The sequence below is a fragment of the Peromyscus californicus genome, unplaced genomic scaffold (assembly GCF_007827085.1).
Source record: "Peromyscus californicus insignis strain IS unplaced genomic scaffold, ASM782708v3 Scaffold_1__1_contigs__length_55948999, whole genome shotgun sequence".
Taxonomy (NCBI): domain Eukaryota; kingdom Metazoa; phylum Chordata; class Mammalia; order Rodentia; family Cricetidae; genus Peromyscus; species Peromyscus californicus.
The window spans coordinates 23,151,952-23,296,130 of NW_026294492.1; the positions used below are offsets into that span (position 1 = coordinate 23,151,952).

General features: G+C 44.8%; 1 protein-coding gene and 1 long non-coding RNA gene across 8 annotated transcripts; one reads left to right on the forward strand and one right to left on the reverse strand.

Moving 5' to 3' along the window:
• Window positions 1-1,666: 1,666 nt before the first annotated feature.
• Window positions 1,667-76,216, reverse strand: LOC128115493 (uncharacterized). Of its 4 annotated transcripts, none has more exons than XR_008220180.1 (5): window positions 75,820-76,216; window positions 22,909-22,996; window positions 16,935-17,111; window positions 14,824-14,911; window positions 1,667-5,473 (listed from the first exon to the last, which is right to left on the reverse strand). It is a non-coding gene; the product is annotated as an uncharacterized LOC128115493 (long non-coding RNA). The 4 variants fall into 4 exon arrangements; XR_008220181.1 differs by lacking the exon at window positions 1,667-5,473 and adding an exon at window positions 11,844-12,495 and having other exon boundaries at window positions 16,935-17,010; XR_008220179.1 differs by lacking the exon at window positions 1,667-5,473 and adding an exon at window positions 11,847-12,495.
• Window positions 76,217-76,358: 142 nt separating this feature from the next.
• On the forward strand, window positions 76,359-91,129 carry Ypel5 (yippee like 5). 4 transcript variants are annotated; one of them, XM_052746224.1, is made up of 4 exons: window positions 84,545-84,620; window positions 86,296-86,349; window positions 87,850-88,014; window positions 90,195-91,129. In XM_052746224.1, the coding sequence occupies exons 3-4, from the start codon at window positions 87,874-87,876 to the stop codon at window positions 90,417-90,419; spliced, it is 366 nt and encodes a 121-aa protein (XP_052602184.1). In that variant the 5' UTR covers window positions 84,545-84,620; window positions 86,296-86,349; window positions 87,850-87,873; the 3' UTR covers window positions 90,420-91,129. The 4 variants fall into 4 exon arrangements, with proteins under 4 accessions (XP_052602182.1, XP_052602183.1, XP_052602185.1 ...); XM_052746222.1 differs by lacking the exons at window positions 84,545-84,620; window positions 86,296-86,349 and adding an exon at window positions 76,359-76,477; XM_052746223.1 differs by lacking the exons at window positions 84,545-84,620; window positions 86,296-86,349 and adding an exon at window positions 77,329-77,442.
• The last annotated feature ends 53,050 nt before the right edge of the window (window positions 91,130-144,179 follow it).

A 144,179-nucleotide genomic window follows, 5' to 3' on the forward strand; every position in this document is an offset into this window, starting at 1 on the left:
AAAATTCCTCCTCCTCACTTATATTCAAGGGTCATTGTTATGCACTACTACTCCAAAAGGAGAATGAGAAAGTCCAGTAGGGATTTGCATCTAACTAAATCATAAAGAGGATGCAAATATTTCAACCCCCACATCCTCTACAATGCTCTTGATTTATATCATAAACTGCACACACACATACAATTTTAAATGTTCCTGTGAGATGTCTTTCTAAAGTGGTTCATTTCACAAACATCAGTATCCAATATGGATTCCAGTAGGCTGGAATTCTCTACACCTGTCTAATCTGCCTCGAAGACCCATGAGGCTTTTTTGCCTTGCTCCCTCCTCAATTTATGGCCTTCGCTCTTGGCTTTAGGCTGCTACTGCTGCCCTTGCTGTCTCCAAGACTCATAGACTTGTCCAATGGGTCTGTGAACGACTACAACATCCATACACGTCTGCACCTGTATACCCCCAAACTCTCAAACAATAACCCCTCCAATGCCATCACTGGACTGGGACTGTCGCCAGCTGACACCATCCCTGTACTGTCTCATCATTTCACTAGAGTGAGAAACAGCTGCAGTACCATCTGCTCAATGCCAGTTTCACCCCTCAGTCTCTACATATCCCTGCCTTCCTTCCATCACGTGACCATTGCAGGCATCTCCATCTCTTCTGGACCAGTCAACTTCACTGAGCACTAACGATCAGGCTTGCCTAGGTGTCATAGTTTACCCTAGAAAACATTTTCATAGAACATTGACCTTTCATCCAGTGATTCTCAGCACTAGATGACTGCAGAGCTGTGAAAACATACTCACGTTTGGACCTGGTGCCAAAGATGCTGATTTAATTGGCCTGGGTAGGGCCCCGGCACTGCTGTGCTTTCCAAGTGATTTAAATTGCCCCCAGGGTTGAGAACACCAGTTCTATTACCTCTAGACTTCTATTTATATGTGAAGCATGGATGATGCTTACCAATTTAACAGGCTGCATCATACCCACAGGACTTAATGGGATACTGAGTCCACTTAATTGAGTACATATGGAACTCCTTAGCATTTGTATATCTCTAAAAACTGTCCTTGTGGTGGTCCTGGTCTCGATGCTCAGGGGACTGGCAGGGATGTGCTTCCTTCAGCGCTCGTTCTGGGTTCCCTGTTATTGCTAGAATTCTGAAGACTAATCATTACAACTAAATATCTATTCCTATACTTCGATCAATATGAGGTAGGGAGGGAGTCATATGTCCAATCAGGAGAGAAACTGTCTCCCTTCTGTGATAATGATGAATTGGCAGATATGTATCTCTCTCTTGCGCTTAAGGATCATCTTCTTCCCCTGTTCTCAGTAAATGGGGAGTGTCATCTGGGATGGGATAAACAGTTGAGAGTGAACTTGTATCTTTGAGCAGCTGCCTGGCTCTGAGAGGCTATTCTGATCACCATGGTGACTCCATAAAAAGACTGTTTTGGGGAAAGTCTTATGCTTAGACTGGGGGCAAAGGTTCAATGGACCATGAATCACCCCCCCACCCACACACAACAAACTTACCAGTGAGTTATGGCTTCACCCTTGATGAGCTGGAAGATGGCCCAACTTCATGGTGAAGGGCATGGACTAGGTTACATGTCTCTCTTTGAATTCCAAGTCCAACATCTCTAGGGTGTATAAATTAGAATTAGTCATGATTAGCTAATTCATAGAGTTCTTTTGAGGATTAAATGAAGCAATGCAGGTAAAGCTTCTTAGTAGCCTGTCACGGTACGTAATTAATGTTTTCTAATAACGTGCATAAAAGTCCTCACTTTGCATAACCTTAGAAATCATTTAGGGGATTAAAAACAGAGAGGACCATGGGAAGACATCCTAATCATGATATTCACTCTTAGTTTGAGGGTAGACTAGAGAGAGTCTGTGAAGAAGAAATAACCTGGGGTGGAGACATGATTTCCATTGCACATCCCACCCTCTGTTTTGTGTAGGCAGGAAAGCTTTCTAGTGAGCACAGCCCAAGTCAGATGTGTTCAGTCTCCTGGCTGATGACAGATGCGCAGCCAGGGAAGAAAGGAAATTTTCCAACCTATATTTCCCCAAGGACTTGAACCAGAAGAGGCTTTGCAGCCCAGCATTATGATCTCCAGGGTGCTGGTGAGACTTAAGAACGTCTGACACCCATGAATTGAGCTACTTGAGACCCTGTACATTGTAGCCATCAACCTCCCAATGACCACTGTAGCTGGGACCAAAAAGGAAAGTTGACTTTCCCAAGGCAACAGAGAAAGTCACTTCCTGGCTCCACATGGGGGGGTGAGGTTGGGGGGTGACAACGCAGTGACATCGGGCTATGAGCCACTCTCCCAGCACCTCCCAGTGTCCTTACCTTGACTCAGGGCTAAACAACACTCAGGAAAGAGAAATTTTCTCTCACCTCTAGTAAATAAAAAGAAAAAAAATCAATAAAATAATTTCCAATCTGTTCCTTACAGCTAGATGCCCCACTGATCAGAGGAAGTCAGGAACCAACGCATTAACTCTGCGAGAAAACAGCTTTTGGAAATAGGATTTGATCTAGTTGGCTGAGTAATCATTATGCCTGAAATTTTCCGTGCCATATTTACTAGTCAATAGAACACACGGGGATGCAGACTGCCGCGATGGCGCCTCTCCTTGACATCAGCCTCCAGACCACATCTGCAATTACTGTCAAGATCATCAAGCCAACCAGCAGCTTCGGGCACATGCTTGATTCGGCCAAAACAAAGCAACAACGGGTTTGTAACAAAATAAGAGAGTTCCCTCGGGACCAGCAACTCATTCTAACTCCTTTAAATTGGAAGTGCTACCTGTTCCTAGGACTTAAATCTAAGCATCGTTCCTATAAGCCTTTCTTCACCCAGTCCTGTTCCAATGAGGACCCTGACCCCTCCCCAAATCCTGAGCCTACTCTGAGCAAGATAAGACGTATCAGACGTAACTATGGCTGTTAGTGGACACTAGGCATCAGTGATGGTGGTCCACAGTACAGGACACCAAATCAGTGATGTTGGTCCCCAGTACAGGATAATGTATGGGTCCTTGCTATTCTATTCTAGAACTATCTACTTCCTACTTAACTCTAAGGGTGTCATGTTCTAGAGACCCCATGGCCATCCTAATCACAAAGTAGAGAAGGTTTTTGATATTGATAGTCTACTGTTCTTAAGAGTCTATGCTGTGTTGAGTCTCTGAGCCCCTCTTTACATTTGTCTGTGGTGATATATTGTGTCCCCCAATATATAGTGCATTCTAATAAACTTATCTGGGGCCAGAGGACAGAACAGCCACTAGATAGACATAGAGGCCAGAAAATGGTGACACACACACCTTTAATCCTAGCATTCAGGAGGCAGAGATCCATCTGGATCTCTGTGAGTTCAAAGCCACACTGGAAACAGCCAGGCATGGTGACACACGCCTTTAATCCCAGGAAGTGACGGCAAGAAGCAGAAAGTTATATAAGGCTTGAGGACCAGGAACTAGAGCCTGGTTAAGCTTTCAGGCTTTTAGCAGCAGTTCAGCTGAGATTTATTCCAGATGAGGACTCAGAGGCTTCCAGTTTGAGGAAACAGGATTGGCTGAGAAGTTGACAAGATGAGGTTAGCTGTGGCTTGTTCTGCTTCTCTGATCTTTCAGCATTCACCCCAATACCTGTCCCGGGTTTGTTTTTATTAATAAGACCTTTTAAGATTCATGTTGCATTTGTCCTTCTCTGGGCTTGAAAGCATCACCCCAATCATGGCTTCCTGAATCATGACAAACATTTGGGGTTTGTGCCTCTTTTTTTGTTTTGTTTTGGTTTTGGTTGGCTGGTTTTATTGTTTGGTTTAGTCTACAGCAAGAAGGAGGAAGGAAGGAAGGAAGGAAGGAAGGAAGGAAGGAAGGAAGGAAGGAAGGAAGGGAAGCTAGTCTTACATAAAGCATTGAAACTATAAGCTACATATTCTCAACCTTGGGAAAATCACCAACCACCACCCAAGCTGGGCTAAACTTGAAGGGATGCAGGCTACATCCCAATGCCCTCGCCATGTGCTGCTAGGCAAGTCATTTACCAGCTGCCACTGTCAAGCCTGCACTTCAGGGTTGCCTGGTGTAATATGCACATCCGGTGTCCAGCCAACACGCTCATTTCTAGAGTGGGTATCCATCTCCCAGTGGGGAGAGTATGGGCTACTAAAACAGTCATCCCTCCCTTGAAGAATTGCTTTTGCCCGTGCTCCATTACCCTGGGTAGCCTGTAGCCACTGACTGGGCGATATAAAGAGCAAAGTACTAGGCCCCTTGCTTCAAGGTGGGGCTATCTGGGAGACACTATTTCTTCCCCAGGGCATCCCGTGGGACCCAGCTGAGGCTGAACAGCAGATGAGATGACACTTGTGTTTTCTTTCCTGCCACTTCCACCCCACTCTACCTGTGGTGATATTGTGTTCCCCAATATGTCGTGCACCATAATAAACTCATCTGGGGTCAGAGGACAGAACAGCCACTAGATAGACATAGAGGCCAGAAAATGGTGGCGCACACACGTTTAATCTTGGCATTCCAGAGGCAGAGATCCATCTGGATCTCTGTGAGTTCAAAGCCACACCGGAAACAGCCAGGCATGGGGACACATGCCTTTAATCCCAGGAAGTGATGGCAGGAAGCAGAAAGGTATATAAGGCATCAGGACCAGGAACTAGGGTCAGTTAAGCTTTTAGGCTTTTGAGCAACAGTTCAGCTGAGATCCATTCGGATGAGGACACAGAGGCTTCCAGTCTGAGGAAACAGGATCCGCTGAGGAATTGTCGAGGTGAGGTTAGCTGTGGCTTGTTCTGTTTCTCTGATCTTTCAGCATTCACCCCAATACCTGGCCCTGGGTTTGTTTTTATTAATAAGACCTTCTAAGATGCATATTACATCTAACCACCATATATGTTTCTCATTCCATTTCTCAGAAGGGTATTTGTTTAATAAATCCCCATGTAAGCACCCCCAAGCCCTTTTTCAGATTCTGCTCACATGAGGCAACTAGAATGTTGTGTGGGAAAGGATTGGAGAAGGTGAAGGGTGAAGACAGGCTCTTGAAACCATCCTGTTGAGAAACATGGGTTCTTTCCTATTCTCCTGGAATTCTATGGCTCTCTGAGTTGGGTGCGATTAGAAGTCACAAGCTCATGAACTCAGCTCCATTACATTGAAACAGACATGGTTCAAAGCGTCACAGTGAGCTGTCTATACCGTTGAGCCTGGTAGCTAAAGGAATAACAGAACAAGATGGAAACAAACTATCTACCAGGAAACCACACCGGAAAAACAGATCACCTTCCAGTTTGCTGACAAAACTTACTGTGAATTTTCTCTAGACTCAAATGAAAGTCTTCTCGTTTACTTTGCTGCTCACTGCACACAGATTATCCAGGAACAATCTGCAACCCTGAGACTTCGCCTCAGTCCTCCAAGCAGTTTCCTGTGGGATCAGCAGGTGGAACAAGGACATGACCTGAGGCTGAGCTACTTCAGAGATTAACCATGTATCCAAAACCAGACGAGTGCTGAGCTTGTAATTTACTCAACATGGGGAGTTCATGCCTTTCCTTTAACCAACATAAATATTTCAATGTTTCCCAAGTAGGTCTATAAATATACCCTTAGGAATTTGAAGTTTTTGTAAGATTTTCTATTTTAATTTCTATGATAGTCTTTAAAGACTGGTGTGAGTGGGTTCTGCATCTGATAGATGGCCACTGGTAAATAAACACTGCCAAGAGAGTTCAATATTTGTGCTATGATTGAGTGTTGACTATACAGGGACCCAGAGGTTGCCCAGAACTACAAATGCTAACCTCAGTGGTCTCTCAAGCTGGAAAACTACAGGTGTGTTCTCATGAGTCTAGGAACTTTCAAATTTGAGAACTATTCAACAGCAATTTATTCCTGAAGACAGTCAACACAAATTCCAGTTGCTATCACGAATATGAGCAATACCTACAAATTCTAACTGCCAACAAGACAGCATGGAAGGAGGTGTTCTAGCTGCCTGCCACCCATGATCTGACATAGAATGGTTACCCTGGGCATGAAAGATGAAGGCACAGCTGTGAAAATGCGAAAGACATCCCTTTGTAGGCTTTTAATTAAAAATCCTACAGAGTATTTTTGAGACAGGCCCTCATTGAGCCAAGGCTAACCTCAAACTCACGATGCAGCTAAGAATAGCTTTAAATTCGTGATCTTCCTACCTTTCCCTCCCCAGGACTGGGATTACAGATATGTGTCACTCTACCTTGCTTAAGAATCCCACTAATTTCCTTGCTATACAAGCATGAGGGCCTGAGCTCAAGTTGCCAGCACCCATGTAAAAAGCCAGGCATGGATGCATGTGCCTGTAATCCCAACACTGGGGGGGTGGGGGTGGGGGGCTCAGGAGGAAGATCCTGAGAACTTGCTGGCCATCCAGACTAGTTAAAATAGCAAGTTCCCAGTCCAGTGAGTGTGGGGGCACACAGAGGCTCCCTAGTAAGGCCTTACTCAAGGTCAGAAAGTCTGAGCTTGCTTTGCCCAGCAGGGCTGCATAATGTGATGATTTTGGCCAAGGGTGTGGTGACCAGGTGTTTTGAAGGGTCTATACTTGGCTGTATATTGTGCTTGGATCTTGAAGCGGGGAGGTTTTTTGCCTCCCCCTTGGTAGTGTATAAAAAGCCCATTAGAATAAAACTAGAGGGGACTGGGTATTGACCCAAGGCCCTCCCAAAGCTGTCGTGTGTCTCTGTCTTTCTCTCCAACTCCATCTATATTTTTAATACTTCCTTATTCCTCTCTCCTCCCCTCAAGAACCCTTCAACAGGTCGGAGTTGGTCTCCTACAAGTGAGAGACTCTGTCTTAGGACAATAAAGAGTTGAGCAACAAGGGAAGGAAAAGGCACTTAGCATTGTGCTCTGGCCTCCCCAGGAGTAAGTACCTTCACACTCAATACATTTATCACACACATATAACAACTACACACACACACAAACAAACACACAGACACACACACACACACACACACACACACACACACACACCACAAACAGCATACAAAAAAGCAAAAATATAAAAAGTGTAAAATTTATTTTTATAATAGAGGAAATAAATCAATGAATACACCTGACATTGGCCATGAGACTATTTCAACTTGAAAACAGATATATATTTATATGTTTTATATTTCTGGTAGGGTCCCCGGGAGATACTTAATAAACATTCAACAACAGAATAACTAGGGATCATGCTACAGAGGTGGTCCTTCAAAGAGTTTAGCGGCAGGTGGGGAAAGACTCAGATTAAAGGTGAGTATTTGATCACAAAGCAAGTCTATGCCTTCATAGAAGGGAAAACTAGAAAGAAAAGAAGCAGATTACCATAAAGTCAAGAGACTGATGCCTTCTGGCAGAGGGAGGCGTTGAGAGCAAAGCAGGGGACATGGGCAATTTCTAGGATCAAGGGCATTTTCCTACTGCTTCATCATGACCATTACGTAGGTGCACATTTTCATACCACTCAGATCCCACAAGGAGTGGGCACATAATGTGAGTGCAGGCTTCCCACTGCTGGTCATTGTTTTTACTCCACAGTCTCACAGCTGGGGGCCCTGGGAGTTTAAAGACAAGGATAGAAGGGATGAGGAGAATTGTTCATTTATCAACAACTTAGGACAACTTTTTCTGTTAGGTGCCTAAGAGTCTGGACGCACCTGAGTAGAAAGAAGCATTTCCTAGCAACACTTCTGCATCTATTTTTGTTTCTCTCATTTCTCTCCCCTTAAACTTAAGCTACCTAGGGATTAGCCAATCAATTAGAACATGCTTTAATTAATGGCATTGTTCAAACTGGTCTATCCTCATTCAAGCCCCCAAAGGCGATCGCATGAATGAAATGCAGGCTGGAGGTTTAGGATTGCAGTCTTCTTGTCAGTCAAACCCAAATCTTTCAGGCATGGACGCTTTGAGGAAACAGTGTGAAGATAGGCTTTCATGGCTGGGTTGAGCCCCAGGGATCGCTGGTCCAGCAGCAGCAAACGCAAATGCCTATAAACAGAATCTCTTAACAGAACTCTTGGAAGTAGGTAGGCTGTAGAGCAGGGTTATTTAGGCAGCTTGAAGGGAACTCTCTCAGAATAAGCACTGCCTTGTTGCTTTGCTCTTCATAATTCTGTGTAGAACTTCTGGTTAGGCGTGGTAGATTAAACTCATACTTTTTTTTCCCCCTTCTTTCTGCAACCATAGTAAAATGAGAGTAAGACATTTTTTTTTTTTCAAACTATGGATGCTTACGGATAAAGAGGAGACGACAGCAGACAGAGGACATCCATCAGTGAAACCTTGGAAGATGGAAGTGACGACTTGACAGTAATGGGGAGAAAGATGAAAACTAAGCAGGCAAAAAAAAAAAGGTTGCCATCAAGAAGCAAACTAAATCGCACCCTAAATCACAGAAGAGCTCTGCATATAGAGGAATGAGATTACTCTAGTGGCTGACATGAGGACATTGAGCTGAAAACTGGGAGGGCCGAAATAAGTTAACCTGCCTAAACATATAATTGATAGCTAATGATTAGAGCCATTATTATAAATGGTATGGTTTTAAAATTCCACCTTCTGATTGTTTGTGGATTTTGACAATTGACCATGGACCCAATTGACTGGCCATGTTAATCTGATCATTATGATCCCACAGCTGTGCGACCCCTGAACTTCCTAGATACATAGACATACTGCCCGCCAAGAGTGAGTGTTATTTCTTCCTTTTGACTCATTTTACCTTCATTTCTTCTTGAGCTAATTCCCTGGCTAGAACTTCAGATACATTGTCAAAATAAATGGCAATGGAAGAACATCATTATTTCCTTTCTGATCTTATCAAGAAAACATACAAAATTCCACCACTGTTATCATTCTTTTAATAAATTCCTATCATCAGAACAAGGAAATTTCCTTTTATTGCTGTTTAGCCAAGAAAGTTTTGAAATGACTAATGAAAGGTGAGTTTTATCAAATGTTTTATATCATCTACCAAATAGATTGTGATTATTCTCCATTATGAATTTGGTAAATTGCCATTGGCCTAGTTTTTAATGGTAAATGCTCCTTGATTCCCTACATAAATCCACCTTGTTCCTGATATCTTTTCTTTGTATTATTAGATCAGTTTACTAAATTGTGATTTAAACCATATATTATTAACCACAAGAGATAGTGGCTAAACTTCCTTGAATAGACCTTGAGAGATTTGAGTGTATTACTCAAAATTTCTGACCTTCCATTTTCATTTTGGTAAAATGAAAACCATGTCCCACAAAGCTTTGGATTGCAATAAGGATTAAAAAATAAAGAGTATGGAAAAACCCCTTTGCACATTTCCTGGCACACAATGAGTACCCAACAAACATTCATTGGAACATGAAAATTGACTCCCTTTCTAATCAGCTAGAACTTTAAAATAAAGCCTATACAAAACATTCTCAAGAAAAATTAATAGAAGAAAGGCTTCATTTCCAAAATCCACAAGTAATACTTGTCACGTAACACTAATTCATAGAGCCCAGCTCTGCTCAGGCCTCCCTTAATGCTGAGAACCCAGTGATTGCCATCTTGAGAGCAGGAAGTCCAGACGGAGATGGCTAAGAGCCATCTCCCAAGACACCTGCCCATTCAGTCCCTAACAGTGACTTCTAATTCTACTACCGGTGTAAATGACTGGTGAAAATCAGCCTGAACAGGGAGCTGGGAGATGTAGTTCAACAGTTTGTGACCTGGCTTAAGCGTTCTGACCTTTCAGGGTTGCATTTTCCTCATTTATCAAAAAAGCAAAAGTGAACCTAGAGGGATGGCTCAGAGGCTAAGAGCCATGGCTACTCTTCCAAAGGACCTGGGTTCCGTTCCCAGCACCCCACCTGGCGGTCTGTAACTCCAGTTCCAGAGAACCCAACACCCTCTTCTGGCCTCCAAGGGCACTGCCATCATGTGGTACATGGACTTAACATGCAGGCCAAACACTCGTACATACAAAATAAAAATAAGCGAGCCTTGAAAACAATGACAGCAGTTATGTCATCATATTGTTATGAGAATGAAAAATAAAAGTTAAAAAAATGAATCCAGCTACCTGCAAATATAAAGCATGATTACATTATTATTATTATTATTATTATTATTATTATTATCAACAATATGCCAAGTGCTTCCTATTGGTTACATAAGTAAATACTAAGTAAGCCTGTGAGGCGTGAGCATCTGTAAGGCACATGACTGTTAAGCAAATTGCTGGAGACCTACAGCCGGGAAATGGAGCATCAATATCTAAAGCCAGGCACTCTGTTCCTCAACCTCTAAGTCATACAAAGGAAAATGCTGATCTCCCACTCAAAGCAAAGATTGACAGTATGGTATTAAGACTCAGCATCATTTGACACAAGAACATCTATTAAAGGGAAGCGGGGGGGGGGGGGCAGGAGAGACTTTCCTTTCATGATTATCCCTTTTGAGAATCTTTTGTTTTCTCATTCATAAAAAAACACAAACAAAACAAAACAAATAAACAAAAAGCCTGCTACAGGAAATGCCTTCCCCCATAAAGCTCCGGCTAATCAAAAGTTTCCTTGGCCAGCTGCCCCAGCTGTGCAACTGGAAGACATTAAGACTTTGGGGAACTCACAGTTCTCCTGTTAATGTAATATTAAATTGTTCTAACATTTCATTGACTCGGAGATTGCTCTCCATCCGACAGTAGCTTCCGCCTCTGGATGTTCTTTCTTGGGTCTCTCTTGTCTCATTGTAGAATCTGCAAATAGCCACGGGCCTTCTCACGCGTGTCATCTCTACACACACCTGACGTGGGTAACTCACTTTAGAGACAGACACTGAAGTAGGGAAGACTCCAGCCCTAGGGGGAGAGAGCCTCGGGCACACTGGTTAAATGAAGTTCATCAGATCTACCTCCTTCTCCGGTTGGGACTCAGGTAGGGTAGGATGACCCTGGGAAATTCCTGTGGCTCTGTTCACAGTCAGAAGTGGCAGTCGTGGTCCATCCAGCTGTGCGGTGTGAAAACAGCACTGCCGGAGCCTCAGAAGCCTGAGCCCTGTCCTCTCCAGAGATCCAAGAAGGTGTGTGTCTCCCATTGTTTCCACTGTTTAGGATCTCTTTCTCTCTTGGCTTTCTCTCAGCCAACATCCCTTCTAAGTTTTTTGGTTAAAAAAAAACAAAACAAAACAAAAAGAGCTAAAGCTAGACGTGATGGTAAGAGTTTGTAATCCCAGCAAAAGGGAGATGGATGCAGGCTGATCTCTAGGGCTTACTGACCAGCCAATCTAGCTTACAAGAAGGGCCCCAGTCCATTGAGCAATCCTGTCTCAAAAACAAACAAATAAATAAGTAAATAAATGTGTGATGATACCAGAAGAAGGACATCTAAGGATGTTTTCTGGCCGGTACACACATCCACCCCCCCACAGACACAGGAGCACACACACACACACACATCCACACCCCACAGACACAGGAGTACACACACATCCACATCCCACAGACACAGGAGCACACATACTTCCACACCCCACAGACACAGGAGCACACACACACACACACACACACACACACACACACACCACAGACACAGGAGCACACACACTTCCACACCCCACAGACACAGGAGCACACACACACACACACACACACACACACACACACACACCACAGACACAGGAGCACACACACTTCCACACCCCACAGACACAGGAGCACACACACACACACACACACACACACACACCCCACAGACACAGGAGCACACACACTTCCACACCCCACAGACACAGGAGCACACACACACACACACACACACACACACACACCCCACAGACACAGGAGCACACACACTTCCACACCCCACAGACACAGGAACACACACACACTTCCACACTCCACAGACACAGGAACAGGAGCACACATGTCCACACCCCACAGACACAGGAGCACACACTCCCATACTATACACACACACACACACACACACACACACACTTCCATACTTTACACATACACATGCATACACAGCCGCCTCTCTCCACCCACATTAACCAAATACTGTCGGTGTTGGAGTGGAAGCTGAATGTAGACATTGGTACTTGCCTCCCCACGTGCACACGTTCTCTTCCTAGGCTCTCCCATGGCTTCCACCCTAATTCTTCCTCTCCTTTCACTACGACCGAGGTCAAATGGAGCATTAGGTCTTCCTGACCTTTATCTCGACCTCCTCTAGCCTCCTTCAACTTGGAGCATTCACTGACAGCTTGTATTAGATTTTGTGTCCCCATGACAAAGCACCAAGGAAGGAAGGGTTTGTTTGGATCATGATTTCAGGTGGTTCCATCCCCTGTCACATGGTTCCATGTGCTAAGGCATAATATCATGGCAACAGGGACACGTGACAAAGAAGGTCCTTCACCTTGTAGTGGCTGGAAACGAGAACAAAGAGCATATAGGAAGGAGTCAGGGCAGGATAAAGCCCCAAACAGAATGCCCCTGGGAACCTACTTCCTCCAACCCGGCCCCACATTCCATAGCTCTACCATCCCCTCTAAGAGTCCGCTCCCATTGTGAACTACTCAATGGATTAAACCAGTTATTGGGTCAGAGCCCTTATAATCTAACTGTATCTGAAAATACCCAGAGATGATCTTTACTAATCTCCTTGGTGTTTCAGTCCAATCAAGTTGACAATCAAGATTAACAATGTCAAATTCCCTATGTGCCTGGCCCTATACCAGGGACAAGAAGATAAATCCAAATAAAATGGGAACTCCTCGAGGAATTTAAAAGTCTAGTAGAAAGGACAGATGGGTGTCTTAAAAATGGACTGACATGACTGGAAATGGAAGAGATGAATGACATTTTCCAGAGAACACCTAAACCAGCCTGGAGTTGTGGCTCAATCATACCACAAGGACACTTGCTCAACTATGTTCACAGCAGCATTATTCATAGTAGCCAGAACCTGGAAACAACTTAGATACCCCTCAACCGAAGAATGGATAAAGAAAATGTGGTACATATACACAATGGAGTACTACTCAGTGGTAAAAAACAATGACATCATGAAATTTGCAGGCAAATGGATAGAATTAGAAAAAATCATCCTGAGTGAGGTAACCCAAACCCAGAAAGGCAAACATGGTATGTACTCACTCATAAGCGGATACTCGATGTATAAAGCAAAGGATAACCAGACTATAATCCACAGCCCTAGAGAAACTAGATAACAAGGAAGACCCTAAGAGGGACACCAGGATCACCCTGGGAAGGGGAAATAGATGAGATGTCCTGGGTAAACTGGGGGTCGGGGGTAGAAGGTAGGAGGGAATAGGAACATGAGAGACAGGGATGGTTGAGTTGGAGGAGGGACAGAGGGAAAGCAATAAAATAGATCTCTTGGTATAGGGAACCATTATGGGGTTAGGGAGAAACCTGGTGCCAGGGAAACCCCCGGGAACCCGCAAGGATGATCTCAGCTAAGACTCCTAGCAACAGTGGAGAGGGTACCTGAGTTGGCCTTCTCCTGTAATGAGGTTGGTGACTACCCTAACTGTCATCATAGAACCTTCATCCAGTAACTGATGGAGACAGACGCAGAGACCCACAACCAAGCACTGGGCTGAGCTCCGAGAGTCCACTTGAAGAGAGAGAGGAGGGATTATATGAGCAAGGGGGTCAAGATCATGATAGAGAAACCCACAGAGACAGCTGACCTGAGCTCATGGGAGCTCACAGACTCTAGACTGACAGCTGGCGAACCTGCAAGGAACCAAACTAGGCCCTCTGCATGTGGGTGACAGTTGTGCAGCTTGGCCTATTTGTGGGGCTCCTAGCAGCGGGGCCAGGATCTGTCCCTGGTGCTGGCTTTTTGGAACCTATTCCCTATAGTGGAATGCCTCACTTAGCCTTGATGCAGGGGAGGAGTTTGGTCCTGCCTCAACTTGATGTGCCATGCTTTGTTGACTCCCATAGGAGGCCTTACATTTTCTGGGGAGTAGATAGGGGTGGGGGGCAGAAAGGAGGGGAAGGGAGGGAATGGGAGGAGTGGAGGGAGGGGAAACTGTGGTTGGTATGTAAAATAAATAAAAAAATTAATAATAATAATAATAAAAGGATCAGATTTGCAGTTTAGGACACACTGGTAGCTATGAGAGGAAGGCTGAAGACTTCTGCCTGGACACCAGCTAGGATTGGAAGAAGTAAAGAGAGTCTCTACAACGTGACCTGGAGACTGAGGGGAGGAGGGCAGACATGGAAGACAAGGAAACTGGAGGAGCTTCTGGCTACCACTCCTGGGGGCTGGGGTGGGGGTGGGGCAGAGAGAAAAGGAGGGGGCCCTCAACAGGACAGCACCAGCTTGCTAGCTGGGATGTCAGAATAAATGGAGACAGCATCACTAGCCTTTGAGCAGCCTGGAACTAAAAATAGGGTTTTGGGAAGGTGTTGAAGGTGCTAATTGGGCCAAGGGAAGGAGATCAAGAGATTATAAGATGATAAGGGGGTTCCATTTTCAGTAGATTACAGAAAAGGCAAAACAACATAGTGTCAGGAATCAGATCCATGAGGCTGAGGGCCAGGCAAAGGAGCAAGAGAAAATGTTAAAATGAGAGAACACAGCCAGAAAGAATTGTTCTAAGGCTGATGTATTTGCCTGGGTTCTCCAGAGGAAAAGAACCAACAGACTATTCTATTCTCCGCTGCCTATTTCAGACCAATATAAGTAATTATTAGAGTAGGTTTGTTAAACTTACTTCCACGACTTGAATCGGGACAATGCCACAGTGGCCATCGGCAAGGTGGAGAGCCAGGACATCAGCAGCAGCTGCTCAGGTCAGGAACCTAGAAGCCCCAAAAACAGAGGGACCAATGATTCGGCACCAGTCTGAGGCTGGGGGCCTGGAAGCACCCTGTAGAGGGGCATTGTGCAATTCTGTGTTTCAAATGTCTAAAAAGCTGCAGTGTGACATCCATTGACAAAAAAATGGCAGCAGAAGCTGTATGCACCCAAGTCTGGGCAAGCTTTCCCATTCATTGTTTTCATCCCATCTGGGCTGCCACTGGGTCCTGCCCAGCTGTCCTCCCCATGGGCAGGGCCTCCCGACTCCCTTTGCTGATACCACAGGCCAGTCTTCTCTGGAAAACCCTCACAGACACCAAGTTTGCTCCACCCATGTTCAAAGTATACCTTATCCCAGTCAAAACGACAACCAAGATTAACCATTACAGGCAACAAATATCTCAATTAAGACGGTAGTTATAAAACAATACACAATGAGCAAAAGTGATGGAGCTATGTACCTAAAGTGAATACACTTTAATGTGTTTACGAGTAAATACCCGAGCTGCGTTTAAAGCAAATTCCTCCAGTAGAGAGGACAATATGCAGACGTCGGACTGAGATAGAGATTTCTCAACTACTTGCTAACTAGGTGAGTATTCTGTATAAGGTAGAAGAAGAGAAGCCATGGCAAGTGCCGTAAGACACGATGAAATGATGTGAAGAAAGACCGTGAAGGACCAAAGTATCACAGCATCAATAAAAGGGAAAAAATAATAATGAACAAGTTGGGCGGTGGTGGTGCACGCCTTTAATCCCAGTACTCGGGAGGCAGAGCCAGGCGGATCTCTGTGAGTTCGAGGCCAGCCTGGTCTCCAAAGCGAGTTCCAGGAAAGGCGCAAAGCTACACAGAGAGACCCTGTCTCGAAAAACAAAAAACAAAAACAAAACAAAACAAACAAAAAAAATAATGAATGAAAGCTGAGGAGAATATTTTAAGAGAGTAATCAGCAGAGAAAATGCCCCCAAGAAAGGCCCAGAAAGATGGAACTAAGCCTAAGCACCCAGTGCCTTGGTCTATCTAGAGGACTTTGGTGAAGTCTGAGATTTCTTCTCCTTAGTCTTGCTACTACAATAACTAGGTTACCCTGAGGCAGTGGTTTTAAAACACATTTTTTAGTAGCAAAAAAAAAAAAAAAATGTGGGGAGTGAGTGGTAGAGGACTTACCATGACCAATTCTAAATTTGCTGGCTTTGGGTTCTGAAATTGAATGCATGAACATTTTGGCCATTTCTGGTCATGCACGGGTTGGGCAAAATTTAAAATAAATTAGAATTACATAGCACCTTGTACCTGGAAACGAAGGCCAAGATGGATGGTTGTGATCGCCTCCAGTATTGATGCCAGGAACTGTTTGAACAGGTACTAGGAATCCAGAGAAACCAGGCTCCCTGCTGGGAACCAGGACTGGCGATTGTAGAAATTGTCCCTGAGGTTATAATCCACATTACAAGGCTGAGGGTGACACCTGGTGGCCACAGATATCACTGCAGGTTCCCAACACCAGCCAGCCAGGCTTGCTCTCCAGCTTCCCAGTCTTGGAGGGCAAGCCGGGCTAAAAGCAGGATTAGGAGACCATGAGTGAACCCCTTTACCAGCCACCCTTCCTTTCAAATGATGGGACCTGTAAAAAGAGGTCATGGCTGTACTGCAGCACTGGATTACGTCACACACGTACAAGGCAGGAAAAGCTCCATTTTATGAATAGAAGACTGGGGGGGGGGGGGGGGGGGGGGGGGGGGGGAGAAATACAGAGAGGTGAAAGAATTAACCAGAAAGCTAGATCTTGTGGATACAGGTGAAGAGCTCAGTCTGTAATAGCATGTCATGAGACCTTACCGAAGGCATGCCTTGGGGATGCAGTTAGGCACCCAGAGTCCACACATGAGCCCTAGACATGAAATCTGACTTGGATTCTAAGAGATCCCAAAGCCATTCAGTCAACAGGCATGCCTTGAGTCCTTACTTCACACCGGGCACAGTATGTGTGTAGACAATAGAGCCCTGCCCGAAAAAGCACTTACCTATCCACGATGGCAAACGAGCATGGTTCAGGGCAGGACCGGAATGGGGAGGTCAGCATGCAGCACAAGCACATCTCTGCAGAAAAGAATTGGAAACGGACAGGGACACATCTCCCCACACCTGCATAAGGCTTCAGCTGCGAGCAGTTCAGAGTGTGCTCTCTGTCACCAGACCACCTGGAGTGAGAGGGAAGTACACACACATTTCCACACACCTGTCCCTTCCCAGAGGATGGAAAATGGGGAAGAGAATTCACCTTCAGTCAAACTAGGAAATAGACAACATCCTAATACCTGGCTGATGAGACAATCCAGGGGAAGAGGCAGGCATGGCAAGCACGTGCCCAGCCCTTGGGTAGCTCGTGGTAGCTCGGCAATGAAAAAGGACCCAGAACTCATGATCATCCACTGAAAAGCAGGAGAAATGGGAAGTATGCCAGAGAAATCTTGACACAAAAACTAGAACTTGGCAAAGCACATACAAACAGAGATAGGCAAAAAGAAGCAAATGCTAACATGCATTGCAGATGATATTCTGAGTATGCAGGCTTGCTGTTTACTCCCCAGATAGAGGAGGAGGCAAGCATGAAACAGATGTGTCCTATGCAGAAGGCAGAGGAGAGTCTGTGACAAGGTATGTAAGAGATTTACACCCCTGGTCAGATACTGCCAGGCCGTGAGGGAGAACCGTGCAGTCTATATACCAGTACTAAAAAGATAGAAGAAACCTTGTTTTAGGACACACACCCCCATGTAGCCCAGGCTGGCCTTGAACTCCTGCCTCAGCCTCTCAAGTGTTGGGATTACCAGCATGCCTCACTCTCAGTTTTCTGAATCTTTAATGCATACCTAAATTCAATAAGCCAAGAGAATCCATGAGCTCTAAGAGAACTGAGAGGAACAAATGAGAGGGCTTTGAGCTGCTCTGGGGGCTTCTGCCCCCAGTTAGAAGGGTGCTAAGTGAAGGGTGGAAGTCCAAGATCTGTGACAAACCATGCCTAAGGGCAAAGGTTACTGCAGGAGCTGACCTGGAAAGTTACCTACCTCGGGCCCTAACTCGGAATCATTTTAATTATTTTTCACAATCCATCAAATGATGTTATTTGTAGGGAAATGGGTAGAGCTTGAAACTACTACATTAAGTGAGGTGACTCAAACCAGACAGACAAGAACTCCATATTTTTTCTCTCATATTCAGATCCTAGTTTGCAATCTGTATATGCGGGGATATAAGTGGGTTGCATGGGTAATGCCTAAAAGGAAACCAAGAGAGGGGAGAAAATGAGAAAGCTGGGGGTGAGGGTGGTTGTGGGGGGGGGGGGTGTGCAAGTACACAAAAAGATACATGTGACAATAAAGGACAAAGAAAACTGGGTGGAGGGAAAGATCCGAGAGGAGGGGGATGGAAAATATGTGGGGAGAATCGAATAAAGCATACTTTGTTTGAGAATGCCACTATAATCTAATATATTATAAACTAATCTTAAAAATAATTTTTTACAAATCCAAGTTTCCTGCAAATGTATCAACACAAACCTTTCCTCTCACAGGAGGGGTCTGAAAAACTACTCTCTCTATTCAGGGAATCCCCAGGGAAAAACGAACCTCAAGTGCTTCTCAGTGAGAATCACACTGGACACCCTGCAGACACAAATGGGAAAACACTCAGGCCCCTCAGGATCCCCACAGTGAGCAAAACCTGCTCCAATCAAAAATGACCAAACACAAGAAAACAAACCACCAGGAGAAGTCAGACAAAGAAGCAGGGACTGGATCCCAAATGCTGCAGATGCTAAAGCGATAGACGCAGAATAAAAACAAAGTAAAAATGAACAAGCAGGGACCACAGAAAGCCTGGGCTAAGAACAGCAGCAGCTGTATGCACAGTGGCCAAATCCTAGAAACAGCAGCACCCCCAAAGGAGACGGATACACAAACGGTGTTGGGCTCATTCAGTGAAACTGTACTGAGAATTAGAAAGGAACGGATAGCAATCTTAAAAACAAGATGAGTGTGAATGCTGTTTGGCACTTTTTAGACAAAGCTCCAAAAGACAAAACCAACGTCAAGGCACTAAAAATCAGAATATCTAAGAGAGGAAGGGTAAATTAACCACAAGGGTAACAACAGAACTTTCTGAGGTTATGGCAATATTCTGTACAATGCTTAGATACTGATTTCACAGGCACACACAACTATAAAAACCCATTTCATTGTGTAAGTATATCTAAATGACATACATTTAACAAAAAAAGAAACCAGAAGCTACGTCTTCATCTGTAAAAGTGATCAAATATTTGGAAAAAGATCTAAGAAGAAATTCTAGAAATAAAAATATACAAGCTGGGTGTGGTGACACATGTCCTTAGTCCAGCACTCAGCAGGCAGAGACAGGCGGATCTCTGTATACTCAAGGCCAGCATGTTCTACTAAGTGAGTTCCAGAATGGCCAGGGCATAAAATAAAAAATATATAAGCACTAAATTCAAAAGCTGAGTAGGTTCTGCTTCAAGCTATGTTTTATATAAAATATTAAGTCTAAATCTCTCAAGAACATCTTCTTTGGGGGCAGGAGGTTGAGACAGGGTTTCTTGCAGTAGACAGGTAGCCCTTGCGGTCCTAGAACTCACTCTGTAGACTAGGCAGACCTCGAACTCAGAGATCTACTTGCCTCTGCCTCCTGGGTGCTGGGGTTAAAGATGTGTGCCACCATGCCAGGAAAGATCCTAGGTGCTGGGGTTAAAGATGTGTGCCACCATGCCAGGCAAGAACATCTTTAAAAGCAACAGAACACCGTCACTATTCTAAAAGACGTTTTCAGGGCCTGGACTCAGCTGGTAAAAAGGCTAACTGTACAAGTTTGTCAATCTGAGTTCGGTTCCCAGAACCCACAAAAAGAACCACATGCAGTGGTCACACATCTGTAATCCCAGCACTCCTACAGAGAGATGGTAGGCAGGAGAATCACCTGGAAGCTCATGGGCCAGCTGGCCTGGAGTATAAAGCCTAAGAAACAACAAGAGAGACCCTATTTCAACAAGATGAAAGATGAGAACTGAATCCTGAAAGTTGACCTCTGACCTCCACACAAGTGCTGTTGCACACACACACACACACACACACACACACACACACACACACACACACCAAATTAAAACAGATGTTTTCAAACATCTACAATACATGAAAAACTTGAATATAATTCTTAAAGAGAAGGACTGCGGAGAGCTGGGAGTCAAATACTGAACTCTACTTTTTCCTCTCAACACATTTGCTGAAAGTGGCCACCTGAGAGTGGAGGGATTACAAGAAAATGGCAACAAGGGTGTTGAGGACCCAGACGGGCTATTTGTAGTCCTAACAGCTCAAGAGTTAAGTATCCCCAGGTTTTCAGGTGAGAGCCTGGCAGAGCCATCCCCAAGGACCAAAGGTGACAGCTTTCACAAAGACCCAAATGAGCCAACGGAGTTTCTTTTTCCTTTGTTTGTTCTGAATTTCAAAATGGATTGAGTCTTTGGAGTATTTTTCTAGTTCAACCATCTAAGTGAAATAAAAATAAATAAGTCGTCTTTAGAAAGAGAGTTCATTCAGAGTCTCAAATGAGCTCTACAACTTTTCAAACACAATGTTGCTCGTTCCAACAAAACCCAGACACGCACTGTAGAGGGCATCCAGGACAAAGGCAGTATGAATGCCACCAATTCCATGCTTGTTCGGCTGTCATTTCCCCAGCTCCTTCATCGTGTTCTCAGAGATGATTTTCCATAATTACTGTAACCACGTACAGTTGAGCCACCATTATGTCACACAATGGCCATCCTTTGGGCACAGTGTATCTGTCCATCTTAAAGGAAGATAAGGATTCCCCCAATCACAACTAGAGTGCTTATCCCTAAATGAAACACCTGTATCACACACACACCCCAACCCTGAGACTAAGGGACCATGGAAGAAGAAGGTGAAAAGATGGCAAGGGACAGAGGATAGGGCGGACCACCTAGAAATGGTGTCTTGTGGATGTGGCAAAGCCGTTTCACCCCTGGGCATACAACAGCTATGGCTCCCGGCACAGACCAAAGCAGCCAACATTCCAACATGGGTGGAGGAGGGGCTCAGAAGGGCCCACCCCAGCTCAGGAGCCAGTGGCAGCTACCGGCTGCTAGGGGAGGAAGAGCCAGTTCTCTGCAGGGTGTGATCTCTGGTACATTGCTCATGCTCCAGTGGACTGCCCATGCACATGCAGGCGGCACTGACGACACTCGGTGGCTTATGAAGGGGGAGGAATGAAATTGGGGCGGGGGGAGGCGCGGGAGGGGGTGAGAGGTAGACATGATCAAAATGCATTGTATACATGTATAAAATTCTCAAAGAATAAATTTTACTTAAAAGAATACATATCTATCTAAATGAAACAAATGTTTAATAAAAAAAAAAACCCTTAGAATATCTAAGAATTTGCTACCAAGACAGTATGAAAAATAAACAGAACGGGACAAGAATTTTATACTTTTCTCCAGATATCCATGTATTTTAGGATAATACTTTTGTTAATGCTTTGAGAATTTTATACATATATACAATGTATTTTGATCATATTCACACACACATTCCCATTCTTCCCCCAACTCCTCCTATATCCACCCCTACAGCCTCTCCCAACTTCATAAAGGTTTTCTTTTAGGTAGTGGGCAGGATTGGTGTGAGCTTCCTTCTAGCCTGAATACTCACTCTGGAGTCCAAGCTGGCATCAAACTCACGGCAACCCTCCTACCTCAGCCTCCCAAGTGCTGAGATGTCAAGTATGCAGCATCAGGGCTGGCTCTAAGGTCCTGTTCTGTGACACTGGGGGTTCAACCCAAGGCCTTGCGCATGCGAGGCAAACGCCGCGGTATCACTGAGCTGTTCCCCCATCCCCTTTGGTGATAATTGCTTTTAAAGAAATGAAGACGTTGGGTAAGAACTTGTGTGTGTGTGTGTGTGTGTGTGTGTGTGTGTGTGTGTGTGTGTGTGTGTGTGTGTAGGGGGTGGGTGTGTTGTGAAATCTAACTTGACTATCTACAACCATCACGCACCCAGCAGGGTTGTGTTTCTGCCACATTATCACTTTCGGGATCTGCATGCTGTTCTACGTTTGCTGAATTGCACCCTTCATTTTCTCGTGTGTGTTCTCTGCGTTGAGTTGTTTCTATTTTGGGGTGGTTATATAAGACTTGCTTTTATTTTAATACTGATGTCAGCATTTCAAGTGCTGTGAAATCATGTGTTTTGTGCTATAAATACCATAGTACCTGCTTTCCTTTGCTCTCTGCTCATTCCAGTTATTAAGCTAAGTCTTGTACGCTTTGCTTTGTGGTGCTGGAACTGACCCTCTCTACACCTCACTTCCGACTTACCAGCAGGTGCCCGGATAGGCCCTGCCAACAGGAGGCACTAAGAATAGAATGGGATAGAGGAGGAAGAAGGGACCATCTCCTGTGGCTTCCTGCTTCCTTCCTCTTCCTGAGAGCATTCCTTTAGCAATGCTTCCTTACTCAGGCACCCCCAGTTCTTTCCCATGCCAGTAGCTAGATTGAATGCCCAGTTGATTGGCTTTAGCAAGTCAAGTCTCATCGCATATCCTCAAGAGCTCACCATAACCAGCTAGGCCAGTGGATCTCAACTTGTGGGTCACAACCCCTTTAGGGGTCAGACAACGCTTTCACATGGGTTGTATATCAGATATCTACATTCTGATCCATGACAGTGGCAAAATGACAGTTAGGAAGTAGCAACAAAGATAACTTTACGGTTGGAGGTCATCACAACATGAGGAACTGTATTAAAGGGTCGCAGTGTTAGGAAGGTTGAGAACCACTGATCGAGGCCCTCTCCTCGGATCCCAAATCCTTCCTGTGAGCTCAGAGACACTGGATGGAATGCCTTCTCACACAGCCCTCTTCCAAGTTGCAAAATCTTCGTAATTCCAACCTCTTACCTTTGTTCCCTCAGCTTTACCGATGGTTCCTGAACCTCTTGCCCTCTGAACACTTGAGAGTCCTTTTTGGTTTGTTGCTTTCAGAAACCTAGATTAACAAATACACACATTGTTAATCATTTTTCTAAGTTTTAAATTTTATTTTATCTTTAATTGTGTGTATGTGAATGTGGGTTTATAGATACACGAAGTGCAAAAGAGGGTGTAGGATCCCCTGGACCTGGAGTGACAAGCTGATATGAGCTGCCCAAAATGGGTACTGGGAACTAGGTCCTCTACAAGGACATGCTCTTAACCACTGAGTCATCTCTCCATCCACATTACTAATAATTTGTATATAAAATGATCTTTGTTAAAATGACTGGCAAGTCTCTTAAATTCTATCCTTTCTAAATTCTGTCTTGACTGTTTTGAAGTTCACAGCATCAAAGCTTCCACATTATTTCACCAGAATTATTTCACTTTTGATGCTATTTTAAATTATTGTTTTTTGAGACACGGTTTCACGTAGCTCAGGCTAGACTAGAACTCTGTACGTAGTAGAGGATGATCTTGAAATTGTTTTTTAATTTACTTTTATTATTGATAATTAATGCATGTATATGTGTTGGGGGTATGTTCACATGAGAGCAGGTCCCCATAGAGACCAAGCCATCAGATCCCCTGGAGTTGAAGTAACAGGCTGTTGTGACTCACCCCACTATGAGCAGGTCCTAGAATTGTACAGGTTCTTAAGGTCCGAGCTTTCTCTTTTGGCCTCCACAGTTGACCTTCTGATCATTCTGCCTTCACCTACCAAGTACTGGGATTACAGGCATATGCCACCAGGCTTGGTACTTGTGATCAAATCTCAGATATTTGTGCATACAGGACAAACCCTCCACCAACTGATCCCCTAAATGATTCTCTAAAAGTGAATTAAAGGATTAGAGGATTCATCACGGTTCACACGACAGCTCTCCACACATTGATCTGTACATACAATAAATTTTTTTAAAAAAATCTAGTAGGCTTTATTAGTAGCAACTAATCAGCTGATTTCTAAATTTATATAGAAAAGCAATATAGGAATCCACTTTTAAACTAAAACAATGTTGGAGGGTCCACACTTTTATTTGAAAGCTTGATATAGAGCTATGATAATTAACACACTGTGGTATTGGGGACAAGACAAGCAGAAGATAGATCAGAGGGGCAGAATGAAGAGACAGAACCAGTTGTCCCACACACAAGCAACTGATTTGCAACAGTCTGATGGAGGAAGGACAACCACCTCAACAGACAGCCCTGGAGCAATTAGACATGTGTCCACAAAGACAGACACAAGAGTCCAACCGACTCTCAGTCCACGTGCAGTTTCAAATAAATAAATACCAAGAGTTTTGGGGGCTTGGTTTGGTTTGGTTTGGTTTTTGAGACAGGGTCTTGCTATGTAGCTCAGGTTGGCCTTGAACTCACCATCATCTTACCTCAGCCTCCCAAGTGCTGGGATCATCAACTATAGTCACTAAAGAAACCTCCATGGATTTGGTGACTGAAACTGAGAAAGTATTCTCTAGGTTTAAAAAAGGATAGAAAAACTCTCAAAATCATCCAGGAAGAAGAAAAACTATATGTTTTACAAAAAGGAAAAGAAAGTGGCACTAATCTATGGGTATAGAAATGTGAATTTAGGGGGCAGTTTGATGCTATGTAATGACTTAATTTTTAATAGGTACTCTTAATATTTTGATACATATTGTAGAGGACATGAGCTCACACATAAGCACTGGAAAACCAGAATTGTTAAATAACCAGATTTTCTTCATCAGAAGAAAATGACACCAGTTTTCCGTCCAGAAAGCTGGGAATGGATGTACTAATACCAGGTAATCTTTGCTACTCTGTAAAGCCAGCCCTCACAGAATCCCCCAGAATCCTGAGCATGGTTTCTCAGTCAATAGAACCCATCCTCACGAAAGAGGCCCCACATATTTTGCAAAAGAGTTTGCTATTGTGCTTATTACAAATGCTTCCTCCCTAGGCCCTGACTTCTAAGCAATAGAACCCATTCAAGTGGGAAAGGCCACAGGTGCTTTGCTAAAGAGATGCAGTTTGCACAAGAGTTTCAATGTAGTCATGCCTAAAGCTTTGTTGTGATAACTGTCCGGTGGAAACTTTCTCTCAAAGTTTTACTGTGTTTAAATGTGTAAAAATTACACCTCTTGGCATCACACTCCAGACGTTTTGACCCAGCACTGTCTAACGAAGTAAAGCTGAAACCGAGTTTCATTTATGGTGCTGAAAAGGGTTTCACCCTAACTCCTTTTGTCTTTCCCCATACTGTTTGGCTGGAACCTCCAGCTCACTCCTGCTTGATCTGGAAAGCCCCATCTTTCTTTCTCCAAACCCCACCCTCTCAGAAATCCCCAACAAAGAAAAGGCACAGAAAACCCCAGTTCTGCATTCCTGGCTGCTGAGGGAGTTCCTCCCCTGAAGTTGCCAGCAGTCTAAGACCCCCACCTAAAGCACCCAGCTTTTGACCATACTTGGGCACAAACCCAGATTATGGGGTCATCACCCCTTGCCTCCAAGCTATATGAGCTCGCTGGTTTAGTTGGGGTGAGTGACTTCTCCTGCTTCACTCTCTGGGGCTGGAGAACTCACCCAGGAGTTGCTTTGCTCAAATAAACCTGTTCTTGCCTGGTAGTAGTGGCAGCGGCGGCGGCGGCGGCGGCGGCGGCGGCGGCGGCGGCGGCGGCGGCGGCGGCGGCGGCGGCGGCGGCCGCGCACACCTTTAATCCCAGCACTCGGGAGGCAGAGCCAGGCGGATGTCTGTGAGTTAGAGGCCAGCCTGGTCTACAGAGTGAGTTCCAGGAAAGGTGCAAAGCTACACAGAGAAACCCTGTCTCGAAAAAACAAAAAAGAAAGAAAGAAACCTGTTCTTTTATTTTTTTCAGCTCAGCTTGATCTGGCTTACTGCATCAGCAGAAAAACCTGTTGTTGTGATACAGAAACCCTATTACATACTAGAGATCTTACATCACATTTTTATTGTTTTGAAGCCTTCAAAGTATACAGTGCTGTTTTGCATAGATAATATTTTTGTAGAATTACTTACATGTTTTGGCCATTTCTCTTCTCACTTTTCCTTTTTGCAAGGAAAAATGGCTCATAACTGCAAAATCAGTACTGGAGGCAACATTGGTGTTGGAAGACTGTTCTAACTTCAGGGCCAGTCTAGATCATACATATCCTGAGTTAAAGGTTAGTCTGAGCTACTGCATAAGACTCTGTCTCAAAAAGAGGGGGGTGGAGGTGGGGCTGGAAAGACAGATCAGCAGTTAAAGAGTGCTTCCTGCTCTTCCAAAGTATCTGAGTTCAGTTCCCAGGACTCACAGTAGGTGGCTCACAGCTGACTGTAACTCTAGCTTCAGGAAATCTTCTGGCTTTGCAAGTACCCAAACACACATGGTACACACTCACACAGATGTTCATGTGTGCACACACACTGTGGAGACCCACAGAGTTTTCCTAGTGAGAAGTTACTCAGGATCCAAGAATCTGAGCTTGCTTTACCCAGCAGGGCTGCATAAGGGGATATTTTGACCACAGGACCAGGTGTTTGGAAGGGTCTACACTTGTCTGTGTGGTGTGCTTTGACCTAGCAAGGGGAGGTCTTTTGCCCTGCCCGTTGGCATTATTATAAAAAGCCCTTTGGAATAAACAGAAAAGGCCATTGGGTATTGACCCAGGTCCTCTCGAAGCTATCCTGTGTTTCTGTCTTTCTCCTCTTCACTATCTTTATAGATAATATTTTCTTATCCCTCTCTCCTCCTCATAAGAACCCTTGAAAAGGTGGGAGCTGGCCTCCCACAACACAACACACCAAAATAAGCAGATAAATTAAATGTAGCTTTTAAAAAAAGAAGACAAGCAACTTCCAAAACAATCTGGACAAATGTAATTAAACAAGAAGCAAGTCTAAAAGATAAATCAGAAGGAAAAACACACTGGAAATATGGACAAATAACCCATAATACAAAGAGAGGAAATTGATTATACTTATTAAAAATAACTTTTCATTTTAGATGATAAGTATGTACTGTTTTAAAGACACACACTCAAAATATTAGAACCCAGAAAATTTTAAAGTATAAGGTGGGCAAAGATATACTATTTAAACATTAACTCATCGATAGCTACATGGTATACAACTTAACAGGGAAAAAACAGTGCAGGTTAAAATAAACTCAGTAATGAGAAAAGTTTTGATTCTCAGGAAATCAAAGACTCTCACTTCTATGCAACTTGTAACCTATCTTCAAAATGGACTAACCAAATACTGTTTGAATTAATAAATTCAATATCATAGTGGGACATTTAGTGTATTTTTCTCAATTATTGAAAAGACTGTTACAGATGAGTTGAGCATTACATGAATAGGCTTTGTCTAATGGAACTTAGAAAATGCTTCCCCCAGTGGTTAGAAAACATATATTCTTTTCAAATCTGTGTTTTTACTTCCACAAAGGTTGGTTGAATATTATAGAGATCTTAAAGCAAGTTTTCTAAATTTCAAAGCATATGTGTGAAATAGTTCACATTTTCTGATCACAAGGCAATTGATTCAGTAATCAAAAGGCAAACAAAAACTTTCTTAAATGCATATTGCCAAAGTATCTGATATTTCCAGTAGAGTCTGCGCTCAGAGGCAGAGTAGCTAGACACCTGAGATCTACAACAATCTCAAAGTCAACAAGTTGAAGAATATATACACATCTGACCAAAACACTGGAATGAGTGAGCCAAGGTATTTTTCTAAAGCTTGAAAAGTATAGTGAGAAAGCAAAGATAAATGCAAAGCAGGAATTGGAAATAATAAAAAAAAAGAACCACATGGGAACATTAGATTTGGTTATTAAAGTAGTTAAAGGGGAAATCACAATCAAGGGAATAAATAGACGGAATAGGCTCAACAGATAGAATGAGAGTCTGATTATTAGATTAAAATTAAAGCAGGCAAAAATAGAATATGTGGAGGGCAAAAGCAGAAGGGCCAACATCTAGAAAGTGGGGGATCCAGAAGAGAACAAAGATCAGGCGCTCCCATTTGAAGAAATGATGGAGCTAAATTTCCTATAGTGAAGAAAATGAGTAGGATTGAAACGATTGAACTAGCTCCCAACAACCCAACAGCAAAGTGGAACACGTGGACATCTAAATGAAACAGTGAATCAGTTCATATGTCTTAGTTAGGGTTACTATTACTGAGACAAAACACCATGACCACAAAGCAAGTTGAGGAAGGGGTTTATTCAGCTTATACTTCTACATTGCTGTTCATCACTGATTAAAGTCAGGATAGAAACTCAAACAAGACAGGATCCCGGACGCAGGAGCTGATGCAGAGGCACTGGAGGGGTGCTGCTTACTGGCCTGTTTCCCATGACTTGCTCCGGCTACTTTCTTATAGAACCCAGGAACACCAGCCCAGGGATGGCACCACCCACAATGGGCTGGGCCCTCCCCCGTTGATCACTAATTGATAAAATGCCTTATAGTTGGATTTCATGGGGACATTTCCTCAACTGAGGCTCCCTCATCTCTGGTGGCTCGAGCTGTGTGAAATTGACACACAAAACCAGCCCGTACCTCATATTTGTCATGAGATTTTTAACATCATCTCCCAAGAAGCTTATAGATCAAGCAGATGAAAACAGGCAAAGATACTGACAGCCTGAACTATACAGCAATTAACTGGAGCTATGGATTAACTCTGACTGTGCCTTGATTAGCCCAGTGCACTTGTGGCCATGGCTAGCTACCAGTATAGCACTTTCACCATAAAGCAGGTCAGTCATAATTTGAACAATAAACTATATAGTCAGTCAACAGTTCCTATTCAGAACTTTGCACTCAACATCAGGGAATATAATTATTTTAGCATCTACAGAACCTTTACACAACTAGAGTTGTTTGTACTGTCCATAAACAAAACCTCAGAAGACTGAAGAGAGGGCTCAGTGCTTAAGAACTTACGGTTCTTAAGAGAACTGAGTTTGGTTCCCAACACACGTCAGAGGCTTCACAATCTCCTGTGACTTCAGCTCCTGGAGATCAGACACCCTCTTCTGGCCTCCACAGGCACACACACACACACACACACACACAAAGAGGGATGAGGCCAAGAAATAAGCCAAATGGTGCTAACTCGCACGGGCTGATGTAAAGCCATTGGCTTTTTACACTGATGGATATTCAGCTGGAAGCTCTGGCTCAGCCCCACTCCTCCTTCTCCAAACCCTGACCCCCAGAGAAAGACCGCCAAAAGTCCAGGCCCCTCCCCCACACACACACAAGCTCAAGATCACACCTACAGGGTATTTAAGCTCCAGTCCCTAGACCTGCCATGTGGTTTCTCCTTCTCCCTCCCCTGCCTCACCTCTGGGGGGGGGGGGGAGGGGGGACTTGAGAGACATCCGACAGTGCTTTTCTCAGATTAAACCTGGTCCTTTACATTTTAATTCCACTCAGTTTGGCTTACTGCATCGGTGGAGAAGCCTACTAATGGGGATACAAAAACACCTGTCAGTGGACACCGGGACTTTTAGAGAAGTTTGAAATAGAGGAATGACATCATCTGAGTCCTGTTCTAAAAGCCTCACTGGGGCTGCCATGTAGAAAAGTAGACTGAAAGGCACCGAGTCGTCCCCCAAAGAATCCTGCAGTAACATTAGGTGAGCGATGAGTGATGACAGAGGTTTAGATAAAAGTTGGTGTGGTGTAGACATAGTAACAGTCAAGTTGTGAGTGTATTTTGAAGCTGGAACCATCATAACTTCCTGACATCGGATGTAGAATAGGAACAAGTTGAAAGAGAGGCCGAGGTGAGGGGTTGCCTGCAGTGTGTGTGATCAAGGCCAGCTGGGTCATATACTGAGTTACAGGCTAGCCTGGGCTACAGAGTAAGACCTGATCTCAAAAAACAAACAAACAAACAAACAAACAAAAACCAGGGGCTGTGGGTGAAGTGCTTTCCCGGCATGCTCCAGGCCTTGAGTTCAGTTTCCAGCACCATCCAAAGGGAAAACAGGACCAGCAAACAAAAGATCCTAGGGCAATAGCTCAGCTGGCCAAGTGCCTGACACTAAGCACAAGGGTTTGGTGGCTTTGGATGTCCAGCACCATTTAAACAGAAAGAGAGATGAGGTGCACAGATTCGGGGTCCCTGGGGTTATGAGTGATTGAAGGACTGTTGGAAGTGGAGCACACACTAGAAAGTGGCTAGCAAACTGAGAGCATGCTGGCCAAAGCAGAATGCTGGAGACAACCTAAGAGGATTGTACCATTAACAGGTCTTGATAGGGTATCAGGTCTGGCCATAAAAGTGAGCAGCTGAGATGGGACAAAAAAAAAAATTAGCAAAAGGAAATTAAATAATATATTTGGTACTTGTTAAAAAACAAACAAAAAAAAACAAAAAAAAAAAACAAAAAACGTTTATTTAAAAAGAAATAGAGGCCTGGCATGGTGGCTCACACCTGAGATCCCAGAACATCAGTGTCTGTGACCAGAAGATCACTGTGAACTGGAGGCCAGATCTCACCGTCTCGTGGAGCAGTATGGGAGCACCTATGAAGTGCTGAATGGAAGACATTTTTCCTTTCTCTGAGACATCATGCAAGGAAGCGTCACTTTCAGAACATCTTGGATAGTAGGACAAAGACAGAATGCTCTCTTTGTAGCTCAAACTATTCCATGATGGTCAACCATGTTGAAGCTAGAGCAGATGTCCCCAGCTCGAGACTTAAGTTTCTATGGCGATTCTGGAACCCTCAGCTTCTCTCAAAAGGCAAGACTTAGGGATGTGTAAACCTTTCCATCCTCTGTGGAGGGGAGCCCAGCTACAGAGAGCAAGACTACACTAAGAGCCGAAGCACGTCTGGCCTTTCCAGACTGACAATTTATAGATGCCCTGCTCCTTCACAACTCACCTCTAGGCAGCAAAGGCTTCGAGAGCACTAGCAACTCCCTCTGCCTGGGGCTTTTACCTGGCTACCAGGGGCGAATCCTGGCCAGGAAAAGAAAGAGAGCCTAAAGCAGTGGTTCTCAACCTGTGGGTTGAGACCCCTTTGGCAAACCTCTATCTCCAAAAAATATTTACATTATGATTCACAACAGTAGCAAATTTATAGTTAAGAAGTACCAACGAAACAATGATATGGTTGGGGGTTACTACAACATGAGGAACTATGTAAAAGGGTCGCAGCATTAGGAAGGTTGAGAATCACTGGCCTAAAGGGTAGTATTCTGGAAGTAGCCTCAGCCAACAGCAGATGGGGAGAAGGGGGTCATAAATGTAAGTAGCCTCAGCCAACTTCCTCCCTCCACTGTGTTCCAGCATCCCACAGGAGTTTCAAAAACAATTTGTTTAAAAATTCTGTGTTATCTTCTGCTGTGGAACAATCTCTGCATGTATTGCTCTCATTGTTAATAAAAAGTTGGTTGGTGGATAGACGGGCAGGAAGAGATTGGGTGAGACAGCCTGACACAGAGAGAATGACTAGGAGGAAGAAGGGTGGAGTCTGGAGTCTCAAGCAGATGCAGAGGGAGCAGGAGATGAACATGCCATGCTAATAAAGGTATCACCACATGGCAGAGCTTAAATGAGGAATATGGGCTAACTTAAAAATGTAAGAACTAGGCAATAATAGGCCTGAGCATTTGTAATTAATATAAGCTTCAGTGTGCTTATTTGACAGTGGCTGCAGGACAGGAAAACTCTGCCTACAAATGACACCCAACTTCCAGGGCCATGTATATCCACATAAACGCTGAGAAAGCTTTTTTTTAAAAATGTTCTAAACACACAGAAACAGAGCCAAATGCAGCTTCCTAGTCTTGTGTTTCTCATGCTGGCTGCAGTACAGAGATATGTCTCCTGGCAGCTGCCAGCATGCCACATGGTAGATTCCTGCAGTCTCTCACATGGGCCGCTGTACAGAGAGGCATCTCTCAGCCATTGCCTGCAGGCTTGAGTTGTCAGTGTAAGCTCTGCTGGCATGCTGCATGGTGGGTTTGGGGTTCTGCTCATGCAGACAGAAAAAAGATTACAAACACACAATAAAGACGGATTTAGATGAAAAAACCCTCTAAACAGGTTACAAGGTGCTTAAAATATACATAGGTTTGGGAGACAAAAGAGAAAGTATAGTTAGTCATAAATATATAGTTTTAAAAATCATAAAGTCCTTTAAAAAGGAATAGAGTAATAAAGAATATGGTAAGCCATGTAAAGATGGGAAATATACAGAGAGTCTAGATCCTGTATGTTATTGTGTTGTCTTTGAATTTTCTGATTGCTGAGGAAGGAACAAAAGCTGATAAAACACATTGGATTATGGAAACTGCTGGATTAAACCAACCTATATATTTTAAAAACACCTTGACTTCAAAGTTTAAGTCAAAAGATGTGTTACTTTGGGGGAGAGGTTAGGCTTTTGTTTACACAGGAAATGGGAGGCTGTGGATTCATTCCAGATTAAAGATGATCAGGTTTGATTGAGGAAGACCCCCTGAAAATCCTGACTGCAGACATGAATAAATAAACCTAATAGAACAAAACACACAATGTATATTTTACCTGCTCAAACACGTAACAAAAAATCATCTTTGCCTGACTTGTATACAATGCACAGTCTATATTTATATTGATGCAAATATGTATGTTACCTTTAAAGATTTATGTGTTTCCAGAACAAGGGGACCAGACACCAATAAAAACAGATGGCCCAGATGATCCAGCAACCAGAACAGTTTCAAGGCTGCTGGCTGAGATGGTCCAGCCTCACAAACTATTCCAATGAAGACCTAAAAATTATCCTGATTTTACCAAGGTTCCCCCAAAGATAACAGTTCCCACAAACAACAAATGGGAAGTAGTCTGGACAACAATATTCATATTCCAAAAAAAATGGGTTATGGATATTTATTATTATTTAAAGGGGGCTGGTTACAAGTTGTTATTGGTAATAGTCAACAACAACAACAAAACCTAACTAAAAGAGTGAAATTCAAAGATCTCTTTCTAAAGGAAAAAAGGGAAATATGATACAGAAATGATAGGATAAAAAGGTAGATTATTGAATCGACTTTAATCCAAAAAACAACTATTAATCTCAAAATCCTTTACATTGGTATGGATTTGGGTTTATTGATACAAATTTAAAGTTAATTTTGTTCTACTGTATGTATGTTTCTACTCTAGGGTATTATGTTTATGCAGCTCATTTAAAAATGTAATATATAATTAAGAAATACAGATTAACAGTCATCTATAATAGTCAAACTTATAGTCATGCTAGGTATGTTTTGAAGGTCATAAACAGATATATTTAGATAGACAGATGGTCTTCAAACACTCCAAAGACCTACAGAAGATGGCATTTAATATGTTTAATAACCTAAGGCTTTTCATGACAGTGAGACATGTCTGCCCGTGGAAGCACCAATTTACTTCAGAGAAGATGATGGGAATTGAAGAAACTCTGTATGGAGTTTGTTTTCTTTATGGCAAAAACTAGCCATGTGGGCAAACAAACTGCCCTTGCCTCAACTGCTGACAGTCACTGTCCAAACTGAACCAGGTTGCAAAAAAAAAAAAAAAATAAGCGACTGCCAAGACAAGGTAGGAAGTCCTTCAAAATTCCCTGCTTCTCAAAAAAGTCTGTCAAATATTCTAGACCTGTAGACCAGGGATGGATGACCCAACGTTCAGAGGAAACTTGGGTGACTGTCCAGACAGGCAGCTGTTTCTGTCATTTCTCTCAATTTTTGGAAGTCTCTTGCTATGAACTTCCTGCTTACTCAGGTAACAATTCATCCTTCTGGGGTCTTTGATGGAGTTAAAGACTAAATAATTAAACTTACAGTTTTCCTTAGTTATAATAGAAAGCAAATTAGGTATAAAACTTTGGATTCACAAAGATAGAACAGATAACAGAATATTTTCTCTGATTTTGCCAAGGGCAAATGGACTGGATATTGTGACTGTGATTTTTACTTGATAACTGGTTTTGTTGTATATAATTTTACTATGTTAAAGTTAAAACCTTCCTTTTTAATTAGACAAAAGGGGGGAAATGCTGTGGAACAATCTTTGTACACTATAAATACGTATTACTCTCATTGTTAATAAAAAGCTGATTGGCCAATAGCTGGGCAGGAAGAGAGTGGGCGAGACAGCCTGACACAGAGCAAATGCTGGGAAGAAAAAGGTTGGAGTCTGGAGTTGTGACCAGAGGCAGAGGGAGCAGGAGATGAACGTGTCATGCTAATAAAGGCACCGCCACATGGCAGAGCGTAAATAAGGAATATGGGTTAATTTAAAATTAAGAGCTAGTTATTAATAAGCCTGAGCTACTGACTGAGCATTTGTAATTAATATAAGCTCCAGTGTGTTTATTTGAGAGTAGCTATGGGACAGGAAAACTCCCCCTACAATCTTCCTCCTTTCCATTTTACTTACACATTCCTCCATGAGTATTTCCCAAGATCATTGTCCAAATAAAATGCTTGCCTGGAGAAGAAATGCTTGCATAGGGCTTACCTCAGAGTCTGCTTCTGCAGAAACAAGAAACTAAGGCAACAGGTGTAGAAGCAGAGGGAACAGAGCTGAAAACCAGGAGGGCTCTCAGAGACCATTTAGTCCACTTCCAACATCTTACGGAGAACCAAGCTGAGTTCAGGGAAAGCAGAGTTAATGTCAACATTGAAATCTGACAGCTTTGCTGAGACTGAGAAGTTAATAAAAATGAATAAGCAACAACACAACAAATTAGGAGGCTTAGGAGCTGCTGAGGTTAGGGGTTTGACTAATGTTGAAGGTGTTTGTGCTTGAGTATGTATATAAATATGCAGGTGATTTTGTAATATTCTCAGTAAATATAAATAAATTAGTTATTTATCCTTCTGATGGCTGCAATCCATTTCTGCAGTTGAAAAACAAAAAAAACCTTCTAGCTCATGTTTTAAGAGATAAATTTTATAAAGAGTTAGTGGTTCATTGGTAGGACTGCGGAACATTCTAGAGAGGCTGTCCAAACATATTTGAAGGGAATTCAGCAAAGAAACAGAGGCATTTCACTCTTATCCACCTTTCTGTCAGCCTCTTGATCTCCACCACTTAAGCGCCAGGCTATGAGAGGAAACAGGTCTGCATGGACCTATGTGATATGAACACACACTGTCAAGGTGTCTTGACTCGGTCCTCCTGAACTAAGCTATTTCCAGAGTGAAAGGTCATGCTAGATCTGCAAGCTGTTGGAATCTGCACGGGGCGCTGGACAGGTGGGTGAACCTCCGTCGGACACCAGTTGGCCACATGCTGGCCAGCCACCAGCCTCCCTGAGCCACTGTTTTCCCATCTGGAACATGAGACCCTCATCCACTTTCCTGGAGAACAGGGAGCATCTGTCTCCTTCTTTACTTGAAGCTCTGTGCCTTGTACAGGGCTGGGTTCAATCCACACACATCATCTTGATAGCTCAGATGATGGGTGTAGAAGAACGTTCTTCAGTAAGCACACACCACCCAGATGTTAAGGGCAATCTGATGGGACTGGGGTGTGGCTCATTTGGTAGTGTTTGTCTAATATGCACAAAGCTTGGCTTCAACCCCCAGCACTGTGTGTATTAGACACAGTGGTGTGCAAACAGGTAATTCCAGAACTGAGGTGGCGAGGGGGGGGGATCAAAAGTACAAGGTCAGGGCTAGGGTGATGACTCAGTCAGTAAAGAATCTGCCACACAAGCCTAAGGACCTGAGTTCAAGTCCACAGCACCCACGTAAAAGCCAGGCACAGTGCTGCAGATCTGCAAGCCCAGTTCTGGGGGACGGCAGACAGGCAGATCCCTGGAGCTCTGTGGCCAGACAGTCCAGCTGAATCAATGAGCTCCAGGTTCCGTTAGAGACTCTGTCTCAAAAGATAAGGTGGAAAGCAATGGAGGGCAACACTCAACACTGACCTCTAACCTCCACATGCACATGCCCACATGCATTCATGCACACACACATGCACGAACTCACATGAATATGTGCACTCACCATATAAAAGAGTAAATTTTTTTTTAAAGGTTTATTTTTATTGTATAGATATTTTGCCTGCATGTCTGTAAGTGCACCATGTGTGGGCAGTGCCTGAAGAGGCCAGAAGAGGGCACCAGACACCCTGGAGCTGGAGTTACAGGCAGTGGAAAGCCGCCATGTGGGTGGTACTGGGAAACAAAACGCAGGTCCTCTGCAAGCACAGCCAGTGTTATCAACTCCTGCGCCATCTCTCCGGCCCTCAGTGAAGAGACCTTAATTGAAAAAGCTCAGTGTCTTCTTCAGCTAGACAGCAAGTTCAAGGCCTACCCAGGATACATGAAACCCTGTCACAAGTAAAATAAAATAAGGTAAAATAAAATAAATCTGCCTTCTTTTTCTGGCTCATGGCCACCCTACCTGCTCTCTATAATTCTTGCTCCAGCATTGCCACTATGACCAGCCCAGTCTCCCTCCCATTCCCCTTAAGAGTAAAAAGGCCTCAATACACACACACACACACACACACACACACACACACACACACACACACACACACACAAACACGGCGGGGTGGGAAGTGGGGAGGGAAAGGGAAAGGGAGAGGGAGAGGGAAAGGGAGAGGGAGAGGGAGAGGGAGAGGGAGAGCGAGAGCAAGACAGAGTGAGAGAGCGAGAGCGAGAGCGAGAGAGCGAGAGCGAGAGCGAGAGAGCGAGAGCGAGAGCGAGAGCGAGAGCGAGAGCGAGAGCGAGAGAGAGAGAGAGAGAGAGAGAGAGAGAGAGAGAGAGAGAGAGAGAGAGAGAGAGGTTAAAGAGAGAGAGGAGGGGAGGAGGGAGGGAGAGAGCGTGAGCTGTGGCCTCAAGTCCTGCAGCACAGCACACTTAGGCTTTCCTAACCACCTAGACTAGGGCCACCAATGTCTCTCAGGGTCACTGGAAGCCCAGAAGCTCCAAACCTTCCAAACGACACAGCTCTGCAGTCAAACTAATGCCCTCCCTCAAGACCACACACTGGCTTCTCAGCCCAGTCAGTCCCCTTTCTTCCTACTTCAGCCCAGTACTGACTCAAATGGTTTTTTTTTTTTAATAACCAGACTTCACCCTCAGGCCACACAGAGGGGAGGCTGCGGAACTCAGTGGGGAGGAGGTGGAACCGGTGGGTATCAGCCACGCTTGACCTCCTCTTCTCTTCTCAGAGTCTCTAAGCCTGGCTTTGAGGAGAACGTAGGTGCCACTCCAGACAGTTCAGCAGATGCTAATCAGACAAAGCGATACGTGGACAACAATAAAGAGGAGGTTGATGGGGTTCAGATCCTGAGGGCTGGGAGGCGGCTCAGCTGGTTCAAGGGCTTGCCACCTAAGCCTGACAACCCGAGTTATAGCCCTGGGAGCACAGGATGGAAGGAGAGAACTGACTCTGGGACGTTGTCCTCTGACCTCCACGTGTTCAAGAGCTCGTGCACACACATACACAGTCACGCACGCATGCACTCAGGCACATGCACACAATCATAATAAATGTTTTTAAAACCCTGACTCCTCCAGGCCTAGTGGCACATGGCTTTAATCCCAGGACTCTGGAGGCAAAGGCAGCAGATCTCTCTGAGTTCAAGGACAGCCTGGTCCACATAGCTAGTACCAGTCCTGCCAGGGCTACATAGCGAGGCTCTGTCTCAAATAAACAAAAACCTGACTCTACCATTCACGCTGCTCATCAGCTATGTGGCAAACTAACTGCCTCATGTCTCCCAAGCGGCTGCCCCACCATTTGTAAAGTGAAGGGACTAGTGGCCTTTTAAGGAGAGAGCTAATCACATTGCCTGGCACTTTATAGCCGTGTAAATAATTCCCCTTCTCCTTCAGCTCACCCGGGTCTCTCAGTGAACCCTTGAACTCAAACCAAACCCTTTCCTTAACGAACTCATGAACCCCCCTCCTCCATCACTGGAGGAGCAGAGTATGTCACAGGCATACTCTCCCTAAATTGGCCTCAAAGAATAATCCTGAGATGTCCTCCTTTTTTATGGAGGATCAGAGATGTCAGGTGACTTCTCCGAGGTCACACAGCTCCTGAGAGGAGAGCTGATTCAGCCTAATTCTCTGCAACCCCCAAGTTTACCTTTTCTGCTTCCCACAGCACTCTCCTTCAAACGGATACATGTGACTCAGAGTCACAAGCCAGTGAAAACGACTGCACTCACATCAGAGTAGAAAGCCTTCATCCAGGAAGGGCAGTTTACACAGGGGACCTATTCATCTTCTTTTCCAATATCCCACAGTCCTTGAGTGGCCTTCTCGCAGCTGCATTTCCCGCTCCATCCACAAGATGGCAATGTTCAATAAAGTTCAATGTAAAGCCAGGGAACTTACACACCCACGGGGTGGGGGGTTAGGGGGGACCCTGACTAAGTATTACCCTAAAATACACTGGGGGAGAACAAACCTGTCTCAGCAGAAAAGTCTCCTTCATTTCCCGACCTCCAGTAAAGTGTGCACTCTCGGAAAGGCTGGCCCCTAGTTCCTACATCTCGAACAAACTCAACGGGCCAGAAAAATAAAAATAAAAATAAAAATGCGGTAAGAAGGGAAGGAGAGCCCGTGACATGGCTCAGCAGGTAAAGGCACTTGCCTGATGGCCTGAGTCTGATCCCATACTGTAAAAAGAGAGAACTGACTCCGACCTCCACAGATATGCAGTGGTTCACACACACATACACACACACAGACACACACACACACACAGCCTAGTCTCTTACCAAAGGACCAGGAAATCAGTAACCTAGTAGGAATAGCAGATATGCTTGTGTGTGTGTGGTGTTATTATCGATAGGATCCATAATGCACACTCTATCACTGAGCTATATTCCTAGCCCTTAAGAATGTAGAATTTTGGACAGTAATCACTCAGCTACAGCCACATATCACAGGCCTGTTTCAGCCTTGCCCTCCCCAGGAAGTCTGAAGCAGAAAGCCTGTGTTCCCACCTTTCTACACAGCATCCTCCCCTGCCCTCTCCACAGCTACATCCAGCTGGCACAGCTTCAGAGGGGGCCAACAAACACTAGACCTTCACCCTTGCTGAGCAGTTCCCAGCACCACCTGACCCTGTGGAGTGGTCAGTAGAGACCACACAGAGATCCCGAGCTCCACCACCACCAGGAAGTAGCAACCTACTCCTGCGGTGTGATTGGAGGCCACCTGGAGAGCCCGGACGCTCATCACTCACTACCCAGCGGTTACAAGAAGTCTCTCTTGTACATCCCTCCAGGCCAGGAAGAAAATCTGAACTTTGTCCCCACTCAGCAATAACAAGACAATGTCCCCTTTCTTCTACCAAAGCTGTGGCAAAGAGGATCTACTGAGATACAATATAGTTAAATAAAATCCAAAATCCTGTAACATCTAAGATTCTTGGTTTCAATTTTTTTCAATTTACTCATCTGTCCTGGTTATTTTTCTATTGTTGCGGTAAGATACCATGACCAAGGCAACGTAGGGAAGAAAGAGTGCATTGTGGGCTTACAGTTTCGGAGGGTTAGAGCGCATGGCAGTCATGGTGGGATTATCTAAAAGAGCAGTTAAAAGGTGGTACTTAATCAAAGAGAAAATGACACCACCACCACCACACACACACACACACACACACACACACACCACATGCTCGTGCTTGTGTGTGTGTGGTGTATATGTGTCTGTGTGGTGTGTGTGATGTGAGTATGTGGTGTGTGTGATGTGAATATGTGGTGTGTACGTCTATAGTGTGTGTGTGTGTGGTGTGTGTGATATGTATGGTGTGTGTGTGGTTGTGTGTGTGGTGGCTGTGTGTTGTGTGTGTATGGTGTGTGTCTATGGTGTGTATGTAGTATGTGTGTGTGAGTGTGGTGTGTGTGTCTATGGTGTATGTGTGGTATGTGTGTGTGGTGTGTGTGATATGTATGGTGTGTGTGTGGTTGTGTGTGGTGGCTATGTGTTGTGTGTGTATGGTGTGTGTCTATGGTGTGTGTGTAGTATGTGTGTGTGAGTGTGGTGTGTGTGTCTATGGTGTATGTGTGGTATGTGTGTGTGAGTGTGGTGTGTGTGTCTATGGTGTATGTGTGGTATGTGTGTGAATGTGGTGTGTGTGTGTGGTTTGTGTGTTGTGTATGGTGTGTGTATGTCTATGGTGTGTGTGTGTGGTATGTGTGTGTGACTATGGTATGTGTATATGTGTGAGTGGTGTGTGTGTGTGTATGTGTATGTATGTGTGTTTAGGCCAAGGATGGACATCAGATGCCTTCTTCAATCACTCTCCACCTTCTGTTCTGACACAGGGTCTCTCACTGAACCTGGAGCTCAGTGACCTGTGACTAGCTAGCCAGTGACTTCCAGTGACCTTCCGCCTCTGTCTTCCCCGCGCATACCACCATGCATAGCCTTTTACTTGGGTACTGGGGATCCAAACTCAGCTCCTCGGGCTAGCATGGGACAATAACATGATTGACTGAGTCATCTCTCCAGCCTTTGGGGTTTTTTTGTTTTGTTTCGCTTTGCTTTGCTTTATTTGAAATAGGAATTCCTGAGCCCAAACTGGATTGAAATTCACTGTGTAGTGAGGCTGGCCTTACACTCTTGATCCTCGTACCTCTGCCTCCAGAGTTCTGGGACTGTAGACATGCACCATCACTCTCAGCTGAGAAAGTGACTTTTTAAAAGGAACATGGCCATTAAGAAAAAACAAGAGAGAGAATGAGTAAAACCACAGGCAAATGCAATAGAGCTTCTTGCATTTCCTACGTTATGTTTAACAGTTGAAGAGAGAACTTTAGAATATGGCTGTGGGTGTAGGGAGAAGATTTAAGACAATTGTAAATGGGATCGGCTGGAGGGCGGCAGCGGGAGTTAAGCTGTCTGTACTTTACTAGAAGTGGTAACGCATTGCCGGCAGTGGATACTGATAAATGATGAGCATATAACACCTAGAGCAACCACAATAAAACCTAACAAAGACACACTCTAAAGCACTACAGATAAAACAGAATGCACTTCTTTACGTGTTCTAGAAACTCAGCAATGGGGAGGAAAAGAATAAAACCGAGAAGTAACAAAACAACAAACAAAACAAGAAAAGCACACATTTAAGCTCTAACATAGCAATAACGGCAGTAAACACAAATGGGCTAAATACAGCTGTGGGAAGGGATTGAGGAGGCTTTGGTCAAAGGCTACAATGTTGCACTGAGACAGAAGAAACAGAAGTATTAAAGGTGCCACGGTAATTAGCCTAAGTCAGTGATTCTACTACACACACACACACACACACACACACACACACACACGCACACACACACACACACACACACACACACACACACACACACACGCATTATCTCTGTGTCCTATATTATTACACATGGATATGGTTTGTTTAAAAAAAAACACAAAACCAGAGGCTAGCACAGGGCTTAAACACAACTGCATGTTTTCTGCCAGAAACAGGAGCAGGCAGTACATACAGGTCTGTAACCCCAGCACTTGTGAGATGGAGGAAGAAAGATCAGCTCTGCAGAGAGAGTTGAAGATCAGCCCAGACTGCATGAGACACTGTCTCCAAACAAAACAATGTATGTATGTATGTATGTATGTATGTATGTATGTATGTATGTATAAAAGGTATTTGGCAATAAAAGAGTGGGAAAAGGTAGATGATGAAAACATTAATAAAATAATGTCTAAGTGGTTCCACTCAGTGGTGGTAAGGCTTGCCTGGCACGTGGGAAACCCAAGGTTCCATCTCTAGTACCATAAATTTAAAAAAATATATATACAATTTTTTTTTATACTGCCGTCAGATCGAGTAAATGTCAGCGCAGAGAGAATGACCAGAGATGGGTAGGGATATCAATAATGTGTCTGTTGCACATTGCTGTGGCCAAATGTCAGACACAAGTTAAAGGCAGGAGGATTTATTTAGCTCATGTTTCAGAAGTTTCCATCCATCCCAGCAGGGAGGGCGTGGTGGGACAAGCTGTTCGATCATGGTGGGGGAGGAGGAGGGCAGGGGTGGGGTGGGGAAGGGGAGGAAGAGAGGGACTTCCTCCTTTCTCCCATTCACTCTATCATTAGGGTTCTGAGCTGTGGGATGGGGTACCCACATTTAATGCGGCCCTTTCTCCCTTAGCTAACCCTCTCTTGAAATAACCCCACACTCCCAGTGTTTTGTTCCAAATTAACTGTCACAGCTGTAGAGATGTCCCAGTGTTTAAGAGCATGTATTAATCTTCCAGAGGACCAGAGTTAAATTCCCAGCACCCACGTCAAGCAGCTCACAACTGTCTATAACTTCAGTTCCAAAATGATTCCACACTTCTGGCTTCCAGGAGCACCTGCACTCACACTCAGAAACACACACACACACACACACACACACACACACACACACACACACACACTTAAAAATAAATCTTTAAACTGGTCGGTAGTGGTGCATGCTTTTAATCCCAGAACTCCTGAGGCAGAGGCAGGCAAATCTCTATGAGTTCAAGCCCAGCCTGGTCTACAGAGTGAGTTCCAGGACAGCAGGAACACACAGAGAAACCCTGTCTCAAAAAACAAAACAACAACAACAAAAAAAAAATCTTTAAAAAATAAGCCGGGCGGTGGTGGCGCACGCCTTTAATCCCAGCACTCGGGAGGCAGAGCCAGGCAGATCTCTGTGAGTTCGAGGCCAGCCTGGTCTCCAAAGCGAGTTCCAGGAAAGGCGCAAAGCTACACAGAGAAACCCTGTCTCGAAAAACAAAAAAAAATAAAAAATAAAAAAAATAAAAAAATAAAAATTAACAACATCAACCAATAGTATCACATGGACATTTGGCAAGTACTCACTCCCAGCAGAAAGTACATTCAAGGGTCTAGGGACCACAGACTACAGAGACTGTGTCCTAAGGCATAGGCAAACCTCGGCAAATTGAGCGCCACTTTGAGCACATGGAGCTCAGAGATGACTTTTGGGGGTCAGTTCACTCCTTCCACTGTGGGTTCCAGGAATCGAACTCGGGTCGTCAGGCTTGCACAGTAAGTACTTTTGCCTGAGCATCCATGTCACCACCAATTTAAAAGAACCGAAAACATAGGTTAGTCTCTGACCTGGATAGAAGCTTCCATGAAAGAAGTCGTAACAACTCTTTGGCTCCTCAACGCTTACTAAGTCCAGCTTTGTGCTGGAGGAGTCCATCAACATGAGTGTGCAGGACTTCAAGCTGTCCTTGTCCTCAAGCTCGATTTCCTTCCTTGTTCGTCATCGGGCTCTGGCAAGGACACTGGAGGGCTGTTCTAGAGAATGAAGGAGTTCCTGCCTCTGTGTGTCACCCACCGACCTGCTTCACCCTGGGTAGCCGTTACTGGTGACCGTGGCGCCTGAAACCAGTTGTCATTTCCTGGGACTTGAAGAGACAATCCTGCCAGGCTTTGGTGGTATAGGCCTGTTATCCCAACACTCTGGAAGAGGCGGAGGCAGAACTGTATTAAGTTTCAGGCCAGGCTAGTCTATGAAGTGGACCCTGTCTGAAGAGAAAGGAGGAAGGAAGGAAGGGAGGAAGAGACAGAGAAAGAGGAAGGAAGGAAGGAAGGAAGGAAGGAAGGAAGGAAGGAAGGAAGGAAGGAAGGAAGGAAGGAAGGGATGAATCTGATCATGTTGCTTCAGAATTATCAGTCCAGGCTCTATCACTTCCCATCACCTCTCCTCACACATGTGGAGCTCCCAGTGGGAATACACACTAACACTTCCGGGTGAGCATCCTACCTCTAAGCCTCTCCCTTTTCTCTGCAGACAAGGTCACATGCTTCCCGAGGGTGTTGCCTCCACTCTGCCTTCGTTAGTTTGGGGTGTCTTCCCAGTTCTTCATGCCTAGTAAGCAGTTCCTCCCGGGAAATGCTCTCAAGTGAGCTGCTATGGAGACCAGCTCACGTGACACCAGCTCCCACACTGGAGACCACTTTCCAAGTACAGTTGTTGCTAGTGAGCAGGAGAGGGGTCAGCAGATAGATGGTGGACACCTTCAGGACCCGGTCAGGTGAGAGTTACCTCGTCAGTAATCAGTTCACAGAGAGATGCACTGAGCGAGCATGGAAGGAGTAACAGTCAAGGCCCCGCCCACTGGCCCCAGCCTCCCCTGGGCACCCTGAGTCTGGATTGTTACTTTCTTCCTCAAGTTCCACTCCTTTTCTGTCTCCTTCCAAACCATCAATAGCCGTGTGCCGCTGTGTTTCATGCTGTGTTTCACTCAGGACATGCACACTGCAATCTATTTCCTGTCAACTTACGTTGTTTGACTTTTTCCGAGAAGAATCAACATCTCTTTATGTTGTGGAATATCACTTTCGGGTGTGTTACATTTGTTGAACGATGCTAAGACGCGTTACATTTGTTCGATTAAATAAAATTAACCTGGGGTCAGGAGGCTGAGCCAGCAACTAGCTGGCAGGAAGTGGTAGGGAGGAGCCACGTGTAGCTAGGGTTCTTAAGTGGGGGCTGAGCAGAAGGACGCCCTGTTTTGGTGGAGACACAAGTTAGGAACGAAAGTTAACTGCTACTCTGAGTCAGCAGAATCTCACCTCAACCTTTGTGTCCTGAGTTCTTTAGAGAGATAGAGATCTGGATAAAGTTTCCTTTAGATGCCACAGAGAGAGCGGGTGCCTGAGGGAGCAGAATTCCGGCCTGGCCTGGCTACCACCGGTGCAGCCGAACAGCCACTGGTGGCTGTGGAGTTGCAACTGCCAATTAGGGCAGCAGTTGCTTAAAGGGCAGCTACTGGATTCAATGAAAAACAACATATTTATCCCAGACAGGACACCAATGACAGCCCAAAGAAATGATTCCACTCAACTCTGGCTCAGTGAACCAGGGAGTTTATTGGGGTTACGCACTGGAGCCTGAGTAGCTGCATCACTGAAAGCCCACCCCAGCGTCAGTACCAACTCCCCCAAAAAGCATCCCTGGGGCCCCCTGTACAACTTGCAGACAGTTCTGTTTATCTGAGTATCTTCTCCCCTGCAAGTATTCTCTGCTCTTACAACCTGGGAGAGGGACCTTGTGAATCTCACCAGCTTCTGGACTTACTGTTTGATTAGCTTCCTGGGTCTTGGGAGCCTCCCTCCCTGGGGGAATGTCTCAGTGCTGAGGAAACAGCTACATAACAGCTACGTTCTGTGGCAGACCGGAAAAGCGCGCACATCAGCTTTCAAACAGTGATGTACCGTCTTATTTACACATGCTTGTCTCCTGGGAGTACAGCAGTGCTGATTACCAGGCTTTCTCACGCTCTGCCCTGGTGGCAATCAATAGGGTAATGCCTCCCTCCTCCACCTATGATTCAGGTCTGTCAGTCACATACAAAGGAAAACGATTTATCATGTCTAAGTAGAAGCATGAAAGAATTGCTACATGATCTCCACCCCCACACACACACACATACACACCTGATCACTGCTTCTCCCAGCCAATGACCTCCAGGAGGTCAAGTCTCCCTCCACCGTGTCTCTAAGTGAGGTGACATGGAGCAGGAAGTGTGCACAGCAGCAGCCTTGCTGGAACATGTGGCAGAAATAAGACACAAGTCTTTTTTCCCCAGTCACAAGGCTTGGGGCTTTATTTTGTTACCACAGCAGACAGCAGGGCTCCACCTGTCCTTACTAATTCTTCAGCTGGCTCAGAGTGCTCCTGTCTGGTTAGCCAGGCAGGGATGGGTGCCTTCTGGAGCCCTCAGCACTGAATGCTAATTGGATAGCGGAGAGACAGCACTCTCCTGTGACAGTCCACAGGACGGACCTTTGGGGAGAGCACACAGCCCTGGGAACAGGTTGAAGCCCCTGCAGGTCTGGAGAGGCAGTAATGAGCCTTCCAAAGCTGTGGCTGAGTGTAAGCTCCCTCTGGGAGAGCTGGAGTTTGCAGCAATGCGAAATAAACACGCAAAGATAAGCACTCACCCTAAAGACAAAGTGGTTTCTGAGATGGGAAAACCAGCACAATCAATTGTTTTTATGCCATTAACTTGTCTAAGACAGGCATGGGAGCTGAAAAGGGAACATTTAGAAATGAGAACAGAAAGCCACGCACAGTGGCATATGCCTGTAACCCTAGTACTTGGGAAATGGAGGCTTAAAAATCAAGAGTTCAAGGCCAGCCTGGTCTACATGAGACCTTATCTCAAAAATACAGAAAGGGGGGTGGGTGCATAGCTCAGCTGTTAGAATGTTAGCCCGGCATGTGAAGACCCTTGAATGCATCCCTAGTATCACATAAAGCAGCATAGGCAGGAGCTGGAAAGTGATAGGAGAGTGATTGGAGATGTCCCGGGTCCCAGGGCTGAGAGACCTTCGGCTATGGCAGATGAATAGATTTTAGACACCAGCTGCACAGCATCATGTCCGTTGTCAACAACATCAAACCACTCAGAAATCTCTTAGGAGAGCAATCTCTGTGTTCTTGTCACACAAAGGTGGATAACATATAAATACTAAATAGAAGAAATCTAGGCCACTAGCTCACACCTGTGAATGTGACCACCACATTCAGGAGGCTGAGGCAGGATGATTGTTGTGAGTTTGAGGCTTGCTTGGGCTACTAGTGAGTTTCAGGCCAACCTGGGTTATCAAGTTAGACCCTTTTTCCAATAAATACAGAAAGAAAGGAAGTGGGGGGAAAGGGATGGAAAGGAAGGAGGGAGGGAGGGAAAGAGAAAATATTCTACCGAGACTCACCAGTGCACACAAACGTCCTGAGACTATACACAGTAAGATCAGAAAGCGGCCAGACAGGGACTCTGTGTGAGTGGAGCACGGGCCTCCAGTGAGAGAGGCTAGGAAAGAGCGAGCTCCAGGTGGTGCAGGGCACTGGAACCCAGGTGATGGGGTTTAGAGCAGCTCTCTGGATGCTGGGGGAGTGAAGCAGAGGTGAGCTGGGGGGCAGGGTGGATGGGTGGGTTATCTCAGGCAAACGCCATTCTTCATTCCAGGGAGACAACCAGCAGTGAGTGTGCTGAGCCCAGGCTCTCCACTTTCTGATCCCCGTGCTGTGCTTCCTGTGGTCTTTAAGAAAGGGACCTGGCCGAAGGACCCCCAGTGTTCAGTATCCCTGGTGTATGTGATTGACGTTCACTCTGTTCTCTACTGAAACACTCCAGCCCACGGAATGATCACAGTATACACTACCTGGTGAAGTCTCCTAATGACCATCGAGCCTCTCCGGGAGGATATTCCTCTGCACCAACAGTTTCCACCTGGCCTGGCTCATTAGGAAGAGAGGATGCCAGCTTTGCTCGCATTGGCAAAATAACGAGCCGGAGAAAACTTCAGAGCGGACCACTTGCAGTTCCTGCGAATGGGCCCATGCTGGCTCTCCACAGTTCAAATGCCAGTCAGCCCCTCTACTCGCTGGATGTGGAGCCCTAGGTGAGTCCCCCACATCTCTCTTACAATGAAGAAAGCATCCACCTCAGAAGAGTGAGACTATTGGACCCATCCTTTATTTTTATTCTTTAATGGAAGAATTATATGCATTTCTCAAACGAGATACAGTTTTACCTTGTTCTTAGCATTTTCTCTCTCAAGTTCTTGGGCATCATACTTCTTTTTCATGTGAATATATTCAGAAAAACTTGATATTTTATCAGTGATAACCTATATGCCTATCTTTAGCAGGAAAGACTTAATTGAGATGGTGATATCATACTATAGAAAATTACAAAGACAAAGGTAAATTTATAGATAAAAGATACATTTAACACACAGAAAGATGGCCCAGTAGTTAAGATGTCTTAGTGTTCATCCAGGGGACTCAAATTCAGTTCCCAGCACCCATGTTAGGTAATCACAACTGCCTGTAATTCCAGCTACAAAGGTGCCCTCTTCTGGTCACTACAGTTACTCACATAGTGTGTGTGTGTGTGTGTGTGTGTGTGTGTGTGTGTGTGTGTGTGTGTGTGTCTGTCTGTCTGTCTGTCTCTGTCTCTGCCTCTCTGTCTCTCTCTGTCTCTCTCTCTCTTTCACACACATATCACAATTAAAAATTAAATTAAATCTTTTAAAGATAAAAGGATAAAAAGGGATTGGCAAGACGGCTAAGCTGGCGATGGCACTTGCCACCAAGCCTGATGACTTAACCTGAGTTCAGTTTCTGGAACCAATATAGTAGAAGGAGAGAAACCCAACTCCTGCAAGTTGTCCTCTGACCTCCACACTTGGGCCTCAGGTATAAATATGCACACACACTAAAAGTAACTTTTAACTTGAAAAGGTAAGAAAAGAAAGGTTGCTTATCTGCCAATGTGGTAGAATGCCGACCAACACCAACTCGTGGGAGAAAAGAGTTTATTTAGCTTGCAGGAAACAGTCCATCATCACCACAGTCAAAGCAGGAACTCAAGGCAGGAACCTTGGGCAGAAACTGAAGCAGAGACCACAGAGGTACTTTCTCAGCTACCTTTCATATATAACTTTCATCATCAAGCTCATCTGCCTAGGAATGGCCCTGCTCTCAGTGCGCTGGGCCCTCCTACATCGGCAAGCAATGAAGGAAATGCCCCACAGACATGCCCACATACCAACCAATCCAAAAGAGGCAATTCCTCAATTGGTGTTCTGTCTTCCCAGGTGTCTCAAGACCATGAAGATTAGCCATCACCACCTAGCTGGAAGTTTGTGTTCTAAGTCCAAGATCAGGTGTCCCACTGGTTTGACCTCTAGTGAAGGTAGCAGAGGTCAACACATCATGACAGGAGTATGTGTGTGTAAAACAGCTTATGTCACCAAACAGGAAGTCAAAGAGAGGCTGGGGACTCACAATCTCTTCTGAAAACATGCCCCCAGTGACCACTAGGCCTCACTTCCCAAAGGATCTATCACTTCCCATGATGCCTCCCTGAGGACCGAGACTTTATTTACAAAAGTTCTAAATAGAGGGGTTGCTCAAACCATAACAGTGAGAAAGAATGGGAAAGCAGATTATGAAATGGCATAGAGTCCACATTTCTGCCCAGAGGGGATCTGTTTTCCATCCTTTTCAATCAGGAAGAGAGTCTTTCTTTAGATGAAGCTAAAAGGACTTCTTATTGGCATTACGTAAATTGGGTGTTTCTGGATCCTAACAGCTCCATTGGGGGAGGGGGGTGAGAAGGCATGGCGTGGACGACACAGACACCAGGAATCATGTAAAAGGCAAATAGCAGACTCGCTTATTCAGTAACAGAGAAAGCCTTATTTACCCTCCTCACAGCACCCAGGCTGTGTCCCAATCTGGTGACATTGTGTGGTCATCCCTCATTGGCCAGGCACAATCAGGAGCTCTGACAGCACCTGTTGCTAGGCCCTCAGACAGACTCTAGGTTGGATCATAAGAAAGTACATTATGTGCATGCCTTGGCAACTGGCTTGAGCCAATGTCCTCGACCCTATGGGCCTGTCCTACTACATATCAGGAGTAGCAAGCTTATTTATAATCTTTATTGTGTAGTGTGGTGGTTTGAAAGTGAATGACCCCCAAAGGGAGTGGCACTATTAGGAGGTGTTGCTTTGTTGGAGGAATTGTGTCATTGTGGGGGTGGGCTTTGAGGTCTCCTATGCTCAAGCTACTTCCCAGTGAGACAGACCACTTCCTGTTGCCTGCAAGATATAGGACTCTCAGTGACTTCTCCAGCAACATGTCTGCCTGCACACCACTATGTCCCACCATGATGATAATGGACTGAACCTCTGAACTGTAAGTGAGCCTAAATGTTTTCCTTATAAGAGTTGCTGTGAGGGTTGGGGATTTAGCTCAGTGGTAGAGCAAGCGCAAGGCCCTGGGTTCGATCCTCAGCTCAAAAAAAAGAGTTGCTGTGGCTGGTGGGTGGTGGTGGGTGCACACCTTTAATCCTAGCACTCAGGAGGCAAAGGCATTCGAATTTTGTGAGTTTGAGGCCAACTCGGTCTACAAAGCAAGTTCCAGGGCAGCCAAGGCTGTTATATAGAGAAACCCTGTCTTGGGGGGAAAAAAAATCAGTAGCCATGCATGCTGTTTGCAACATTTTGGAGAATGGAGAGATGGCTCAGTGGTTAATGACTACTCTTCCAAAGGACCCAGCTTCAAATTCCAGCACCCACATGGCAGCTCACAACTGTCTGTAACTTCAAGATCTGACATCCTCACACAGACATACATACAGGCTAAAGGGGGTGGAGGGTTGGAGAGATGGCTCAGAGGTTAAGAGCTCTGGCTGCTCTTCTAGAGGTCCTGAGTTCAAATCCCAGCAACCACATGGTGACTCACAACCATCTATAATAAGATCTGGTGCCCTCTTCTGGCATGCAGGCAGAACATTGTATACATGCATACATGCATGCATACATACATACATACATACATACATTTTTTAAAAGAAGAGTTGCTGTGGTCATGGTGTCTCTTCACAGCAATAGAAACTCTAGGACATGTAATTATATATGTCAAAACATCAAACCTGTTGAATTTTTAAAAATATGAGCAATCTGTTGAATAGCAACAAAGATTTTTTTTTAAGTACCTTCCAATTATCATCACAGTTTGCCAAACACTGATCCAGGCAGAGAATGCCCCCCACACTGGGGCAGGGGGACACCTAAGAGGCAGGACAAAATGTACACAAGTTAGAAAGAGATTAACAGCACCTTGAAGTCCACATTAAAAAGAACAAATCTCTAGGGAAAGTGATCGATCAAGACCGCAGTTAAAACAAACCAGGGACAGTCACAGATACAAACACTGAAAATGATTTTTGCATAATGTTGAAGGCCCTGAAAAACTAAGTGTCATCTTTATACCCTGAATAGGACAGAAAATAACCTGAGATGTGATGTTTCCTGAGGAGTGCCCCATGCTCACTAACCCATTCTGTGAGCCTTACCACAATATCCTTCCTCAGAGAACATTTTCACTGTGAGTTTTCTGTCTCCGATTTTCTGAGCCCATGCCCTGCTGCCCCATGGCTTACAAGGCAAAATAAGACTCCCACTTTCCCTCTTTCCATTTTTCTCCTTTATAACGACATTTACCAGACTGTCCTCCCACCTATCCAGTTCCCCTGGGATACCTGCTTTCTGTCCACCCCAGCAGTCCTTCCCCTTTCTAGACCTGGCTTCATGTAACAACCTCTGCAGACCCTTTCTTGGCATCCTCAATAGATGGTCACCTGCCTTTCCTTTCATTAAAAACCCATCTATAGGGACCATATTTCTGTGCCCCCAACTGGGACATGTGGATGTAGTTTTATGCTGTTGACAGATGTGAGAGACAGAATATTGCTTGGATGCTCAAAAATGGGTCACTGGCAGATGTTTTGATCGTGCCTAGAGCCAGGGAGCAAACTATTGAAACAGTGACCGGTCAAGCTGATATTGCCTTTTGGCATGGGCTACATACAGCCTATTACTAAATCCTTTTTTTTTTTTTTTTTTTGGTATCTATTTTACAAATTTCCACTTTAATTATCTTGCAGGAAGAAACTATGTGAAAACTTCAGTATTGTCCTGGCTAGTTTTATGTCAACATAACACAAGCTGGACTCATCAGAGAGGAGGGACCCTCAACTGAGAAAATGGCTCCATAAGATTCAACGGTAAGGCGTTTTCTTAACTAGTGATCAGTGTGGACAGCCCATGGTGGGAGGGGCCATCCCTGGGTTGGTGGTCCCGGGTTCTATAAGAAAGCAGGCTGAGCAGGCCAAGGGAAGCAAGCTAGTAAGCAGCACCTCTCCATGGCCTCTGCATCAGGTCCTGCCTCCAGGTTCCTGCCCTGCTTGAGTTCCTGTCCTGACTCTCTTCGATGATGAACAGTGATGTGAGAGAATAAGCCACATAAACCCTTACCTCCCCAACTTGCTTTCACTCACGGTGTTTCATCTGAAGGCAAGGTGCAACAAATGAAACACATCTTCTCATAATTAAACAAATGCAGCACAAACAAGTGAAACACATCCTGACATCTTTAAACAAATGCAGCATCAACAAATGTAACACCCCTTTACACCGTTAAAGTAATATTCTGCAGCATAAACAAATGTAACACATCTCTGCCCAGTTAAAATATTCCAAAACACATGCCAACAACCACCTGTAACTTCAGTGTCAAGGACTCTGACACCTCTAGTCTCCACGGGCACCTGCAATCACACACACACTTGAAAATAAATATTACCAAAGGAACCCTGTTAGCTGGGTCGAGGTGTGGTGGAGCACTTGGGAGTCAGAGATAGGTAGATCTCTGTGAATTCAAGGCCAGTCTGGTCTACATAGTGAGTTCCCAACCAGCCAGAACTACATGGTGAGACCCTGTCTCCAAAACAAAAGCAGCCTATATGTGTGCAGAATAGAAGCCATCTTTGTTGGAAGGAGTCCTGGAGTAACTTCCCACGTTTGAAAAGCCTCCTGCTCACTGGGCTCCTGAGTGCCACAGTTCTTTATGGTTACGAGTATGGCTGGTGACGGGCCATGTGCTCATCCTTCACTAGAAGCAGGTCAGTCACGTGCCTTGTGGGCCTCAAACATGCCATGTTAGCAATCGCTGGGCCTTCAGTGGAACAGATGCTTAAAGAGAAAACTGGTCTCTTAAATAACGGCTCTTCTGAAAAGTCCTAAGGCTCTCACTCACTCCGCCCTCAGACTGTGAGTGTTGGTGAAGCCCTAGGCTGGCCGAAGCTCACACCACTATCCTCTCCTCCTGCCAGCTCTAGCTCCCAGGGTGCTCTCAGAACACCAATTTAGCAGCTCTTGTAGGCTCTGTGCTGTGTTCACTGCAGGTAACTTGAAACAAGGGCCTTAGGAAGGGGACGTCCCAGCATGCTCTGCCAGACAAGCTTCAGCCCCTTGGTCAGTTGGGCCTAGTTAAACACTAAAAGGGAGAGGGTGGCTCTAGAATGTTGATGCTCCCTCATCTGGGAGCCAAAGCTGTAATTAGCCCACGTTGCACTTGGCCTCTCTAACTCCAGGTGGCTTTCTCCTCCTTTCCTATATCCAATTCATTCAGGATCATTAGATCCTGAAAGCAGGCCCCCTGCAGTGAAATAGCAGGCCTTCTTCTCACATCACATTCCAAATGCTTGTGGGGCTTTTAGTCTAGCCTGATGTTTTTCCTTTTTGACACTCCCCATTTCACACAGGTCTGCCCCTTCAGGTCTGCTTCATAAACATGTATATTTCACTTCCCTCAGATCATCCTAGCTGGATGGCTAGGGCTTCCAAATGCCAGTGGCATGATTTGTGCGCTTTCTTTCAAGAGGGGGGAGAGGCTGCCATCTAGTGACCACCACGGGGCACACTGGCAGTGTGCCAAGCAAGTGTGGGCAAGAACATTGTACCTGTACCTGCCAGTTTCCAAGAACATTGGTGACAGCTTGCCACACACTCAGACAGGCGGCCTACATTAAGATGCTAAGAAAGTGGTGGATGAGAGCGTTCTTCTCCAGTGTGGAATGATGAGATGGCCTGGTTTACCAGAGACTTGGGGTTACAAAGGATAGAGGACTTTCAGAGCTGACATCTGCCAAGTCTCAGGAAAACAACAACAGATTGGTCACCCACTACATGGAGAGGTGAGAAGGCTCTATAGCAGAGCTCTGAGAAACAGGAGACATCCGGAGCTGTGGGCAGAAGACACTGGGCTTCAGGAAAATGCTGGCCTGGAGAGAAGAGATTTTCATTTTGTGATAATCTGCAGGAAGAAGGTCAGCTAGGAAGTGGACATGCTGTGGGGTTGTGGTGTAAATAACTAGCCAAAAATATCATGATCAAGAGACCGGAATGAAGGGCTGGAGAGATGGTTCGGAGGGGTTAAGAACACTGGCTGCTCTTCCAGAGGTTCAAGAGTCAATTTCCAGCACCCACATGGCAGCTCAAAACTGTCTATAATTGTATGGGATCCAATTCCCTCTTCTGGCATGCAGAAATATATGCAAACAAAACACCCATATCCATAAAATAAATAAATAAATCTTTGGGGGGGTGGGATGGTCATCAAGATGATTAAGCAGGTAAAGGCACTTGCCACCAAGCCTGAAAACCTGAGTTCCTTACCCATTGTGGGAGGAGAGAACTGACTCTTGTGGTTATCCTCTAGCCTCCACGTGTGCCCCCACTACACACACACTAGTATGTAAATAGATGTCTTTAAGGAAAGAGAAACTGGCTGAGACCAGGGGCTGCTCCATGGCCTGCAGACTGAGGGATGACGTCAACAACAGTCTTTTCATTGGAATGAAGGCTGGTTCTGTGTCTGCCCCTAGAGCTGACCTTGCTGAGCTGGGCAGTGTGTTGCTTGCATAAACCCCCAATGCAGTTTTAGCATTTCAAGTACACTCCTTTCGACCACACTCAAGAAGTGAACAAGAACCAGGCACAAGCCTATAATCAGAGCCTGTGGGAGACAGAAAAATCAGAAGTTCAAGGTCACCCTCCAGCTGCACAGGGAGTTCCAGGTCTTCCACATGTGAGACCCTGCCTCAAAACAAAGGCAAAGCAAGTGAACAGGAGCAGGACACAGTGGCTCCTGCCTGTAATTCCAGCACTTGGAAGGCTGAAACAGGAGGATGTCTGTACGTTTGAAGCCAACCTGGACTGTACAGTGAGACTCAATCTTGAAAAGGCAGCAGGGGGTGGGGAGGTGTGGCAAAACCTTTTTGATTCACAGACTGTCTTAGTTTCTTATCTATTGCTGTGATAAAACAACATGACCAAGGCAATATAGAAAAAAAGGGTTTGGGGGGCTTATGACTCCAGACAGATAGAAGTCTATCACCATTATGATGGTGAGCATGGCAGTAGGCAGACATGGCACTGGAACAGAAGCTTAGAGCTCACATCCAGATCCACAAACAGGAAGCAGAGAAATCGCACACTGGGAATGTTTCAAGTTGTTTGAAACCCTTAAGCCTGTCCCTGGTGAGACACCTCCTCCAACAAGGCCACACCTCCTAATCCTTCCCAAATAGTTCTACCAATGTGAGGCCAAGTATTCAAACATGTGAGCCTACAGGGTGTGGGAGCCCACGGAGGCTATCTAGTGAAACTTTACTCAAGGTCAGAGAGTCTGAGCTTGCTTTATTGAGCAAGGCTGCATAAGGAGATGATTTGGCCACAGGTGTGTTTACCAGGTGTTTGGAAGTATCTACACTTGACTGTATGGTGTGCTTTGATCTTGACATATTATAAAAAGCCCTTTTGAATAAATCTGGGCAACTGGGTATTGACCCAGGGCCCTCCCAAAGCTATCCCGTGTCTCTGTCTTTCTCCTCCTCGTCTAGGTCTGTCTTTCTACTTAATATTTCCTCATTCCTCTCTCCTCCACCCAAGAACCCTTTGATAGGTGGGAGCAGGTCAGAGCTGGACTCCCACAGACCCCCACAACAGGGGCCATTCTCATTCAAACCCACACACAGACTATGTGGCTATGTACCAGCCTCCTAGTGGGCAACTGGACTGCAAGGTGGCTCCTCTGCCTCTAGCAAGTTCTCTGACCCTGAACAAGTGACTTAACTGTTCAGAAGTTCCTTTTTCCTTACTAGACTATTCTGCAAACTACACAAAACAGCATATAGTACACTCCCTATGCAGGGCCTTGACTTTGGCCAGCACCAGATAAATCACAGCAGCTGACCAAGCCTGGGCTTTTCCCCTTGCACAAATTAAACTCCATCTTCCACTTAAAGTTCCTACTGTCCACTTTACTTTCTGCTTTCTCCCTACCCTCTCATCCTCACCCTTGGGGTGTGCTGCAGAGTGGTGACATTAGGGGCAGTTAGAGGGCTTCCTGAGATGGTTCGTGCAAAGAGTCCGGAGCAGGCCTGACCTATGCAAAGCTGAAAAGCACTGTCAGTCCCCTGGATTTCTCACCTTCGCTTCCCAGCCATGGGCCCTGAAATTTTCACCACTGCTAGAATCAAAGGAAAAAAAAAACGGGACTGGGGAGATAGTACATACAGTGTCTGCCATGTAGGCTTGATGATCTGAGTTCAAGTCCGTAGCATCATGTCCAAAAACAGGGCATGGTGGGACATGTTGTCATCCCAGCACTGAGGAGGCAGAGATAGGGGATCCCTGGGACTCACTGGCCAACCAGACTAGCCTAAAATATCAAGCCCCGGGTCTCAATGAGAGACCTTGTCTCTAAAAATAAGATGGTGGCAGAGTGAGATCTTTGTACCCTCTCAACACAGACACTACTTGGACTCCAACTTTGATTTTAAAAAAAGAAAAAGAAAAGGATGTGCACTTTTCTCAGTCAATTCTGATGATCAGCTAGAGTGTTAAAGAACTGTTATCACATTTAGGAAAAATAATAATACTGTGAGTGGTTCCTGGAGGAACACCTGAGGTTGACCTCTGACTTACACATGTGCACACACATCTGTATACACCCAGGCACCCAAATGTGAACACACACACACACACACATACACACATTAATATGAAAGAAAAGAGACTTCAAGTTTCACCTTAAAATCTAGGCACCGTTGAAGAGAGTCAAAGGCCTCTTGTCTATGCGTGCACCCGAGACTACGGCCCCTGTGTCACTGTGCTAGTGGGTGGCAAACACACCGTTGTCCTCAGAGGGCTTCCAGCCAACAGAGAAGCCAGGCAGTAAAGCAGAATTACAAGAGAGTGCTGGGGTCTCTGTGAGGCTGCTGCAACTCAGACAGGAGAGTTGGGGAAGGAAATGAGTCCGCTTGGGAAAGAAAGGGGTAAATAAAGGGTGTGGGGTGGGGGGGACAGCTGAGGAGAGCCAAGGCCAGGGACTGAGGCAAGAGCAGAAGACTGAGCCACAGCTGCAGAAAGTGAGAGGGCCCCGGGAGGATGCTGGAGCCTGCCTGGCCTGGAAAGTCTTTGTGAGGACTGTGCGCTTCCTTCTGAGGGCAGTGGGAATGGTGAAAGAGAATGGCACGGGGGTGTGGAGGTGTGTGGGGGGGGGGCAAGGGGGGATGGAGTAGTCACTTTAATCATTGCTGCTTCTGAAATACCCGGCAGAAACAACTTAGAGGGTGGGAGGTGCGTTATTTCACTCAGAGTTTCAGGAGATTTGGTTCGTCCCAGCAAAGAGAACCAGGTGGCAGATGCAGCTCAGTTCATAGCAAGGGGGTCCAGGAAACAGAATCTGGCGTGCTGGAGCTCTACTGGCCCTCTGCTTTCCCACTTCTGGAGAGGAGCTACCCACATTCAGAGTGGCTCTTCCTTGTCAGTCAACTAGCCTCTCTGGAAACTCACAGACACATCCAGAGATGCACCTCACCGGCCTCCCAGGGATTCTAGCTCCAGGCAAGCTGATAAGGAATGACCATCACAAGGAGCCTGAGGCAACAGACCGAAATTTGGAAAGCTTGCTTTATCTCCGAGTGTGGAGTTGAGCAAGATTTTGCCTTCTCCACATTCCTTCCTTTCGTGTAAGCTTTTCAAAGATGGCGTGGGTACAAAACGGGCTGCTCGGGTGGTAACATTCCCTCCTCAAATACTGGCCGACTCAGAGGCCCGTTGGGTTGATAGCGGAACTTTTCCTGTCAACGCATCCCTGAGTGCGGAAGAGGACTAGGAAAACAGCTTTGCTCCCGCCCCAGGTGGCGGGGGAGGCTGGGAGCTAGCAGCCAGGCAGCTGCAGTGCCCACACAGCCCTCCTTTTTCTTGTTACAACTAACCATGTTGCCAGTTCTTATAGTTGGGTCAACAACTCCAGCTTTACTGCAACCCTGTGTACTTCTCAAGACAGTACTCTGTACCCGCTGGTCTCGCTGGTGTGTCTTTACAGAAACAGCCCAGCACTTCCAGAGGCGGGTGGATGGGCGGAGCACTTGGAGAAGTCAGATATAAAACAGAGACTCCGTTCTAGCGTTCAAAGATTCATAATATTTGGGGAAGTAAAACCTGAATTCAGTGGGAGGAAAGGACAATGGCAGAATGTGCACTTTGGGGTTGGGAAACTGAGGCTGGGGGGTGATGTAGGGCTCCATCATCTGAAATTAAGGCGGAGTCAGTGCTGAGGGCCGCTGTAGAACCCGCTGGAGCAGACTGGCTCAAGTCACACAAAGAAAGACCTTTGGGGAAGGCCCTGGGGCCCTTTGTCTGTTCTGAGGATGACTGAAAAATAAGCAGGGCCTAAGACTAGTGGGCGATGGACCTGCAAGAGGTCACTCCGGTCACGGAGATCTTCACTTTGGCTCCTCAGACAAACGACGGCCTTAGGACATTTCCTTGCTTCCTTGCTTCCTTGCTTGCTGGCTTGCTGGCTTGCTGGCTTGCTGGCTTGCTGGCTGGCTGGCTGGCTGGCTTGCAGGCTGGCTGGCTGGCTTGCTTTTCCTTTTGTTCTTTTTGTAGGCCAGGTTGGACTGGAACTAACAGTGACCTTCCTTGACTCGGCCTCCCATGTAGCAGTGCTAACCACATCCAGCATTGGCACACTTCTCTTGTGGTTCCTTCTTCCAGGAAATCTCTGAGCTTTCATCACCACTCCCTGGTCTCTTCTTCTGGAGCCTGCAACAATTCCACCTCCTCATGAAGGCTCTTTCCATCAGTGCCAAGGCACTAATGAGCTTCTCTCTCCCTTCCCTTCCTCAACAGACCCAGCAGCCGTCAGAAGCTGCATTGCTTTAGCATCCCCCGCCCCCCACAAGCCCTGCCCTGCAGACTGTGCATGCTAAGGAATGAGGGTCTTCCCTGTCTGCTCACTTCCAGGGCCCAGTCAAGCAAGAAGACAGCACAGGGTAGCCACTGGGCAGCTTCAGACGGAAATCGGTGGAAGAAATGCTGTAGAAATGGCTTCATCCGGGTAGATTGGAAACTGCCATTTGTAAGTTAATCACATTCAAAGGTGATGGAGTGGAGAGAAAACCAGGTGGAGCAATCACAGGGCAGGACTGTAAGTGCTGGATGGCCTTTCCTTCCCTCTGTAGTGATCAAAGCATTAGAAACTCTAAATTCCAGGTTGATTTGGAGAACATAAAAAGAAGAAAGCAGGGGCTGACAGAGAGCAGATTGGTTAAGAGTACTTGCTGCTCTTGGAGAGAACCTGAGTACAGTTCCCATAACCCAGTTCCCATGACTGGTGGCTCAGAACCACTTATAACTCTAGCTCCAGGGGATATGATGCCTTTTTCTGACCTCTTTGGGTACCTACATGCACACACACACACACACACACACACACACACACACACACACACACCCACACACAGATATATATAATCCAATATTTTTTAAATGAGAAAGCAGAGTGGAGGAGCTATATAGCTCTGTGTAGAATGCCTATTTAGTGTGCACAAGGTCCTAGGTTCTGTGCCCAAGATTTAAAAACAACAACAACACGCACACACTCACATCCATATTGGAAAGATTAGAGACTAAGTATACATACATACATACACACATACATACACACACATACATACATACACACACATACATACATACATACATACACACACATACATACATACACACATGCATACATACACACACACATACACACACACACCCCTCTAATTCAAACCACTGAAATCCAAAATGCTCCAAAATTCAAAACTCCTTGAGTATCAACAGACAATACAAGGGGAAAACTGCATGCTTGACCTCATGTGACAGGCTTCCATGAAAGTCTGGGTGCCCTAGTAGGGGCTATGGAGTAGCTCCATGGCAGAACACTTGCTTATCATGTACAAAGCCCTGGGTTCAATCTCCAGCACCACAGAGACTGAATTAAAATAACCACATAAAAGATGCACAAAAATTAGCTTCTGTTTACATGGACAAGCTGTATATAAAGAAGAAGTGAACTTCATGTTTATATTTTGCTCCTATCCCCAAGATAGGGTTTTATGTGTATGCAAATATTTTTTTTTTAATCTAGTATCTAAAACCCTTCAGGTTCCAAGAATTTAGGATGAGGGATACGCAACCTGCATTCAATGCTCTGCAAACTACAAAATGCAAATAAATGTATGGCTACTACTTTTCAGAGAAAATTACTACAATGTTATTTATATAAGTACTTTCCTTTGCCTATTTAGAATAAGCTTCGGCATTTCAGAAGCTCGTCCAGTATATAAACGGAGTCATTTCCACAAATGAGGGCAGAATATGTAAGTCGTGTCTATTCTCAGACCGTTGTTTTCCTTTCACACTGTGCCCACTGACAGCTGGCCTCACTTTCAACAATTTTTTCGTCTGTCTGTTTTCTTTCTTAAAAGGCTCTTTCCTATTTATTTATGTAGTATGCATTCTTGTACAAAAAAGAAATCAGAACCTATGAGAAAAGAGAGAAGAAAACAAAATCACCTGTAAGTGTATAGTCTAGGAGTAACTAAAGAGAATATCCTCAAGGGTTTCCTTCCAGATTCTTTCAAAAGACTGGAATCACGTGTGGTAGTGTCATTTTGTACAGAACATGGAAAGGAACGGCGTACGGATGGCATAGTGTGGTAGAAAATGCACAAGAGTCTAGGTCTGACTTTCAGTAGACTTCAAGTCAAATAAAAGTTACCAGGGACAATGAAGAACATTACATCGCAATAAATGAATAAGACCAGTCAAGCAGACATAGCAATTCTACATGAAAGTGTACAAAAAGAAACCTGATAGAGTTGAAAAGAGAAATAGACAAACCCATAATTATGGCTGGAGACTTAAACACCCCTGTCTCAAAAATAGCAATGACAAAATGAGGGGCTAAAGAGATCGCTCAGTGGATAACAGCATGGACTGCTCTGAAGAGGACCTACATTCCACTACCAGCACCTACATGAGGCTGCCCACAACTCACTGTTACAGCTCCAGCTCCAGAGAGTCTGATGCCTCTGGCCTCTGAAAGTACCTACACAGCACACGTGTATACTACACACACACACACACACACACACACACACAGAGCTAATTAATAAATGTAACTTTAAAGACAGAGAAAGTTGAAGTTATACACTGTATTTTCTGCCCACAATGGAATCAAACTAGAAACCAATGGAAGACTTCCTATCTTCCACACTCAGAAACAAGAGAGCAGCACACTTTTAATATTTCATGGGCCAAGAGAAGGTCTCCTGAGAAGATTTAAAGTCCACTGAGCAGAGTGTGAGCGAAAATACAACCTATCTAAACACAAGGGATGCCACACAGCAGGGCTGAAAGGAATAATTCCCAGCACTAAGCGCTCACATTAGAAAAGAGTAAAGAGAAGCTAATGATGTAGCTCTCACCCCAAGAGCCTTGAAGAGGAAGACAGTAACAGTCTGCCAAAATAAGCAGGAGAAGCAACAAGGATGAAAACAAAAATATCAGTGAAAGGGAGCTGGCTCTGCAAAGATCAGTAAAGAGAAATGTACAGCAAGACTGGTAAAGGGAAATGAAAGAAGATATAAACAGTGAAATAGGAGCTCACCACAGACCTTACATATATCAAAAACATAACCAACAAATATAATAACTCTATAGACATAAAACTGATCATCTGTATCAAAAGGGTTAATTTGTTCACCAAATGTGGGAGCCCACAAAAATTCCAACTTGTGATTTGTTACTGTTTTGACTTAAGGTCACAGAGTCAGAGTTTCCTTTGCCCTGTCAGGCTGCATAATAGGATATTTTGGCCAAAGGTGTGGTTACCAGGTGTCTTATACTTCAAGGCCTAATTACAAGATGCTTTGCTGCAAGGTGTGGGTACCAGGTGTTTTGGGATTTAAGAAAGGGTCTAAACTTGTTTGTACTTTGTACTTTGATCTTGAAATGGGGAGGTCTTTTGCTTCCCTTCTTGCTAGTGTATAAAATGTCCATTAGGAATAAACTCGAGGCAACTGGATATTGACCCAGGGCCCTCCCAAAGCTATTCTGCATCTCTATCTTTTTCTTCATCTACATCTATATTTTTTCCTATCTAGCATTTCTCAATTCTTCACTCCCCCACTTCAAGGACTGTTCAACAGGTCAAGGCTGGACGCCAACAACCAACCAACCAACCAAACAACCAAACAAAAAAACACTACATCACACTCAATATGAACCACGTACTTTGATTAGCTCCATGACTTCAACGGAACGTGTTATAACTCCCAGGCCCAGATGGTTTCAGTGGAGAGTTCAGTGAAAAGCTTACTCAATGTTCTACTCAACACTTCCCAGAAAACAGATGAGGAATCACTTCCCAAATCATACGAGGAAGCTACTATACCTAAAAAACAAAGCCAAATGAAGACAGTACAAAATAGAAAATGATAGAGCAATGTTGTTCTGTATGCAAAAATCATCATCACAATATTAGCAAAAACACGCCGGGCGGTTGTGGCTCACGCCTTTAATCCCAGCACTTGGGAGGTAGAGCCATGTGGATCTCTGTGAGTTTGAGGCCAACCTGATCTACAAAGCAAGTTCCAGGAAAGGCTCCAAAGCTACACAGACAAACCCTGTGTCAAAAGAAAAAATTAAAAATAAAAACAAAAACAATATTAGCAAAAACAGAGGCTGGAGAGGTGACTCAGTGGTTAAGAGCACTTGCTGCACAATGCTGAGGACCAGAGTTTGGATTCCAAGCATGCTCATAACCCCAGCATTGCAGGGGACAGAGACAAGAGGATCACTGGTGACTGCTGGCTTCTAGCATATCTGAGAAAACATTAAACCCAAGTTCAGGGAGAAACTTTGCCTCAATGGAATAGGGGGAAATGATAGAGAACATCTGGTCTTACATAGGCACACACACACACACACAAATTAGCAAAAATAATCAATCTGTAAAAATAATTGTAGGGCCAACAAGATGGCTCAGTGGGTAATGTGCTTACTGCCAAGCCTCACCTCTTGTGAGTTTGATCCCTAGGAACTACATGGTAGAAGGAGAATACCAACACTTGAGAGTTGTCCTCTGACCGCCATGAAAATAATTATGTACACATCACCAAGTGAGGTTTATTCCTTGGAGGGATGAAAATTGAGTTCAGTACTCAAAAATCAATCTTTGTGACCACTGTATTAACAGACTGAAAAGGAATCACATATTACATGAGCTAATGCAAGCATCCAACGAAATCCATGATTTTCAAAAGTCATGGGGAGGGGCTGGAGACATTGCTCAGCAGTTAAGAGCACCAGCTACCCTTCCAGAGGACCTAGGTCTGATTGCCAGCACACAACCATCTGTACCTCCAGTTTCAGGTGGTCATATCCTCTCCTGGCCTCTATGGGCACCAGTCACACATACAGTGCACAGACATACAGGTAGGGATGATACCCATTCATATAAAATAATGTAATACACTTTTTAACCTTTTAAAAAAAGTCTTCAGGAAACTATACACACATATTATTGCCTTTGTACTATTAGTGTTGGTATATAATACTAAGCCTTTCCATAACCTAAAGTATGTTCACCTTTATATACACACTATCGTGAGTTTTTTTGTTTTATTCCAGACAGGGTTTCTCTGTATAGCTCTGGCTGTCCTGGAACTCACTCTGTAGACCAGGCTGGCCTCAAACTCCTGTTTGCCTCTGCCTCCTGAGTGCTGGGATTAAAGGTGTGCACCACCATTGCCCAACTTTTTTCACATTATAGATTTTAAACAACAAAAAAAGTGGAATTATATCAAATATATTCTACAACTTAATTTTCTTTTTTTTTTTTTGGTTTTTCGAGACAGGGTTTCTCTGTGTAGCTTTGCGCCTTTCCTGGATCTCGCGCTGTAGACCAGGCTGGCCTCGAACTCACAGAGATCCGCCTGCCTCTGCCTCCCGAGTGCTGGGATTAAAGGCGTGCGCCACCAGCGCCCGGCTCAACTTAATTTTCTTATCCAATATATTTTGGGATCTTTCCTGAGACAGGGTCTCATCATGTAGCTCAAGTTGGACTAATATTCTCTATATATCCCAGACTGGCCTTAATACTTGATTCTCCTACCTCCTTTTGACCTCCTAAGTAGTGGGATTGTTGTACCCAGAGTCCCCCAAAGACCACCAAGAGACCAAATCCGATGCAAAAGCAAAGAGTCTTTATATTGTGAGTTAACTTGGGACTCTCAGTCTGTCTGACGAAGCAGCAGAGCAGGAGAGACCCCGAGTAGCAATTGGGCAGGGTTTTTAAAACAAAGGAGTTTGGGGGTCTACAAACTCAGGATTGGTTTATGCAAGTGGCAATCATGTTTGTAACTTTTAATTGGCTAGGGTCAGTTGGGGGTTACAGTTACTGATTTTTGGTCAGGCCTGGACAAGTCTTTGAGCTGCCATGGAGGCTGGCTGACCTAGCATGTACTGACTGTGGGGGCTGGCTCAGTGGCCCAGGCTTTCACATTGACCCATGCACGTAGTTCTAAATTGGTGAGGGGTCCCAGACAGTAAACAACTGGCTGAACCTTGAGCAGTCAGAGTACGTGCAGAAAGGGAGCTACTGTGAGGACTATGTCTTTTGTTCATGGCCCTCCCACAAACTGCTTGCTCAAGTCTCAGGAAACTGAAATTGAGGCCTGATCTCTGAGAGAAGACTGACAGCCTGTTATGGCGTCTGCCTGGTCCTTTCAGGATGACAGAAGTGTGACATCATATTTGGCTATTTGGGGTATTTTTCTATAGCAATATTCCCCTTCTCCCCTTCCCCTTTCTTTCTGTTTTTTGTTTGTTTGCTTGTTGGTTTTCAAAACAGTATCCCACGCAGTCCAGGAGGGCCTCTTCTCTTCTATAACTTTCACCTGCCAAGTCCTGGGATGACAGGCACACACACACACACCATCATTCCTGACTTAAATAGCCCACTTCCATCAAAGGCTACACAGAATGACTGTACCATAGTTTAACATTTCTTATAGTGTCATAATTTTTTTCCATTGACATTGTTGGTTTTGTTGGAATACTGCTGGAAACAACTAATCATTTGTACAAATCTATTCTGGTGTTTACTAGAAGAGTAAGTGGCTAGCCTAAAGTTTTGGCCCTTTAATTTAATTATTTATTTTGCATTCTAGGGACTGAACTGAATGAACCTAGGACCTCTCGAATGCTAGGCAAACACTCTTCCACTGTATTTTATCTCCAGACCTTTGTACATTTTTATTTTCAGTCAGAGTCTTGCTAAGTGGCCCTGGCAGGCCTTTGAATCCTCAGTCCTCGGCCTCCCAAGTAGCTGAGATTATAGGCCTGTGACATGAGGCCCAGACTGTCTTATCTATTTTAAGATGTAATTACCAGGTGTGGTGCATATACCTATAATCCTAGCACTGGGAAGGCAGAGACAAAAGGGAGTTCAAGGCTAGCCTGAGTTACATAGCAATTTCCAGGCCAACTTTGTCTCCAAAAGAAAAGGGGTAGGGGAGAGGAAGGGGTGTTAATTTTAGCTAGTACCTTCCAAATTTATACTGTCACCTATAGAGAGTAGACAGCTCACATTTTTTTTTTTTTTTTTTTTTTGGTTTTGGTTTTGGTTTTGGTTTTTCGAGACAGGGTTTCTCTGTGTAGTTTTGGCCTTTCCTGGAACTCACTCGGCCACTCCCAGACTGGCCTCTAAGTCACAGAGATCCACCTGCCTCTGCCTCCTGAGTGCTGGGATTAAAGGCGTGTGCCACCACCACCCAGCCAGCTCACATCTTTAAAGCTAACATGAGGTTTTAAAAATTCTTCTACTAAAAGCTAGGCATGCCTATAATGGCAGCAATTGAGAGATAGGGGAAGGAGGGTCACGAGTTCAAGACTAGTCTGGGCTACATGAAACCTTATCTCATAAAAAAAACAAAAACAAAACAAAGTTCCTGTGACATATTTGTGAGAGTTACAGACATGTAGAGAAAAAAAAATGTCCTCTGACATAGGAGTCTAGGTTCACACACTAAAGAGAAGAGTGAGACATTAAGACACCAGTAGGCTTAAAGAAATAGAAACAAAGAGTCACAGATAAAGATAGATGTGTAAGCCAGGACAGATAGACTGATGGACATATATATGGATGTTGTACATAATATGAAATGTCATTTGACACAGTTGAACATTTCTAGAACACACACAGCTTTGAACATCTGGAAAGTCAGGGACCATGAATACGTTAGACGGTTTCAGTGGTGAGGGAAGTACTATAATATATAAAACCCCAACATCTGAAATTCTAAGTGTTAGATCAAAGCAGCTGACACTGTAGAGGAGCTCACCCACACCTTATCTCCTACTAGTGACTCCCCCAAATTGCTTAGCTCCTAACCTGTAGCAACCCCATGGTAGGCTGAGACATTAGGATTAGTTTCCTAAATTATGCCTTATATCCTATATATCCTATCTAAGTAATTTCATGCCTTCACTAGTCTCCTAAGCTCAGAAACTCCTTCCCTTGAGCTCCGAGACCCTTTCCTTCTAACATCTATAAATATAAAGATTTTCTTTTGCCTGCAGGTTGCTGGTGGATCTCTACCATATTCCAGCTTCCCCTGATGTGAGTGGCCTGTATTATGTAAAGGATCTGGTCACTCAGAATCTGTCCCAGCATATCTCTCTAACAAACCTAGACATAATCTTTAATATTTAAAACACTAAGCTGTATTAGAGAGACGGTCAGCAGTTGAGAGCACTTGCCTATTCTTCTAGAGGAACCAAGTTCTGTTCCCAGCACCCAAGTAAGGCAGCTCACAACAGCCTAGAACTCTGGCGACAGGGGGTCAGATGCCATCTTTTGGCCTTGGCTTACAAGTGCACACTCACGCACAGACACATAAATAAAAATAAATATTTTTTTTCAAATCCACTAAGGTGACTCTATCAAGAAGGAAAGACAGGAAGGCCAAGCAGATGTTTTTCTAGGAAGGCGTGCAAAGGATAAGTGAGAAGTATATTCTCACGTGGGAACTCAGGAACAATGGCCATACATCATCCAAAGCTTAGGCTTCTGAGAGGACAGGGATAGTGATGCACAATGACATGGGGGAAGGGACATCAGGAAGAAGACCCATAAAAGAAACAGAGAGGGTCTCTGCATTCACATCACGGTTAAAGACAGGCTTGCGGGGGACAGCTTCCTGGCCATCCACAACTTGGCCCAGAATAGAACATACAGACTTCTTGTAGCAGCCAGGCAGGATGCCTGAGGGCTAAGGGTACTACATCTTTCTGCTTGGGATGGGATTCTGCTACCTGTTTTCCTTGGGGGTGTCTGCAGTCCTAGGTTCTTTCTGCCCAAGCCTCCTTCTTTGCCTATCTCCTTCCAAGCTTCAGCTACACAGGAGAACCGATGTCCCTCTCCAGCTGACTGCAGCTCACTGGTGTTCATGCCTCACTGTGTTTCCTTCATTATCTCCGGATTGTCTGATGGTAGCTTGGCATCTGCTTCCTGGAAAACCTGAAGTGTCACACAGAGAATCTGTGGCTCTGCTGGGAAGGGAAGCTGGGTGTTGGCACAGCACCTGTTACCACCAGGGCCACCAGCTGTCTCGGAGCTTAAGAAAACAATCACCATGCCAGGCCACCCTTTTTGCTACTACTTTCTAGTAAAGAATAACTGAAGAGACCATGCAGATCTGCCAGTCTGAGGTCAGCCTGGTCTGCACAGTGAGACTGTGTCTCAAATGAAAAAAAAAAAAAAAATCACATTTGAACCAGGCTAAGCTATGTGACTGCAGATTGTAGAGCGAAGGAAATAGAGCTGTCCAAGACCATTAGAACTCAGAGTATTTGGTGAGTCCCAGATGCCACCTTCTCATAAAACTATCCAAGGAATAAAACCATATGGCCACATCCATAACAGCGATGCCTACTCTCTGGTACCAATTTCTGTATTCATTTGATTTTCTACTGCTGTCATAAACACCCGTGACCAAAGGAAACTTGGGAAGGAAAGGATTTATTTTGGTGTACAGATCAAACTCATCATCAAGGGGTGCCAAGGCAGGAATTCAAGTTAGAAACTTGAAGCAAAAACTAATAAGGAATGCTGCTAACTGGCGTTATTTCCCTAGCTTGCTCAGCACCCAAAAAGCTACATTTTTAGTGGATTGTTTATGATAGGAGATAGGGCCTTACTATGTAAGCCTGGCTGCCTGGAACTCTCTTTCTAGACCAGACCGGCCTTGGATTCAAAGCGATCTACCTATCTCTACCACCTGAGTGCTGGGATTAAAAGTGTGCAACACCACACCCAGCTAAGGTTTGGGTTTTTGTTTTTAGACAGGATCTCATAGTTGGTTCAGGATTATTAAGAACCCTCTGCAATCATCTTGTCTCAGCCTCCAGAGCCACCACACTGAGTTTTATCTAAGATGTCCCAGCTATTATTAGACCACCATCCTTTCCTTGTTCATGCAGTGTAGACGGTTACATACTACAGGCATGTCTGCTTTACATTCAAGACACACACACACACAAGAAAGAGACAGAATTGAAAAAGAAAAGCCTAGTGTTTCTCCCCAAGATCTAGGAAATAAGCACAATGACTGAGTACTACTCTAAACAAATGTTAGAAAACAGATGGGGGGGGGGAGTTAGAGAGGGAGGGAGAGAGGGGAGAAAGAGAAAGACAGAGGTGGGGAGTGGGGGAAGAAAGAGCTGCCTGCCAGTATACGGGACTGTGATCTCCCATAACCCAAAGCCACTGTTGACTGCCCGGGGCATGTTCATCTTGACATCAGATGATCCAGCCAGGAGAGGCCCATCCCCACTCCAAGTCTTTCAGAGTCCTCACTGAGTCAGCTGCACTAGTGGGACAGAACTGCTCCAGAGGAGTTAGCCCTCTAGCTTGGTCCACATTAGCTGGCGTGAGGTTCCCAGGAGCACAGGGATGTGAGACTTTGATCATTTGCAAAACAGATCTGGCAAAGGACAAATGTACAATAAAATAATTCATCCTGAAGAGTTTAATTGGCTTTAAGTTTTTAGGTCAGAAAACACCTCATTCCATAAAACAAAATGAGAGTTCTGATGAACTAAACAAAAGAGTTTCAGTTTTTCAAATGGAAAAGATTGCAGAAAGCAGAAATAAAAAGTGAAATGCAGACTGATCATTTCAAAGTTACTTTCTTTGTAGGGTGTGGGCAGAATAGATAACTTAGAAGATCACTTGCCCAGCATGTAAAAGCCCTGGGTTTGATCCCTAGGGTTACAAAACAATAGATTTTAATAACTCCCTTTGTGTGTTCTGATTAAGGCAAAAGGAACTTCATTGTTATGTCAATAGAAATTAGCATGTTGCCTCTCTAACTGGTTTGTTCAGAGACTGGCTGGCGCAGAACTCAGATCATGCAGCCTCAAGTACACCAAGCTTTGCTACCGCATCTGGCTCTAACCTTGATTTCTTTCTTTTTTGTTTTTTGAGATAGGGTTTCTCTGTGTAGGCCTAGCTGTCCTGTAACTCTCTGTAGACCACGCTGGTCTCAAACTCTGGAGACCTGCCTGTGCCTTGAGAGTTCCGGGATTAAAGGCGTGCACCACCACTGCCCAGCTATCTAATCCTGATTTCTGAAGGTCAGATAAACAACTTAGTTTCAGCTTGGTGGTGTACAACTATAGCATTGGTGACTGCCCCCCCCCCCCCTTAAGCCTAGAGTAGTATAGTAGCTTAGTTTAAAACAATGCCTCCTACAATTTTTATTTAGCAGATTCCAACAACTCAGATGATAAATACTTGCAGCAATTTAAGAAGTTAAAAGTATTGGTAGGGCAGGTAGGAGGCAAGGGCAGGGGTAGGGGTTGGCTTATAACCCACTAACACACAGGAGGGAAGTGACAGTCACGGCCTAAAGAAATGTCTCTGCTGTTGAAAAGAGATATGGGCTCCATTTAGGACTGAGTTTCAAGATTTAGAGAGTTCTCTGTATCCATCAGTATCCTCCATCACAGTCTCTCTGGCTTTGGAAAAGAACAGAGATTACCATCTGAGACTGATGGAAGTACCAAGAAAATAAGTGATAAGGACAGAAATGTTAAGGAAGAGAATTGAGGCAGTTCATTTCCTTTGGATCTAATGGAACTCTAAATGATGAGGAGGGACTATTTGCAGAGGGAGGCAGGTGGGGGGGGACACACATTAGAATACTGGAAGTGTGAGGAGGCAAGGGAAAGGTGTTCTTTTCTTTATAGGAGCAGTTCCAGCAAGGATCCTCCAAAACAAGGCAAGGGAACTCGGAGCAATGGAGAAGCCAATGGAAGCACCATCCGTAGGGTCAAAAAGTCTGACCCAGAGTTAGAAGTTATTAAACGGATCACCTACTTCGGTAGATGACTGTAACAACTTGGGCAGGAAGTATTGTTAGTGACCAGAAAAAAGACCAGGGTATGTTGGTGTATATTAATATGCTCTTGTTTCTGGTTTTTCTTTTTCTTTTTTTTTTCTTTTTCTTTTTTTCCAGAGCTGAGGACCGAACCCAGGGCCTTGTGCTTGCTAGGCAAGCGCTCTACCACTGAGCTAAATCCCCAACCCCTTGTTTCTGGTTTTTAACTTATCACAGTTTCTGATTTTAGACTCTCAAAGAATGTCGTATTTAACACATCAATAATGAAGCTTTTATATGGCAATGCAAAGCTGGTTTAATGCTGAGATGAGCAAAAGAGAACAGGTGGAAGAAGTAGCCTGGGACTCCCTATGTAGACCAGGCTAGCCTTGAACTCAGAGATTCCCCCTGCCTCTGCCTCCCTTTTAATCCCTCCTGAGATTAAAAGTAGGCACAACCTGCCGGGCGGCAGTAGTGGCACACGCCTTTAATCCCAGCACTCGGGAGGCAGAGTCAGGCGGATCTCTGTGAGTTCAAGGCCAGCCTGGTCTACAGAGCAAGAGCCAGGAAAGGCACCAATACTATACAGAGAAACCCTGTCTTGGAAAAACAAACAAAGAAACAAACAAAAAAGTAGGCACAACCACACCTAGCCATTCCTTATTCTATATTAGAAAAAAAAAAACCCTACAAATTCCTGAAATTGATTGATAGAAATATTCATGTATTCAAGAATAAACAAACAAGGACTTAAGAAGAAACAAAATGCAAAATGACTGGAAAGCAGGTGGTAAGATCGTCATTATTTACAGATAAAAATTTTTCTATCAAGAAAATTCAGGCAAATGGACATTAACTTTCCTAATAAAAACATAAATATGGGAAGTCATTTCTAGTACACTCTGTATTACAATTTGATAGGAGGTGCCACAACATATACCACAGATTATGTGGCTTCAGAAAATATTAAATTTTCAATAGTTATAGAAGAAAAAGTACAAGATCAAGATATCAGCAGGGAAGATTCTTCTGAGGTATCTCTCCCAGGTTGGAAGATATATGCCCTATCCTGTATCCAGTCTGGTAGATAGATGCCCTATCCTGTATCCAGTCTGGTAGATAGATGCCCTATCCTGTAACTAGGCTGGTAGATAGATGGCCTATTCTGTAACCAGTCTTGCAAACAGATATCCTATCCTGTTACCAGACTTGTAGGCTGGTAGATAGATACCCTATCTTGTATCTAGGCTGGTAGATAGATAGATGCTCTATCCTGTGTCCAGGCTTGTAGATAGATGCCCTATCCTGTAACTAGGCTGGTAGATGGATGCCCTATCCTGGATCCAGGCTTGCAGGCTGGTAGATAGATACCCTATTTTGTATCCAGGCTGGTAGATAGATGCCCTATCCTATATCCAGGCTTGTAGATAGATGCCCTATCCTGTTACCAGGCTTGTAGGTTGGTAGATGGATAACCTATCTTGTGAACAGGTTGGTAGATAGATGCTCTATCCGTATCCAGGCTAGTAGATAAATGTCCTAGCCTGTATCCAGGCTAGTAGATAGATGCCCTATCCTGTATCCAGGCTAGTAGATAGATGTCCTATCTTGTATCCAGGCTGGTAGATAGATGCCTTATCCTGTAACCAGGCTTGTAAATAGATACCCTATCCTGTATCCAGGCTGGTAGACTTGTTTTCTATCTGCATCTACCCGATATGTAAAAGTGGGTTCAAATCTCTTCTTATAAGGGCTTCAGTCAGACTGGATTAGACTCCATCCTCATGTCCTCATTTAAATTTAATCACCTTGTAAAAAGCCATACTTCCAATTAGTCACATTCTGGGCTACTCAGAGTTCTGATTTCAAAATATCAATTTGAAAGACTGTCACAACTCATGACAAAACATCCTCAAAAAAAAACATATAAACTTCAAGATGAAAGCAGGGCATGATGTCACACAAATGGAATCTCAGCAATTGAGAAGTAGAAACAGGAGGTCCTGAAATTGAAGGCCAGCCTAGGCTACATAAGACTCTGTCTCTAAAATAAATAAATACTTGAATAAGTTGAGATATATACTATGTTCTTGGTGGAAGAATTTTACTGTTATAAAATTGCAACAAAAACCTGGCTGGCATCATGGCATGTAGCTGTAATCTCAGCACCAGAGAGGTAGAGGCAAGAGGATCAGGAGTTCAAGGTCACTCCCAGATACACAGCAATTTTGAGGACACCCTGAGCTACAAGAGATTTATCTTAAAAAAATAAACTATGGGGTTGGAGATTTAGCTCAGTGGTAGACCGCTTGCCTAGCAAGCACAAGGCCCTGGGTTCAGTCCTCAGCTCTGAAAAATAAAATAAAATAAAATAAAATAAAATAAAATAAAATAAAATAAACTATAATAATAAAGGTTCAAATAAATATCAATTTATTCTAAGCTACTGCAGCCAAATTCCATGGGATATAGTTCGGTCCTCTTTCCCTCCCCCTTTCATTTTGTTACATTATATTTAATTGTATTTTATTAGAATTAAAGTATGGATTTATTTTAGGCTATCCTTTCTCAGCCCATGTACCTTAAGGCTAAGCTCAACCAAACTAGGCAAATGCTCTACCCCTGAGCTATTCCTCCAGCCCACTCCCCACCCCCAAGAAGACAGTTTCTCTTCTGTCCTTAAAGATCCAGCTCCATGGGCTGTGGTGGAAGGAGGGGGTGGGGAAACAGCAACAGGTCTAACCCGTGTAGGGTTTCCATTCTTTCAGACTTCGTCATGCGGATGCACAGACGTCGTGCTGGGAATGGCACAGCTCCGGCAGAAATCTGGCTTCACACCGATCTTGGGAAGCATGTGGAAGACACTTGCTTCTGAAATGTCTCGGACAGCTGCGGCCATGGCAGTCTCAAATAGCCAGCTTCTTAACGGTCTTTACTCTGGGCCCATACCAGGAGCAGTTCATGAAGTGAAGAGACTGCTTGCAGTCTTTTCTGGAACAGCCACTGTTCTCTTTTTATCATCTTGGAAGCCGGGGCCTGGGAGACCTGTGCATCCATCTGTGCCGACAATGAACTGTCCCTTCCGTTCCGTCTGGTCCCACTTCCCCGGTACTCAAAATAGGCATGACACACCATCCAGATCAACCTTTAGAGATAGGATTTTTCCATCTTCCTTAAAGTTTATAAAGACTGTATTTCATAACTGTATCAAGTGAGCTGGGTCAGGGTAAGTACTGTGGTTAGTTAATTCATCATTGATAAAATAAGGATGAAAACAGTACTTACCTTACTATTATCAAAATTAGATTTAGTGATTTAAAAACTCAGACACTTTAATCCTAGCACTCTGCAGGCAGAGGCAGGTGGATCTCTATGAGTTTCAGGATAGTCAGAGCTACATAGGGGCAGTGGTGGCACACCCATTTAATCCCAGCACTTGGGAGGCAGAGCCAGGCAGATCTCTGTGAGTTCTCTCTACAGAGTGAGATCCAAATCATGGCACCAATGAAAGGATGATAATCGGAGCTGGCTGTGGTACTGGTTACTGTGTGGAAAGATCACGGTCATGACAGAACCCAGTGTTAGTTTTTAGAGCTTTATTAGGAGGGAAAGTGGGGAGGAGAAAGAGGAGAGCCAAGCCTGGAGAGAGAGAAAGATGGTGGTGGTGGGGGGGGGGAGCAGAGCAGGGAACAGAGAGAGTGTGGGGTCTGCATCCGGCTTTTGAAGACACGTACATAGTCTCCAGTGCCCCCTGACGACATAAGACGCAAGACCCTGAGCTGCACATGTACATAAGTGAGGGCAGGATCCTAACAGAGACCCCATCTAAAGAAGATGGGGGAGGGCAGGAGACTCTCCATTATTTCACCTTTTACCTAGTTCTTAAAGTTGCTCTTTCCTGTGACTTAGGCACTGTACTTCTTTTTCAAATTATGATACTGAGAAACATGTGCTGTTTTATCAATAATAACCTACATGTTCATCAGTAAGAAAAACTCAATAATAGATGTTAATGGCATGCCAGAATATTATAGAGACAAAAGTAAATTTGTAGATAAAAATACATTTGATATCAAAGAATGATCAGGGATGGAAAGATGGCTCAATAGTTAAGAATACTTGATGCTCTTGCAGAGGACATGAGTTCCAAGGTTACTAACATCCATGTTGAATGGCTTACAACTGCCTGTGACTCCAGTTCCCGAGGATCTGATACCTTCCCTGGCCTCCTCCAGCACCCAGACCGACATGCATATATGAAGATACAAATCCATATAAATAATAAAATTAAAAGAGACTGATCATGGCTGCTAAATTAAGTTGAAAAAGTATGCTATGTTCCCTCCCATATCCATTTTGAAATTGTCAGCAGAAAACAGAAGAAGCCTCTTAGGAAATGAGGCATCACGCTGGGGTGGTGGCACAAGTCTGTGATCCCAGCTACTCAGGAACAGCAGCAGTAAGGTGGAAACAAGTTACCAGGAAGGGCAATATAACTGGATGTGTCTCAATCTAGCATTTCAAAAAGGGCAGGGCGATGTAACTTAGTGTCAAAGTACTTGCCTAGTGTGTGAGGACCTGGACTTGTTTCCAAACACTGGGGGGCAGGGATGAGGCAGTGTACTTTCTTGTGATAAATGTGCACCTTGATTTAAGACAGAGTTTCACTGTAGCACAGTTTCTGATCCTCTTGCTTCAGTTTTCCAGAGTGCCAAGATTACAACCATGTAATGTGCAGTGTGCACAGCTCTCAATGTAAGTTTTGTATGAAAGCAAAATAAAAATAAAAGAATTATGGGAACTCCCAATACATTTAAGTGGTTTTTTTTTCTCCTGCAAAATTCTCATTTATCCAAGGATAGTCCTTCATTGTTGATGTTTAGAGCAACTTTGTTTTTGAGACACTGTGTAGCCTTGGCTGTCCTGGAACTCACTATATAAACCAGGCTGGCTTCAAATTTACAGAGATCCCCTTGCCTCTGCCTCCTTGTGAGCAGGGGTTAAAGGTATGTTCTACAAAGAAGGCCAGAGTAACTTTTTTTTTAAGTGAATGAAATACTGGAGGATTTAGGATTAAGGAGTTAAGTATTAGGGTTTTCTTCAGGACACCTATTCCATTATGCAAACTAAATTCAAACGCTAGCGTGTGTGTACATATATATATTTATATATATAATATACTATTATACTAGTTAGTTTGAAATTTTATATATATATACACACTAGCGCTTTATGTAATATATATTTGCATATATATTACATATTTTTATAAATTTTTTTGGAGAAACAGACATGACCAAATATTTTTGTTATCTTCACAGTCAGTCAAGAGATTTATTACCTGGGAAAGCCAATGGAATGGCAAAAATCTGTCAATTTGAACACTAGTGAGGGCAAAGATCCTTTTCAACAGATCTCGAGATTCACAAGACATCATCTCCACATCGAAGACCGACATTTTTGAGCATTACTTCCATGGCCAAGAGAAAAGTTATGGGGTTGTAAATAAAATCGAGCACGTTGAAAAAAAAAATTCCTAGTCCATGAATTCCTGCATACTGAGACTCAAGAGTTGGGGATTTGTTCGTAAAAGGTAACTCTGTGTAAGGTAAAGGGAAGTGGCCTGAAGAAATAATAAAACGAGCATTTCAACGTAGGGTGCATTTTAACCTAAATACCTGTTTTTGCCTAGAAAACAGCCTGTTGTTTTCGCGTCTTCCAGGCTTCCTTGGCTATCAGGAAGCTAAGGCCCCAGCCGCCACCTGGCGACGCCCGCCGATGACTGGCACCGAGTCCCAGCTGCGGCAATTAGGCAGGCGGAGGTGTCGCCTTTAAGAAGCTGACTCACGTGGATGCTGTGTTGTGTGCGCTCAGCTGGGAAGGGGGGGTGTGCCCTCAGCCTCACCTCATTGGCCACCTTGCCCGAGGAGGCAGAGCTAGCCTCCTTGATTGGCTGTAAGAATGCAAAGCGTCGAATTAGGGGCGGGGCGAGCAGCGAGGAGCCCGCCCATCCTCTGCGGTTTCGGGGCGGGGTGGGCGGCCGAGTGTAGGGGAGCCGGAGTGGGGGAGGGTGAGCCAGGGAAGGGGCGGGGCGCGGCGGAAGGGGCAGAGTGCCAGGGAAAAGGGGCGGAGCCTAGGCATGAAGGGTGCTGCGGGCCAACCGGGAGAGCCGCCTGGAGGGAGGGCGGGGCCACGCCGGGTGATTGACGCCGAGGCCCGACAGGGGAGAGGCGGGGCCAAGGCCTGACTAAACCTGAAGACTTTGGAGGCCGAGGGGCTTCGACCCAGCTGAGGAGCCAAAGAGCTGCTGGCAGCGCCGATCTCCCCAGCGCGCAGGTGAGTACGGCGGCCGGCGCCGGGCTCGGAGCCGGCGGGGACTCGGGAGCCCTCGGGCCGGCCGCTTCGAAGCCCTCGGGGAGCGGCCCGGGGCGGGGGCCCCAGGCAGGAAGTGCCTCTTTCCCCCCCCCCCCGCCTCGGCACTCGTCCGGGGTCCCGGCTCGGCCCACCAGGGCCCCAGAGGACCGTAGTTCCGCGGGCCGGGCCGTCGCTCTTTGTGAGGCTGCGGCGGGCCGCCGCCGTCGGCCCGCCCCCGCCGCGCAGCCGAGCGCCCCGCGAGCCGCCCGCAACAGCCGCGACCCCCTTCGGGTCCCCCCCCCCCGCCCCAACTACCCGCCTCCCCGCCACCCTCGGTGACCGACGCCGCGGCCGTCCGCCGGTCCACGGACAGCTCGCCCCGGGTTGACACCCCTCCCCACTTTCCTACGCCCGCCCCGCCCCGCCCCCCCCCCACGGCTGCCGTCCCCGCCGCCGCCGCCGCAGCGTCGGGGGCGCGCCCGGGCACCGCTCCGGGTCGGCCCGCGGGCCCGCGCGCCAGGGCCGCGCTCGCACCCAGCCGGCGGCTGCGGAGGCCGGACTCACACGCCCCGGTGCCTGGGCGGTGGGCCGTGCCCGCCTAGGTGCCAGCCTCCCTGCCGTACTGCCCCCCGGTCTCTTCGGACCCTGGGCTTCTTGGGGGGCGGGGGGGGGCGCTGCTGGGGAGCCCGCGCCCGCCCAGCTGTTCCGCCTGTGTTTGTTGTGCCGAGGAGGCCCCGCCGCCGCCGCCGCCGCCGCGCTCTCCGCCTTGCGCCGGGCGATTGGCTGGCGGCCGTCACGTGGGCGCGATCAGCTGGGCCGGCTGCGGGCAGTCGGCCTGGCGGGGACCCCCCAAAGGCTAGCTGGGGAGCCCACCTGGCGGCTCCTCCCTGCTGGCGGAGGTAGGCGTCCTCCCTGCACACCCTGTTTTATTCCACGCCGCTGTCCAGGTAGGTAGGATGACCCGAGTAGTGCCAGCCTGGCCGTGAGAAGCCGCCGTAGTACAAAGGTCTGTTTAATCCTGACACCGACTAATCTCCCTTTGGAGTGGCTGGTAAATAAGGGGAGGTGTACAGCTCATTTATTTTTAAACTTTTTTTTTTTTTCTGTTTGCAGAGCCCCGTTGGAAATCTGAGGATTTTTTTTTTTTTATTTCAGGTGTCCTTTTGACAGATGGAAAAATCTGAAAGTAAGCCCAGGCTTACCTTGGTTTGGGAAATAAGTGAACTTGCTGGTGAAGTAACAGGCATAAGAGGAGACAGTTTTGCAAGCTGCAGAGACAGGGTTGCAGCTGCATTCCAGCATAGAGAAAGACAAAGTTCTTCAGTGTTTCTAGGGTGCATATTTGTGCCAGATGTGAAGGGCCTTGATGGGTTCTTTTACTAAGAATTAATCGCATGTTATAGTGTATTAGGTAAGAAGGAGATGCCAGAAAACGTGAATTCTTCTCTCTGGACGTTCCCAATTTAGTAAAAGGTTACAGGCCAATGAAATTGAGAAACAGCACAACGCTAAATATTGGTAAGTTACGAAATGAGTGTTACAGAAAGTTCAAAGATGAGGCAGTGAGACACCAGGAGGAGGAAGTAGGAAGTACTCTGAAGAGAACTGATATTAGGCTTAGCAAATGAAAAGCCTGTGGGTTGATGTTGGCCAGATGGGCTTAAGAAAAACAGCCCTGGGGCTTTTACAAATAGCAAGAAGATGGAGCATGTGCAATTTGGCAGACGTGTGTGTGTGTGTGTGTGTGTGTGTGTGTGTGTGTGTGTGTGTAAATGCACACAACCTGGTGTGTGTAGTGGAGCACAAGGTGTTTTGTACTCTTTGGAAAGAACCAATGCACTTATTTTTCAGTAGAATCTCAGACCCCATAGTCTAGACTGGCCTTAAACTCTGCCTTGTTGTCCTTGGTGCTGGGATTCCAGGTGTGTTAATTAATGCCTGCCTTATACCCTCATCCTGCCTACTGATCAGTAGAGATATTTCCCCTTAGTTGATGTGTAGCAACCATCTTATCTCTAGGAAAGGCACAATGAAATACGTTCAATTTGTAAGGGAAACCAACTTGGATTTTTAACAGTAACTTTTCTAAGCATGCCTGATAAAATGTATGTGGCTTCTTCTAAAAGAACACCTAGTTGGAATACTGGGACTTTTCCTCAACTCTTTTGTCTTCCCTGTCCACTAAGGAGATTTAGAAACAATAAAAAGGAAAAAGGGGCAGGGAAGAGGCCCTGCAGGTAAAGGTGCTTGATGAAGGTCCAACAGCCTGACTTAGTTCAGGAACCCACATGGTTGAAAGAGAGAACTTGTTCCACAAAGCTGTCCTGATCTCCATATGCCCCACACAATTAAATAGGTCTAATAAAAATGTCTAAATTTATTAAGGACATAAGATGTACCCCAAACCCTATGAAAAAGTCTATGAGACATGAAACTACTGCTAACTGTGCATTTGTGAGATGTGAAGGTAGTCCTAAGTATATTTGTATCTAGATTATCCTTTGTTTTGTAGTGCCTTGACAGTTATATAACTATGTAAATTAACACCATTTCCCTGGTAATGCTGTGTGGTAACAAATGTGTAATTTGGGAAGTGTTAGCTAGACATGAATTTGCTATTTGGCTCCTGAGTCTAGAAAACACATAAACTATACTGTAGCTATCCAGCAAGAAGCTTTCAGTGTTGTATCACGACAGTCAAGGGGATCATGTTTGTCTTGCCAAGAAGTTTTTGGGGAGATGACCAACTCAGATTATTTGCTGACTCATGACTAGCTGCTGAGTTATGTGACTGGTCTTATTATTTTCTAATGATGACTAAGCAGTATTCTAGAAATATAGTCAGTATGGAAATTGCTTAACAAAACATAAAATAAGGCATTGTCTTAGGTGAGAAGACCAGGCATATTTACTTATTGTCAAATGAAGACCCAGTCCCACAAGCAGGCCATCATTTGACCCAGCAGAGTGACTTTTTACTGTACTGTACTGTAAGAGGATGACATGGCTTTCTTATGTCATTGAAACTTGGCTCTTGCTAACCAAGTACAAAAGTAAGAAAGTTGAGCTGGGTTGTATCATAGTGGGTGTGTGTTTTTCTAGCACACACAAGGTAAATGTGGTTTGATTTTCAGTATTACAAAAAGAAAAAAAATAGATTTTATAGATTGAACTGTTGTTTGTCCTTGTAACTTTTAAGTAGACTATTGTTACAAGTTGCTATGAAAATAGTTAATGAAACTTCAATAGCATCAAATGCTTATTACTATATTAATAATTATTCCAGCTATTAAAAAGTTTTATGGTTTTTGTTCTTTCCTTTGTTCTAGAGAGAAGAGACTGAAAACCAAATAGACAACCATGTTTTTCATGTGAATTCATTTTAGCAGAATCAAAAACAAACTACTTCTGGAAGGGGCAGGTTTTTGTAACCCTTTCATTACTAGAACCCTGTATACCAGCCTCCTTATACATACTTTATCTTCCCCCATCTGGTGCAGTGAAAAAAAAACCCTCTGCTCTGTCCAGAGGTGGTGGGAACACTGTGATGGGTATTTGTGGAAATACCACAAAGGTATAATTCCTTAACTAAGGAATAGTCTTTCTGAAGTGTGGACGTTTTCCACCAGGTCCTGTGCAAATGAAAATAGATGCCTATTGTTCGCCTTGGTATTTTTAGAGGTAGGAAATGGTGCCTCCTGAGGCTAAATCCATTTGCCAGGATAGAGACCAAACTGGATTATTAATTATAGGGAGGGCAGGTACCTATTTTAAGACCAAAGTTGAGACACTAAGAATTTGAAATCTTAGGTTTCTAGCTTTCGTCCTGTTTATAATCTACTACCTGAATACTTAACATGGCTGTAATTAACAGGAGGCGAAGCTGTTCATTGCTACTGTTTTGTATCCATTCTGAACCCTATTTTCACATCTGTGGTGGGGCAGAGTTGGAATGGGATGTGTAGTCTACTTTTACAACTTTTATTTAGCATTCACTATACAGGGCACTTTTCTCAGGATATAGTAGCTCCATTTAATTCTCATTCAGAGATATTGCTGTTGCCTTTTTACATAGGAAACAGGACAATTTGTCAAAGTTTACAAGGGTATTGCGGGTGGGGGAGCTTGAAATACAAAAATAGCACCTGGCTTTAGAGTTTAAATAATCTAGACCCTACTGTGTAAGTTCTTGGGGGTGAAGTGAGGAGGCAGCGGCTGGGTATGTATTACTGATTTGAATGATCTTCACATAGTTGATCTTCAGTATGCTCAAGTGGTTATGGAAAGCTAAGGATTTTTGTTTTTTGAGACTGGAACTCTCACTTCAATCCTCTGTGCTCAGTCTTCTGAATGCTGGGATTACAGACCTGAGCCACTGTGCCCAACTCAGAATGCCAATGATTTTAGCCAGAAAATCCATGAGGAAAATGGGAATGGAATTACAGTAATTTGTCAGCTACTCCTATTGATCTTTAGACCTGACTGCCAGCCAAGTTTCTGTTTTTCTGAGAAAGACTGCTTTCTAAGTGAAGATCTTTTTTTCTGTTCTCAGTGTGTTCTTAAGCAGGGTAGACATGTCCTGATAAGGACTGAGATGGGGATGTTTGAGTGTGGCAAGCCACCAGTCCATACAATGGCCACATAGACTCTGCTGGTAGCTAGAAAGAGGTTAAGTATAAACAGAGGAGTGTGGCTATGTTTCAGAGAAACTATCACCACTAAAATATTTGATGTTTTCTTCTTAACCTTTTTTTTTTAATAATTTATTTAACTTCATTTTATGTGCATTGGTGTGAAGGTAGCAGATCCCCTGGAACTGGAATTACAGATGTAAGCTGCCATGTGGGTACTGGGAATTGAACCCAGGTCCTCTGGGAGAACAGCCAGTGCTCTTAACCACTGAGCCATCTCTCTAGCCCTCTTCTTAACCTTTTAAAAGAATAATTTTGTTTTTAGCATGTGGGCAGTTAAATTAGAGATGATCTAGATTTGGCCAACTGACCCTGGTTTGCTGACCCCTCTGTTTTCGGGTTTTATTTTATTCTCTGTGCATAGGAGCTTTGCCTACATGTACTCTGTGCACTAGTTATATGTCTGGTGCAGGTGGAGGCCAGAAGAGGGCATCAGATACCCTGGAACTGGAGTTACAGATGTTGTGAGTCCATATATGGGTGATGGGAATCAAACCCAGGTCCCCTGGAAGAGTGGCCAATGCTCTTAACTGCTGAGTCAGAACAGACCAACAATAAGATACCACATTTCAAAAGAGCCAAACAGCCTTTTTTGATAATTGTTTTATGACCTGAAAACTAGGGATTTATACAGACCCATCATGTCCAATTTTTAAAATCATTCCTTTTTAGGGACATTGTCTCATAGGTCCTTGAAAGAAAGGTAGTTTTCTTTTTTAAACTTATAGATAAATTGTGTAATTAAAAAATTTAAGGTGGAGATCCTGAGATACAGTTACTTAACTAGAATCTCCTGTTGCGAATGGAAGTTAGAAATTCTAGGGTAAGGGTGCTCTTTGGTGGGAGAAGAAATTGAAGATAATCAGTAAAATACCTGAGTTGTCTATGAACTTCACTGTGTTTTCATCCTGGTCCCTCACTACTTCAGATAATAGCAGATGAACTGTTAAGCAACCAGGTTTGATACTTAGACTTGTTTAGGATTTCATAGCTCGGAACTATGCAAAAGTACTGCCAGAAGGGCTGTGCTTAAGTGTGACTTACAGACTAATATTGCACTGGTTTCACTTGAAATGTTGAAGTGAAAGGAGCATCATAAATATAACTTAATCCATACTCTTAGTTGGGTCCTGATTCCAGCCATACGTGGAACTTGAGCACAGAAAAGTATCAAATAATATGTTTTTTGCAATGGGACACAGTAAGAGACTAGCTGCAGACTAGTTTGTGAGAATTTTAGAAGCAAAACCAGTTTGTGGGGATGATGATACAACTTCATAGAGTTACAAGGAGTCATGGGGTACTTACCAGTAGACAAGGTTATCACATGATGAAGTATTTCTTAATAAGCTCTTTGGGATTTTTGTTTTCTTTTGATATTCTGAAGAGATGCTAAAGATGGAAGCTAGGCCTCTCACATGCCAGCAAGCACTCTACCACTGAGCCCAATAAAATTTTAGGATCAACCCTCCACCCCCATTATTCAAACCTGAGCCTCATATGCTAGGCAGAATGCTCTTTCACAGCGCCACATCTCGGGGACATTTTCCACATTCTGCCCCTTCCCTTTCATTTTTTAAGTTTTATTTTGAGACAGAACTTCACTGGACTTCTCAGGCTGATATTAAACTCCAAATACTTCTGCCTCGGCCTCTAAGGTGTTTAGTTTTTCTGTAAGAATCATCTCTAGGTAACCGTGATGGCATAGGTCTATATTCCCATCACTTGGGAGGCTGAAGCAGGAGAAATACTGTAAATTCAAGACCACCTCAACTACATACCATGACCTGTCTCAAGTTTTTCCAACAAAAGGTTTCAACATTTATAGAGAAGCAGTTTTGTAGAGCTTTTAGAAGGTAGTAGCTAAATTGTATTCCCTGTTTGTACTTTGTGGCACTAATCCAACGTAAGTGTAACATTATCTGTGAATGTGTGCTGGGTTTAAAACACACTGTGGCCTTTAACAGTCTTAGATGGAATGAGTGTATGAATACATGTGGTGAAAGGCTTTCCAAACTGACGAAAGTGGTGGTGGTATGTTTATAGTTGTTTTCTAATTTTTGGCTACTTGTTGGAAATTGCATGGGCTATATTTTTGCACCTATAAAAGTAGGGTAATATATAACTACTATAAGAATTATTACAGTTAGATGATATGTACCAAGTGCAGTGTCCCATACACTGAACATGCTTAGGTCTGAGACAGTTCACACTGTTCAGGTCCAGACAAATGTGATGACTCTCAGCCTTTTAATGTCCCCTCCTCAAGAATAAAGTGGCTTTCTTCAGACTACGGAAGTGACTACTGGGCGATTTATAAACAATAGGAGTTTATTTCTCATGGTTCGAAGAAAAAAGCCCTAGCAGAGTGGTGTCGGTAAAGACTTGTCTCCTGGTTCATTGATGCCCCTTTAGATGTGTCTTGATGGTAGGAAGGCAAGATAGCTCCATGGAGCCTCTTTAAGGGCCCCAATCCTCTAATGAGGGTCTGTCTTTATGACCCAGTTACTCCCCGGATGCCATCACATTGGTGACTGGGTTTCAGTGTACAAGTTCCTTGGGGACACAGACTTTCAGGATACAGCAGTGGGATTGAAATTGATGTCAGCCTGGTGCCAGCTCTAGTACTTCAGTACTGCTTTACATTTCCAACCTTGTAAAGCTAAGGCTTGCTGGGATCTAATGACCATGCAGAGATTTTACTTCTGTTGACAACATAACTTTTTTTTGGCAAACAAAAACTACATTTTATAGTTAAAAATACTTATGTTTATATGTAAATGGCAATCACAATCAGGAATCATGAACATAAAGTTCTTTCTAGATATTTTTAGTCTTGGTAATGAATCATATAATTGAAACCAGTAAAAATACTTGGGTAGAGTAAAAAATAGAATGAATTTGAAGCAGGAAAGAAGGCATATTAAGTCTATTTACCCTCAGTACCAAATGGTCGGTCACAGCTATTCCTGTAATACTGAGCCAAAGATAGAATGATGTAGGTAGAAGGCGTACAGTTTGTTTGGAACCATAGCGTCTTCCATAGTAGCATCTAAGGTCAATCTAGAAATAGTTATTTCATTACCGTTAAATCAAGTCTGATATTTGAAAGTTGGAAAGAAAATTACCTTTAAAACAAATCCCAGAAATTCTGGCTGAAGCGCAATGAAAAAATAAATTGGGATGGGAGAGAACAGTGAACTGCTAAACATAGTTGCTATGAGAAAATATGTTGTGTATTCCGTTACCTGATCCCCTCCCCTCAAAAGTACAGGCCCTTCTACCCAAATTTTGTTTTTAAGGGTTCTGTTTTATTTACTGAGTGTGCGTATCTCGTGTGTACAGGTTCCCTTGCAGGCCATAAGAGGATATCAGATCTAGAGCTGGAGTTGCAGGCAGTTAAACAGAACTCTGGTCCTCTGCAAGAGCAGTAAGTAAGTGCTCTTAACCACTGACCTCTCTCTCCGCCACCACCACCCGGGCCCAAATCTTATTTCTTTAAGATTTATGTGTGCTTTGGTCAGCCATGGTTATGAGTAACCATGGAGACCAGAAGAGGGTGTCAGAGCCCTTGGAGCTGGATCTACAGTCAGTTCTGAGCTTCCTGATATGGGTGCTGGGAGCTGAACCTGAGTCCTCAAGAGCACCAACTGCTCTTAGCTGCTGAGCATCTCTCCAGCCACCTAGAATTTTGTGGTTTTTGTTTTGAAGGCATGGCTTTTGTGTGTAGCCCTAGCTGTCCTGGAACTCACTCTGTAGATAAGCCTGGCCTCAAACTCATGAAGATCTGCCTGCCTTTGCCTCACAAGTGTTGGGACTAAAGGTGTGCACTACCACCACCCGGCTTAGCATTTATTTTTAATTAATCTATTTGTGATGTAAGGAGTGACTCTAGGGCCTTACACACACTACGTGAGCACTCTACCATTGAACTACATCCCCAGTCCTCTTTCCCTAAATTTTAGTTAATGTTTGAGTCAGGGTCTCTTTCTGTAGTCCAGAAACTTGCTAAATAGACCAAACTGGCCTGAAAATTGTGGTGTTTCCCTGGGCGCTCTGCCTCTTGACTGCTGAGATTACTGGGGTCCATCACCAATTCTGGCTCTTCCCCAAATTTTAAGTTTCAGTTCACCTTTTTAAAGTTAATACGAGCTTGTATAGTTTAAATGAAATTTGTGTTTTGTTCACTGCTGTATCTCTGGGCTGATGAATTCAACTTGACAGGCCTTAAGTTAGTGTTTCTCTCTCTCTCTCTCTCTCTCTCTCTCTCTCTCTCTCTCTCTCTCTCTCTCTCTCTCTCTCTGTGTGTGTGTGTGTGTGTGTGTGCGCGCGCGCGTGTGTGTGCGCGCGCGCGCGTTGAATCAAATGTGCTTAAGGACTGTAAAAGCAGCAAGCATTGCCAGGAATGAAATCAGAATTAACTACCATGGCTTAAGTCTGGTGTTGGGATTTGCATAGTGTGGCTTTTTTTTTTTTTTTTAAAGATTTATCTATTTATTGTGTATACAGTGTTCTGCCTGCATGTATGCCTACAGGCCAGAAGAGGGCACCAGATCTCATTACAGATGGTTGTGAGCCACCATGTGGTTGCTGGGAATTGAACTCAGGACCTCTGGAAGAACAGTCAGTGCTCTTAACCTCTGAGCCATCTCTCCAGCCCTAGTGTGGCTTTTGTTCCTTTAAAAATGGAAACAAAAACAGAAAACCAGTAGTCTTATTGTAGCCTTGGCTGCCCTGGAACTCCCTCTTTCTCAGGCATACCTCAAATGTGAACTGATAAATCCTGCCTCTGATGATTTTTCTTTAATATACTTGTTTTCTTTTTGTTTGTTTTTGTTTGTTTGTTTGTTTTGAGACAGGGTTTTTCTCTGTAATAGCTCTAAGTGTCCTGGATCTTGCTCTGTAGCCTAGGCTGACCTTGAACTCACAGAGATCTGCCTCCAGAGTGCTGGGATTAAAGGCGAGCGCCACCACCACCCGGCCTTAGTTTCTCTTTTTTAATTAGTATTTTTGGTTGTCGAATGGATTTCATTATGGCATTTCAAACGTGTGTCATACTTTTTCATCCATTCACCCATTTCCTTCTCCTGTGTCCACTCTTCCCTTCAGAACGACCCTTCTGATGACACCAGGATTGTCTAAGGGCTGGAAAAGTTCATAAATGTAAGAAGAAAGAGCTTCCTTATTAGTTTGTAATGAAAGTACTGCAGATATGTCTGGATTCTCCCCGTCCCCGCCCCCCCCCCCCCCACCCCCCCCACACACAGAACAACTGTATCAGCTGCTCAACACTTAACGTGTTAGTAAACATTTGAAACACAGGAAACTGATAACACCCAGAAACACTTTAAAATGAAACCTGGCGTATATTCTAGAGATTTAAAAATACTTCAGGAGAAATGAATTGCAGTGAATTTAAGGGATTGAATCTGTTGCCTTCTGTAACTCTTAAAATACTAAAGTGTGTGTTATCCTGGTTTCAGAAACTTGTTTTCAAAGCTTTGTTGGTTGAGGATTTTAGTGCTTGTATAATTTATTGGATCAGTAATCAGTAAAATTCCTTAATGCTAAGTTACATCATAGCTGGAAAGTCCTTGTTCTCCTTTTCTGTCCTGGTAGCTCTAGCCTGAAGCTGGCTAGGCCAGCACCATCCCCCCTTCCTTGGGGGAGGCAGTAGAGGGTAATGAAGAACTTTGTCTTAGAGTTTGTGGAACTGCATTCCAGCTACTATTCTGTAACAGCTGCAACCTTTGACCTGTCAACTTGTTTGGGTGAAGTGGGGGGTGGGAGTGAAACCCTCCCAGAATTGTGGATTTTAAAGTAAGGGCTCCATGGACTTTAGACTCAGACTGACTGTGAAGTTAGTGCTGTTTGCCCTGGACAGTGACCACAGACCGTCAGCTCACTTCTCCCTCTCAAGCCACAGGTCCCTCTTGTTGTTATTTTCGTTGTCTTTGTGTGTGTGTAGTGTGTGGTGCTGCGGTAGAACTCAGGGCTTCCAGTATGTCAGGCAGGTGTCCGCCAATGACCCTATATTCCCAGCCCTTTCTTCTTTGAAATTGTACTGTTATCTGTTCTTATCTGATTACCCCACCTGTACCCCATACCTCCGAGTCTTTCCTTAAATTACATACCACTTGCTCAGAATGTAGACTTACCGCTGGTGCTGTGCTAGCTTTGTTCACACTGTGTGTATGGATATTTTGCCTGCATGTAGGTCTGTGCCTTTGGAGGGCATTGAATCACCTGGAGTTACAGTCGTGATCCTTCATATGGGTGTTAGGAATCAACCCCAAGTCCTCTGCAAGAGCAGCCAGTGTTTTAAGAATATGGAGCCATCTCTTCAGCCCATCTGTGCCAGTGATAGATAGATACATATTTTGTAATGAAATTCCATTTTCCTTTTGTTTGTTCCAACAACCAACAGAGAAGTGATACCACTCCTTAGTCTCAACTAAGCATGTTTATGGGGTGTCTTGGTTATTTGTTTACTGTGTGAACTTTGAATCCCTTTGTTCAGGGTCAGATATTTCACAGAACAGGTACTAGGAAAAAAAAAAAAACCTGAGATCATAGTATATAAATAATCTATAATACCTCCCCTAATAGATGCTACCAATTTTTTTTAATAATGTGTGTCTTATCTTTTTCCATTTGTTCTAGGTTTTTAGAAGTTTAGCTCTCAAAATGGGCAGAATCTTCCTTGACCATATCGGTGGTACCCGTCTGTTTTCTTGTGCAAACTGTGATACGATCCTGACCAACCGCTCAGAACTCATCTCTACGAGGTTCACAGGCGCCACCGGTAGAGCGTTTCTTTTTAACAAGGTTGGTGGAAAAAAGCTTCATTCTTACGTATCTTCAGTGGATATATTTGACAGCAACACTAGACTATTCCCTCAAGAGTTTACAGACACCAGGAAATACCAGAATGGCGGCTGAAACCTGCAGAAGAGGCTGCCTGTTAGCTTGTCTCTAGGATTTCAGGGATACATTACTGGGACATGATTTTATTTTATTTACCTATTTATTTTTATAAAGCCTAAATAAAGAGTTAGAAGAGGCAGAATGTGGTGGCTTCTGTCTATAATCCCGGTACTTGGAAAGCCGAAGCAGGAAGATTTCCACAAATTGGAGAAATTATAGGCCAGTTGGATCAGCTTCAGCTACACAGTGAGACTGTCTCAAAACAGCAATAAAAAAGGATGGGTCTCTGTCTCTTTGAGGAATATGCAGTATAACAATGTGTTACTTTAGAGAATTTGGAAAAAGAGGCTGACATACCCATCTTCTCTCCCTTCTGTGTCCCTGACTGGCCCATTAGGGAGGTAGCCATTGCAGCTTATCTATTGGAAGCGAATCTAGCTAACTTCTCTTGCTGTATAATTAATGGTTGCCAGTCAGCTTTCTGATTATCATTTGGCTTCTTTGGATCTACCAAAAGGAAAAGCATTTACAGATTTGCAAATGTGTGTCTAGTCTGCTTGACTTTGAAATTTTGGACCTGTTTTGAGATGAGTTGATGTGATTGTGCACTCTGGAGCCTAGCAAAGTTGAATTTCCAAATCTTTAAGACTAAGAAACAGATCTAGTCTTGTCTCAAGTGAATGCTTTTAGAAGATCAGATTAACTTTTCATTAGAGATTGTTGCTCTGTTCCATGAGTAAAGAAGCTTCTCTCAGAATCAATAGTGTGTTTACAGGATGAGGTGACATTGTGACAGGCCAGCTGCCTGTTAACTGTAAACAGTCTTCAATCTTGCTCATTCATTTACTTAAATAGTCTGAGTTTTTATGTTAGTGTCAAGGCTAAGTAGTTGGAATTAAGACTGTATAACCTTTAAAGCCAAAATTATTTGCTATTGATCTGTTAGAGGAAAGTAAAGCTTAGAGGATTGTTGGGTATTTAGAATGGTTGGAAATTCTCCATATTATTTTAGAATCCAATTCTTGTGTTCATTATCTTTGCACTTCCTTAAACTAATGTGTTGCATTGTATAGCTTGTGGTAGCTTAGCCTAGCCCAACATGTTTGTATATATAGAGTATGTTTTCAGAAACAAAAATGACACTTTATGGAACACTGATGGTATTGTGACAGGTTCTTTGATTATCTTACATTCATCACTACAGAGTGAATTAACAATTGAACCCAAACATATATTTTGTAGCTTCAATTCCAGACCTTTTTCTTCACAACAACCAGAAATATAACTACCATATATAAATGGCGAGACTTGGACTTGTCTAGTACTATATAAAGACTACATTAGATTGGGGGCTGAAAAGATGGCTCAGCAGTTAACGAGTTGCTCTTGCAGGAGACCCAAGTTTGGTTCCTAGCAGTCACATGCAGGCTCACACCCATCTGTAATTCTAGTTCTAGGGTATGCAATGCCTTCTGACCTCCACAGGCACCACACACACATGTGCATACATGTGGGCAAAGCACTCATCCATAAAAAAATAACTCTTAAAAAATTCCCAAATTAGATACCCAGTACAGTGCAATTACCAGATGTTTACCTGTCTCAGCAACGTATTTTTTGTTTTTTACTTATTAATTTTTTTTTTTTAGTGTGTGTATCAGGGGTAGGGTTTGAGACAAGAATCTCCTATAGCTCAGGCTGGCCTGAAACTGACCTGAAACTGGGTGAGGCTGGCCTTGAACCCCTTCTTTCCTACTTCTGCCTCCCAAACACTATGATTACAGGCCTAGTAGCACAGACCTAGCTATCCCAGCATCTCTTCAAACCAGCTCTAGGTGGCTATCATGAGTGTAACTACACTTGCTCGGTGGTTGGTTGTTTTGAGGCAGGGTCTCACTGTGTGGTGAGGCTGGTCTCACCTCAAACTCATGATCCTCCTGCCTCGGCCTCTCCACACTGGGATCATGGGCATGCACAGCTCTGTAATACTTAATTGCACATACATTTCCTATTGTCACAATTGTCACTAACTTACATGACTTTACAAGCGTTTTTGTGTGTGTACATGTATTGTTTTTTAGGTAGTTAACTTGCAGTACAGTGAAGTTCAAGATCGGGTCATGCTCACTGGCCGCCACATGGTTCGAGATGTGAGCTGCAAAAACTGCAATAGCAAACTGGGCTGGATCTATGAGTTTGCTACTGAAGACAGCCAGCGTTATAAGGAAGGCCGTGTGATCCTGGAACGTGCACTAGTTCGAGAGAGTGAAGGCTTTGAGGAGCATGTACCATCTGATAACTCTTGAAGAAGAAAGATAAATCCATCTTTTCCCAGGTCTCCTTCACTGAAAACAAAAATCTACTTACATACACTGTCACCTTAGCATCAGAGTCGGATTCATGAACTGCGGAACAAGAGGGTGTGAGAATCTTGAGATAGAATCTTTCTTTCTCTCTCTTTTTTTTTTTTTTTTTTAATTTTGTATTTCCCATCCAACAGCAGTTTGTAGAGAGAATATTTTGCAGATGCCGTTAATTTTTTCCCTGTGTTTACATCTTGAGGCAGAAGAGTCTGCAGCTACATGGTGGGCTATATGAGGGGAAAAAATTGGGGCTCCTAGAGTGAAAAGGAGTGTTTTGTGTACATTTTGAGTAGAGAATATGTCAAGAGCATGGTTTTTAAACTTATTTGGGCTTCATTTTAAACTTTCTTTTAAACCCAGTTATTTCACTTAATTTGCTAGCTTCAAGAAGAGATCCGAATCTGTGCCTGGCGCTGGAGGCTCAGTGTTAGCATGGCTTGTGCTGGCCAGTGTGCCATATTCTTGTTGGAGAGGAACTGTAGCACCAGAACCCATTCTTCCTTGTCAGTCTTGACCCACAGATGTCACCTTCCCTAGCTCCTTGTCACCATGTACTTGGTGTTGATTGGAAGCTTTCTGAAATGGGGCAGAACTGCTTGGCTGTCTTTCCCATGTAACTTAAGCATAGTAATATAAATAAAGTGATAGTTGGATGTTTTGGTCCTGTGTTACTTCTAAAAATACTGTGTAAAAGAGCAGAGGTTTGATAAGTGAATTTCTTAGTAGGTAAAGTGTTTTCTTCTCAATCTTAAGCTGCATTGACTATGTATAAGGTATTTGTGTAAATGGAAGCATACTGTTTAAACCCACAGTATTGCATTTAGAAAACAGTTGAGCAGAATGTCAGTGTGCATCCTTGCATAAACCATTAATCTGCATCTGTTCTAAAAGAAGGGAAGAAAATGAAGCAGCTTATCTAAAAATACTGCTTCACAGTGTTTCAGCCTTCCCCCTTCGAGTTGATTTTGACAAGTCTGTAGTACCTAATAGTTTCATCAAAAGATGGGATCTCTCCTTAGCATCGGTTTTTCACATCTTCCCTTAGAAGTTCAGCTATTGCATTTGAGCTGCACTTGATGCCCTCTGTTGGAAAGGGGTCAGATTTGACTCAGCCCCAAATGTATGACATTACAAAGTATTAGAATATGCTTCTTCATCTCAGCCACGTCTGGGCAAACTGGTACTTGCTTTTGGTGAAATAAAGGACAGTGAAATCGGCTAGTTATACAAATGAACAAATGGATGTTTGTATGCTCAGCTTCCAGGTCTAATGAAGGATTTTTGCCTGAGTTGAATAAGTGAAATCTTTCTGTCATTGATATTAAAAGTGATTTCTGAGTGCACTAAAGCTTCTCCTGGTTGGCTTTGCACTCTTGGTTAGTGGCATGGTTGTTGATTGAGTAGGGATAATATCATACTCCATTTTCAGTGAGTGAACACAACTCTGTCTTCAACTTGAACGAAACCTTCAAGACTTCAGAATAGTATTTATTTTCACGGATTTCCACACTGGCCTGTGATATGCGGACTCCTAGTCGCATGCCTCACCTGCAGCACCGAGTGCATTGCTGTCAAAATAAAGTGTATTTTGTTGTGTGTTGGTGCAGAACTGCTGCTTATTTTTCATTGATCTATTTGGTGACCATCTTTGTCGTTTTTAATCTCTAAATACATCATTTTTATTTGTTTGTTTTGAGATGCCATCTCACTATGTAGCCCTGACTGACCTGTAACTTACTTGCTACTTAATAGCAGGCTGGCCTTGAACTCACTACTGAGATATTAGATGTGCACCACCACACCCAGTTACCTCTGTGCTTTTGAACAGCTATTCCTTGCTTTGCTTGACAGTTATAAAGTGATAGTTAACTCTTTTTTTATGACTGAAAACACCAATTTTACCATCATTAACTTAGGAGATCATTTTGCCATAGATGCAACTGACTTAGTAAATATGAAAATTTAGTTAATAATTATAAGTAAATGTCACACTGTTAGGATACTCAGTTGTCTGGCAGGTTAAGCAACAAGCCATTTGTTACCTTCATTTAAATAACTTGCATTTTTCTGGACTAAGGTGTGGCTCCATGGCAGAGCACTTGCTCAGTGTGCTGGAGACCTGAATGTGATCCCTATCACTGCAAAAACAAAAATTCCATTTTGAGGATGTTTTAAAAATTAGAGGAGGGTCTGGAGAAAGTACTGCTCTTCCAGAAGACCTGGGCTTAGTTTTGAGCACCCAAATCGGGCTGCCCAAACTGCCTGTAACTCGGCTGCAGTGGAGATCCAACACCTCTGGTTTCTAAAGTCTCTTGCGGTTACAAGCTCCTTCCCCACTACTCCCCCAACACATACACATAATGAAAAATCTTTTTAAAAAATCTGGTAATTTTTAATTGAAGGATCTAGTCTAATTGGATTATTTGCAAAAAATCAAATGGGAACATTAGTTACCAGAAATAAATGGGTATGGTAGTTCGTACCTGTAATACCAACACTTTGAAGGCCGAGCTACAAGTGAGAGGCCTTCCTAGGTTGAAGACAATTCCAAGCCAGTATGAGCTACTTCTCAAATAAGACTCTTGTCTTCACAAAACAAGGATGATTCTGTTCTGGGGCAGGGAAGTTAACTGATCAAATATATTTGGATGTCAATACATGAGGGGGGTATTAACCTTTTTCTCTTGGAAGACTTTGGGATTCTTAGTTTTAGGTGACATCCTTTAAATACATTTTAAACGTTTATTAAATTTTTAACTGTTCATATATGTTGTGAATAGCATGTGAAAGGTCAGACAAGCCACAGGCGTTCTCACCATACAAAACATCTGATCTAGGGAAAATGTGACTTGGGAATAGAGTGAGACCAAGCTGAAACTTTCCCTTAGTACTGATTTGGAAAATGCCTATTATAGGAATAGAGGAAAGAAGTAGAAGTCAGGATTGGGTATGGGGGCTCATGCCTGTAATTCCAGCACTTGGGAGGCCGAGGCAGCAGGATTGCTGTAAGTTTGAACCAACCTGGGCTATAAGGTGAGACCCTGTCTCAGAAAGAAAGTGTGCATCACACCTCGGGGGGTGGGGTGGGGTTGTATGGCTCTGACAAAAACCATGTGTGTGCATAAGTGCAGGCATGGGCCTGCCACACAGTTGTGTGGAGGTCAGAGGACCGTGCTTTATTTAAGCAGTATCCCTGTCAATGCTGCCTCACTGTGCACTCGCAGCTAGACTCGGTCTGCACCACCTGTCTCACGGTAGGAGTGCTGGAATTAGTGTGGTACCATTCCCAGCTTTTTACATGGGTTCCAAGAATTGAACTTGGGCCATCAGGTTTATACAACTAGCAGTTTTAACTGCTGAGCCCAGCCTTGGTATGGCGCGCGCGCGCGCGCGCACACACACACACACACACACGCACACTGGTTTTTCAAGACAGGATTTCTCTGTGTAGCTTCGGAGTCTGTCCTAGAACTTACTTTGTAGATCAGGCTGGCCTCAAACTCAGAGATTTGCCTGCCTCTGCCTCCCGAATGCTGGAATTAAAGGCGTGTGCCATCACCACCTGGCTAATGACTTCTGTATTTTAAAATACACTTCTCAAATTCAAAGTTATATAGTAAGGCAAGAAATAACGCACCAAGATTTTGTTGAGGGTTATGATCCTGTACATCACTTGACACAGTCAAACTTTAAATTCACCTGCTACATGACCACCTAGGAAGCCTGTTAAATATGTAAGATAAGTCCTTTCTTTCTCTAGTCCTGAATGGCATTTTTTTTTTCAGCCAGACTTTCTCAAAGTAGCATGTCTGCTGATGTTAGTATATGAAGATCATGGCTTATTAAGGTATTGTTTGGATATAAAATGTCCATCACAGGCTCTTGTATGTGAGCTCTTTGCCCCCACCTGATGGTACTGTTTGGGGAGGTTGTGAAACCTCGGGGACATGGGGCATCATTGGCTGATGCAGGCCACTGGGTACAGGCCTTACAGGGTATACTCAAGCTCTGCTTCTCTCCATTTTCTGCTTCTTAATTGGCTGAGGTGTGGACACTGTGCACTGCAAGCTTCTACCACCACAGACCAGCCCTTTCCAGTCACCAGGCCTTCCCCACTGTAAGGGGCTGCACCCTGTGAGGCTGAGACCAAGTAAACAGCTCGAGTTGCTACTGTGGGTTACTTTGCCACTGTGGCAGGAAGAGAAAATCATACAAAGTATTAAAAATCAAAACAATCTGTTTCCTATGTTACCATGTGGACAAAGCAAGTTAGCTGCCAGAGGGTCACAGTATCTGACCTTTTTCCTGCTTAAATGGTGAGCCAGCCAGGCCAGTTGGTGGTTTCACACCCATTTAATCCCAGCACTCGGAGGCAGAGCCAGACGGATCTCTGTGAGTTCGAGGTCAGCCTGGTCTACAGAATGAGTTACAGGACAGTCACCAAAAACTACACAGAAACCCTGTCTTGAAAAACAAAACATCAACAACAACAAAAATGCTGAGCCAGACATGATGGCACATACCTTTAAATCCTAGCACTAGTGACTCTTAAAATGAATAAGTAGACAGAGGCATCTAGCTTAAAGATCACTGGGTACAATCTAAATACTAGTCTTTCCTGTTGACTAACTTATTTGACTTTATGACTCTGGGAAGTCAACTTCTAAGCCTTTTCAAGGGCTGACTGAAAAGCCCTTTCTCAAGTGATAGGCCATGTAGGCCATCCAAATGTATTGGTAGTATGCAAATTGTGGCAGAACTACTTTTCTCTCATTTTAGTAATCTTCAACAGCTCCTCGGGTTGTAATCCAATTTTGTGCTGAGCTGAAGAGGGACCAGCTGCTTTGTGAGCTCTTCAGTCCTTCCCAGGGTTGACATGGACCAATGTGTGTTAGATCTTTCAGAAATGAAGGCATTCAGTCTGCACTTGCATCACACTGTTATCTTGACCTGTGCTTAGAAGGACTTTGGATCATCTGCTGGGACAGACACTTGGCATTGCTTTGCTTTCAATAATCCTCAATGCCCCTAAATTTCTACCACTGTGGAGCAGAAAGGAAGAAAAGATGAAAGGTCACTGGACACAACTTCAGTGGTGAGGTACATACAAAGCCAGCCTTGTTCCCCAGACAAGGTAACTGAAAAGAATTAGTACAAGTTTCTATTATTAGCTATTGACTATAGTTGGGTTGTTTGTTTGTTTGTTGGCGGGGAAGGGATGTTGAGACAGTCTCTGCTTCCAAGTGCTGGGATTAAAGGTGGGTCCCACCATATCTACCTGAACATATACCAGAGCTGCTGTTTTTATCAAACATAATTTATCATATCACAGGTATGTGTGCCCCTCAGCCCAGAGGTTAGCCTCAGCTATTCCAGAATTTCAGTCACACCTTGTGTTTTCTATTTCCAGATAAGCCACATCCCTGCCCCGTTGCAAGCCAATTTCAAAGTGCTCAGAGGCATTTCTGAACCCCCACCCCCACCCCCACGACCAGTATGCCAGAAAGAAGGAGAGGGCTCCCAATTCCTTTCCTGAGGCTTAGGTCCTGTGTTCAGGTAGGCTTTCAGGACAAAAGAAAGGTGGACTCAAAGGTTGAGCTGGGCAATGTTTCTAAAGACCTGAATAGAAAGATCTAAAACCAGGTGGTCCTGTAGAGCTTTACACTGGGGAGAAACATGTTTACTATGGAATCAGCCAAAACTAACCCACTCACCAGGTGCTACTGTGAAGGACTGTTTTATTCAATGGTTAGCAGTCAGGGAGGGATGCATGGACTCCTAGAGGCCGGGACCTTTAATGTGTTACTCCGGAGAGGAAGTGGTTTCTCCCAGGGCACAGCGAGGGCAGGGACTCCAAAACAAAGCTGGCTTTAAATCAGATCCACCGCTTCCTAATATCCTAATATGAAGAAATCACCACCACCACCCCCGCTTTGATAGTATCCTCCGCAGCTGATTGGGCTCTTTCTCGTGGCTTGACACCCGCTTCTGGAACAGAGAAGTTAGGGGTGGCGGTTGCTCCTCGGCAGGTGTCTTCTGTGTTCTGTGCCTGGTACCTCACTCCCACTCCTTCTTAGAGTTGTTTTATTTTACTCTATCTCTGTCTCTCTTGTGCATGCATGCGTGTGGTGTGTGTGTGTGTGTGTGTGTGTGTGTGTGTGTGTGTGTGTGTGTGTGTGTGTGCGCGTGCTTCTTGCAGGTGCCCACTGAAACCAGAAGAGGGCGTTGGATTCCCTGGAACTGGGGTTACAGTTGTGAGCTGCTATGTGGGTGCTGGTAATTGAACCTGAATCCGCTGGAAGGGCAGCTAGTGCTCTTAACCACTCCAGCCATCTCTCCAGTTCCCCCCACCCCAAGTCCGCACCTCGTCCTTCTGAGGGAGCCTTCTGGTCTGTGCATGGATTCCTGTGTTCCCCTGTGAATGAGTTACTAGCAGTGTCTTTAAAAGTGGGCTGCTGCGTGTCAACCCAGGCTATCCCCTGAGGAATGGGCCCAGTGGCCTAATCTTTGATTCCAATGATCTGTCCACAGACTTGAATTAAATCCGAGAAGGGCCTTGCAGAGGTCCCTAAGCACCTCAGGAACCTCAGGGGTATATGGCACTTGGTGTCCTTGTCCAGCCTTGTTGGGGACTGGCCTTCTCCTTTAGCCATTGATCCCATCCTGTGAGCACAGTAGGACACAAACAAGGTTCTCAGGGTTAGTTAGGCTTTATTGGCTCAATAAGTCTAGCTTTCAGAACTGCTTGCAAGGCGTACTTGGTGAACTTACAGACCCTGCCGCCAGTGCACTGGTGCCTGGATCCCAGCCCTGAGTCTTGGTGACCACGCCTTTGGGCAGCTCCTGACTGCAGCACCTTCATTGTTGTACTAACAGTACTTACTATGTAGGGTAGCCTCGAGGATGGAATGAGTGGATGGGTGGGAAGTGCTCAGATCAGAGACCAGCCCCGTGACCATCATACTCTGATTTGCAGGGAAGGCCCCTGCACGGAGGTCAAGTGTGTATACACCGCTGGTATGGAACTTAGATTTTTTTAATAATGTATTTTTTATTTTTACACACATATATGTGTGCCACATGTATGGGCTGCCCTCAGAGGCCAGGAATGGTGCTGGATCCCTTGGAGGTAGAGTTAGGTGCATGCTGGGCACCAAACTGAGGCCCTCTGCAGGAGCATCAAGTCCTCTTAACTGCTGAGCCATTCCTCCATCCCCTAAACTCAGTTTTGTGTATACACTCCTCTCGAAGCCTGACCACTGCAGCACCTATGTATGCAGGGAACAAGACCGTAGAGGACTTGGAGCAGAGCCCACAGCTAGGCACCACTGTGGCTTTTTCCTGCTTTGCAAAAGTTACATAGGCTCTAAAAAACCACAAGGATGAAGAAACAGTTCCTTTAATCGGAATTCCTCAAACTTTGGCATTTGTGAAAGGATCTCCTGTTGAAACATTTCTGGCCTCAATTGTGAGCGATTTAGTGGGTCTGGGTAGCATGTGAGAATTTGAATTGCTTACCATAGGTGGTCCAGGGACCAGACTTGGAGAATCACTGACTTTTTTTCTTAATCAAAGTAATCCTGTAGGCTTGGAACGGTCTGTCTTGTAGAGAATGTGGCTGGTTTATCCAATATCATACCACTTATAAGGGGCGGAATTAGCTTTGAATCAAATTGGTCCAATTCATAAGTGGTTTTCCTTCCTCACCATTTGGAATGAGTATCAACATTTACTCCCCACAGTTCTTGTTTTCTTTACTCTTTTGAGGGGCCTGCCACCCAGCTCCTAAATAAATCACGTGGAAGCTTATTCTTACTTATAAATGCCAGCCTAGCTTGGCTTGTTTATAGCCAGCTTTCCTTAACTTACCCTGTCTACCTTTTGCCTTTGGGCTTTTCCTGTTCTCATACTTCTGTAAATCTTACTCTTACTCCATGACTTGCTGTGTGCTGGGTGGCTGGCCCCTGGAGTCCTCCTTCTCTGGCTCCTAGATCTCTCCTCCCACATTCCTCCTTCTATATATACTTTCTGCCTGCCTACCTGCCAGCCCTGCCTATCCTTTCTCCTGCCTCCCTATTGGCCATTCAGCTCTTTATTAGACCATCAGGTGTTTTAGACAGGCACAGCACCACAGCTTCACAGAGTTAAAACAAATGCAACATAACAAAAGTAACACACCTTAAAATAATATTCTACAACACCCCACAAGAAGAGGTGCAAAGATGGTCAGTGTGTTAACTTTCTGTCACTATGACAGAATACAATAAAGCACAAAGCTTGAGAAAGATTTTGACTTCCACTTTGAAGAGTCAGTTCATCATCCTTTGGCCCCATCACTTTGAGTGTGGTTAAGCAGAACATCAATAGGCTGTGTGTGGCTGAGGAGAATACTCACTTCATGATGGTCAAGAAGCAAAGAAAGGGGACCTGGGGTACTAGTATCCCCTTTAAGGGCACATGCTTAAGGACCTAATTTGACCTAACTTCTACAAGGTCCCACCCTTCAGAAGGCTGGCAGTGAAACCTTCAACATCTGGCTGCTCAGGGACTTTAAGATCCCAACCAAAGCAGGATCCCTTGTCGTCGAAAACCATCAACGGGTGGAAAGGATGAGAGGGGAGTTCCCTGGAGAATGGAAGAGCTTTCTCCAGCTCTACCCACCTCCCCAGACGCTTCCGTACCTACTCTGCACAGACGTCTGCCAGGTGTGTCCCAACACTAGCTTCCCCTGCCTTCCCACACTCCGGTCTGCCCCTGAGTTCATTCCTCCACAGCGCCAACCCCACTGTGCTTGCCTGTCCCAGAAAGGGCCATGCTGTCACTAGTGTGTCCCACCGCAGCGCGTTCTTCTGTGGCTAGGTTGCCCACACCCTTCTGTGCCTGGAACACTCCTACTTGTCTGTGCAGCCCCAGGTCTTATGGCCGCTCACCCCTCACCCCTATCCTTTGCACCTCATTCATGCCACTTACGTGCACTGTAGACTTAAGGTTTCACCTGCTTGTCTAGGACTGACTGACTTATCTCAGCCTTCAGAAGCAGTTACAGCATCTGGTGCCAAGTAGGGCCAGTAGTAGTGGTTCCAAATCTTGTCTGTAAAGCAGAATCATTTGGTGAGTGTCTAAAACATCCAAAATCAGTTCACTCCAGACCAGACAGTTCTGCGTTTCAGAGCATTTCAAACTTTTGGATTAGGGATGGCTCACAGGTTGAATCTGTGTAATAAATACTCCAAAAATACCTTTAGCTGAACCACTTCTATTAAATACTCAACATATACCATAGAATGGGTGGATTGTGAATAAAGGGATTGCTCATGGTTCTGAAGGCTGAGAAGTCCAAGGTCACGGCACCTTTAGGTGTAGTGTGCATCCTCATGGATAGTGCCTTTCGGTGTCCCCTCATGGTGGGAGGGAAGAACTTTGACCTCTTTGGTAACTGACACACCCTCCACGTGTACGTGTGTGCACGCGCGCGCGCGTGCGCATGCACACATGTGTCCATGTGGAGGCCAGAGGTTGATATTGAGTGTCTTTCTCAGTAGCTCTCAACCTTGTGTATTAGGTCATCATCTCTCACTTGAACCCAGAGCTTAGCAGTTTGCCCAGTCTAGCTAGCTAGCTTGCTTTGGGGATTCCCTGCCTTGCTCCAGGGATTCCAGGCTAGCTGACACACCTGCGTGGTATTTACGTGGGTGCCAGGAAGTTCAGTCTTCATGCTGGCAGAGCAAAAGTTTCCCAGCTGTGCTCAGCCTTCTTCAGCTCCCCGCTCCCCTTTTTTTTTTAGATTTAATTTTGTGTACAGTGTTCTGCCTGTGTGCCAGAAGAGGGCACCAGATCTCATTACATATGGTTGGGAGCCACCATGTGGTTGCTGGGAATTGAACTCAGGACCCCTGGAAGAACAGCCAGTGCTCTTAACCGCTGAGCCATCTCTCCAGCCCCCTTCTAAGGGCACTAATTCCATTCATGAGGCTCTGCCGTTGTAACCTAATCACTTCTCAAAGGCCTCTGTCCTCATACCAAAGTCCTGACCAGTAGACACTTTGAATGATAGCATTTTTTTAAAACTACCATTTGTTACATAAGATTTTTTGTTAGAGGCCATTTTTAAAGGGAGTATTCCCTTTCAGCTGGGAATATTTCCTTTTGCAACTGCATGCAGTATGACATGTGGGCAGCAGGGGGAGCCATTGGAACATTTTCTGATCTGGCTAGCCCACTAAATGTCATCACGGATGCTGAGGATTGTCCCAGTGAGGCCAGAGGAAATGCCAGACCAGTCAGGAAGCAGGGTCGCCGCATTAGGTCATTGATCCTTGTGGTAAGCTAATGGTGTCCTGGGGGCTGGTCTGCTCTAGAGACCAGTTCAAACTAGGATCCTCACCCCTGTCACCAGGGAGCCCAGGTGGTGGAGCCCTGCTTGGTAGGTTATGAAGTTTCTGGGTGGGCTTGAGTACAAGTCATCACTGGCTAGAGATATTTGTGTTAAATCCCCACATGAGATGCTGAGGCACAATTGGAAGAGGAACTTCAGAACTGGTTTGTTGTTTTGTTTTACTTATTTGTTTGTTTGTTTGTTTATTTTGAGACAAAGTTTCTCTGTATCCTTGGCTGTCCTGGAACTCCTCTGTAGACCAGACTGGCCTCGAACTCACAGAGATCCACCTGCACCTGCCTTCGAAGAGCTGGGACTAAAGGTGTGGGCCACTCCTGCCCTGCAAGTTTTGGGTTTTTTGTTTTGTTTTTGTTTGTTTATAGGATTTTTGGTTTTGGATTTGGTAGTTTCAAGACAGGGTTTCTCTGTGTAGCCCTGGCTGTCCTGGAACTTGCTTTGTATCCTAGGCTAGCCTTGAACCCAGAGGTCCACCTGCCTCTGCCTCCCAAGTGCTGGGATCAAAGTGTGTCCCCACCACATGGTTCTCGGTGACTGTTTTTAGTGATACGGTGATACATTAGGTCTTGAGAATAAAGGGGCCGCGTGCCTTAGTGACAGGCCTATCCTCCTCTGCTGTCTTCTGTACACTCCAGCCCTTCCACTCAGAAATGCCCCCTTGGCTGCCTCCTGGGCAGCAGATGGCTACATATTACTATGCATGGGCAGTGGACCACCTCCAGCATCTCATGCCTGAGGCTTTTGGGGCCCCTCATCAGCCTTGGACATCACTGCCTCTCCCACTTTATAGATCTAGGCCCAGCCTCGAAGAGCAAAGGCCTGTCAATTGGGTGGTCCCTAACCTTTTTTTTTTTTTTTTTTTTTGGTTTTTCGAGACAGGGTTTCTCCGTGTAGTTTTGGTGCCTTTCCTGGAACTCACTCTGTAGACCAGGCTGGCCTCGAACTCACAGAGATCTGCCCGGCATGGTGGTCCCTAACCTTAAAAAAAGTACTGTGTAGCCACACCTAAAAACAGTCATCCAGCCTAAAGAAGGCCACATGGTTGACTGTAGAGAGAGCACACTTTCCTTTCCAGATCCTGGTCTGGTCAGGATGTTCCTACCTGGAGTATGTAAAGACAGCAGACATCAACAGAGACTCCATCAGTCTATCATGAGAAGGATGCCCCGAGGAAACACACAGCCTACCCCTTGAGGCAAAGTCTCTACCAGAAAAGCCTTTTCCTCCTTACAAAGAAACAAACTTTCCCCACAACAGATCAGAATAGCCTCACCTGCTGCCCAGCAGGCACAAAATCAGTTTTCTGCCTTCTCTCACCTCCCATCGGCAGCAGAACTCAGTTACCCAGCTTCGCTTCCTGTTCCCGCGGTAACCCTATTTGGTGAAATTAGAATTAAGAGTTTAATTCAATGTAGTGCAAAGCCCAATGAGATTAGCTTGATGGTTTCAGACCTGTGCTAGGAAACAACATCCTTCTGTCCTCTATTCTTCTTCCTAAAATTGGCATAACCGAGGAGAAGGGACGGTGGGGGCGCATTAGCCTTGGTCCTCTGCCCTCCTCCGCTCAGCATGTGTGAGAATCATGAATCTAAAATCCGGTTTCCTGACGCTTGACCTGCATATCTCTTTACAAGATGAAGTTACGCTTAGATTCCTTTTCCATGCGGTGTAAAATAAGGTGGCAAACTGAGCCCCACCACAAAGGACTGCCACTCTTCAGTAACCTCTGCATGTGGGCTAGAGTTTCCATGTGGCATTTCATGTCATCTATTATCTGCGCTGTCTCTGATGCCTCTGCAGACTTGTGGATGTCCGGCGACCATGCTCAGAAAGGCTGTGTTCTCCTGACACTGTGGATGTCCGGCGACCATGCCCAGAAAGGCCCTGCTCTCCTGACATTGTAGTCTCGGGATTCTACCTTCACCCATTTGTCTTATAGTCATATAAATTGTTACATAGCTGCTGTTTGACACAAGAGCTTTTTACACAGCCCTGGTTGTCAAAGCGGTCCTCTAAGCGATGAGATTACAGATGTGTGCCACCATGCCAGGCTCTAAATATCTTGAGCAAGGGATCCCCCATTTTAATGTTCAGCACCCTAAAAATTGCATGACTCACCCTAGCTTCGCCAGGACTCTTATTTAGGGGGTCTTATTACTCTCACCTTGTAAGAAATATTCTCATTTTGAATTCTATTGTGAGGGGGTCTGTGTATGGTATATGCACAAGCGTGTAGGTGCCCCTAGAGGCCAGAAGGGGATCTGGGTTCCCATAGCTGGGCTAACAGCCGGCTGTGAGCTGCCCAGTCCTCTGACAGAGCACTGCATTCTCTTCACTGCTGTGCCATCTTTCCGGACTCCCAACCTCACTTTGAAAACGGGAAAGGGAGCCAGGCTCGGTGGCACACGCCTGCAATCCCAACACTCGGGGAGGGGAGTGGCTGAGGCAGGAGGATGGCAGGCTTGAGACCAGCCTAGACTACACAGCAGGTTCTAGCACTGCTTCATCACATCTGAGACACTGCCTGTTAAAAACTGGAAACAGGTGAGCAGGGTGGGTCCGATAGCTCCGGGAAGGCCACACCAACAGAAGGGCAGGTCTGGGATTGGAAGCAGGCTCCTGGGCCCTGTGCTCATTATGACTAAGTGGTAATCCCCTTTCTCCTTACCTGTCTAACTGCGGCCAGCCCCGTCTCTGAGTGAGGTTGGTAATTCTAGCCGTTCTAAGTTAAAGCACACAGGCACTCTATTTCTACTCCTGACCACCGAGATCATTACTTTAGCTCCCTTAAGTCGTTTTGCATGTAAAGCATTTATTTTCTGAAGAAAACTTTCTTTAGCAAAATGTAACACATTTTATCTCTGAAGCCTAGATAATCTTCTTATATCTTCATACACTTTTAAAATGTCATTAGAGATGTCGACACGAAGAACATTTGTCCTGTAACAAAATTATATTTCTTCCCAAGATGTAGTGATTTAATAATTAAAAGAATATCCATGAAATATAAATACTAAGTATTCATCAATAAATTAAATTAGATTGTGGATGTTAGGAGCCAATTATCATACAAGAGATCTCCAATGGTTGAAATAATGAGGCCAAATTATTACTCTTGACATTCTCTGTAGGCCATGATTATAAATTGCTAGAGTGGTCTAATAGATTATAGAATCTTATGAGATTTGAGGTCCCCTTAAAATATTCATTGTGTATTAGAAATTAGTTGTCCTGACTGATTTTAGTTATAATTCCATTGTATGTTTACAAGATGAGAGAAGGCAGGGCGCCACGGAATTGAAAGGAAAAATGTGTTCTGCTTATGAAATAATAACCAAGAGAGTGGCACCACGAATAAGAACGTTCTACACATCTAGATTTGAACTTCCATCTCAACACTTCCTAACTGGGCGGCCTTCAGCGACGTAGGGTTCTGATGAGACAGTGCTTGGAGCAGGTAACACCGTGACTGGTACTTAGCAGACCAAGTCGGTGTTCTGATGATTTCTGCTGTCACTGAAGGGAGATGGAAGGCTTGGGGAGACGCCACCTCCCTCCATGACTTCCCACTTCTCAACCCTCCTTAGACTGCAATGTTCTCTGTAGCATCCACTTGAAAAGTCGTTGGTACAGTATCAGTGACGTGCGGGCACTTACTAAACGCCCAGCCCCGTCTAGGTGGCAAAGGAGCTGGGGACACCAGGTTTTTAGTACTTGCCACTTTCCATGGTGTAAATGCAATGACAGCCCACCCGAGGGACTTCACTGACCGTGGAGTTGGGATGAGATGTATATACGTGCTTCTCACAATGTGAAAGGACCCAGTGCCCTTGTATCCTACTTTCAAATCAGGAGTGGGACGATGGCTTCTATTTCTGGCTCTGCTGCCCAGCCCAGCCCTCCCCACTCCCTTGCATGACCCTGGCTAATTCAAGTTTCCCTGAGCCTCAGCTTCTTTATCTGATGGAGATAGCAGCACCTGCCTGGCGTGACTCCTAAGGCGGATGCGACAATGAAACAAATAGGGAAAAACCTTTGAAGCCCTGCAGTCCAGTGGAAGCGAGGGTAACGGGTCGTGTCGTCCATGCATAGATGACTAACTGTAGGTGATTTCGTTAAACCCCCATTCTTGACCTTTTAATCTACTAGACAGCCAGGCCCTGGAGCTCCTGGTCCACTCACCTGATCTCTTTCTCCTTCCCTGTGACTGTTTAGCTTACAGTGGTCACCGGAACAGTTAACCGTGAAGCCTTTTCAGGTTGCAGCAAAGCAAGGCCAGCTCTTATTGCTTGACTTGCTTCAGGGCACCACAGTCTTCGGAAGCCTTCAACTGGTCCACCACACCCTGAGCACAGGAAACAATGGCCTGGGAGCCCGCTCACATTGTCTTCCTCTCTGAAGTGGAGGTGATTAGTTCCTGTGCCAGTCACAAGACTCAGCCTCCTTCTTCTCCTTTCTCTCTCACTTGACTACCCTTGGCCACGGCCACTTCTGCTGCAGTTGCCTTGGAGACAGAGGACTGGTAGGAAATCCATTTTTCACACCACCTGGATCCAGATCCCTGGTCATCCTGTCCTTTCTTTGATCTGGCTACATAATCCTGCTGTGCCTTAGTCTCTCTGTCTGTAAAATGGAGCTGATAGGACCTACCTCCTCAGCTTGTTGTGCAATTAAAAGAGCTGGAACCTCCTTTAATGTTAGGAGAGCCTCAGACACAGCAGACACTAAATGTTGAGAGCTGTCTTCTGCTTCCATGAGTGTCTTTCCACGGTCTCCCATCGAGTCTGGACTATCCTTAAGACTGACACATTCAAGTCAGTTTTTCTTGTTCTGTTTGCAGAGAAGTGGCCGCCTTTAGCCATGTAGCCTTGTCACAAGCTATAAAGCAGGGCCTGTTAATGTGTGAGGAGCCCCCAGGAATGGGTCTTCGCCTGAGGAGCACTGTGGTCTTGCAGGTTGACATCAGCCTCTGGGTTTCCTTCCCTCACAACAAGCTGACCTTGCTGAGCACTGAATAGGACCACAGGTGTGTCCAGGAAGGCACAAGTCCATGGCTGAGTGTAACAGGACCACAGGTGTGTCCGGGAAGGCACAAGTCCACAGCTGTGTATAGCAGGACCACAGGTGTGTCCAGGAAGACACAAGTCCATGGCTGAGTAAGTATAAGAGGACCACAGGTGTGTCCAGGAAGACACAAGTCCATGGCTGTGTATAGCAGGACCACAGGTGTGTCCAGGAAGACACAAGTCCATGGCTGTGTATAAGAGGACCACAGGTGTGTCCAGGAAGACACAAGTCCATGGCTGAGTGTAACAGGACCACAGGTGTGTCCAGGAAGGCACAAGTCCATGGCTGTGTATAGCAGGACCACAGGTGTGTCCAGGAAGACACAAGTCCATGGCTGAGTACAAGAGGACCACAGGTGTGTCCAGGAAGACACAAGTCCATGGCTGAGTGTAACAGGACCACAGGTGTGTCCGGGAAGGCACAAGTCCATGGCTGAGTGTAACAGGAAAATACAAAGGTTTCGCTACTTGGTCACAGGTGGGCATTTTAGACATTTGCCCTCCACTTTGCTGTCAACCCACCACTGTGTTCCCAAGGGCCCACTCCTGCTGCTGATGACTCAGGAAGAGGCCTCTGAGTCTCAGGCTGGGGTGCAATAACCTCCAAGGGGGTGTGGTTAGCTTGATAAGAAACAGCTTCTTCACATTCCTTGGAGGGAAAACATTTAAGAGTGTGCTTCCAAGGTTCAGCTGCTCATCTAATAACAATAATTACCTTAATGTTCTTCAATCGGGGATTAGTTAAACAAATTAGGGAGCGTCCATAGTACATGATGCAACCATTAAATTAAACGAGGCAGAACAATATTGTATTTCATTAATCCTTACACCACTCAAAATCTCTGTCATGCTGGAGGTTTTGTTACAATGTTACATTGTTACAGTGTTACAATGGGGGTGACTACTGTCAAGGATTTAGGAGCTCAAAAGTCAGGGCCCAATACCTCTTGAGCTAAAGTCATAAACCTGGATGTGAGCCTATGTTGCATTTTCATCCTGGCTTGAAAGGGGAGAGATGACCCAGCATACACCAGCTTCCTGGAACACCACTGGAAAGCCAAGAGATGGAGGCGGCAACTAGAATTATCATTTCCGGGGCACAGTGTGGTTAAGAACTAGATGTTCCAAGTGGACAGCAAGTATGAGTCACTAGACTGAGGAAGTGTCGAAGATTCCTTGTGAACTCTATGTCAGCTGGTCAGTATGGTTCAAGGCCATTGCGAGCTGCCAGCTGGTGGACTTAGCTGTCACTGTGGTCCTGAACATCTGGGAAGCCCAAGAGTAGACTGAGGATTAACAGGGGTCCTGAGCTGGGGAGCAGTCAAAGCCTGGGGAGGGCAAGGGCATGTGCTGTGCCTCACAAGTGGCACAAGGCTTAACCAGTACCAGAAGAGACATGACATCATCTGAGGGAACATTTTCAAGGCCCCACCCAAAAGAGAGTTGGCAGTCTCTGGACTGAGGGAGAGAGAAATCACTCTGGAGTGGGTGACCCTTATCATTGATACAAGTGTATGGCAGAGGAAGTAGATAGCATGGGGACTGGTGTGTTGAATTTATAACCTCACGACAAGGGACCTAGGGAATATTTTCTGGCTTCTGGCTTTCTGCCTGGGACTCACAAGGCTGGTGTGGCTCTGCCTGTCCTCACCAAGCTCATGCTGCAAGGACATCTTGGTTTCTTTCTGTTGCTCTCACATGCTCTCACAAAATAACATGAATTATAGCTTATAAACAACATGAATTATCTGTCACAGTTCTGGAGACCAGGATGTCTGAGACTAGAGGCAGGCCCATGCCCAGGTTCTGGTGAGGGCTTTCCCCTGGGTTGAAGATGGCTGCCTTCTTTCTGCATCTACATATGGTCGAAGAGGTAAAAGAGTTCCCTTGGTCCTCCATCTGTCCGATTCACGGGGATCTAGTCACCTCCAGACTGCTATCACCCCAAGTGTTGGGATTTCAGCATGTGAACAGGGAAGGCATAGATACCCAGACAATGATAGCAGGTAGTATGCTGCCAGGGTTTCGACTCTCACTGTTGCTCTGAGCTACAGCCTCCTGGGAGTGCCAGTGGGCTGAGAGGGAATCAGTTTTGGCTAGCAGTAAACAGGACTAACAAATGAAGCTCTGATCTGAGGTGTTCAGATGGGCCTCAGTTGGAGCCAAGGCAAACATGGCTGCCCAGTTAGAGACAGACCCCAACATTCAAGACCTTGATGGGTATAGACAAGCGGGCTCAGGTTCAGGAGTTATGAGTCTCAGTGTGCTTTCTCTCTAGTAGAGTATCCAAGAATGAGAACTATAATATTGCTGTGGGATGGTCTGTATGTCAAATCTGTTGCTCTGATTGGTCAATAAATAAAACACTGATTGGCCAGTGGCCAGGCAGGACTAACAGAGAGGAGAATTGAGAGAACAGGAAGGCGGAAGGAGTCACTGCCAGCCGCTGCCATGACAAGCTGCATGTGAAGATGCCGGTAAGCCACAAGCCACGTGGCAAGGTATAGATTTATGGAAATGGATTAATTTAAGCTGTAAGAACAGTTAGCAAGAGGCCTGCCACGTCCATACAGTTTGTAAGCAATATAAGTCTCTGTGTTTACTTGGTTGGGTCTGAACGGCTGTGGGACTGGCGGGTAACAGAGATTTGTCCTGACTGTGGGCAAGGCAGGAAAACTCTAGCTATGTAATATAGCCATTAATCTTCTGGCACGTGAGCCTCTGTGTGTGAGACGACCCTAAAATGGAGGGGCTCACAAACACTGCACAACAAAATTCTGTGCTACCAGCACAGAGCAACAATGGTTTGTGATTTCCATGGCTCAGGAATTCAGAGCACAGCACAGGCAGGAAGGCTTGTCCCCACTCTCCTAGGTCTAGGTCTTAGAGTGGAGAGGCAAAGTCTGGCAGCTGGAATGGTCTACAGCAGTGGTTCTCAGCCTTCCTAACACTGTAACCCTTGAATACAGTTCCTCATGCTGTGGTGACCCCCCAACCATAAAATTATTTTTGTTGCTACTTCATAACTGGAATTTTGCTACTATTGTGAATCGTAATGTAAATAGCTGTATTTTCTGATGGTCTTAGGGGACCCCTGTGAAAGGGGTCAAGACCCACAGGTTAAGAACCAGCTGATCTACAAGCTCATCCACTCTTAAAACTATAAGCCATGAGCTGAAGGGATGGAACTCCAACAAACAGCCTACTGTGTGGTTGGGTTCTAAGGTCAAGGGTCTCAGGAAAGAAACCCAGGCAGATACTGTATCCTCTCCATGACTTAATGTGGAAGTCACATCGGATCACCTTTGTCCTGTTTGTGAGCCACACTTAAGGAGAGAGACACAGTCCATCTTCGGCAAAGTGGAGTCAAAACGTTTTGAGACCTATTTTGAAATGATCAGCTGGTGGCATGGGCCTATAATCCCATCTAGGGAAGCAGAGGCAGGGGAATGGACTCAAAGCCTGCCTAGGCAACAGAGTAAGATCAAGACTAGCCTTGACAATTTAGTGAGTGAGACCCTATGTCCAAGTTAGAAGTGAAACAGGCCTTGGGATGTAGCCAGGGAAGAATGCTTGCCTAGCATGTGCAAGGACATAGGTTTGATCCCTAACTCTTCTAAGTAAATAAGTGAATAAACTGCCATAGATAAGAACTATATAGATTTTAACAAATGGGGCATTTAAGTTTGTTTGCACCCCATATTTCCTTTCCTCACCAAAACCAAGATGTTGAAGCTTGGGGGCGGGTGTTGACGCTGAAATACCACAGTAGCTTTTTGCTCTTGCAATGTTATTCTGTTCCCGGCCTGAGTATATGAGAAGGAAGAAGTTGTTTGTATTCATTCAGGCTCCAGCCAACAGTACCCAGAGAAGAACTGAGTGCAGTCTGGAGGTGGGGGGGGGGGAGTGGGGGTCCTTAGCTGAGTGTGGTGGCATGCACCTGTAATCCCAGCACGATGGAGGCAAAAGCAGGCTGATCTCTGTGAGTTCAAGACCAGCCTGGTCTACAGAGTGAGTTCCAGGAGAGCCAAGGCTATGTAGAGAGGCTCTGTCCTCCTCACCCCCTTCCAAAAAAAAAACCAAAATGGGGGAGGAGGATTTCACCCTATAAATAAGGAGGAGCAATGGACATTATTAGGTGTAGTTGTTAGCATTCCACCAGTCAAATATTAATACAAGTTATTATAATATAATAAATGTTAAATGAGTTAGACCTGACACAGGCTACTTATAAAGAAAATAGGTTTATTCAGCTCATATTTGAGAGGTCTGTATTGGCTCCCTTCAGTGAGCGCTCTCTCTCTCTCTCTCTCTCTCTCTCTCTCTCTCCTCTCTCCTCTCTCCTCTCTGACACATGATATCAAGGTAAAGATTTGACTGTATGTAAAAGCTTATATCACTAAACAGGAAGTCAGAGGAAACAACCAGTTTCACAATCCCTTACAATGATGATGCCCCCCGTGAGCTAAGGACCACTCACCTATTAAAGGTTCGAACATCTCTCAAAATTGCCCAGACATTGAGCCTTTAACACATGAATCTCTGGAGGCGAGGGGTAAACAAGCCCTATCCAAACCAGCACACTAGATATTAAACATTCCTTTGGAAAAGTCCACTGAATATCAAAGTGGAAAACCACAGAACTGGGCAAAATGATTACCACGTGCACAGAATCCCTCTGATGTCGGCTGTTTGACTCTGGGCTCTGGAATGAGAGCCATTTTTCTTTTTCTTTTTTGTTTGTGGTGTGTGTGGTGTACAGTGTGCAGTGTTCAGTGTGTGCTGTTCAGTGTTCAGTGTCTGGTGTTCACTGTGCACTGTGAGTTGTTCAGTGTGCAGTGTGTGGTGTGTAGTATGCAGTGTTCAGTGTGTGGTGTTCAGTATTCAGTGTGCACTGTGAGGTGTTCAGTGTGTAGTTTTCAGAGTACAGTGTGAGGTGTTCAATGTGTGCTGTGCAGTGTAAGGTGTTCAGTGTGCAGTGTGTGGTGTTCAGTGTGGTGTGGATGTTCAGTGTGAGGTATGCAGTATGCAATGTTCAGTGAGGTGTGCAGTGTGGTATGCAGTGTGTGCAGTGCAATGTGTGCTGTGCAGTGTACTGTGCAGTGTGGTGTGCAGTGTGTGTCATGCAGTGTGCTGTGCAGTGTATGCTGTGCAGTATGTGTGCAGTGTGGTATACAGTGTGAGATTGCAGTGTGTGTCGTGCAGTGTGCACAGTGTGGTGTGCAGTGTGGTATGCAGTGTGAGGTCTCAGTGTGTGATGTGCAGTGTGTGGTGTGCAGTGTGTAGTGTGCAATGTGTGCTGTGCAGTGTGGTATACAGTATGAGGTTGCAGTGTGTGCTGTGCAATGTGTGCTGTGCAGTGTGTGCAGTGTGGTATGCAGTGTGAGGTTGCAGTGTGAGGTTGCAGTGTGTGCTGTGCAGTGTGCACAGTGTGGTGTGCAGTGTGGTATGCAGTGTGTGGTGTGCTGTGTGTGCTGTGCAGTGTGTACTGTGCAGAGTGTGCCATGCAGTGTTCAGTGCTGGTCCATGGTACATCTTCACCTTGTCTCTTAGTCTTATGACACCAGCTTGTAGATGTAACCAACCTTCTTATTAAATAAGAAACACAGAACCAATGCAAAGAAGAAAGCCAAGAGGTCAGAGCTAAGAGCTAAAACCTTACCCTTCCTCCTGCGGTGGTCCTACCTCTCCGAACCAGAGCTACCCCTGTGTTAAAGTCTTTATATAGAGTTCCTGTTCTGCCTTCTCATTGGTTGTAAACCCAACCACACGACCGACTCGTCACGGCCTGTCTGTATAGGCCTCCAGGTTTTCTATGATTGGTATTGAGATTAAAGGCATGTGTATCCAATACTGGCTGTATCCCTGAACACACAGAGACTTACCTAGCTCTGCCTACCAAGTGCTGGGATTACAAGTATACACCACCACTGCCCTGCTTTCCTATGGCTTGCTAATAGCTCTGACCCCCGGGCAACTTTATTTATTAACATACAAATAACATTTTAATACAAATAAAATATCACCATACCAGCTTACCCCATGAAGCTCAGCATTTGCCTGCTCAGTTTGTTCTTTTTCATTTTCTTCCCTTCTCCTTCTGAAGCTATAAAGACTCAGACCTTTTCAGGGAAATTTCTAGAACTTATTTGACATGGGAGGAGAGGATGAGAGAAGGGAAAGAAGAGCCAGGATGTGTGATAAGGGAGAGGTTTTCAAGCACTGTTTCTGAGCCTCACCACAGCTTGGCCATATTGCTTTAGTTGCCTCCTACTATACAGTGGAGCAAGATAAGGTTGGAAAGGTGAAGCGGTGTGTTGGTCAGGGTCTCCAGAAAGACAGAACCAGCAGGAGAAAGACACAGTCCAGCAAATCTGCTCTTAAGGTGGTGGGATCTGGGAGGCCCAGAACCCCCAGGTCAGGCCAGGAGGCTGGACATTTGGGTGAGAGTTAATGTTGCAATCTTCATTCTGATGCAAGGGACAGAGGCTGGAGACTAAAGCTGAACTTTTATGTTGCATTCTTTAAAAAAAAATATTTTTTTTTTTCCGGACAGGGTTTCTCTGTGTAGTTTTGGTGCCTGTCCTGGATCTCGCTCTGTAGACCAGGCTGGCCTCGAACTCACAGAGATCTGCCTGGTTCTGCCTCCGGAGTGCTGGGGTTAAAGGTGTGAGCCACCATTGCCCGGCTTAAAAAATATTTTGTTATGTTTATATGTATATGTGGGTGTACGTGCTAAGGTCAGAGGGCAACTCTCAGGAATTGGCTCTCTTATGCAAGTTCCGGGGACTGAACTCAGGTCATCCGGTTCTGTGGCAAGTGCCTTAACCCACTGAACCATCTCGCCTGCCCATTCATTCTGTTATAATCTTGAAGAGAATCCCTCCTCCAGGAACCTCCGTTTTTGCTCATCTTAAAGGCCTTCAAGTGGTTGGCTGAAGCCCGAGAGTAATTTCCCGGAGTCTACCAATTGTGAATGTTGACCACATCTAAAATATACCTGAACAGGGACATTTGGGCTGCCAGCCAAACACCAGGCACCACAGCCCAGGTCATGTGATACAGAATTAATGGCCACAAGTGAACAGGCCAAAATCTCACAGCTAATAAATGGTCAGCCAGGACAGGAACCCACATTTCCCTGGAACCAAAAGCCAGACATGGTGAGCAAGTCCAGGGGAGTCTGAAACTTTCAATAGAGAGGGTGAGCTGGGCGGTGGTGGCACACCTTTAATTCCAGCATTTGGGAAGCAGAGGCAGGCAGATCTCTGTGAGTTCGAGGCCAGCCTGGTCTACAGAGCGAGTTCCAGGAAAGGCGCCAAACTACACAGAGAAACCATCTCGAAAAAAACAAAACAAAACAAAACAAAAAAATAGAGAGGGCAGAGCAGCACTGCCCAGAGATGGTCAGTCAACAGCTGGCAGCTCTTCAGAGTGTCCCTGCTCTAATGCCCACTAATTGCCTTTAAGCCCCAAGGATAGAGGGAGAAAGGGAGAGAAAGAGAAAGAGAGAGAGAGAGGTGCAGCCACCCATGGGTCGTATGGTCCAATTGACACCAAGAGGAAATACAAATTAATATCATAATGATATAGAACACGACCCACCAAAATGTCCAAACATAAAAAAGACTAAAAATACCAAGTGTTGGCAAAGGCTGTGGAAAAACTGGAAGTCTCAAAAAATTGACAGTGAAAGTGTCCGTTGGTCCAACTACTTGGATATGCACCAGGAAGGACCATTAGAGCAAAGTACCTCCTGTATCACCCACCAATACAACCTCTGGGAATAACAAACTCAAGAAAAAAGAAGTTTAATAGTCCACAAAGGAATGTGCATTTACTTAATTCAGACTTGCTCATACCTGAGAGCTGGCAGCAGCTCCGTATTCATCAGTAGACTGGATCTACTGGCAAGGGCACTTTAATTCAATGAAATATTACACCACAATAAAAAAGAACTAACATGCTACGTACAGCATAATGAAACTCATCTATTTTGAGTAGGGAGTGGAGATTTGTGCATTTTACTGTACACATAACTCAATAAAAAGTCAAAAGATGCTATTTTTTTTCTTCTTGATTTTTGATACAGGGGGGTCACTATGCAGCCTGTGTGTTTTCATTTGGGTTACTATTGCTGTGATGAAACACCACAGCCAAAGACCAAAAACAACTTGGCATACATATCCTGAATCCTCTGAGGGAAGCCACAGCAGGAACTCAAACAGATAGCAACCTGGAGGCAAGAGCTGATGCAGAGGCCATGGAGGATTGCTGCTCACTGGCTTGCTGCTCACTGGCTTGCTCCTGGTGGCTTGCTCAGCCAGAGATTCTATAATAGCTCTTCCTCAATGGCACTCCGCCTTGTTTTCGTTGGTTGGTTGGTTTCTTTGTTTTGTGGTTGTTGCTGCTGTTGTTTTGAGACAGGGCCTCTCACCGAATCTGAAGCTTACTGATTCCCGCAAGGTTTGCTGGCTGATGAGCCCCAGGGGATCCTTAGTCTCTACCCTCCAGCACTGGCATTACAAGAGCATAGCACCACACCTGGCATCTTACGTGGGTCCTGGGGATCCGAACTCAGATTCTCATGCTTGAGCAGTAAACACCTTTTACTCACTGGAGCCATCCCTCCAGCCTCTGTGTTTTGCTTTGCTTTACATTAAACAAACAAAAAACCAACTTTGAATAATAAGGAACTTGGAGGTTGTTTGTTGTGTTGGTGCTGCTGAGGAGCTGAGGCTGGGAAGGACCCCAGGCAAAACGGTTTCCATTTTGAGGGGTACACCTGCCACCACCGGGCCATTGACTCTGCTGCCTCCCCCCCCCCCCCTTCAAAGAAGGAGACCCTGGGAAAGTGTTCCTTTCTGAGCTTGTGATCAAAAGGAGGTACATCTTGTAAAAAAAAAAAAACTCTGTCGCTTTACTTAAAACAGAACTCTCTTCCCTTGTCTGATGTGTTGATTAGATTTCAGACAGGATTAGTGGGGTTGATGCCATTAAGTTAAAAAGTCATCTCCTCGGGAAACAGACCAGAAAGCCTAGATTCTATTTTCAAAAGCCTTAGATCCCATTAAGATGAAATATTGAGAGCCATGTGGATTTAGACTCAATGGGAGAACTCAGAACTCTGAGTACCAGGAGGCTCTGGTGAGCACCTGGTAGCAGGAGGGGAGGGGACAGTGGTAAAATGGGAACAGTGTACTTTGGCAGGGAGATCAGAGCTTTCTCAGCAGCTCTCTTTCTCAAGAACAAGTGACCAATAAATCAAGCATTGCCCCTCTGCCAGGGAATGGCTGGATAAATTACAGAGCAGTGGCTCTATGAAATATCGTGTAACCATTAAAACGTCTAAATTAGAGCTCCATCAATGGGCTTGGATGGATTTCCATCAGGTATTGATTGGAAAAAGCAAGACACTTGTGCTTTTAAAGGGTCTATAGATATTATGATCCTCTTGCCTAAAGCAATAACACTCCCATTGCTGAGTATGACAGCCCATAGGTACATTCACATGCCTTTGTCTGAATGTCTACATCAATGGAGAGAAACACAGAAACCTACGAGGTTGTTAATGCCAGTTATTCAGCGGGACTCGAGATTGAGATGGGGGATGTTGAAGAGAAGTGGAACCAATTTAAAAAAAAAATCAACAGCAAAGCAGAGCCAGCGGGATTGATACGAGTGCATTCATGTGCTTGTGTGAAGATAGATAGAGATCAGGGATTAAACAAGGCTCTGTGTCTCTCATCTCTAGCCCTGTCACAGATATCGGACAGGACAGGGGAAAAAAAGGCTCTGTTCACTGGAGCTCGCATTTCCTTTGGGAAATAAGGCAATCCCCTGTAGGGCTTAGAGAGTGAATCAACAGGCTCGAACATTCTACTTCACGGCCTCCTGAGTTCCTACCACTCTGTCCTACTGTTTGTTGAGAGCATTTCCTCAGCCCACACTAGCACCAGGCATAGTCACTGCTGTTGAGGGGTCTAAGAATGGAGAAAGCAATACCATTAGAGATGAATACACAGAGATGGAAGTAAATAGTTATCAGATGAGATTAAATAACTAAAGCTTGGACAGAAAGAGAAACAATCGGAGATTCTGTTATTATATTCTCTGTAGCCCGTGCCAGCAGACTGAGTCTCAAAGGGAGCAGCCGCCAAAGGGCAAAAGTGATTTAGCTGAGATAGAGATAGGAAGTCAGTTTTAGTGTCTGCCATGGCAAAGCCAAAGCCCCCCTCCCTGCGCATGTCTGACATACTCCTTTTTGAACAGTTGCGATGTTTTGTGAGGATCTGAGGACACAAGATGAGTTGGACCTGGATCCCCAGTCTTGTGCTTGTAACAAGAACAAAGAACACCAGGAGAGCAGTGGAGTGTGGTCCTGGGATGATTTGGAAGGTCCCCAAGCTAGAGATGGCAGGGAGGGAAAGGGACTGGAATCCCTTCCTTTAAGGAAGAGAGCCCTGGGCTGTCTTTCCGTCAGTAGCGGTAAGATGTGTGATCTCCAGAGTTCAAGAAAATGCACCACAAGGCAGGCAGGGGAGATGGTTCACTGGACAAATTGTTTGCTGTGTGAACATGAGGCCCTGAGTTCAGATCCCCAACATCCACTTAAAAAGTTGGGCATGGGGGTGTGCACCTGTAACCCTACCCCTGGGATGGGCAGAGACAGGCAGAGCCCTGGAGCTCCAGCTTGCTGGTCAACCCAGATGAATGGATGAGCCACATTCAGTGAGAAATTCTGTCTGAAGGAAACTAAGATGGGGAAATGATTGGGGAAAACATCCTAACCTTCACATGTGCCCATGTGAGCAAGTACACCAGAAGACAAAACACACACACACACACACACACACACACACACACACACACACACACGTCATGAGAACATCTCTCATTCATTTCACACAGCACGACAGCGCTGCATCCACCCCATTGCCTTTTATCTTCTTAAACACGAGGAGCTTTGAACATGCACGAGCATGTGCCAATTTGCACGCAGGTATTTATGACAATGTTATTGGTAATTGTCAAAGCCTGGAAGCAACCAAGCTGTTTAAGTAGGTACATGGATAAACTCCGGTTCAGGCACACACTGGGATATTATTCAGCACCAAAAATACAAACTACTAATGCCTGAAAAGACACGGGAATATTGAACCTGTATAGAAAGGGAAAGAAACCTGAAGGTGGATATCTAGGAAAAGGTCAAACTGTGGAGCACAGAGGAATTTCAGACTATAAAATTGCTCTGCTTTGTCTTGTGGCACTGAGGCAAACACAGAGCTGTTCTGTTTGATACTGGAATGGCAGACACATGTCATTATTTATTTGATGAATGACAGGGCATTTGTAAACAGTAACATAGAAATAGTACCTTATAAATACAGGCAGCTTTTTTTTTTAGTGCCTCTATTTTTTAAGTTGACATTTAAAAGCAAGACAGCATCACGACTTTATATTTGAGTGAATATTCTTATTTAGACTAGGAATACAAGAAAGTTCACCAAACAAAAATATTTTTGCAGCTCTCAAAAATATTTATTTCCAGGCAGCCACATATTCGTTTTTTATGGTGCTTGTGTCATTCTGAAGGTCAAAGGATGGTCTACAGGCACAGAAAGTCAAAATCGAGTTTAAAGAGTTAGGGGCAGAGATATTCTAGTCAGTAAAATGCTTGCCTTGTTGTTGGTTTTGCTCTTTTCCTGGGGGGCCCACAGGGGCCTTTGTGCTTATATTTTACCTGAGTCTCCCAAACTGTATGACAAGTCATCCCCCCACAGGTTCTCTTCATCTCTTTCAGGGACATCAAGGTCCCCTAGTTTTGTTTTATTCTTGTTGTACCGCCATGATGGTACCCCCACCCTCTCTTCCTCCTCCTTGTCATCTTCGGAGCCCACCATAGACCCCGCCTTTACCCCATACCCTCTTTCACTGGTCCTCATCAGAATCTCTTCCTTTCATTGCCTGTGACACCCAGTGTAGTCTATGTCACCAATTCTGGCTCTTCATCCTGTGCTCTTCACCTCATTGGGCTTTAATTACGCCATCTCCAAACGGGAGAGGGAAAGGTCTGGCTGGATTGTAGAGTGCTTCCTTCTGGTCCTGTCTTCCCAGGTGTCAACTCGAAAGGGTCTGGAAGCACCTAGGAGATGAACCTCTGGTCTGGCCTGTTAGGGACTCTCTTGATTAGGTGAATTGAAATGGAACAGTTCACCCTAAAAGTGGCAACACCATTCCCTAGGCATGGTTCCTGGTCTACATACAAAGAAGGAAGCCAGCTGAGCACCAACATCCATCCTGCTCTGCTTCCTGACTGCAGATGCAACAATAGCCAGACACCTTCCTGCTTTTGCACCATGCACCCCCCCCATCTGCTGCTGTTGTGGTCCCCATCTTGATGGAATGAACCCCTAGAAGAGTAAGCCCAAATAAACCTTTCTCCCTTAACTGCTTTCTCCCCTTAAATTGTTGAAATATTTTTATAACACTAACAGGAAAACAACCAAGGCACTGGGTATAGACACTAGGTATAGACACTGAGTGTAAACATCAGGTATAAACACCAGGTATAGACACTGGGTGTGAGTCCACACAAAGCAATGCGTGCTGAGGAGGAGCTACCCTGAGCATCAGGGTTTAGCATTTTTCTTTTTTACTGTGTTCTCAGGCAAGAGTCAGCTGGAAATGCTTAAAGGTATATGCCAAAGCCCTACCACGTATCAGAGACAGTGCGGTGGGAATGGCCAGTTCACATATATGAAGAAACAGATCAAGCCCTAAGGGAACTGTCACCATCCATTACTAAGGAAAAGTCCCCTTTGTTCCAGGCTAGGGCCTAGAGGTTTGTGTTCCTCAGAGTTCTCATGTGTTAAACCTTAACCATTGGTGTGATGGGGTCAGGAAGCGGAGCTTTGGAGAGGTGGTTAGCTCTCTGCTGTCATGAGGGGGCATCAGTATCCTGATTAAAGAGATTCCAATGACATGGGGAGATAAAGCCAGAAGGTGCCATCATGAACCAGGAAGTGGGCGGGCCCTTACTAGGCGCTGACTCTGCTGGCGACTTGACCGTGGACTTCCCGGCCTCCAGAAGTGTAAGAAGGATTTGTCTGTTGTTTATTGGTCACTCAGACTGGAACTTCATGATAGCAGCCAAGGAGACTAGGATGACTCATTCTCTGGCATTGTGCCATTTACCTCTGAACTGTCTCACACTAGCTCTTGAGAGATGGTTTATTCAAATCAGGGCCTAACAGGGTCCAAACACTGTATTCAATTGTTCTGTTTATAATGTAGCAAGATACATCCTTTCTTTCCTCCCTCTATCTTTATCTGAAAGAAACTGGGACAGTTATCCTACAGAACAGGTGACTTGGAATGTCCAAGACTGAAAGGGTGAGGGTTTGGGGTGCTGTCATGGAAGACAGCTGGGCTTTGTAGAGTGTCTTGGAATGAAAGCCTATCTCTTCTCGCCCGCTGTCACTGGACCCTAATTTTGATCAGAAAGAAAGAACTCCTGTGAGTGATTCAGACTCACACCGTTGTGAGAGTGTGTGAACCAATCCCCATACTGTGGCAGTCTCCATGCCCGGTACATAGGTCTTCAGGGTCAGGAGTTGGGAAGGAAAGATGGATGAGAAGTGGACAAGCGAGAACAGACGAGACTCCACGAAGACAGACTAGCATCCCCAAGACCAGTTTGAACACCTGTTTGGCTCACTGTCCTTCAGTGACCTGCAGGATTAGTTGGTACTCACAGAACCTAGTACAACCTGGCCCAGGATTAGAAGTAACTAAGTGCCAAGGCTGTGGACTCAGGCAAGACAGAAGAGCAGCAGCATGCCTGGGCCTATGGCAACCTTCAGAGCTTAAACATGGTGGCTGTTTCAAAGTCTCTCTGTGGCCAGTCGGAACCTAGGACCATACAGGGGAAAATTCCTTCATGTTTTTGGCTAAGTGACATTAGCATAATAAACAGCCACTAAACATTACCCTAACCCTCGTGGTGCTAGGGACTGAACACAGCCCCGCCAGCTCGGTACACTGGGCCTCATCCCCAGTCTTAACCTACCATTCTGAGGATGACCTTCATAGGAATGTGGCCAAGCTAATAGACAGTCATCCCCATTTATCATAGGGAATATGTTCTAAGACAATCTTAGGATGTCCAAAGCTTCAAATTGTAGCAAACCCTGTAGTGTGATGCCTTTTAATATTTATCATGCAGTGTGGTCATGGTGTTTGTAGTTTGAGGTGTGATAGCAAAACTATCATGGATTTCTTTTATCTTCTTTAAATTTCATGGTGAGAAGATTCCTCTGTATCACAGATCTTAGCAACTTCATCCAGCATATTTTTTTAAGTCAACAACTTGCCACATTTTGCATAAAGGATACACTTGATGACTTCTCTTGGGCATCTCTGGATTGCCAGAATCACCACACTTGACCCTTGGGGTCATTGTTTAGAAAATTAAGGATTGCTTGAACATCAACACTGATACCAAAAAGGTATCAGTCACTCGTGGGCAGGTGGCATGGGAGGCAGATACATTAGACAAGGAGATTCTGCACACTTTTGGCATGACAGAGCTGGATAGCACAAGATTTCCTCGTGCAAGCCAGAATGGTGTGTAATTCAAAACATTTCTTTCTGGAATTTTCCATTTGACATGTTCAAGTCATGGTTAGCCATGGATGACTGAATCCATGGAAAGCAAAAACTGTAGAGTAGCTCACAGGTGTGGGCCGTGGTCAGTTCAAGGGCCCCTCCTGTTCAAATTCCTGCTTCCTTTGCCCTGAGGGCCTGCAATGACAGGGTACAAATGGATGCTGTCAGGTGTGCTAGGGCTGTCCCCATGAAGACATAAGTCACTTGGAGAATGAGCTCCTCTTCCCAGCAGGAACCTGGCCTGCATCCCTGTGACAAGAGAATGGAGCCAAGCAAGTGGATAGACATCTGAGCCTTCTTCAAACAAAACTGGGAACAAGAATCCCGGGGTGGCTTTCTCACATGTAGCAGAAATAATCCCTACCCACCCCACCCCAGCCCACCTCCTGCTTGCCTCCTTCCACTTCCCCAACATGGTTTAGGATTTCTGCTCACCATAGAGTATGTAAAGATACCAATACTATGGGGACTGGAGAGATAGCTCTGCAGTTAAGAGCGCTTGTTTTTGCAGAGGACCCTGGTTCAACTCCCAGCACCCACATGGTGGCGTATGACCATTATGACTCCAGTTCCTGAGAACCCTATGTCCTCTTCTGACCTCAATGAGCACCAGGTATGCATGTGGTACACAGGCATACATGCAGGCAAAACACTCATACATGTAAAATAAAATCAATCACTCAAAAAGAAAATACCAAAAATAACAGTAGTAACAGACACTTAGATTGTGTTTGGTGTATACCTCTGTGCCATGGCACACACATGAGCATGTATGTGTACACACACACACACACACACACACACACACACACACACACACACACACACACCACAGGGTGGGGGGAGAGAGAATAAGAAATAAAGAGTATTACACACTCCAAATGCTTTGAGCCTCTCTCATGAAGAAGACTCGATTTCTCACGTCTAGAACTGGGGACTCACTACCCTGTGACTTTGCTTTGGAACGGGCAGAAAGTGACCCATTGCCAGTGCTGAGCCCAGCACTCAAGAAACACAGACTCGCTCTTAAAATCTAACCCTGTTGTCATGGCCCAAGCCTAAAGAAGGGAGGCCAGGTGGAGGGAGGCCTCAGACCAGACCAGCTGAGGTCCCAGACATGTGTGGCCAGGAGGGAAGAGCTAAGCGCAGCTCCATCAGGTCCAGAGTTAACTGAACAAATCGTTGTTTTTAGTTATTTGATTGTGGGGTGGTTTGTCATGAAGCAAAAACAGATGCAGAAGGAGAAGGTAAAAACTAGATTTTTTTTTTGAGTCAGGGTCCTGCTGTGTAGCTTAGGCTAGCCACAAACTAGAAATCCCCCTGTCTCAGTCTAAGTACTAGGATTGCAGGCCCATACCACCACATCTCACTAAAGCTTTATTTTTACCTTTCGGTGTGCATGTGCGCGTATCGATGAGCATACGTGTGTGCGCACAGAAGCCAGAGGGCAGTGTTGGTATAGATATCAGGTTTCTCTCCGCGGTTGCTTTCCACCTTTATTTTTGAGACAGGGTCTCTCACTGAACCTGTAGCTCATGGATTTGCCTAGGCTGCCTGGCCAACATGCTTCAAAGAGCTTGCATACCCTTCCCCCACCCCTGGCCCACCCCCATGCTGGAGTTCTAGAAGCACACCTACAAGCCTGGGTTCTTTATGTGGATGCTGGGAATCCACACTTGGGTCCTGTAACACGAATCTTAAATGCCCTTATAATATAAATCCTGGAGCCAGATATTGGGGTGAATGCTGAAAGATCAGAGAGACAAAGGAACAAGTCACCGCCACATCTCACCTCTAGGACTCTTCAGCCTGAAAACAAATTTTAGTTCCTGTCTCCTCACACCTTATATACATTTCTCTGCCCTGCCATATCACTTCCTTTCTAGTGCTGGGATTAAAAGTGTATGATTCCCAAATCCTGGGATTAAAGATGTGTGCCACCACTACCTGGCCTCTATGTTTAATCTGGTGGCTTGTTCTGTCCTCTGATCTTCAAGCAAATTTTATTAGGGTACACAATATATCACCACAGGGTCCTCATGCTTGCATGGCACATTCCCCTAGGCTCGGAAGCTGTAATTTTGTTTTTGTTTTTTTTTTGAGACAGGTTTTCACTGTGTAGTTCTGGCTGTCTACTATGTAGACCAGGCTGTCCTCCAACTCACAGAGATCCATCTGACCCTGCATCCCAAGTGCTGAGGTTAAAGGCGTGCACCACTACTCTCCGCTTAAAGCTGTATTTTTAAATCTACCTAATGCTTTGGCCTCTTATTTTTTCCAGGGGCTCCTTCTGCCAATTTTTGTTTTAACTCAGGGCCTTCCACATGCTAGGCAGACATTCTACTTCTGAGCTATCTCCCCAACCCTAAAGCTCTTTCTGCACACGAATGGAGTTGCCTCTGACCCGTCGTGATGGATATGGTTTAAGGAGTACCATTTTAGACAAATAGATTCCCTCTTTTAACAAATACATATTTTTTATTCTGAGAGGAAATCATGGTGAATAGAAAAATTAAATAAAAATAAAGAAGCAAAAGCCACAATTAAATAATTCACAACAGGTGTAGTTCACATTTATGGTTTTTTAAAGATTGTTTTCTATTATGTATTATAGGTATAATATATAAACATAAGTATTCCACTGTTTCTCTTTACATGATTCTTACTCATATATTCTTGGTCATCAAACTTATCACAAGCGTAACTTCTAAGGGGTATAACTGTCCATCATAAATGCATGCCATTACCGAACTGTCCTTCACTGGTAAACATTTATGCAGTTCCGGTTTTTTACTATCGTAAGTAGCAAAGATTTGAGTGCCAGTATATCTTTGCCCATATCCCTGAATAGAACACCAGGAATACAGACTCACTGGGTTAAGCACAGTGAAAATTGAGCTCTTTATGGTATATAAAAACCGTAATCCAACCATCTATGAAGAATGGCTATAGGAAGTGTGTATTTATACACTTGACATTGAAGCCAATAAGGACACGGATTCTGTTGTATTGGGAAGACGTCAGAAGTGAGCAGTTGCTGGTTAGCATGTGAGACTCTGCAGCCATGAAGGTGGGAGTCTGGGCAGCCCGTTCCATCCAGGTTCTGCAGCTCACAGCTCGTCGCTGAATTGCTTGAAGACCCCTCTGGATCTTCAACCGTGTTCTTTAAACAGGAGAGCCAGGGAGAAGACCTGGAGCATGGCTCAGGAGCCCTTTGCTCTCCGCCTGTTTTCCCAGCACCTTCTCACAGGGGTTTGCTCTCCCTCCAGCTGGGAGACCTGCCAGGTGCTGAGGAACCGATGTTCCCAAGGCCAGTACATCTGATTTTTTTTTTGTTCTTGGCTGGAATTCAGAGAAGGGAAGAGTAAACTAGAGCTGGGCCAAGGTGAGTCTGTCTCGATGCCGTCCTTGGGCTGAGTGGATAAGGTGTGAGAAGCTGAGACCAAGTGTGACGGTGAGGGACGTCATGAACTTGGTGGACAGCAAAACTCTGCGGTGAACGCCAGACTCAGGAAATCTGTTGGAGACACCCTTCAGCCCCAGGCCTCAGTCCTGGCCTGAGGGAGGCCAGTCTCTTCCAGGGCCAACAAATGGCACAGACCTAAGCCTCCATGGTGTACACGTTAGCATCGAGGTCATCAAAGAAGACAGAGTTAGAATCCACTGGGACGTTCGCTGTGTGCCGGGAACTTATTCATATTTTCACTTTTCAAAATGAGCACGCCACCACGGGAGACAAAAGGTTTTGCTTAAGGTTACAGGGCTAATTAATTCAAGTTGGGACTAAAATTGAGTGCTTTTCGGATTTTCTGGGAACTGAGGCAGATTCATCCGGTAGATCACTAACCTTGGGCTCCCTCCAGGCTCTTTGCTGCGGATGAATTCCTAGAACGTGGGCATGGTTACTCATCTCTCAGAGTTTCAGCTTCTTCTGTGAAGCTGACCCCACTGCCCACCCTGGCAGGATCCTGTCAGAGAGCCCGCAAGGGGACTAGTGTCCTGTTCGACGATGTCCAGAAGGACCTCACTAGAGCCAGTTGGGACATGTGTCAATTTTTGCTTCTGTTACTTCTTCTGAGAGCCGTGGGAAGGAAACCCCTGCAGGTCTCCATCTCAAGGATTTCAGAGGGAGACCTTAGTGTCTGGAATAAATCCCTTCTCACCCTAACCATGGCCACCATGACTGGTTCTGCCTTGACATGCTGGCTGCCTGATTCCTGCCCCAGAATGATTTCTTTCTGAGAAACAACCTGTTGGGAACACTAGCAAGAAGGCTCAACACTCTTCAAGCGTTTCCTGGGACCTCGATAAACCCAGTCCTCAGCTAGATGAAGGGTGAGGCGATGGTGGCGTAGGCCCGGCTCAGACCTGGCAGAGCAGTAACTGTACAATGTGTCCTGTACCCGGGTGCCAGCTGATCCTGCCTTGCCAGAAAACTATCCAGGGAGCAGCAGGGTCCCCCTTGGCTCGCCTTGCTGGCCCTCAGGCCCTTTCAGGCCCACCCCAGGTTCCTCTCGGGGGGGTGGGGGTGACTGAGCACACCTGCTGAATCACCCTACTCTGGTGTTTCCTTTAAAGGCTGTAGACCGAGCACAGCCACCTCGAACGGGACCGCGGAGGACTAGCCAAGCCAACCAGAGCCGCTTCCCAGCCTGCCTGGGAAACATGTCGCTTTTCTATTTGCAGAATCACGGATGTTGACTTTTGATCTTTCTTTCTCCCTCGGGGCCTCAAGTCAGTGGTGACAGGCTATTTTGTTTCTTTTTCACTTTTCCCTGCAAAGAGAAAATGTCAGGAGGAAAAAAGAAGGTTTTGAAAAAAAAAATGGAAGAGTTACAGATCGGCTACCAGCTCAAGAAAGGAGATCCTCGGGAGTGGGAGACCCTGGCAACCACGTGATCCTACAGTGGCTGGGTTAGGCAGTTTCTGAGGTAATACTTCTTAACCTTTAGGGTGTTTGTAAATCAGGGTGATCTTTTAAAAATAATTGACCAATTTATTACAAAACATATATATGTATGTATATATATGTGTGTGTGTGTATATATATATGTATATATGGACTAATTGTATCTGGAACTTTGTAATAAATTTTATATATGGAAACTGAAGAAAATTGTTATTATCAAATCCATTTCGTGTTCTATAGTTTCTTTTGTAATATTTTTTATTTAAGTTTGACACCTTTGCGCATGCATACAATAACTGTGAACATTTTCATCCTCTTATCCCCCATCCCCCTCCTTCTCTCCACGCTCCCTTCCCAATTCGTCTCCCTCTGATCGTCTCATCTTTATTCCGCTCTTGGGCAGATAGCCAGAGTGTCTGCGTGTTTTTGCAACTTCATTAGCCGTGTCGTGGCCAGAAGACGGCATACCGTCTGACCCCTTCCTGTCCTCCGGCTGTTACGATCTTCCCACCCTGTTTTCTGTGGTCCTGTCACCCAGGGATCTTGTGATCATGCCACTCAGACCCGGTATCTAATGAGTGCCAGCACAAGGGCCACATTGCTCCTCTAGGTCGCACTTGGAGGTCCTTCCTTGCCTTGGTCTCCCCTGGTCTTGTCGCAGTGGGATCTCTAAATCGTCCCTACCGCCATTATACAGTTGGGTGTTTACAGGTAAGGTGCTGGCCAAGTCATTACCAGACACTGTAATCTAATTAAAACTCACACTTAGATTTGCATCCCTCCTGTTCCATTTAAGCAGAGATTTTCTGATACACACCCACTCCAAAGAAGGCATTGGATAACAGTGCCTTCAAGTGATGAGCTCTTTCTGAACTCTTGGGTGATTTCTTTCTTTTCCTTAATTGTAAGTTTTGAAATCATAACATAGTTATGCTCAGTCTATAGAGTGTCACTTGTATGTATGTTTCCAAGGCTGACCACTGAGTATTGAATAACTACTTGGTGTGCTCTTCCCTGGGAAGACTATTTCTCTATTTATCCAGCTTTCAGCATTCCTTACTTGCCTGTGGGTCTCTGTCTAGTGTTGAGGCCTCATGGTCTTCCCCTTCCACATTAGCATACCTATTAAGTCTGGCTCAACAAGTGGGAAATCGAGGCTGGTACTGGATGCCTCGCCAACTGCCTGGGGCTAGTGAAGTCATGTTGGAAAAGAACCTAGAACCACCACTTCACCAAACCAGTGTGATCCCTGACTACACTCTAAATATTTATCCTTACGCCACCCACGGATAAGGGTAATTCTCAACCCTCACCGAGGAAATGTCTCTTTGCCACAGACAGAGACCGCTACAGAAAAATCCCAGCCAATCAAAACCCAGAGTTGTGGAGCCCAGTCACAGTGGATACATCTACAAAACATTCCTGCACCTAGAGCTCAGGGAACATTGTAGAAAAGACTGTAAGAGCCAGAGGATCAAGAAGTTTGCTCTGACACTGTGTCTCCTAGACATGTCAGAGAAGCTACAACCCACGAAGTCTCGCCAACATGGCTGCCTAAACATGAGCTGAACAAGGTTGACGTCAATAGACGTACTCACCTGGGTGATTTCTTGATGCAAGGAATGCTAAACCTGCCCTGCCAATGGCAGAGGAGTCCCTTTATAAAAACTTCAGGCTCTAGTCGGCTTCATCTGCCCCCCCCCCCCCCACACGTTTTGAGACTTCTCCAGCTTCCAGCTCCTGGCCCATGTTCTCAGCACCTCCCTCATTTGAAGTCCTAGCCCATGCAGACTCACCTGCTTCCCAGGACCTATCTGCTCTCTTTCTTGTTGCTTTGATGGAATGCCAGACAAAAGCAACTTGAGGAAGGATTTGTTTGGGCTCCAACTTGAGGCATCCTGACACAAGTTTGAGGTCACACAGCATCTACAGTCAGGAAGCAGAGGAAAAGCAATACTAGCACTTAACTCGATTTCTCCTATTTGTCTAGTCGGGGACCCCAGCCCTTAGAATGGTGCCATTCATATTTAGGGCTCATCTTCCCACTTCAATGAACTTAATCTCGAATGTCCCCACCACCTCCACCACACACACACAGAGACATGCCCAGAAGTTTGACTCTTAGGAAATTCTAGATACTAGCAAGTTGACAATCAAGATTAGCCATCACAGATGCAGATGTGGTTCTGAGTCTTGGTGCTGCAGGTGTTTATTGGAAAGGCTGACATTCACATCCAGTGGGAGTGACTGAGAGTAGTTGGCAGACACTTGATTGGAAGATGGGAGTCTGCTATTCCCAAAGAGACACCACAGTGGGGGAATTCATGAAGAAATATGTTTTTTTTTAAGTTTTTAAAAGTTTGTTTGAAAACTTCGTATAATTTTTTTGAGACAGGGTTTTTCTGTACAGCTTTGGAGCCTGGCCTAAAACTCACTTTGTAAACCAGGATGACCTTGAACTCACAGAGATCCACCTGCATCTGCCTCCCAAGTGCTGGGATCAAAGGTGTGCGGCATCACCGCCGGCAACAGTATATTTTTTAAAAAGATTTATTTATTATGTACACAGTGTTCTGCCTGCATGTACTCCTGCACACCAGAACTGGGCACCAGATCTCAATATAGATGGTTGTGAACCATCATGTGGTGGCTGGGAATTGAACTTGGGACCTCTGGAAGAGCAGCCAGTGCTCTTAACCTCTGAGCCATCTCTCCAGCCCCATACAGTATATTTTATCATATTCTTTCCTATCCTCTAACATCTTCAGAGAGACTATCTTAATAAGTGCAGAATCAGGCAGTCCCAGACATAGATCCACCCACTGAAGAGTGAAGTAGACAGATTTGGAGAGAAAACAGTACATGCTTTGAGCTGGCCCCTTGATGTCACCACAGGTGTGGTGTGCCCCGCCACAAAGGGAGGCTTCCTAAGGATGTAAGGTGAGGTGGGGCCAGAGTATCAGAGCAGTGGATACCTCGAATAAACCTTAAGGAATCCCCAGGGCTCCTGGCTTGCCTTTAACTACCTTCCAGTTCTGAGGTGGTTTGAAACATTTGGGCAGAGTTCGGGTCTCAGACGAGCAAAGTGGGAGCAGCCACAACCTCATAAAACCCTGAATGTCAACGAATGTTCACGGGGCTTCTCCTAGGTCTCTGCTCTGTGGCACTCCAAATATGCCTCCTCTTCAAAGCTCACGTCCACTCCAAAAGGTAAGTATTATTATAATACTCATTTCACAATTTTGAAAACAGGCCCATAGAAGCTGTAGATTAACCCAATACAACACAGAAGATACGGGGTTGGAAATGGGGTTTCCTGACGTTGAGTCTGGAGCTCACAGTGTGATTTGTATTCTGTTTAGATACAGAGAGAGCTGGCGCAACGGTGCTCAGATTACTAATATTCAAGAAGCAAAGTGATCTTCATGGGGATTTTTGTGGCCGGAATGCTGTTTGTGCAATGCCCAGGCATTACCAGTAGGGGGCAGGAGCCTGCCACTCCAGAGCTCTACATCCTTTAAAAACCTGGGATGAGGTGCGGTGGAGAGGGGGTAGGGGGCGCTGAGTCTTTTCTTTCTCCTCAAAGTGGAAGGAGCCAAAGTGGGTTGCAGGGTCCCTTGGTGAGAGGATGTGCCTCCAAGGGCTAGAGGCCACGCAAGACACTCGAACACTCCTGAAATTCGAAAAAGAACAAGGCAGCCCTCAAGACCTCCACCTGCCCTTTTCTAATGCGGGGTGGTGGTGGATTGGGGGTGTGGGGGACGGACCATTTCCCTCTACACCGCTTCTTCATCCAGGAAGAGAGCATCATCCCTTCTGCCTGTGGGAGTATGGGAACACTCAGAGTAAAAAGCCCTTTGCAGACATGGGCATGCTGGTCATTCGAGGTGAGTTTACAAGCATTTAGCATGCAGTATCTCTCACTAGGGCATGAGTTGGTGAAACACGGGGATGGCATTGAGGCCAGGGGACCGGGGAAAGGAAGAAGAAAATATCGCTGCTTCCATCTGGTTGGGTTACCTGGACATCAGCACAACATCCCAGTGTGGACTGCTTCAGATGGGCTGCCTGTCCCCTGGGGTCCTATATTGAATCTTGTGGGCAGCAACCGAGGGACCTCGGGTTTGGAGACATGTTTAGCTACCTCAGCCCTCTGCATAGTCCCCTACAGACGAGACAGCTTAGAACTGCAAATACCGCTGTGAGGTTGAGCGTGAGAACCCGGGAACCCCAGAACCCTTAAGCTGTCATGCTCAGCCAATGCTGACCTCAGAGTCCAGGGTTTCCCAAGTTGGCCGGAGGACACAGCTAACTGCTGTTCCACAGGCCTGCAAAAGCAGGTGAAGAGAGAGGCGCGGTTTGGATTTTGTTTTAATAAGACAACAGATTTGCATGCGTTACCCAACGGAACAAAACTCTGTCTTCGGTCTTAGGGAACTAAAGCCTCATCAGTTCCCACTGGCTCGGGTGTCAACACAGGTCTCCCACCTCCTTTCAATCCACTTTCTCTCCTAAACTTCCATCATAGAAATAAAATCCCCATCCTCAGTTTCACTGTCATTATCAAGATAGTCAAAGGTCCCATTTTCTTTTATTTTTTTCCTCCCTCCCATCCTTTTAAAAAATATAAGCCTTACCTTGTATCTTAGGCTAATCTTGAATCCCTGGCAATCTTTTTCCCCCCAGCCTCCCGAGCCTTGGGATGACAGGCACAAGCTACCATTGTCTGGCCTAATTTGTCTGTTTGCAACTGCCCTATATAATTTAGCTCAGTGAGTCTCACCCTTCCTGATGCTGCGGCCCTTTAATACAGTTCCTCGTGTTGTGGTGATCCCCCCCCACCATAAAATTATTTTTGTTGCTACTTCGTAACTGTCATTTTGCTACCATTATGAATCATAATGTAAATATCTGATATGCAGGAAAACTGATATGGGATCCCCAAAGGGGTCACAACCCACAGGTTGAGAACCACTGATTTAGCATTACGTCCTTGTATTCTTCCATGTTGTATAGAACATGCTTTTTTCCAAAGCAAGTAATATTCCAGCAGATGCATGCCATACAGCACATTTTATTATCCATCCATTGTTTGATGACTACTGAGGTTGCCTACACCTCTTGGCCACGGTGACTAGAACTGCCATGAGTTTGGGGTGCAAGCATCTCTTCAAGATCTGCTTTCAGTTTTTTTGCCTGAATTCCCAGATGAGGGGCTGCTGGCTTGGTGGTAGAACTATTCATAATTATTTTGAGAAGCATCCACACTGTTTTCCACAGCAATCGCAACATTTGGCCATCCCAGCAACCCAGACAAAAGTCCCAGTCTTTTAGCATCCTTGCCAGTATCTATTATTTTCTGGATACACACATATACACGAGAGGACATTGTAGTTGTGATTTGTACTTCTCTGAAAGTGATTGATGTTGAACGTCTTTTCAGGTGCTTATTAGTCATTTGTGTGTGTGTGCATGCACAAAACTCTATGTGTTCATGTGTGTGGATGTGCACACATATGTGTGTGAGTGTGGAGGCCAGAGGTCAACCTTGGATGCCGTTCCTCAAGAGCCATGCACTTTGTTTCGTGAGATCGGATCTGTTCATGGGTTTGGAACTTGCTGATTCAGCGAGGCTGGCTGGCTGGCCGGCCAGCGAGCCCCAGGGATCCCCTGGTCTCTACTTCCCCAGCACTGAGATTACAAACACACCACCATACCCGGCTATTTACAAGGGTTCAGAGGATGGAACTTGGGTCCTCATGCTTTTGTAGCAAACACTTTGTGCGCACATCCCTAGATCACATTTTTATTAGCGTGTATTTCTTGTGGAAAATAATGGGTTTTGTTATGATGTTTTCATATATGTATGTAATATACTTTGACCGTATTTACCCCATTACCCTCTCCTGTCCCTCTTCCTCCTCTTATGGATCCCTTCCTCTTTCCAAAGTTCTTGTACTTACACATTTTTTTCTTTTAAATCTAGACTCATGAACAAGAGATTACACGGTATTTGTCTTTCTGAGTCTTTTTGTGTCAGGTTATTTGATCTTTAATTATTGAGTTATAGGAGTTCTTTACTTGTTCTAGATATGAACTCGACAGATATAATAATATAAAGATAATTTTCAGGTATCACCTACCATTCCATATTTTCCTTTCATTCTGTGGATTGTGTGCTTTGATACACAAAAGATTTTTAGTGTGATGAAATCTCATTGGTATGCTTTGTTTTGTTGTTACGTGTACTGTTGGTGTCAAGACATAGTTGCCAAATTCAATATTAAGGTTTTTTGTTTGTTTGTTTTGTTTTGTTTTGTTTTCGAGACAGGGTTTCTCTGTGTAGCTTTGGCGCCTTTCCTGGAACTCACTCTGTAGACCAGGCTGGCCTGGAACTCACAGAGATCCATATGCCTCTGCTTCCTGAGTGCTGGGATTAAAGGTGTGTGCTATCATTGTCTCGCCAATATTAAGTTTTATGGTATTCTTTCTTTTTTAGGAGTTTTATAATATTTTTGGCTTTATTTTGTTTCTGTATCAGCCTTGCATTCATTTCAGTTATTTTTTGCACGTAGTATAAGGTATTGGCTCATCTTCACCAACTGCCCCAACACAGTTTGCTTCAGACTACCCCAATTGCTGGTCTTTGTGCTAATGCCACAATGTTTTAATTGCTGTAGGTTTGTGATATGTTTTGAATTTAGGAAGTGTGTCTGCTGTGCTTGCTTTTCTTAGCTGATTGTTATTCGGGCCACGAGAGATTCCATATTAATTTTGCCATGAGTAGAAAACTCTTTCTAGAAAAAAATACTATTGGAATTTCGTTAGGAGTTACATTGACTATGTAGATCCCTTTAGGTAGTGTAGGCATCTGAACATTTGAACATCCAACATGAACATGCGATGTCTTTTGATTTGTTTAAAAAAATTTTTCTTTAGCAACATTTTCTTTTTTTTAGTTTTTGTGAATGTAACTTATGCCACCACAGTTAATTATCTTAGAAATGCCTAAATTTTTTTGACATTTCAGTAAATGGAATCGATATTTTAATTTCCTTTTCCGATTTCTCATTATTAGTGTATAGAAATACTTTTCTGACCATTGGGTTTTTTTTTTCTTTTAATGGAATCCTTAATTCACTTTAAGATTTAGTCACATTGACATTGTTACTTCTGACCATTTCATTGTAAGTCACGGTGGGCCTTTGTTCATCTCCATCTCTTTTTAGTGATCTACTCCTGTAGCAACGTAGCCCTAGGTGTCTTCCAACAAGGGAAATTCAGTTAGCTGCAAAGTTCTTTATGGCGTATACTCAGTTCAGTTATGTGACTGCATTCCTGCTGAGCTACACCTGGCCTGGCTCCAGAGAGTAGCACCTAGCCCTAATCCATCCTTCCTTAAACCTTTTTTTTCTCTAGCTGCCCTATGTGAATCTAGTCTGGGAGTCTCCTAAGGATACAAAGCCTATGCAAAGCCTGGTTCGGAAAACCATGGTACCTGAGAAATCGGGGCATTTGCACTTGGCATTGTATCTTCTGGAGCTCCTTTCAGGGTGTTTTGAACATGTGGAAATTAACTGGCTAAACTGTAAATAGAGAGAAAATAAAAATACTCTGGGCGAAGGAAAAGTGCTTTAGTCCTTTGAGGCTGGACCCCCCTGCAGCCATGAAAGGCTAGGTTCATTCTTAAGATGCCTCTGAGTCTTCTTTCCACAGACCCACGTGAACCCACACTCCCGTGCTGACACCCCGAGACACAGTTACTTGATCAAAGACTGCCCGAATGTATACATTACTCCCACCAGTGGGTCTCTTTAGACTGCCATTTCTCCATAAAATGGCTAACATTTTAGCTTCTCCACTTTCCTGGTTTGCTGGCTGAGTGGGTGTACAAAGGTGACCTGTCATTTTTTTTTTGATCATTAATGTTGTTGGACATCTTACACATTGGACAACCAACTGAGTCTCCTCCCGTTTATTCATTCGGTTTACCAAGAGTTATCTAACATCTCCTTTCTTTTCTATTTGCAAGAGATACAGATATGATCTAGGTATGCAGCCCCTTCTGGTTGTAGACATATCCTTCCAAACTATCATTCAGTTGTATGTAAATTGCATTAAAATAAATATGCACTTTTGATATCATCAGCTCCATCAGGTCCCTGCCATATGGTTATACTTTCCCACTCCAAAGTCACAAAAGCATTCCACGTTTCCATACTGAGTTTACATGTCACATAAGGCCAGAACGCACTTTACTTTTTGGCATGGAATGGAACTAGCTAGATCCCACTGCTGATCTTCAAACTCATCTTTCTTTTAGTGTTTTGGGTGCCGCCTCCATCATAAATGTCAAGGGTCTATATATAATGATGAGCCTGGCCTTAACATCTTTGTTTTGTTCCACACTAGTTGCTCATTCTTGTACCAACATCAAACACCTCACAGTCCCATGGCCTTTTCGTGTACATTACAGAATATGTTTCTTTAGTTCCTAAAATAATTGGATGGAATTTTAATTGCAATCTAATTAAATTTGTAAATTGGAGGAAATTGATTCATAAAAAATGTTAAGTCACTGGGACTGGAGAGATGGCTCAGTGGTTAAAAGCACTGGCTGCTTTTCCAGAGGATCCAAGTTTGGGTCCCAGCACCCATGGCAAGAGGCTCACAACTGTCTGTAACTCTACATCCACGGTAGCCAACATCTTCTTCTGGCCTCCCCAGGCACCTGCACACGTGGCCCACACATACACATACACCCATAAATAAAAATTAGAAATAAATTGTGACAATAGTTACATTACCCCATCAATGAATGTAGTGTCTTATTTTTCTCTAGCTGTTCCTTTGGACCAATTTGATGTTTTTCTCCTTAAAAGGAGACAACATTTCTTGTAAGAATGATCCCAAGTGTCCCATGGTTTTATTTTTATTGTGCATTTACTATTCTGAAAATATCATACATTCTTATATGTGCTCTATTTTAACATCCCTTCTACTGCTGGTATTGGGGAGCGACATTCATCTTTGTAATATGATTGGTATCCAGAAAACTTGCTGAACTTTGATTAGATCTAAAATCTATTGACTGGGTTTTTGATTGTGTCCATCAGCCTTTCCTCCTCCCTCCCTATAGCTCTTACTTATCATCATTGTTACTATTATTATTAATATTATTATTTTGGTTTTATTGCTTTGTTTAGACCTACAATTCTCTCTTGAACCGTGACAGTCATAATAGGGACCTTTGATTGCAGGCAGAAGCCTGAACTTTGTCCATGTCCTTTGCTGGGCATAGACATTCAATGACAGCTTCATCAAATTGAGAAAATAGAACATAGGACTCTGATACTTCTTGAAAATCAAAGTTTCTTAGATTTACTAAGTTTGGGAAAAAAACTTTATTGAGATAATCATAAACTTTTTATCCTTGAGTCCATTAACAGTGAAAATCATTTTTCTCACAATAAACTTTCCTATTTTAAAAAATAAGGTTTAATCAGCTATAGCTTTTAAATGGTTTATTTATTTTTATTTTATGTGTATGAGTGTTTCGCCTGTATATCTATCTATCTCTATATATATCGATATATATCTATCTATCGATATATCTATCTGTCGATATAGATATCTGTGCATATGTACCATGTGCATTCAGTGCCCTCAGAGGCCGGAAGAGGGCACTGGGTCTCTTAGAACTGGAATTACTGGAGGTTGTGAGGGGCTGTGTGGGTGCTGGGAACCAAATCCAGAACCTCGGCAAGAGCAGCCAATGCTCTAAACCACTGAGCCATCTCTCCAGTCCCAGTTGTAACTATTTTGTTTATGTTATTTATTCTTATTGTGTTTCATTTTTATTAGCATTTATTTATTTGTTTATGTTAAAACAAGGTCTCACTATGTAGCTCTGGCTGGCCAGGAACTCACTCTGTAGACCAGACTGGCCTTGAACTCATAGGGATCTGCCTGCCTCTGCCTCCTGAGTGCTGGGATTAAAGGTATGTGCCACCAAGCCTGGCCTGGTGTATTAGCATTTAGTAACTGTACAAAAAATGACATTTCATACATGTATATGATACATTTTGATCACCTTCAATCACCTAGTATCACATCTTGCTCCCCCTCCTCTGTTCCCCTTCCTCTATCTCCCAAGCCCTGATACATTCATGTATTATCTCTACCTGACTCTTATCTTAGATACATACAGTTAGCTAATATTTTATTTAGAATTTGGAAACATGAAGTATTCTGAAAGTTTTCTGTCTCTACCGTCCTTATCTGGCTTTGTAATAAAGGCTAGTCTTACAGTGGAGTATCTCAGTTCTCTTATCTGGAACAGCTTGGCTTGTCTGGGGATTACCTCTACTTTCAACAAGAGCAGAACTTATCTGTGGCCTGAGCCTAGAGCTTTTCAGGAAGGGGAAGTTCTTTGATTAGACTGTAGTCCCTTATTGAATGCTTGAAAAATTGGCTTGCTAATTCTTTTAATTCCAATTTTGGGATTTTTTTTTTAAAAAGCTATATCAATGTTAATAAGCTTGCAAAGTTTAATTTTCATAATATTGTTAGCCTAAAACTTTTGTGAGCTCTGAGGAAACTTTCAGTATTTAGTGTACGGCTTTAACTTCTCTTTTCAGTCCCTCCAGCAATCTTATCAGGCATTTGTGGACGTATATATGTAATTTAAAGTTTACTATTATGATGCATGTATGATTATGGTGTGTATGCATTGGCTCGCATGTGTCAATGTGTTTGTGTAGAGGTCAGAGGACACCTTTGTTGGGTACTGGGGACCACACTCAAGTCATCCGGCTTGTATGGTAAGTGCTTTTGCCAACCGAACCATCTGGCCATCCCCATGGTATTTGTATATTTTTAAAGCCAGCATGTCCAATGTCTTCTTGTTACTGCCCTTGACTTCTGTGTGTGTGTATGTGTGTGTTGAAACAAGGTTTCACTGTAGCAACAACTACCCTGGCACTCTCTAGCTCAGGCTGCCTTTGAACCCTTGGTGATTCTCTCGTTTTAGCCTCCCAGTTGCTGGGATTACAGGCATGAGCTGCCATGCCTGGCTTATGCATATGCTTCTTTAGGTTTATTCTGGACTTTTTTTTTATTGTTGTTTTTATTTGTCAGAGTATGCTGTTAAACATGTAGCCACAAGAATGTTTCCAGAAGAAATGTAGGATAAAGTCATCTAAAATCTTAAACAGTTGATACTATTTTTGTTTTACTTTTTATTTAAGTGATAGTTTGTCTGGATATAAAATTAAAGGTATGAAATCCTCTTCCATGAACACCTTAAATATTAAATATTACTTAATTGCTGTATTCGACTTTGTTGTCAAGTTCTGTGGCGTCCTGGTGGTTTTCATCTTAAGTTTATCTAGTTTCTATCACAGTTTTGAGAATTCTCTTTGTCATTTATGTTCTTAAATTCCACTACAGAGATCTAGATTTCTTTTATAGCTGTCTTATTTAACACTAGGAATCCATTCAATCTGATGGTTTATTTCTAAGGAACACTTAGTCATTATGCCTTCAAACATATTTTCCCTTCATTATTTGTTTCTTTCTAACTCCAAAGTCGGTACTCCTAACCACTGTACTATCTGGAAAAAAAAAAAGCAATCTTTCTTGCACTGTCTGTGTAGATCTTGCTGCCCTCCAACACATTGTGAAGGGCAGAAATAGGTCCTCTTCATCTCTGTGCATGGCGCAGCCTTGCTATTGTGTAAGTGAATGCATTAGTAAGCGAACCAAGAGAATACAGGGGTGGAGGGTTAGAGCAGGAGCCAAGTCGTGACTGCAGCAGGTGCCCACACCCAGGGCATGACCTCTGTCAAGGTGGCCGCCCCTTCAGCAGGCCCCTCCTTGTGGGAGGGAGCATCTGGACTAACCAGCCCAGCCCAGCCCAGGCCAGCCCAGCCCAGCCCTGAGCTAATGACCTCCACCAGCTCCCGACCTGGTCCCACATTCTATCCTGACAGTCTGCCTTGGCTTCTTGTCTTGTACCTTGTTTTCTCTCCTATAATTGGAGAGAAAACTCTACTCATAGTGCCCAGTGTAGCTTCCAGGGGTAAGAGGAAGCAAACTAGACCTCCCTGTGCTCTGTACACACACACACACACACACACACACACACACACACACACACACACACACACACACACACACACACACACACTGCCCTGGAGTCTGAGGGCCTGATGGGAAATGGACATGTAATGTGAGCCCTGGCTTGAATCCTGCTTCATTAGCGGGGACAAGAGCTCCCACAGGTCTGCGCTATGGGGATTGCTGGAGACTTCCTAGGAACTTTAGATCAATGGAGAAGAAACTAATTCCATGGCAGTGACCCCATCCATGCTTTGGCCCTCCTTTCCTGTACTCTCATCCATGATTTCCCAATCAGCCTTTCCTCTAATTTCACTGGATAGCCACCAGCCTTCGCTAAGGTAAAGGGCCCAACACCTTGAGTCTTCCCTTCCCCCTTGCCTGGCAGAACTCATTATATGACATCAGCAGAACCTGGCGCCCCTTAGGCCTACATGGAGGAATTCAAACTAAGGTTGTCATGGGTGATATGTCCTTACTTTCGTGTGTGTATGTGTGTGTGTGTGTGTGTGTGTGTATCTGTCTATCTGTGTGTGTCTGTGTGTCCGTGTGTCTGTGGTCTGTCTGTGTGTATCTATCTCTGTGTGTCTGCCTGTGTGTATGTGTCTCTGTCTCTTGTGTGTGTGTCTTTCTATCTGTGTGTATCTGTCTGTCTGTGTGTGTTTGTGTGTGTGTCTATATGTCTCTGTGTGTGTCTATCTGTGCGTCTGTGTGTCTGTTTGTGTGTGTCTGTCTGTGTGTATCTGTCTGTCTGTGTGTATGTGTGTCTGTGTGTGTGTGTTTGTCTGTGTGTGTGTGTGTGTGTGTGTGTGTGTGTGTGTGTGTGTGTGTGATCCAAAGTCTTAACTTAAACAGGGCAATGGTGGTGGAAATTGTCAACTCCTCTGACTGCCTCGTGGGGACCCACAGGTATACACTGCAAACTCCTCTGGTAACCTACTTAAGAGGATAAAGGCCCAGACTTGCGCTGATAAATCTGTTTCTCCAGGCCCCAGCCACCAGTCCTTGAGAAACAAACCCTCCCCTTCAACTTCACTTTAGAGCTTTCCCCGGCAATTTCTGAGCCCTTGTTGATCTGTGCTTCTTCACCTCTTCAGTTTGTTTGTTTGTTTGTTTGTTTGAGTAAGCCTGATGATCTCTCAAGATCCCAACCTTTCGGTTTCCTCTCTGCAAAACTCTCCCTCTTCGGATATTTATCCTAAGGGCTATCAAGCACGAGGTAGGAAACGGGATTAGAGTACCTTGAGTGGCATTCAACCCTGAGCTCACGGAATCCGAAATTCCAAAGCATGGTCAAAACTGAACCAGCACCACGGGGGCCACCAGTGATTGCATCAACTGCGTGGACGCAGGCCTTCTGTCCGGTGAGAAGACCAGCACTCTGTACTCGCTGTTGAGACGACTCCAGTATTGTGACATGACCCGATCTAAACATTCATCCTATTTGGGGCGTGGCTTAGATGTCCTGCCTCGGCGATGACAATGACAGGCGACATCAGTGACACGCGTAATGTGCCAGTCACTGCCCCAGGTGCTTGCCTCACTTGGACTCTTATTTCCTGTTAATGAATATTTTCAACATTACATTACAGAGGAGAAACTGAGACGCGAAGAGGCTATGTGTTTTGTCTAAGATCTGACTTGGTAAATGATGGCGTTCAGAACCACCAGACTAGCCCCTGGGTGTGTGGACTAGGGTACAGACTGTACTCTAGAGCTCAGAACGCACGATTGAGCACCCCTGACAGGGACCCATGCTTTCGTATCTCCTCCCTGAAGACTGCCCGAGAGCTTGCTCATCTTCCACGCTATCGTCACCACACGGGTCTAGCTGTTCTCTCTTGCACGCCCAGAAGAGTCGGACGGGGGGTGGAAACTTTTGAAGGACATGGGTGGTACCACAAGGAGAGATAGCAAAGCCACAAGAAGAAATCAGACATAACGCTTGAATCGAAGAGGGTTGAAGAGAGGAGAAAAGAAAGAAGTTAGGAGCCTTACATATAAGCCCGGGAAACCGTAAGTGCACACCTCACCCAAATAATTAAAAAAGAGATCTGAAAATAAAGAAACGTCATTTCTTCCAAAATTAATCTATAGAATGTTAGTTAACTTTAATAGGTTTTTTTTTTTGGGGGGGGGATGGGTTGTTTTTTTGTTTTGTTTTGTTATATTTGGAACTAGATAATATCGTTACGAAATTCCCTTTGAAGAGCAAAGGGCCAAGAATAACCGAGAAGCAGTTTTGAAAAGGTACAAGCTAGAAGAACTGGCCATACCAGATGTCAACATTTAGTCTCAAAATATTTAGTAAGAAGACAATGCAGTTGGGCACAGGATAGACGAATGGAGGAGGGCAGAGAACCCAGCCACGGCTCATCCGTGCTCAGAAACAATATAGGGCAGAGGTGAGGCTCTTAACCCTGGTGGGAAAAGTGTTCGGTTGACTATTGAGTGCTAGAAAGAGCTCCTGTCTATATGGAAAATATTAAAGTAGATTTCTATGTTGGGTCGATCTCAGGAAGATTAGAGAACAGAAAGAAAGAAAGAAAGAAAACTTTAAAAGACAGCATGAAAATATAAAAAAAAGTCATGATCATAAGATAAAGAAAAACTTCACTAAATAATCAAAACACACAAAACAGAAAATTAGAGGCAAAAAAGTTCATAAATTTAGTTACATTAACACCATTCGACAAAGTCCATTATAACAAATAGAAAACAAACCATATTGTCTGAGAGAAGATATTTGTAATTAGTATAACATGTAAATAAAGTCTTCAAGTTAATAAGAAGTTGATACATGGAAGAGGAATGGACAAAGAATACGGAAGAATCATAGCAGAACCCCGGAAGGTCAATGAATATAAAAAAGTTGCACACTCTCGCTATTAGAGAAAAACAACACAACACAACAGAGAGGTACCGTTCCACCCACCGTGTTGGTAAAAATGTGCAGCTCGTGCCAAGTATTAGGAAAGAGCAGTTAAATCTCTGAGTCTCAGGCATTCCGGTGGGGCTGTGGTTGATCCAAGAGCTCTGGAGAGCCACCTGGCAACAAGTTATGAAGATGAAAGTGATCGTGTCTCGAAATTCCACTCTCAGCAGGCAGTCGAGAAGACATGTATGAAGATGTTTACCGCCACGCTGGAAACAACTGAACTATCCATCAACATGAGAATGGATAAGCAAATTGTATTGTAGTTATACAATGGAATACAACAGCATGTGTCATCAGAGATTAAGATCTCACAATTACAATGCCAAGGCAGAAACACATTGCAGAAGATCATAATTCTCTCCCTATGTGCTTATGTCCTATGTAATATAAAGGGTTATAATGCTTTATGGGTAAAGTTTCAAAACCCCGCCTTAATAAAACTTTATAATGTTTGTGAATACACACCGGTGCAATAAAAAGATTTTGAAAAAAGCAGAGGGAGGGATGATTAAGATGGAATTCAAAACAAGTTCTGGCAGATGAGAGAAGAGACTATGATAAAGTATTTAGAAAGGAACTTAGTTATATCTCTCATATTTACTTCCTTTCTTTTGTGTTCTTCAGAATGCATTTATTAATTTATCTATCTATTTGTTTTGGAGATCAGGTCTTGCTGTTTATCCTTGGCTGGCCTGTGGTTCAGGCTGGCCTTGAACTTGCAGCAAGTAGTCCTTCTGTGTCGATCTCCTGAGTACCAGGATGACAGATGTGCACTACCATGCAGGGCTTCTACTATTTACTTTCTTTGAAATAAAAAGACATGGAGCAAAAAGCATAATGTGTTAATATTTGCTAACGCTCATGTGGCCATCATAAATGATACCCACTAAGCATTTTTTTTTTTTTTTTTGGCTTACTGCTCTCCAGGCAGATGATTGTACTTCCTATCTACTCGAAAGTTAGAGGTGGCCTGGAGGCTTCCTCCACCCAATAAAATAGGAGTGTGGCTTACATTTATGGCCTCATAAGCCAGTGGGCAAAAAGCTTTGGCCAACATGGCAGCCCAGACACAAAGGTTTTATCCTCCCTGGCCTCTGGAGAAGCATGTCACATCCAGGCTACTGGTGGAGAACGAGAGGATTCGTGAGAAAGGAAACTGTGGGTGTTGGCCGGAGACTGGGGGTGGGGGCTTGGCTTGTTACTGCAGCAGAACTGAGTCCGTCTTGCAGTCACCACAGGAGCCGGCAGCCTGGTTTGGAAGTTCAGCTCTGCTCCAGCCTGTGTAGCTCAGGCTGGCCTCGAACATGTAGCCATTTTCCTGCTTCAACCTCCCGTCATGCACAGCTTCTAACAGTTACTTTGAAATAAAAGGACATGAAGCAAATAGGTTAGTGCGTTAATACTTTAAGCAAGAATTACAATGACTGCAATTGTTGTGGACTCAGTGTGGCTTCTGGAAATATCTTTTCACCCTCTGTTTTCTGTCCTCTGGCGTATCTGACCAACCACTCGCCCCATCCCCACTGACTCCCGAAGTATTTGCTCAGTTATAGCTCACTTCTGAGAATATCAAGGACATGGTCCCTCACCTCCTTGACTAAGGTTCCTTTTCCAGGCTGCCCTCGAGTCCCCCAGGAATAAAAGCCCCAACTAGGGGTGATGGACAGGCAAAGTGGGAGAAGGAAGAGAAACTTGCACCCTTGACTAGTTCTGTTCCATAGGTACTGTGCAGAGAAACCCAAGCATTGTCTGGAAGTGTCTGTGACATGCGATGCCTTTGAGAAGTTCTGTGGAAAGAATGACATCACCACCAACCCCTCTCCCCCACCTTTTTTTCCAGTGGGAGTGAGAAATAAATAGACGGACACATTTTCCAGTCAGGGAGCAATTCTGGAGAGCAAGTTTACCTTGGCAGAGGAGCCCAGGTGGAGTTGTGAGAAACCTTATCTGTGCTTGCCCAGTAAACAGGAGCCGCAGTCTCCCCAGAGCCTTGGCTATGAGCAGGTGATAGGAGAGGCAGGTGAACAGGGCAGGTGAGCTCAGGGAACCTCGGTCTGGCCAGAGAGGCACTGCAGAACCAGCCTGACCCGGGATCACCTGTGTTAGGTCAATATTGTCTTAATTTGATGGGCAGACTCATTTGACTGACTGCTCGTTGCCAAGAGACGTGCCATGAAACCCAGGAGGTTCAAAGGTGGAGGTTCCTGACCTTTAAATTGACAAGTCTCAAATTGTGATGTGGGCACAGCCACCTAGGGAATCCCATTAAAATACAGGTTCTGATTCAGCAGGTGGAGATGGCCAGAGATCGCCCGCAGTGTAAGCTGCAGAAGGGGCTGGCCATCGGGCCGCTCTGAAATCCTAAGTGTGGAGACCTCAGATGGCAGTCTGTGTTTGCGGAGACCGGTCTCCATCGGAAGAGACGGAGCACAGGTGCCATGCCAGGTGCTTCCTCTCCTTTCTTTCAGCTCTTCAACCTCTGCAAGGTGGGTGTTCTTATCCCCACCCCCGCTTGGCAAGCCAAAGGACCGATGCTGAGAAAGGTTAATTCGGGTTTTCTACATGTCATTTCCAAGAGATTTCATTGCTACCTCTGCTCCTTTCCCGGTGATCTGAAATAACCCAGAGACAAAGGGTAATAGACACCCGGTGGCAGACAGGCGTTGTCTGTTTGTGGTGATAGGACCTCTCGACACCTGGGAATGAGTCATCCCTGCTACATAGCATCCCGGGCCGAGCACAGGACTTCAGAGAACCTGGTATCAGCGCTTGGCCTAGGAGGCTCTGGCTTGAAAGCAGGTAGAATGGTGGACACGTCTGGTTTTCAAATCTCTCCGGTGCTGATGTGTTCAGCCTCAGGACATGGAGTTGGAGAGAATTCTTAATACTGGGAGGAGCTGCGTTAGTGTGTCAGCTTGGAAAGAATGCCTCAGGCGGGCCATTGAGGATTGCAGGAGAAAAGCAAGAACAGAAATGCCCAGCTTGTGGAAACATCAACGGGAAAAAGCAATGGTGGCCAGACAGAGCATTCTGGGGAGATATGTGATGTGCTAGGAGATCTGGGATGTGCTAAATAAACCCAGCTGTGCCCGGGGAGAAGCTTCATCATATCTGGACCATAAGGGGTGAGGCAGCCAGGCTTCCTGGCTATTCATTACCTTCGAGGTAACTGGGAACTGTGAAACCCTCTCCCAGGCTCTTGGAAGACTGGAATTTTGTGGTGCACTCATCATGTCTAGCTGCTTTGGGACTCTGTCTTCATTCTAACCTCACTCACAGTGACTCCCAAGTGCTACCATGATTTGCCCTGCAGGGTGGGAGACCATGCATAGGGCCCCCTAAAAGTCAACTACACCATCTCTGCAAAGGGGTTCCACAATAGAAAATGAGCAAGGCAAATGGAAGGCTTTCCCGAAAGGCACTACTTGATTTTGTTATTTACATATTATATCATTCTAGAAAGTATCCATGCTTATAACCATAGAGTAGAGCAGAGGCTTTTAGACAGTGATAGATTTTGCAGGGGAGGGGGAATAGAAGGCAGGAGCAGATTGAGCCTAGAGCAGTCGCTACCTTGGTGTGTGTTATGAATTCCCAGGTGCTTGCA

Bases quoted from the DNA above. Each gene is read 5' to 3' on its own strand.
- Ypel5 (XM_052746222.1), top strand. From the start codon at position 87,874: ATGGGCAGAATCTTCCTTGACCATATCGGTGGTACCCGTCTGTTTTCT. The intron at 88,015-90,194 runs GTTGGTGGAAAA...ATTGTTTTTTAG, and splicing joins GAGCGTTTCTTTTTAACAAG to GTAGTTAACTTGCAGTACAG.